The following is a 144,179-nucleotide window of genomic DNA, read 5'->3' as shown; positions in this document are numbered from 1 at the left end:
ACGAAAAGCAAAACACATTCAATAATATGAAACAAACACATTCTTCAGAAAAAGGCTGTCTCAAATCTGCCTGAATTGCCCTAGAGCAGGTTTCCCCAACTGGGGAGCCAGTGGTTTTATTTGGCCCCCCCAAGTTTGTTTGGACACACCGACTCATTCAAGGATTTAAAATTTTTTTTTTTTACTATTTTCTACATTGTATAATTATAGTGAAGACATCAAAACGATGAAATAACACATATGGAATCATGTAGTGACCAAAAAAAAGTGTTAAAAAAATCTAAATATATTTTATATTTTATATTCTTCAAAATAGCCAACCTTTGCCTTGATGACAGCTTTTTACACTCTTGGCATTCTGTCAACCAGCTTCACCTGGAATGCTTTTCCAACAGTCTTGAAGGAGTTCCCACATATGCTGAGCACTTGTTGGCTGCTTTTCCTTCACTCTGCAGTCCAACTCATCCCAAACCATCTCAATTGGGTTGAGGTCGGGTGATTGTGGAGGCCAGGTCATCTGATGCAGCACTCTCCTTCTTGGTCAAATAGTCCTTACACAGCCTGGAGGTGTGTTTTGGGTCATTGTCCTGTTGAAAAACAAATGATTGTCCCACTAAGCGCAAACTAGATGGGATGTCTATCACTGCAGAATGCTGTGGTAGCCATGCTGGTTAAGTGAGCCTTGAATTCTAAATATATTACTGACAGTGTCACCAGCAAAGTTCCCCCACACCACCACACCTCCTCCTCCATGCTTCATGTTGGGCCACACATGCAGAGATCATCCATTCACCTACTCTGCGTCTCACAAAGACACAGCAGTTGGAACCAAAAATCTAAAATGTGGACTCATCAGACCAAAGGACAGATTTCCACCGGGCTAATGACCGTTGCTCGTGTTTCTTGGCCCAAGCCAGTCTCTCCTTTTTATTGGTGTTCTTTAGTAGTGGTGTAATCTGAACAGTTGATGTTGGGATGTGTCTTTTTCTTGAACTCCGTGAAGTATTTATTTAGGCTACAATCTGAGGCTGGTAATGAACTCATCCTCTGCAGCAGAGGTAACTCTGTGTCTTCCTTTCCTGTGGCGGTTCTCATGAGAGCCAATTTCATCATTGCGCTTGATGGTTTTTGTGACTGCGCTTGAAGAAATTTCAATGCTCTTGAAATTTTCCAGATTGACTGACCTTCATGTCTTAAAGTAATGATGGACTGTCATTTCTCTTTGCTTATTTGAGCTGTTGTTGCCATAATATGGACTTGGTCTCTTACCAAATCTTCTGTACACCACCCTTACCTTGTCACAACACAACTGATTGTCTCAAATGCATTAAGAATGAAAGAGATTCCACAAATGAACTTTTAACAAGGCACACCTATTAATTGAAATGCATTCCAGGTGATGACCTCATGAAGCTGGTTGAGAGAATGCCAAGAGTGTGCAAAGCTGTCATCAAGGCAAAGGTTGGCTACTTTGAAGAATCTCAAATGAACTTTTTTGGATACTACATGATTCCATGTGTTATTTCGTAGTTTTGATGTCTTCACTATTATTCTCCAATGTGGAAAATAGTAAAACAAGTAAGAAAAACCCTTGAATGAGTAGATGTGTCCAAACCTTTGACTGGTACTGTATACATTTTATTTTACATTTTTATATGGACATAAAAGACTGTAAAAACACCAGGGAATCAGCTCCAAGTGATTTTAATTTTGCAGGTCTGTTCCCAAGAATTACCAAGCATGATAGAGAGAGACGTGCGATCATAAACTAATGTAAGCAAGGTTTGAAATTATTATATCTGTTTGGGCTTCTTGCAGCCAATTTGCGGTCAACAAACTATCTTTAATTATGTTCCGGTTCCCCGACCATCCACTCAAGAAAAGAACAGCCCACGGCTGAATCTATTTAATGATCCCTCCACTAGAGGTACCAACTACACCAACTTCAAGGACTTTTGGAAATCATTCCACATGAGCTGTAAAATAACTAAAAGCACATTTACCTGACTGGGTGGAGATAGAAGGGATTTCCAGGGTTAGACATCCCCTTGAGTCCAGGTCTGGTGACTTATACAGCTTGGGGCAGCAGGGTAGCATAATGGTTAGAGCGTTGGGCTAGTAACCGGAAGGTTGCAATTTCAAATCCCTCAGCTGACAAGGTATGAATCTGCTGTTCTACCCCTAAACAAGGCAGTTAACCCACTAGGCCGTCGTTCACTTGCCTAGTTGAATAAAGATAAATAATAAAGGTTAACAATTTATTTATTTTTTATTTATTAGGAACCCCGTTAGCTGACGCCAATTACTGGTGTCCGACACAAGAAACAGACATTACAGACAAAATACTTTATAATTTACATGCATTTAAAAAATATTAACATGTAGTGTGTGTGTGTGTGTGTGTGTGTGTGTGTGTGTGTGTGTGTGTGTGTGTGTGTGTGTGTGTGTGTGTGTGTGTGTGTGTGTGTGTGTGTGTGTGTGTGTGTGTGTGTGCACCTATCAGTTACACATACGTGTCAGTATATACACACAACAATGAGATAGGTATGACGGAAGTTTATGCAACAGGGCTTCATAGACAAAAAGAGTGCAATGCATCGATCTATGAGACTTCAAAGAGGACCAGCTTACTTTCGGATACAAAATGCAATGATGTGTACTGAACCTTTTTCCCGTAATAAAGTTGCGTATGTGTATCAGTCCCAGTAGACGAGTGCCAGCCGTAGGTCACTGTAATGCCATGGGAAAGACAGGACACAGCCGTATGTTGTTTACTAGACTGCTATTTCCAGCCAACAGGCCTTTTTATAGTGACTAGAGGTTGGGCTGTATCATTCTTCTGATGTTATCTCTCTCTCCTCTCTGTCATCCCTCGCTGGCAGAAACATGTGTGGTTAAACTCTGTTTCCTCTCCCTCTGGGGTTGAGAGTGGAGTTTTAGTAGTGTTTTACTGCCCCCTTCTGGTTTGGTGAAGAAACTTTCAGTATTTAGGAACATGACTGATTGCGAGTATTGGTTCTGTGTAGACCAGACGTAGGTTAACAACCTGATGCTTGTCCTGAACCATGTGCACACACCACCTGCGTTTTATTCTCTGTATGTGTTCTACCACACCTGACCTTGTCGTCTTCGCTCACTTCCTTCCTCCTTCTGCTCCCTTTTTCCCGTTTGTCTTTCTTTCTGTGTGTCTCTCTATTTCTGTCTATGTTTCTCTCTTCTTCTCTCTCTCTGTCTGTCTGTCTGTCTGTCTGTCTGTCTGTCTCTCTCCCTGTCTCCCTATCCGTCTCTCTCTCTCTCTCTCTCTCTCTCTCTCTCTCTCTCTCGGTCTTTCTCGGTCTCTGTCACCCTATGTCCATCTGTAGCGAAGAGCGATGTTTGACTCGGTCTCCTCGGTGATCCAGGGTTCGATGGAGGGAGAGTTGAGTCTGATGGACAACCTGTCAGGGTCAATATGTCACTACTACGCCCTACCCCCACTACCCAGCAAGCACTGCAGTGACAAGAAGGTCAATGAACTCGCCTGCGCAACCCTACCATTCTTCCGACTCAGCCGATCACTCACCCACACACCCATGCTGAAGTCTTCGCTCAGCCTCAATCTATGGCACACACCCTCCTCTCAACTCTAACTCAACCCTTTTCCCCCTCCTGTTTCTCTTACCCCACTCAACTCTCTCACCTCTAACTGTGTGTTCCCATTTCTCTCTAATCCCCTGTGTGTTCCTTGGCCAATAATATTATTAGAAATGTGGTCACCCTCCAATATCCCTCTCTCAGCTTGGCTGTATAGGGTAATGATAAGGTAGTATACCTACCGCACACAGACACACACACACTCACACACACACACACACACACACACACACACACACACACACACACACACACACACACACACACACACACACACACACACACTTGGCTTTGAGCTTTGAAAACGAACCACCCATTGGATTGAGCACCAACTAATGATAATAATTTGACTCCGCTGCCAAGCTGGCTGGACACACACACGTACGTGATAATTTCCCGAACATTGAGCAATGTATCACTGTTGAATTATGCATCTGAATGTCTCCTTTTCCCCATTCAGGACAAAATGATTCAGCCAATCACATTAGCATTGCTAAACAGTGTCTGCTAAAGCTTTTAAAATGGATTGAGGCTAACGTAATGCCGCAGCAGTAATAGCCTCACTGCCTCTCCCTCTCTGTCTGATTCTGAAAAGTTAGCAGAAATCTCTTCCAGGCGCCCACTCAGTCTCTGCCAGTTAGGACCCCTGCCCCTGTCTGCACGGCTGGCCCAGTCGTTTGCCTGTCAAAAAGCATTTCCTCAATTCATTCTCCCGGTTAGGGGTGAGTGAGGGAGTGAAGTCGGAAACAGTAAGCGTTTAGCAGAGCAAGCTCTGAGAGTTTGAACCCTTCCAAGATGGTGCTCAGTGTTGTGAAACTATGCTAGCTCTACTAAGGTTGCATTACACGAGGTTTGTTTATTATCCCAGCTCATCCTCTGTCAATTACTCTTCATAAAAAGTTGAACCTTTTCAATATCATATAAGAGACCATTTTGTGGTTTGTCTGTGGGACGTCATATTGCCGTGTATTTGTCATCTATATGGATGGATGTTGTTTCATTAACTGTTGGTCTGTAGATTTACTTGAACTGTTGTTTGTCATATCTGTTTGTCTGGAATTAGGTTGATATATCTGTGTGTGTGTGTGTGTTGGTTTGTGTGTGATTTATCCATGTATCTGTTGATATGTCTGTTGTTGATTCAATCTCAGGTGTTAGGTGTAGGGTTGTTTGCTATATCTACCGTATGTAATTGTGTGTTGTTACAGCACACGCTGTCTGATGACTTGTCACATCTGTGCTATGCATGTCATCACGTTGTGGGATGTGTCATGCCACTGTCTGTTTGTGTGATTAGCCGGATTGTGTGTGCGTGCGTGTGTGTCTTCTCTGCTCACCGGGCCTTGTTTGTTCTCTATCTAGATCCCTCTAGCGGAGATGGAAGCTCTCTCTCTGACCTCCGACAAATCCTGGTCCCTAGCTCTCACCGACGACTCCACCCCTGATGATATTAACCCTCTCTTACTAACCAGTCTGGAGTCCAACGTACTGACAGTTCCTCTCTCTCTCTCTTAATCCCATCGCCTCCTCTTCCTCTGCTGTCTCTTGTAGCTTAGCCTTTCCCAAGGGAGCTTCCGAACTCAGCTGGCCCCTCCAGTCTCACTCTCTCTGGGGTACTGGCTATAGGTTGGAGGTTACCTTCTGGATGTCAATTAGGCATATATAAACATGTCTAAAGTAACCAATGAATTTTGCATGCAATGGACACGATTGTAATTTGGTAATCAAGCAACTTGTCAACTTGAACACTAATTGAGTGGCAGCGATAGGGTAGAGAGGGACACGAGGTGAAGGTACTCCCTCTACACTACTTCAGTTCTAATTAGTCTCCTCACAATGTCCTTTACGGTGGCTCAGAGAGGACATCTCTGCTCTCAGCTCTCTGAGTTTCCCCCACGCACCGTAGCTAATTGAGAGTTGTCGGGAAACAATCGGGGATAATTTATGACCAATTTACCCTCGTTAGCTTGAGAGTCGTTCTCTCTCCGTTGCATGTCAGACACAGAGAGCGGTGGCGACGTACAACCTTGCCACTCATCACAAGGGCGTTGAACTAATCAATCAGGTTATATTGTAGCGTGGGATGAATGTAATAGCTGTGTCAGGGGGATTTTCCGAACCCAGCACATGCATCACCCAGACACATTAATGATTTCAAATGAATCTTAGAACTGGAGGTAAAACACAGAGAGATGTGAGCAGGACACACACATGAGTTTGGAAGAACCTGGAGATTTTTTAACCATCCGCTCTTCTCCCTCGCTCTCTCTCTTTCTCTCTCTTTTTCATTCCACCTTTCTAGCCTGGTGTTTGTCCGTTCCAGTCCAGTCCAGTAGACTAGTGCGCCTGCTCACCTGCCCGTACCTCTTTTTCTCTTTTTGTCTCTGTCTCGCTCTCTTATCTTTCTCTGTCTCTCTCTCTTATCTTTCTCTGTCTCTCTCTCTTATCTTTCTCTGTCTCTCTCTGTCTACCTCTATTTCTTTATTTTGTCTCTGTCCTCTCTCTTTTTTCCCTGTTCGCTTTGTCTCTCTCTCTCTCTCTCTCTCTCTCTCTCTCTCCCTATCTCTCTCTCTCTCTCTCTCTTGCTCTCTCTCTTTTGTGCCGTCCTCTGTGTTTTAAACAATGTGACAAGTGAATGTAGTGCCACTCCGATCTCTGTGGTTAGTAGCTGTGGGTTAGATATGTTGTCTGCTAGCCAAGGACATAGCAGGGCACTGGCCTAGCTTGCATTTTCTGTCTCTCAGAACCCAGGGATAGAATAAACCTCCTGCTCTAAATCTGTTGCCTAAACGATAAACGATTACAGCAAAAAAAAGCTCAAGCATCCAAATGCTTCATTCATTTGTCTTGCTACAGTAAAGACATAGACAATGTGGTTTCAGTTAGTTTCAGTAACTCTGATCCCAGAGCCAGGTCTTTGCCAGTCTCCTCTCTGCCACTAGTGCAATGATGCCGTCTGTCTGGTCTGTCGCTCAGTGTGCCAACAATTACTTCCTTCATGTGTGTATGTGTGGAGTGTGTGTGTGTGAGGGAGTGTGTGAAGTCTCTGCTAAAGACCTGTGGTCAGACCGCCAAGTAGTTCCAGAAAGAGGCTGACTTCTCTGTCCCTCAGGTGGAGTTACTTGATCCTGGGGAGCCGTTGGAGGACAACCTGTTGAGTGTACGGAAGTCAGCGGTGGGCCGCACCCACTCTCTACCCAATGACAGCTACATGTTCCTGCCTCTGGAGCCCTTCGGACCCCCAGGAGCCGGCCTGGCTCCTGGCTTATCTCCAGTACTGACACAGTCTACAGGGCCGCAGCACATAGAGGCACTTAGCAGCGCCCTGTCAGGTACAGTACAGAGACTCCCTCTACATGCCGACATTGTTTACACACGCACACAGACACACGCACACAGACACACACAAACGGACACAAACACACACACAGAAACACACACACATACACACACACATAGTAACCTTTCCCCTTGACCAAAGTGAATGCTGTCAGGAAAACCAATACATTTCTAGAACAGTAGGACCCGGAACCAACCTCACCCACACCTACTGTTTTGATAATCTCTTGTTGTTTTTGTGTGTGAGAATCAAGTTATATTTGTGTTGTGTGTGTTACCACAGGCTCCAGTACCTCGGTGCGGTCCCAACCAGAGGAGAGCTCCCAGCAGTCGGCTGTGCCTACAGACTTCTTCAGACCCATCAGTCCTCACAGCCTCTCAGACTCAGAGAATATACCCCGACTACCCCCGCCACAGCACACACACACACTTAGCCGCACACTCCGCAGACAGGTGAGACACAGACATAGAGGCAAACACACACAACCCATACACACACACACACACCGGAGGTAACAAATGTTTTCTATCAGAAATGACTGTTCATCATTGTGTTTTTCTCCTCATGTTTCTGCTGTGATATGATGTTTTTCGTAAACTTTCCTTCCTCTCAGCTCTGCTCTTAATGCTGTCTTCTCTCCTCCCTCCTGCCTCCCTTCTTCCTGTCTGTTTTATGTTTCTAACTTCTCCATCCCTCCTCCCCTCCTCCCTCCACCCTCACAATGCTCTCCGTCCCCTGTCCATCTCTCTGTCCATCTGCTTGCCTCCCGTTCCTGTGTCCGCTACCAACAGAGTCTAGTTCAGCAACCACCAGACCCGGAGCTGCTGATCAAACACAGATACTCCTGTTTCTGAGACAGTAAAATAACAACCCCTGACCCTCTACCGCTCATTTCAGAAACACTGAGCGTCCCTATTTCTTATCCACCTCGCCTCCAACACACACACACACACGTGCGCGCTCGCTCACACACACATTTCTCTTTCCCTGACCTCTCCTCCTCCCCTTCTTGCTCCATTGTTTGTCTGTCTTCTGCTGACCATCTGCCACAATGCATCTCACTTGACCCACCGTCATACAGTAGGTAGCGTTGAACATCGTTTTGGAATGGCTAGACTGTTAATTCTCATAGAAATAGGGTACTATATTGTTTCTGAAACCCTATAAGGGTCATATGAACTACCCACTGAAATCATTATCACACATCTGTTGATTGATGGAATGTATTTGAGTTTAAGATGCAGTCAGTTTGTCTATTAAATGTAGGCGTTGGCCAACACATCACACTATTGTAACTACATATTACACTGTTATAACTCAGGGTTTAAATCAGGACTGTCAGTTCTGTCCATAATATTTGGCCACATATTTGTTTGACTGTTTTAGAGCACTTGTCCTTGTTGGGCAGTATTGTGATTGTATGAAGATGATTATGTTGATGAAATAGTTACTATTGAGAAGGAGTTATGATATGACATTTTTTTTTAACGTTACCCCGTATGACAGGAAATGTTCTACAACCACAAATAGGCATTGATAAAAAAAATGTAAGAGGAGTTGGCTCCATTGTTAGTGCTACTGTAGCTGTGGTATTGGCTTGGTTATACTATCTTAGTCCGCTAGATGTCACTGTTGTCACATCATCCATGCGTTCTGTCAAGACACACAAATCTTCAAGTCATGAATATTCTGTGAACAATCATGTCCCAGTTGTCCCAAAACTCTTAAATAGCTACCTTTTCTTTTCTGTCCATATTTTGTCACATAACAACCAAGATACTTCAGATCTGTGGTCTCAAATTGCATAAGATATGGAAAGGATGCTATATGAGACTTTTGTAACTTTTATAGTGTGTCATTGTGTTCTACTAACCTTTCCTCTCCTGTAGCTACACACAGACCCAGTACCCTCTGCCCTTTGCCCTCTGACCTCGGAGGAAAAAAAGCTGAAGGGCTGCCCTATAGTACCACTCTCTAAAATTTCCAATACATTTTTGTCATTGGGGAGTTAGCTGACTGGGCTACAAGGACAGAGGGTATTGAGGATATTGGGCATTTGGAAGAGGCTCAAAATGCAGTGCACCAGACCAGGCATATCTCCCAATACTCCTTCTGTTAAACAGGGAATTAACATTGGGCACTCAATTAGAACTTGGGAAACCACGGTTGTACCCAGTGTCCTAGCTGAGACAAACTGTGCCCTACTACTGCTGCTACTGTAAATCACATGCTGTCACTGAATCTCTTCATAAAACAGATACTCTTGACACATATCTGAACCTGGAATGGTTTCCTTGTGCAATAAACATACAGCAATACACTTACTAGTTGACGTACAAATTGTACTGCACTCTATTGCAATTTCAACATTTCCTCTGTATCACAATGAGGCAGAGACGGTATTGAGAGCATGCTGGTCTAATGGTGAACTCTGACCTTCACTCCTATTGGTCATCCTCACCCAGTCACCTCACACTAACCAGTCTCCCACCTCTCACCCCCTCATGTCCCCCTAACCACCCAACCCCTGTGTCTCAATCTCTCCCTCCCTGCCTCACCCCTCTCCCTGTTCTTCTCTCCCGCTCCTCTTCCACCTTTCTCCATTTCTTTCAAACTCTGCCTCACTGCATCATCCCTCCTAATCCCTCTCCTCCCTCCTCCCCCTCTCTCCCTCCTTCCTCCACCAGGTGGCAGTATCTAATGATTCCCAGGAGGCTCTGTGGTCTGACGGAGGGGAGGGGGTCCTAAATGTAGCTTCCCTAGCCCTCCCCCTTTTCTCCTCCTCTTCCTCATCCTCCCATCTTCACCAGCAGCCTTCTCTCTGGCTGGTCCCTGCCACCCCAGGGGCGTCCCCTCAACTGTCGCGCCCCAGTAGTGTTCACACCCAACACCCCTTCTCAAACCACGACCAGCACCACCTCTCCTCCTCACCCAACTCCCCCTCTTCCCTCTCCTCACCCCCTCCTCCCCTCCCCTCCGCTCGCCCCTGGAGACAGGAAGAGGCCTCGGCAGACCACGAGGTGTCGCTCATCAACCGGGCGGGGCTGGCGGGGAGTGAGGATGTCACCGGTGTCGGACTGGAGTCAGAGGTCGGAGGTCTCAATGGCAGTTACCAAGGTCATGAGGTTGGCCGTGGTGAGGGGAGCCGGCCATGCCTGAGACAGCTGAAGAGGTTCCACAGCGCTGACGCCCAGGGCCGGAGCATTCTAGCGTCCCGGCCCCGCCCCCTGTCCTGGTTGGACGATCCTCGGCGCCACTCAGTGGAGGTGTGTTCGTCTGTAGAGTCCAGTCCCCAGCGCAGCACCACGTCCTCGGGGTTCGTCTCCCGAGCAGACAGCCTCCAGATCCACTCCCAGACCACAACAAAGACCCTGCCCTCTCCCCGACGCAAGAAGAAAATGAGCCCCCCATGTATCTCCGTAGACCCCCCTGATGGACTGGAGTCCCAGCCCGGCCTCCAACCTACCCTGGGAGGTTTGGGGGGCCTAGGGATGCCCCCTCCCTTACCCAGCCGGGATACCTCCTGTCTGAGGAGGCGGGCTCCCTCCAGTGACTCCAAGGACTCCTTTGACCTCGGGGCAGGAGAGGGGCTGGGCCAGGAGGGAGGGGGGCCCAACCCCAAGCTGTTGACTCTGCCCAGCTTCTCCTTTGAGAAGACAAGCTCTGAGCACTGAACACTCACACACACTGATGTACACACACACACTAACACACACACACACACACACAGCAAACCATTAAGCACATAGGCACACAGACACACACATGCAAACACACGATACACTTGGTGTATCCGTGATGGTGATAGTCGTAGTAATAATACCGTAGAGAGTAATTATGGTAAAACTACAACAAAACGGTCAAATCATCCTTGGTTTTATTGAGGATCCGTGCAGTACTGTCGTAGTGTGACCATCCCTTGTCTTTGTATTGTTGTACTGCCAAAACCACAAGAACGTGAAAAGAACACAGCATAAGCAGAGTTGAAACAAGAATACAAACATGACTGTTTCTCTTCTACCACACCTGCATGCCGCCATTGGCTGCAGGTCGACCCCATGACCTCTGGAGTGAAGTCAGCACCAATAACTTTGGATAGCGCCTGCCTGTGGCCACTATTGGGAATGCTCAGTGTTAGACAGTGGGACTTCACCCTCACACGGGCAACAGTGGAGGTACAAAGCAATATGAACGATTTAGAGACACTATTTTCTTAAATTATTGGGCCATAGTGTTTGTACAGGATGTAGATGTTTTAATTATTTCATTATATATTTTTTGGGGGTGATCTTTTTTGTGATGGGTTTTAATTTTTCTCTGTTTGTTTCAATGTTCAAATTTTTTTTTAGCTAGTCAGTTTTGTTTAATTTTAGGGATATTTTCTAGCTTTCTTGATTTGCTGAGGAAAGTGATTTTTTTTTTCAAAGTGCTGAGAATCATGTATTTGTAGGATTAATATATATATATATATATATATATATATATATATATATATATATATATATATATATATAAAAACAACTCATTAAACTGAGCTTTGATTTTTAAGCACAAGAAGGGGACTTTGGTGGTTTGAAGGTAGGCAACAGAATGGTATAAGTCAATGTGTTGTTATTTACTTCATAACAAACATTACAGACTAAAACTTTAGAGCAGTGTTTGAAGATTTTTATTGACAGGATAAAATCTAACGAGATGCATTATCATATTTTCAAGGCTGTCCTGATTTCACAAAACACACATACAATAATATTCAATCCAACATACTCTGATTTCTTCAACACAATCCTGGGAATTCGTTATTTACGTCTTGAAAGAACTTGATGTAGTATGTCTGAATCTACAGTGCCTTCAGAAAGTATTCATATCCCTTGACCTATTCCACATTTTGTTGTGTTATAGTCTGAATTAAAAATGGATTTAAAAAATGCTCACGTATCTACACACAAAGTGACAACATGTTTTTAGAAATATTTCGCAAATTTATTGAAAATTAAATACAGAAATATCTCATTTACATACAGTACCAGTCAAAAGTTTGGACACATCTACTCGTTCAAAGGTTTTTCTTTATTTTTACTATTTTTTACATTGTACAATAATATTGAAGATATCAAAACTATGAAATAACACATATGGTATCATGTAGTAACCAAAAAAGTGTTAAACATATATTTTATATTCTTCAAAGTAGCCACCCTTTGCCTTGAGGATAGTTTGCACTCTCAACCAGCTTCACCTGGAATGCTTTCCAACAGTCTTGAAGGAGTTCCCACATAAGCTGAGCACTCGTTGGCTGCTTTCCCAAACCATCTCAATTGGGTTGAGGTCTGGTGATTGTGGAGGCCAGGTCATCTGATGCAGCACTCCATCACTCTCCTTCTTGGTCAAATAGCCCTTACACAGCCTGAAGGTGTGTTGGGTCATTGTCCTGTTGAAAACAAATGATAGTCCACTAAGTGCAAACTAGATGGGATGGCGAATCAATGCAGAATGGTGTGGTATCCATGCTGGTTAAGTGAGCCTTGAATTCTAAATATATTACTGACAGTGTCACCAGCAAAGTTCCCCCACACCACCACACCTCCTCCTCCATGCTTCATGTTGGGCCACACATGCAGAGATCATCCATTCACCTACTCTGCGTCTCACAAAGACACGGTGGTTGGAACCAAAAATCTTACATTTGGACTCATCAGTCCAAGGGACAGATTTCCACCGGGTTAATGTCCATTGCTCATGTTTCTTGGCTCAAGAAAGTCTCTTCTGATTGGTGTCCTTTAGTAGTATTTCTTTTCATCAATAAGACCATGAAAGCCTGATTGCTGCAATCTCCTCTGAACAGTTGAGGTGTGTCTGTTACTTGAACTCTGTGAAGCATTAATTTGGGCTGCAATTTCTGAGGCTGGTAACTCTAATGAACGTATCCTCTGCAGCAGAGGTCACTCTGGGTCTTCCTTTCCTGTGGCGGTCCTCATGAGAGCCAGTTTCATCATAGCGCTTGATGGTTTTTAGTTCTTTACATTTTCTGGATTGACTGACCTTCATGTCTTAAATGTAATGATTGAGTGTCATTTCTCTTTGCTTATTTGAGCTATTCTTGCCATAATATGGACTTGGTCTTTTACCAAATAGGGCTATCTTCTGTACACCATCCCTACCTTGTCACAAAACAACTGATTGGCTCAAACGCATTAAGAAGGAAAAAAATACCCCAAAGAACTTTTAACAAGGCACACCTGTTAATTGAAAAGCATTCCAGGTGACCACCTCATGAACCTGGTTGAGAGAAATGGGTTTGATCCTCTTTTTTTTTCTTTTTTTTCCTGCCTAAAATGACATACCCAACTGTTGCTCAGGACCTGAAGCAAGGATTTGCATATTCTTGATACCATTTGAAAGGAAACACTTTGAAGTTTGTGGAAATGTGAAATTAATATAGGAGAATGTCAAATCAAATCCAATTGTATTTGTCACATACACATGGTTAGCAGATGTTAATGTGAGTGTAGCGAAATGCTTGTGCTTCTAGTTCCGACAATGCAGTAATAACCAACGAGTAATCTAACCTAACAATTCCACAACTACTACTTTATACACACATGTGTAATGTACGTAATGAGTGATGGTACAGAACGGCATAGGCAAGATGCAGTAGATGGTATCGAGTACAATATATACATATAAGATGAGTAGTGTAGGGTATGTAAACAAAGTGGCATAGTTTAAAGTGGCTAGCGATACATGTATTACATAAAGATGCAGTTGATGATATAGAGTACAGTATATACATATACATATGAGATGAGTAATGTAGGGTATGTAAACATTATATTATATTAAGTGGCATTGTTTAAAGTGGCTAGTGATACATTTTTTACATCAATTTACATAAATTTCCATTATTAAAGTGGCTGGAATTGAGTCAGTATGTTGGCAGCAGCCGCTCAATGTTAGTGGTGGCTGTTTAACAGTCTGGCCTTGAGATAGAAGCTGTTTTTCAGTCTCTCGACCCCTGCTTTGATGCACCTGTACTGACCTCGCCTTCTGGATGATAGCGGGGTGAACAGGCAGTGGCTCGGGTGGTTGTTGTCCTTCATGATCTTGATGTCCTGGAGGGCAGGTAGTATGCCCCCGGTGATGCGTTGTGCAGACCTTACTACCCTCTGGAGAGCCTTACGGTTGTGGGCGGAGCAGTTGCCGTACCAGGCGGTGATACAGCCCGACAGGATGCTCTCGATTGTGCATCTGTAGAAGTTTGTGAGTGCTTTTGGTGAATTTCTTCAGCCTCCTGAGGTTGAAGAGGTGCTGCTGCGCCTTCTTCACAACGCTGTCTGTGTGGATGGACCAATTCAGTTTGTCCGTGATGTGTACGCCGAGGAACTTAAATGTAACACATTAGATCTGGTAAAAGATAATACAAAGAAAAAAAATATGGTTTTTCTTTCATCATCTTTGTAATGCAAGAGAAAGGCCACATTGTATTTTCCAGTTTAGGCGGAATTTAGATTTTGGCCACTAGATGGCAGCAGTGTATGTGCAGTTTTAGACTGATCCAATGAACCATTACATTTCTGTTCAAAATGATGCATCAAGACTGCCCAAATGTGCCTCATAGGTTTACTGATACATTTTCAAGTTCGTAACTGTGCACTCTCCTCAAACAATAGCATGGGATTATTTCACTGTGATAGCTACTGTAAATTGAACAGTGCAGTTAGATTAACAATAATTTAAGCTTTCTGCCCATATCAGATATGTGTATGTCCTGGGAAATGTTGTTGTTACTTACAACCTCATTCTAATCACATTTGCGCACGTTAGCTCAACCGTCCCGAGCAGGGTCACCGATCCCGTAGTTAAAGTAATGATGGACTGTTGTTTCTCTTTGCTTATTTGAGTTGTTCTTGCCACAATATGGACTTGCTCTTTTACCAAATAGGGCTATCTTCTGTATACCACCACTACATTGTCACAACACCACTGATTGGCTCAAACACATTTAGAAGGAAAGAAATTCCATTATTTCACTTTTAACAAGGCACACCTGTTATTTGAAATGCATTCCAGGTGATTACCTCATGAAGCTGGTTGGGAGAATGCCAAGAGTGTGCAAAGATGTCATCAAGGCAAAGGATGGCAACTTTTAAGAATCTCAAATATGAAATATATGTTGATTTGTTTAACACTTTTTTGGTTACTACATGATTCCATATCTGTTATAACATAGTTTTGATTTCTTCACTATTATTCTACAATGTAGAAAATAGTAAAAATAAAGAACAATCCTTGAATGAGTAGGTGTGTCCAATCGTTTGACTAGTACTGTATGTAAACATGATTTTAATAGCAGGACACTGTAAAGTCCATTCTTTCACTGAAGATTGTGAATTAGGCTGTTTGAGAAGGTTTGAATCCTAAGCAACCTGCATACACATCGTTTGAAGTACAATATACCAACATAGTTACTGTATTAGGTCAAATCTGGAAAGCCTTTGTAGAGCATGGGTGGAGTAAGCGTTGTGGTGCTCATGTGAATTTGCTTTATTTTTCGGCTTCAGGCCAATGACTACTTCTCACTTAAAACATATTTTTTTGTTTTTAATTTCCATGTTTTTTACACCAGAAGGTGATCATACAAAATTGTTTTATCTCACATAATTTATTGTCCAGGGCCAGGTTTCCCAAAAGCATCTTAAGGCTAAATTCTTTATTAGAACCTTTGTAGGTGCATCGTTAAATCTCATAGTGGTTTCCCCAAAACCACTGTTACTAATGTTGCACTTTCTCAGACCACTCGTAGAACAGCTAACTTCTATTTTGCTAATTGTAGGCTACTGTCTAATTTTTGCCTCAATTTCATGATGTGTAGGCCTAACAGCATGTGCACAATATTGTGTCAACTATTAGATTTAGTGCATAGCTTAAGCATTTACAATAAGCCGCCTCAATATTGCATCAATAGGTGATAATTTAATTCTAGGAGCTGATCCATCATCAGTATCTAATGTTAAGGTAAGATTTGACTGCAGAGCGCTGATATGCGAGCAGCGCTGCCTTTCCTTCGATCCTATCAGTATCGCCACATGCTCTAACGATGCACTTCTTGAATGTTCTCCCTATGTGGTGTTTTGGGAAATGTATGTGAGTTCTTTGGCCGTTATAGAAACGATGCATCGTTAAAACACTCATAAGCTTAAGTTCCATCACTATTGGAAAACCAGGCCCTGGCTATTACTAAATAGACATGGCTATTTGCATTCATGCAAAACATATGGATTCTCCATTTAAAGAGGGGATGGGGGTGAATATTAACAGCTGCTTTACATTAAGCACATAACCAGTTCCTGTAAGTGACTCTAAAAGTACTGAATAAGTTGGCTGAATGAGCATTTGGAAACAATAAAATAATGAAATATAATAACAAAATATAATAAAATAAAACATCCAGGGTAGTCCCCCCAGAACCCCTCTGTTTGTTACTTGTTGATGTCTACTTCCCACTAAGTAGACCTACACCAATGTATTTTTTTTGTATTTTTTCGGTCGTCCTAAAAACAGACCACTTCGATACAAGTGACTTTTCGTAGCAGGTTAGGGGAGCATTTTCGCTAACCCTAACCCTTTTCCTAACCTTACCCTCATTATCCTAACCTGCTATGTTAATTATCCTAACCAACTGCATTAATTATCCTCACCTGCTGTTTTGAAGTGGCGTGTTTTTAATCTCGTCCACGGATGTTGAAATTTGGTCTCCTGACCAAAACGGAACCAATCATAGACGTCTAAATTTGTTTCAGATTTGGTCCGATCTGGACTGGCCTATATTGTAAAAAGTCTGGGGGTCCCTGAGGACAGGTTTGAGAACCACTGTAGCAGAACACCGCAGAATGCAGTACATTACCGCACAGTAAAACAAAAGTAAAGAAAGTATTTCCAACATTCTTTCAGAATCAAAAATGAACATGACTTCAACGTCTGGGAAAGACAACTTTTAAACGTAATTTTGCTTAATGGGTTCAGATTTCTGGGAACACACTGAAAAATAACTTCACACTGTTGAACAGTCGGCACAAATGTAGATTAGAATGGCATAAAGAAAATGGCATTAACAGGGGAGGGTGTACTGAATTAATCCTGATGAGTTGTACGGCAATCTAAGTAACATAATAAAAAAATCCATAGCAAAATCTGTCAATTTAAACTAGAGATTGTTTTTTTGCACCTCAATCCAGGTGCAAGGTGGCCGAGCTACAGCGTTGTTTGTCAGACCATAAAACATCCTGAAAATCGGTCTTCTAAGAAAATGTCTGTAGCGTTCAAACTGGTTGCCCTACAAACTCCCACTCGTCTGAACTCGGTAACGCTGATGTGCCAACTTCTGTCTGTAGCGTCCGAATCGTTTGAGCCATTCAGACGAATGGAAGTATGGGGGTAGTTTGTGCCAATAAAAATACGGGGTTAAATATGTGTGCATTTTATTACAAATATTTCCTGAGCTTTCTTATATCTCCTAGATATAGGACAGACACTTCAAAAACGTATTCCTTATGACTTATTTTTTGCCATTATTTTTGCCATTTATGAATGTGTTATTCAATGTGTTTCTATGGACTATAGTAGTAAAGGTATATATTTTATCATTTAAAAAAAAAAAATTCATACAGTACCAGTCAGAAGTTTGGACACACCTACTCATTAAAGGGTTTTTCTTTATTTTTACTATTTTCTACATTGTAGAATAATAGTGAAGACATCAAAACTATGAAATAACACATATAACACATTTGCCTTGATTTGCACACTCTTTGGCAATCTCTCATCCAGCTATACCAAGGAACTGTCTCCGAGATCTGTGATGAGAAGTGAGTGTACAAAACATTGAGGACACCTGCTCTTTCCATGACATATACTGACCAGGTAAAAGCTATGATCCCTTATTGATGTCACTTGTTAAATACACTTCAATCAGTGTAGATGAAGGGGAGGAGACAGGTTAATTAAGGATTTTTAAGCCTTGATACAATTTAGAGGGTGCCATTTAGAGGGTGAATGGGCAAGGCAACATATTTAAGTTCCTTTGAAAGGGCTATGGTAGTAGGTGCCAGGCGCACTGGTTTGTGTCAAGAACTGCAACGCTGCTGAGTTTTTCACGCTCAAGAGTTTCCAGTGTGTATCAAGATGGTCCACCACCCAAAGAACATCCAGCTTACTTGACACAACTGTGGGAAGCATTGGAGTCAACATAGACAAGCATCCCTATGGAACGCTTTCAACACCATGTGGAGTCCATGTCCCAACGAATTGAGGATGTTCTGTTGGCAAGAGGGGGGTTGGAACTCAATATTTGGAAGGTGTCCTTAATGTTTTGTCCAGTGTATATCAGGGGAAGGGTATGAAACAATTTGTAGAGTGTTGAAAGTTTCTAAGAGCACAGTGGTCTCCATTACTGGGAAATGGAAAAAATATGGAACTACCCAGACTCTGCCTAGAGCTGGCCATCCAACCAAACTCAGCAACCGGGCAAAAAGGAGCTTGGTCAGGGAGGTGATCAAGAACCCAATGACCACTCTGACAAAACTACGGAGTTCCTTGGCTGAAATTTGAGAATCAGACAGAAGGACAACAGTCTTTACAGCACTTCACCAATCTGGGCTTTATAAGATAGTGGCCAGATGAATGCCTCTCCTGAGAAAAAGGCACAAGACACCATGCCTGGAGTTTGCAAAAAGGCACACGAAAGACTCTGAGAGCATAAGGCAAACAATTATGTGATCTGATGAGACAAAAATTCAACAATTTTGCCTGAACGCAAAGTGCTATGTCTGGAGAAAACTAGGCACAGTTCATCAACCATCTCAAATGAAATGTTATTCGTCACATGCGCCGAATACAACAGTGAAACGCTTACTTACAAGCTCTTAACCAACAATGAAGTTTTAAGAAGTAAGTAGAAAAACAATAAATAAATGAACAAATTATTAAAGAGCAGCAGTAAAATAACAATAGTGAGGCTATATACAGCGGGTGCCGGTACAGAGTCAATGTGCGGGGGCACCGGTTAGTCTAGGTAATTGAGGTAATATGTACAGTCGTGGCCAAACGTTTTGAGAATGACACAAATATGAATTTCCACGAAGTTTGCTGCATCAGTGTCTTTAGATATTTTTGTCAGATGTTACTATGGAATACTGAAGTATTATTACAAGCATTTCATAAGTGTCAAAGGCTTTTATTGACAATTACATGAAGTTGATGCAAAGAGTCAATATTTGCAGTGTTGAACCTTCTTTTTCAAGACCTCTGCAATCCACCCTGGCATGCTGTCAATGAACTTCTGGACCACACTGATAGCAGCCCATTCTTGCATAATCAATGCTTGGAGTTTGTCAGAATTTGTGGGTTTTTGTTTGTCCACCCGCCTCTTGAGGATTGACCACAAGTTCTCAATGGGATTAACGTGGTAACACATGTCTTCAATTCAGAATAATCTCTAACATGCTGACCACAAAATAAATGTACACATACATGTTATTCAATCATTGCACCCACACTGCTCGTGCACGTCAACGAGCGTCTGCGTAGCCAGGCGCTAAAATAGAACTTGGTTCTATTTGTGACGCTTTATGCGCTGCAAGTCCCTCCTCTCCCATCTCCTCATTGGTTTTTAGGAGCATATACCCATGTGGGAGATTTAAAGATAAACTGAGGTCCACACTCCAGTCCAGTTGTTGGTGGTAATGCACCTTAAAGTTGGTTGCCAACCACCATATAAACTCTGTTTACCCTTTTATCTGTGATTTAATTGTGGGAGGACCTTGTGCATTTCCGGTAAAATAATAACCCAATGTTTATATCCCAGGACAAATTAGCGAGCAACAGCAAGCTAACTAGCCAAATTGCCATAAATGTTTAATTATTTTTTGACCTGTCCCCAAATAGTTGGTTCAGAGTTCGTTTTGATATTTCAAACAAGCGTGTCCCGATCACGTCTGGTGTGGGTGGACAAAATCAACATGCGCGTGAGGTCTAGTCAGTGCGCAAGAGAAAAACTGTGTGTGTGAATACACACAGAAGCTTGCTAACAAGTTTTTAAACTATGAACAAATTCAGTGTCCTTTTAACCAAATTCAATCCGAAACTCACATCCAACCTGAATGAACATTTATTTGCCCTTTGCTTGTAAAAACAATAGACAGGAACCCCACACCCAGATTCGAATCTAATCAACTAAAATGTAAGTGATAGGAGCACACCCCTGTGTTGCTCATCTTTGAACTGTCCATCGTCAGACTAACAAAATAACACACTTTCCCTGTAACAATAAATCCACTTAAAGTACAATACAACATATCAAAATGCGTAGCTCTTTATGAACTACTGAAACAATCCACGACAATTTAATTCACAGGAACATTCATTTCCTCATTCATGTTTTCATCCGTCTTCAGACCTCCGACAGGGTCCATGCGCCCAGGGTTCTGTGGGAACATCCCTTCCTGGAGAAAGCCACACATAACGTGTGTTTGACCCCTGTGTTGTATTTGACCCCATAGATGCTCATCCACTCAAACAATGTCATGAATCGTGGTTTAGTCATCACGCTGGGCCTCGGCTCCTGCAAGTCACCAGTCACGAGTATCACTTTCTCTATTTCTTCCACTAGAATTTCCCCCTCTGTGTATTCTCTGAATTGTAGAAGACAGTCGGAGGAACCAGAGAAATATGTGTATAGAGGTGATTAGACTTCAATAACTGCATTGAGTCCATGTACTAGCTACAACCCAAAGGCTTGCCAGGAGACAGTGGAGGCACTCAACAAGAATAAAAACCAAACCGTCCCCATCCCCATCTGTAGCCTCCCTGAGAGAAAGAACCACTCATATCACTTTCTAGCTCCGTGCCAATGTAGTGGTATAGTCATGTGGTAACCTTGGCGTTATGTGATCCGCCCAGGCTTGCCCATCTCTTAGTGATCCAGCCCCAGGCCTGTGGTGTCTGCCTTCAGCCCTGCTGCTGCTGCTGCTTTAAAGCCCTGGGAGAAGTCCAGGAGAGACAACTCACGTGTGATAACCCCCTCTGGCTAAGTATTGTACTTTATTCTCCTAAATCACAGGGAGAACGGCAAATGTTCTGGTATTTGATTGAATGGCGGAGGTAGGTGTCCCAGTTAGTGATCTCGCTTCCTCTCACTCTCTCTCTTTACCGCTTTTCTTTCTTTACTCTCCTCCCTTCGCTCAGATCAGATCCTGGAAAACCGCAGAAGGTCCTAGATGGAAAGATAAATCATTTATTTATTGATAAACAACCATGACAGTGGACTTGACATTTGCATTTGCACTGCATGAGGAAAACAAAACACAAAAACACTGCCCTTGTCTTCCCAAAAATATAGAGCCTCCCTTGGAGGGGAGCTGGAGAGGATTAGGTGACCGAAAGTAACATTAGGAACCAACGTGAGTTAAAACAGCAACATCACAGTTGAGATGTGTCTTGACAGGGTGACAGTTATTTAAAAGTCTTGTTTACCAATTTGGGTCGGTATCCGAGAAGCACAGCGGCCTTCTGGGAGGTCAGCTATGATTGGCCAGTTGCCTGCTAGATAGAGTGTGTGACCGGGGCTAGCTTAGCTCTCCGTGGGGTCGAGATTGACGCGGTGCTGGGAAGAGATAATAAATAAAAAAATCCTGATGTTCCCATCACTGACCAGGATAGGGATCCATGACCTGAGCGCTCACCTAACAATATACAACCAGAATAACAACAACAACAACATGGGGCTGGAGGAGAAGGAAACCAACCCTCATCTGATGGATACACAGGATATTTTTGTAATATGTTATTTGATTAGGTTTTATAACCTGTTTACAAACCATTTTATAAACAGATGTGATTAAAAATATATATATCTGCCCCTAAACCTTGATTGAACAGTTTGTTCATTTGTTTATGATATTCACAATAAACTGAAGGACAGTTCAGGAGGAGATGCTGGGCACAGTTCCCGTAAGACATCTTCATTGATTTCATAAGCCACTTCATCATAAAAGGATGGCCTTAAAAAATATTACTCTTTCAAGTTGTTTTTGGGGTTAGCAAAGGAGCTTCAATGATGCATTAACTTAATGGGTTTTCAGATTAGAAAAAAGCCATTTCTTTCTTTGTTATGCCTGATATAATTGACCTTTGGTTTTATAATTGACTTATTTACGTTGAGAGGAGAGAGCGATAGTTAGCTATTGCATTTGTGTGTCTGCAGAGAGAGGTTTGCAAACTTAATCACAATCACCCAAGTATGTGCTTTTAGATATCCAATATTATTGAGCAAACAGTAACAAATCTGAAATTATTACAGTGTTTTGACGTCCTGAATGAACAATCATTATAAATTGACTGAAAACAAAAGTTTCATTAAGGGAGTCAAAGGTCATGTTCCCTGCCAGGCCCAAATAAAAATAAAAAGATTAGGCATGATACAAGACACTTGGACAAGTTCCAGTATGATGTCTAAAATGATTATTAGCTACAATGTTGACAGCTAGAAGCTAGCTTGAGGTTAGCAAAACACATGCGTGCTTTCCTAGTGGAGCTCCTTACAGAGAGACCAAACCTGAGTTAAAGGGCTCTATTCTAATCTGTGCTGCGGAAGGTCAGCGCTACAGCGTGATTGAAATTTAAGGGCAATGTTCCCGCATTAGAGATTACATTCACGGTAAACGCTGCCTATGTCGGCTCAACCGCAAATTACTTTTACATTTCTATCACACAATCTGTAACGCGTCAGCGATACAAATTGAATAGAGGGAGCCCAAAGTTTTTCAAACCCCAGGATCGCCAAATAACGCAGAGAAAACCAATCGAAGAAGTTCCCAGTACAATATCTAAAACGGATCATACCAGGGTTCTTAATAAGTGACATTTGGACAAACCAGTGCCATAGACAGTAGCATAGCTAACTGATACTTCAGCCTGGCGACAGTGGTATTATCCAAACGCAGCAGAGGCTTCATGCAGCAGAGGCATCATGCAGCAGAGGCATCACGCAGCAGAGGCATCACGCAGCAGAGGCATCACGCAGCAGAGGCATCAAGGCCATGTGCCCCCTCGGATTTGTCCTGTTTAAAATAATATATATTTTTCAATGTTAAATGAATGACTTAACTTCATTTTTAAGCCCACGTTTTATCATAATTACTTATTCAAATATCTGTCATTTATAAATGTAATCTGTCACTTTATGATAACATCATTTGTGGATTAATTATAATGCCATGATATGCACCTGTATTGATGATGTGTGTTATGATCCCATGTTATGCATTGTAATTTGGATGTAATATCCTAGGCATACAATTGAACAGGTATGCTTAGATAACCTAGGCAGAAACATAGACTTTTTGTTTTTACATAGACTTACAGTAGGCATAATGAATATGGCTCTAGATTTCAGGAAAAACCTCTTTCAATTGTTTGAAATATTTAGTTAAATCATGAGCACCTAAAGTATTTCAAAATAAAACTAATCCATTTTGGATTATTTACCGAAGTCTGATCCTTACATACTGTAAAAACTATAGGCTAATTAGCGCAAGGTTAGTTAAGCGCACACAGGCTTCCACAGAAAGGAATCCTAGAGGAAGAGAAAGAAAGCCAGCCAAAGACAAAACCTTCCGGATGCTTCCAGGCCACAGGAGCCTGGAAGCCCATATAACAAATGTGTTTTAGAAAAAATAACCTAATAAGGTCTCAATGGAATTAGAGCAGTGGTTCAGTACCCCTTCAAACATTCAACCTCCAGCCTTGTACCCCCTCTAGCACCAGGGTCAGCGCACTCTCAAATGTTGTTTTTTGCCATCATTGTATACCTGCCACATACACACTATACGATACATTTATTAAACATAAGAATGAGTATGAATTTCTGTCACAACCCGGCTAGTGGGAAGTGACAAAGACCTCTTATAGGACCAGGGCACAAATAATAATATAATAATAATCAATAATTTCGCTCTTTATTTAACCATCTTACATATAAAACATTATTTGTTCATCAAAAAAATTGAAAAATTAGAAGGGTGTGCTTGAAAAGATGCTCATAACTCAATGTTGGGTTGTATTGGAGAGAGTCTCAGTCTTAAATCATTTTCCACACACAGTCTGTGCCTGTATTTCGTTTTCATGCTAGTGAGGGCTGAGAATCAACTCTCACATAGGTACGTGGTTCCAAAGGGCATCAGTGTTTTAACAGCGCGATTTACCAAGGCAAGAAACTCTTAGCGCAGCCCTATCCAAAAATCTGGCAGTGGCTTCTGATTAAATTCAATTTTCACAGAACCGCTTGTTGCAATTTCGATGTGGTTCTCTTGTTCAGATATCGGTAAGTGGACTGGAGGCAGGGCATGAAAGGGATAACAAATCCAGTTGTTTGTGTCATCCGTTTCGGGAAAGTACCTGCGTAATTGTGCACCCAGCTCACTCAGATGCTTTGCTATATCACATTTGGCATTGTCCGTAAGCTTGAGTTCAGTTTCACACAAAAAAATCATACAATGATGGAAAGACCTGTGTGTTGTCCTTGTTAATGCAGACAGAAAAGAGCTCCAACTTCTTAATCATAGCCACAAGTTTGTCCCGCACATTGAATATAGTGGTGGAGAGTCCCTGTAATCCTAGATTCAGATCATCCAGGTGAGAAAAAACATCACCCAGATAGGCCAGTCTTGTGAGAAACTGTCATCATGCAAGCGGTCAGACAAGTGAAAATTATGGTCATTTAAGAAAACTTTAAGCTCGTCTCTCAATTTAAAAAAATGTGTCAATAATTTGTCCCTTGATAACCAGTGAACTTCTGTATGTTGTAAAAGTGTTACATGGTCGCTGCCCATAACATTGCATACTGCAAAAAATACATGAGAGTTCAGGGGCCTTGCTTTAACAAAGTTAACAATTTTCTCTGTAGTGCCCAAAACGTATTTCAAGCTCTCTGGCATTCCCTTGGCAGCAAGAGCCTATTGGTGGGTGCTGCAGTGTACCCAAGTGGCGTCGGGAGCAACTGCCTGCACGCGCGTTACCCCTCCACTATGTTTCCCTGTCATGGCTTTTGTGCCATCAGTACAGATACCAACACATCTCAACCACCAAAGTCCATTTGATGTCACAAAGCTGTCCAGTACTTAAAAAAGATCCTTTCTTGTTGTCCTAGTTTCCAGTGGTTTGCGGAAGAGGATGTCTTCCTTAATTGACCCCCCATAAACGAAACGGACATATACCACGAGATGTGCCAGGCCCGCCACGTCTGTTGACTCATCCAGCTGTAAAGCATAGAAAACACTGGCTTGTATGCGAAGCAGTAATTGTTTCAAAACGTCTCCTGCCACGTCACTGAAGCATTGTGAAACAGTGTTTTTTGTTGAAGTCATTGTCTGTATAGTTTTTTGGACATTTTCCCCTGGTATTGTCCAGGGCATATCAGCGGCAACAGGAAGAATTAAGTCCTCCACAATAGTATGGGGCTTGCCTGTCCTAGCTACTCGGTAGCTGGCCATATAAGACGCTTCTTGATTTTATACGTTTTATAAGTTGTATATATGACTTACTACTCGAAAATCGTCTTAATTCTCGCTCAAAAAACTCCCGTGGCAAATTTTTCAAATTAGCATGTTTTGTTTCTAAATGTCTGCGCAAGAGTGAAGGTTTCATCGAGTTGTGAGATAGTACTTTTGTACATTTAACACACTGTGGCTGAGGAAGACGCTACTCACAATATAAGTGAACCCAAAATCAATGTAGTTCTCATCATATTTGCGCCTCTTTGATGGTCCAATGTCCCTGTCTGTTGTTCATTGATTTTCCGGGCAAGGGGGCAGTAACTCTTCGGCTGCATCAGATTCACAACTGTCAGTGTCCATGCTAGCTGTGCTAACAACAAATGTAGAATTATGCTAGCAATGCTGTTGCTAGCAATGGATGTGCTCGTGGAAGCAGAACTTGTGTCATCGACAGGTGCAGGTGTACAGTTGCGAGCTCACGCAGCGTGACTTAGAGATACCCAGCATCACTGCTTCATTGCTCCTGACCACCACAGGGGGGAGTTAGAGCACTCATTTTGCATTTGGTTCCCAAGGTTTTTATATGACCAATCATATTGAGTGTTTCCAATGACGAATTTGACGTTATGGTACCCGTCGCTGGTGACTTTCTTTAGCAAAGATGTCTGGCAAAAACATTTTGGTGGAAGCAAATGTAAGTGATTATAACGTCATAATGAGTCGAGCAAAAAATGTACAATTGCGAGGAATATGTTAGTTAATGTAGAGACAAACAGTTGTGCACATTTGCTTTGTCATAAAGTTCATTCATATCCAATACCAGGTGTATCAAACTCCATTCTTTGAATGACGCTGTGTCTGCATGTATGTATTATAATTATACACTTTTACAGTGTTTACCACTCCTGCTCCTGGGACATCAATGATTACACATTGTAACCACGAAATAGACAAGAAACGTGGTTTAAATAAAGACTGATTTGTAAATCATATAAACTCAACAAAAAAATAAACGTCCTCTCACTGTCAACTGCGTTTATTTTCAGCAACCTTAACGTGTAAATGTTTTTATGAACATAAGATGCAACACTGAGACATAAACTGAACAAGTTCCACAGAAATGTGATAAACATAAATTAAATGGAATAATGTGGCCCTGAACAAAGGGGGGTCAAAATCAAAAGTAACAGTCAGCATCTGGTGTGGCCACCAGCTGCATTAAGTACTCCTCATGGACTGCACCAGATTTGCCAATTCTTGCTGTAAGATTTTACCCCACTCTTCCACCAAGACACCTGCAAGTTCCCGGACATTTCTGGGGGGAATGGCCCTAGCCCTCACCCTCCGATCCAACAGGTCCCAGACGTGCTCAATGGGATTGGCCATGGCAGAACACTGACATTCTTGTCTTGCAGGAAATCACGCACAGAATGAGCAGTATGGCTGGTGGCATTGTCATGCTGTAGGGTTATGTCAGGATGAGCCTGCAGGGAGGGTACCACATGAGGGAGGAGGATGTCTCCCCTGTAACGCACAGCATTGAGATTGCCTGCAATGACAACAAGCTCAGTCCGATGATGCTGTGACACACCGCCCCAGACCATGATGGACCCTCCACCTCCAAATCGATCCTGCACCAGAGTACAGGCCTCGGTGTAACGCTCATTCCTTCGACGATAAACGCGAATCCAACCATCACCCCTGGTGAGACAAAATCGCTACTCATCACTTTTTGCCGGTCATGTCTGGTGAGGACCTGACTTACAACAGGCCTACAAGCCTTCAGTCCAGCCTCTCTCAGCCTATTGTGGACAGTCTGAGCACTGATGGAGGGATTGTGCATTCCTGGTGTAACTCGGGCAGTTGTTTTTGCCATCCTGTGTTCGGATGTACCGATCCTGTGCAGGTGTTGTTACGCGTGGTCTGCCACTGCGAGGACGATCAGCTGTCCGTCCTGTCTCCCTGTAGCGCTGTCTTAGGCGTCTCACAGTACGGACATTGCAATTTATTGCCCTGGCCACATCTGCAGTCCTCATGCCTCCTTGTAGCATGCCTAAGGCACGTTCACGCAGATGAGCAGGGACCCTGGGCATCTTTCTTTTGGTGATTTTCAGAGTCAGTAGAAAGTTCTCTTTTAGCGTCCTAAGTTTTCATAACTGTGACCTTAATTGCTTAACGTCTGTAAGCTGTTAGTGTCTTAACGACCGTTCCACAGGTGCATGTTCATCAACTGTTTATGTTTCATTCAACAAACCCTTTACAATTAAGATCTGTGAAGTTATTTTGATTTATCTTTGAAAGACAGCGTCCTGAAAAAGTGACATTTCTTTTTTTGCTGAGTTTATGCAGAAAAAAACCAGTACACTACACCTCCTATGCATATCTACCTCCCTTCATCTGCATTAATTTGAGGATGTTCTCCCAGCCATGTGGACGATTGAAAACAGGGCAGCAAAGTTTGTCACCAGAGCGGTTTAGAGCATATTACTATTTGCCTGTGAATAACCAGACCTTCATACAAATTTGCTATGCTGAATTCTTGATGCACAACGGAAGGTGCTGCCATTTCGTACTAGCATGCCCACAAGCGAGCCACTCAGGCGGAGAATGACGTGTGGGAGAGGGCAAGGAACGAGCATGTAGCATCCTACATAAAACAATCATTTAAACAAAAAAGGTCTGCACGTTCGAACTAAAACAATAACTTATAAGGAAAAGCACACATTTGTAAATCCCAAACTCTAAAAGCAATTGGAAAGGTAGATACAAATTCTTTGTGACATTGTAATTACAATACAGAATATAAACAAGATGCTGTGTTTTTATTTACTGTTATGATGGACAACTGGAGGCATTTTGAAAACAGGTTTTCAGACACATGTTTATCACAAGTGTACTGCAGTACTGTAACAGGTGTAGCCCATCATGCAAATGATTCCTATTAGCAGGACAATATACTTTTTATAGCCCGGCTACTGTAGTGAAAATCCCTCAACTTGCAATGTATTCGATGCTTAATAAGTACTCTGAAGTGTTACATTTCTAACTCAAAACAGCAGTACAGTATTTCTTCATTAACATCTTTATGATTTCGTTAATATAATTACGAGAAAAAAGACATTCAAATGCGGATTTGTATTTAAACTGCATTTTAGTCGCACTTCCACCCAGCTCCACGACCACAGGTAAAACCTTGCTGAGATGATCAATGTATTTGTTGCATTGTTGTATCGTCAATTTCTCTAGCCAAAACATCTTGAGGGTCTTGACCAGTTCCTCTTTGCTTGTAGGCTTGGCAGAGTTACGGATTAATGTTTTCAGTTGATGCCAAATAAGTTCGATTGGGTTTAAATCAGTAGACCTACATGTAAAAATATTATTAGATATACTGCTGGCCTACCGTAGGTGTTGTAGGACTTTAATATATTTTGATTTAGCCTTTATTTTACTACATATGCCCTCCTTTGCAATGCAAACCCGGGTGGGTCATTGTCTGCATTTGGATAAGAAATCATTAATGGTGACTTACAGCCAACATTAGGTAAAATAATAGAAATGTAAATAGGCCTAAACGTAACAAAATATTGCTATAATCCTACCTTGAAATAAACGATGTGTACCCAGAAACACCTCTCTGACAGAGGGTCCAGCATATCTCTTGATGATTTCTTCCTCAAAGAAATCTTGTGTTATGATACCTGAAAAAGGAGGCAAGAGTGAATTACTGTGGACCACATAACAGTCCGTGAGGTGTAGGCTGCAATTTTTTATGTACATTTTGCTTTGTAAATAGCCAAACTTATCATCAAAAGTCAAATATGGGCCTGGTCCCTGGTGAGAAATTGCCACCCACACATGGAGTTTCAGCGGATGCTTGGGACTCGTCTTGCTTGATCTTCTTCCTTTTTTCTGTAGCAATTTTGAGCAAATTGCTCAAGGGCCAGAGTTGATTTGTCTGTGAAGATGATGTTATTGAATGTCTCGCCAGCTTTGATCCATGCCTGGGCCTGCAGGATGGGAAGTCTTTGTTTGTCAGACGATTGAATACTTGAGGTCACTGAGAAAGTCTGGACATGGTCTGCTCTCCCTAATGTAAGGAATTAAGCACTTTCCCATGTTTACTACAGTATATACCGTAGGCTATGTCTACTTGTCAGACTGCACAGTAGCCTAATAAAAAAATGAAGGTGGCTTATATCTTCAAAATGCTTTAAATGCTTTATTATCCAAATGTAAAAGCATATACTTAACAATACTGTATTTCTTCATCAGCATCTTAATGCTTTCGTTAATAAAATAAGGATAAAAAGGATAAAAAAATACTCTTTCAAAATGCAGATGTTGATTTAGTTATGGATCCATAACGAATTGCTATGGGAATAAATATCACTGATTAACAGAAATATTGGAACCAAGTTGTCTAATGAAAGCAAACAATTTAGAATCTGCTTTAGCCTACTTTTCCTTCACGTTGCACAGCGCCATATTTTCCATTCCATCCTAACGGAAACCCTGAGGGTTTCGTTTTGAGTTTTTCTCGGAATAGAAACACCATAATATTAATCAAATTAATTAAGCCAAATTTCTTAAAATCATTCCCATATATATACTGTTATTACAAAAAAGGTTTTAAATTCTCTGGTAATGCCAATATGGAAGACTATCAAATGCTTCTCAAAGATGCCCTCTGGTGGACCAACTAGCACTAACTTGCATTAACAGAAAAAAATGTCTAACAATTAAATAATGTGCCACAGAATGCTGCAGCAGCCCGCAAGGTGTGCTGCAGTATGACACAACTTTTAAAGGAGGAACCACTTTTGTACTGTTGGTAGGAGCAGTACTACCAGTAGAGCTGGTATGTGTCTCTATGGGCAGTGAAATGAGGCTACTCAGGCGAGGAAAAAAAACTCACCCAAATGTATAGCCCCGTTGGAAAATATAAATGGACTATTTGAAAATGTGAATATTTATTTATTTATAAAAAAAAATAAAAAAAATGTGAACCACATTTTTATTTGGCGTAACCCCGATGGCATTGCGTGTACACCAGTTTGGGAATCGCTGAATTAGAGTACACAGAAATCAGGAACAGACTGGACCTGGCTGAGAAGAAGTAATCACAGGCAATGAAGTGAAACTCTCAAATTCAAACACCTCTAGTAATGGCTGGGGTGGATTACGTAATGCTTTACATTAGTCTTCAAAGCCGTTCTCCCCCTGTGAGGAGGGTGGTTGATGTCTTGGTGAGAAAACTAGCAAAGGCAAACCAGGTCACGCCAGATCCACTTCAGTATTCAACATTTGTCCAGGTCCCCAGGATGTCGGGAGATACTTCAATACTGGCCACTATTACCACCAAGTAGGCTTATGGCTTGCTAGGGTGTTGTGGATTGTGGAAGGGTTAAACAGCTAGATACAGATCCTAGGATCACAGTGTCAATCCCAGTGCTCGGCACTCATATTTTTCTTCTTTAAGTTTTAACCCTATCTCAAACCTTAACCCTTACCATATCCAGTCGGTATTCATTCCTAAATGTAACTGTCAAGTTTTGACGTTAATGGACAAATGTTGAATACTAAAATTGAGACTGTGAAATGTTGTTGCGAGGGCAGCCTGCAAGGGCAGCCACTCTACCTGTGTGCAATTAACTTTTTTTTTAAACTAGGCAAGTCAGTTAAGAACAAATTATTATTTACAATGACAGCCTACCCCAGCCCAGACTACACTGGGCCAATTGTGTGCCACCCTATGGGACTCCCAATCACAGCCAGTTGTGATTCAGCCTGGAATTGAGCCAGGTCTGTAGTGACACCTCTAGCACTGAGATGCAGTGCCTTAGACCGCTGCACCACTTGGGTGCCCAGGGTTACTCATCTAATGCTGGCCATTCACTACACGACTTTCAAAATCCTTACTGCTGAGCTTCTCACATTAACAACCGTATTTCCTGTATTTTTCGGTCTTGCCAACATAGTGGGTCACACACTACAAGATTCTTCACTTGGTTGCGTGGATTCTCGATACCATGCTGTCTCGCAAATACAATGTGTTGATGTGATTAGATTATTAATAACGTAGCTAGATAGGGCTGTGGACCAAAGCAGCCTAATAAACTTTTTCAGTCAGACATTCACGCTTGCCATAGAGAGTTGAAATATCTAGATTTTGAATTGAATAACATTGCTTGTAAACATCAGAGCGGTAATGATTTGACACTTTGGCTTTGGTTAAAGGCAAGTAGCCCTGCAAACGCATACTAGTAGTAGTCATCGCTCTGCTTGAGAGTCTACACATTCTGGGTGACTTCACTTTTTATGGCTGCAGGGGCAGTATTGAGTAGCTTGGATGAAAGGTGCCCATATCAAACGGCCTGCTCCTCAGTCATAGCTGCTAATATTTGCATTGGATAGAAAACACTCTGAAGTTTCTAAAACTGTTTGAATTATGTCTGTGAGTATAACATAACTTATATAGCAGGCAAAAACCTGAGAAATTCCACTTCCTGTTTTTTTTCTGGAGGAGGCAGATTTTCAACCAAGGTCTCATTGAAATTACGACGAGATATGGATGAGTTTTCACTTCCTACGCATTCCACTAGATGTCAGCAGTCAATGGAAATTTGTCTGATGACTCTAATGTGAAGGGGGGGTCGATTGACACAGGAAATAGTCACCATAGCCATGAGTGGACCATGCTTTCACCAGGCACGTTCACAGTGGAAGGACTTGCGTTCCACCGCTCATCTGAAGTAATTCTAATTCTCCGGTTGGAACGTTATTCAAGATATATGTAAACAACATTCTAAAGATTGATTCAGTACATAGTTTGACATGTTTCTACTGACTGTTATGTAACTTTTGGACATTTCGTCACGTTATAGTGGACGCGCTTTGTGACTTTGGAATTGTTTACCAAACACGCTAATCAAAGTAGCTAATTGGATATAAATAAGGGACATTTTCGAACAAATCAAGCATTTATTGTGGACCTGGGATTTCTAGGACTGCATTCTGATGAAGTTCATCAAAGGTAAGGAATCATTTATCATGTATTTTCTGGTTTCTGGTGACTCCAACATGGAGGCTAATTTGGCTACTGTTCTGAGTGCCGTCTCAGATTATTGCATGGGTTGCTTTTTCCGTAAACTTTTTTTAAAATCTGACACAGCGGTTGCATTACGGAGAGGTATATCTATAATTCCATGTGTATAACTCTACATTTATGATGAGTATTTCTGTTGAAATGATGTGGCTATGCAAAATCACTTGATGTTTTTGGAACTAGTGAATCTAAATAGACAATGTAAACTCAGTTTTTTTTATATAAATATGAACTTTATCAAACAAAACATGCATGTATCGTGTAACATGAAGTCCTATGAGTGTCATCTGATGAAGATAATTCAAGGTTAGTGATTAATTTGATCTTTATTTATGCTTTTTGAAATGCTATATTTTGCTGGAAAATGGCTGTGCTTATTGTGGTTTGGTGGAGACCTAACATAATCGTTTGTAGTGCTTTTGCTGAAAAGCCTATTTGAAATCAGACACTTTGGTGGGATTAACAATGAGAATAGCTTTAAAATGATATAAGACACATGCATGTTTTAGGAATTGTAATTATGAGATTTCTGTGGTTTGAATTTGGCGCCCTCTATTTTCACTAGTAGTTGTCATATCGATCCCGATATTGGGATTGCAGCCATAACAGGTTTACTACGTCATCATCTCAATGGCTTCTTCTCTGGCGAGCTCTCATTGGCTATTGCTGATCACCGTTCTCAAAACCTGTCATTGCACATCACACTACAGATTTTGTGTCGTTAAAATCAAACATGTTTGAAAATATTGGGATGTCTGGGACGGCTCAAAGACGGGATCGCTAGCCCTTAGACTGCGTATCTGACCCTCTCACATTAAATAAGTGCGACAGCTGCGCGCCCCAAGCAGGCAATGACATGGGGATTTTGTCTCCAATCACAAAAACTTGTCTGGAACAGCTAAATCATGGCCAAAATCTTGTGGTGTACACCCGGATGAACTTGCAGTGAGTGTAAAAGGGTGTTGACACGTCATCCAATAAGTGTAAATGCACATATTTGGACACTCTAGTTCATTGTAAATGATACAGGTGTGACCAACTGCCTTTGAACCCTGGTCATCTGTGCACCATCACTCTGTGCTAGCCCTTTGAGCTAAATCCTAGGCATTAAATCATGCTGGGTTACTCATCTCACAAACCAGACTCCAGACTGATATGTCTGAGGGGCTTAAGAGAAAGATCAAACTGAATAGGAGCATCACTCAAAACTTTTTGTGGATGTCTGGGCATTACAATTCTTAGGGGAGTGTATATCTAGAAAATATCTAGTTTAAAACTTTGAATGTATTCACTATGTCAGGAATTAGACCAGAGCTGAGACATTTTATCGGAACGAGAGAGAAAGAGATGGGGTCAAATTAGAGATGTCAATCATTATTGAGTTAATAGTGTGTCTATCGATTGAGGGGGTGGGCGGTGGAGGGTGTTAGACCCTCAGCCGTCTGGGCTAATCAGAAATAATTAAACAAGTTAATGATCAAATCCAGATGCAGCATAATAAAGTCACTGGGAAAAACATTTCATGATTATTCATATTTCAGATAATAGACAGCTGAGTCATAGATTAATTAAAAATAGGATAATGGAATAATCAGGATTTAACATCTTTAACATGTCTGAGTCAGTGTCTGTTTCGGTAGGAATCTCTTGTAGATATTTAGAAACAAAGCCCAATCTTAAACTCCCGGGAGCATCTGTCTCATCTGACGATGGGTTATTTGACAAGCTGTCACTCAAAATATTAAAACGCTTGGAGAGAGTTCCTGTAAATTGACATTAGCTATGTTTCCATTAACTTGTCCAGTGATTTTTTGTTGTTGACGTTTACAAAGTTCACATATAAAATAGATGCAACTATTGCCTGCTAGGGTGCGTTTCCATTGAACTATCTTGTGTCGATAAAAACAGCTGGACGTAATGACGTCACACTTAGGAAAAACGTTTTTTTGCAAAAACCTAGTGTCTAATAAAAATGTTGTGTTTCCACTACCCATTCAGGCATATTGCACATTAATAAATTGCCTCCTAGCTATTTGTTTGATGTCTCAGGTAGCCCGTGAATACTGGCATGGATAGAATGCAATAATTGACTAATATTTGCCATATTCTAATAATTATCTTGTGCCAACGTATTGTCATGGTGAAATGTTCACTCCGGTAGATCTGAAATAACTGGACGGTGACACTTGCCAGTTAAACCAACTAGAAAAGCAAGTCAACGCAATTCAGACATTCTCATCCGTACTATTTTTTATAGTCGAAACAATTGATTTGGCAAGCAGTAGACATTTTGAATAAATAGTGGAGCTTATAGTTACGCAGCTTATAGATACGTGATGACATCACGTGACCTGTGTACCTTCAAAAGTATTCGTCAATCATAATTTATTCGAAAAACAAAGTTACACAAAAGAGAAATCCACACCTGTCGAACAGATAAAAATGTTGTCGATCATTAGAGCGTTTCTCCTATATCTGCCGCTTCCATTTTGTTGTTGCTACATTGCTTTTTGTCAAATAAACCTAGGTCAGTGGAAACCTGCCCACTGTGTAGGACTGTCACCTGAAAGAGTACAAAGGGAACACTCACTTGTTCCCCTTCTCCATCTATATTTTGGCAGCCAGCCAAATGGATGATAGTGCATTCTGGTTCCCCACAGTATATACTGACAAGCCCATCCTCTGATCTCACTCAACCTCAAAGACATGTCCTCATCAATGACAAAAAATAGATCAAACTTTCCCTATAGGTTTTTATATAATTTCATCTGCCAGCAAAATAGACGTGACAGGACACGAACTGTCCTTGGAGAGAAACAGGGATGATTTCTGTCCTTTATTAGAAGTTTTGATCCAGGAAGTTAAACACGGATGGACATGTTCCCATTATGGGTCAGAGGTCGGAAAACAATGACAGACTACCAGGCAGCAGTAAAGGCACTCTTCAAATTAGACACTCCTCTGGAGACCGGCTGTCTGACACGGGCACACACAGACACACGGCACACACACACGGCACACACACACACGGCACACACACACCTCTTTTTTTTGTCTCTTTTTGTCGCTGTCTACTGTATCTCACTCTGTCACTCTTGAGTTGTTAAAGTTAATTTTTATTTATATGCAACACACATCTGTAATGCTTAATGTTTCATTGAGTATTTCCAAAGTCATCTAAATGATTCATTTAGCAGCATGTAAAAAAATATATATTGTGCAATCTGTACCCTCCTAACCATGAAACGTGAATGATTTAATCAGAAACTCATGTGCTGTGAAATGTAGACCTTTGCATAGCTTCCAATCAGCTCATCTGAAACCACATGGGCTCAGCAACTTAAGTGACAATTTGAGCACATACTTTTCTTAAAATACTGTTTGTTTATGCAGTGTGCGATTTAGTCTTGGCTCTATGATCTAAATTGGTATAAAAGAGCTTGGGTGCTGTGTGTTTTTTGTCTACAGTGCATCCACATGTTCGCACTTGAATGAGTGTGTGTACATGCACATGTTTGTGTAAACCTCTGGATCCTTGTGGTTTCTTCCCTACGCGTAATCTACATCAGATTCATCCCATCGTACACACCCTATGATGCCCACCATCACAATCCCACAGGAAGTGACACTCACGTACAATCACTAATAGGCTCCATCTCCTGTCTAAGTCAGACACACGTTCCACCCTGCAGTAATTACATTCCAATCTAATTTGATTAAATAATTACATGACACAGTGAACCTTCCCTCTGGCTGCGCCTCAACTCACAGGCTTGACATTCTCCTGTAGAATTCTTTGGTTCCTTCTATAAAAGCAAGTCATCCAGCTCCTGAGGCAGTAAAGCTTCCCCAAACCATCACACTACCACCGCCATGCTTGACCGTTGGTATGAGGTCCTTACTGTGTTATGCAGTGGGACCCATCTCATCAAAGAAGTTGACTCAAGTTTTCCAAAAAGCACCTGTAAACACCTGGATGATCATCAAGACTCTTGGAAGAATGTTCTATGGACAGTTGAGTCAAAAGTATAACTTGTTTGGACGACATGGTACCATTATTTCTTGAATAAGTTTGTTCATTATTATTTATTGTGTCTAACTTATTCATTGCCTCTATGGTACCGTTTTAGTGTGATCTATCCGTACTGTTAGTCCCTCTATGTCCTTTGTTGAAATTAACTCTTTTGACTTAAATTTTCTTTGTTTTAATTGCATGGCCTCTAAAAGGCACATTTAAAAGTGTCCAATACAATAAGGGGATCTGCTGTACTTTGGAAAATGCTATGTTTGAAAAGGTCAGTTATAAATTATGTTCTGGTTCAAAACAAGTTGTCAACCAATAGGCTTTGATAAAATTTCCAAAATCCTCGTCCACGTGGAAAGAGTAATGTATATGCCAATTATTTGATGGTCCGACCGCATTCTGTCCCCTATCAACACTTTTCAAACTTTTGGTGCCGGCGAGAATGACATAAGAAAGTACTCAAGATAACTAGCTTGATTTAGCCTCTGCCATGTATATCTCACTAGGTCAGGCCTCCATATATCTACTAGTTCCAGTATATGTTTGTAATTGACCATTTAAAAAGTACCATGATGATTGAGTGTCCATATAACCGCACCATGATAATTGCACTGCTACTGAGTAAACCTCTAATTGTTCTCCACTATTCCAACCCGCTAAAACCTCCCCCCATCCCAAGTTAGGTTGTCGTCCCAGTGACTGGCAGACCACACCTGTCCACCTGTATCCTAGGGCCTTTGAGAGATTGGGACCCATCCTTTAAAAAGAACAGACAGTACCACCTAAAGAACAGAAGGAGATTAACAGCCAAAAGCATTTCCAATGCCCTCACCTCGATTGTATTGTATACTGTTATTAAAATATATATATATACACTATATAAAACATATTGGATATCTTAATTTATTTCCACAATTAACGAATAATATGCATAATAATGTAGGCACTTCATATAAAAAAAGTATTACCTATAACCATGACTGGCATTGCTAAAATTATATTTTTGGTAAGCAATTATTATTTTAGTAAACAATTATTGTGATTAATCCTATACTGTTCCTAACATCACTACCCATTAGCAACAGATGTAGGATACATACACACACTCTCCCCACCCTTCCCCCACAAACAACCACACGCTCACATGTTCCACAGTTGATGCATCCCCGAGCCCAACTCAAGAGAAGACTTGATGCGCAAATGCATTTACAGTTGTAGCTGTTAGCGAAGGCATGCAAAATGGAGCAAGAATGGGGAGATTTGCTTAACTAATGTCAAGTCCTAGCAGACGGAGCTCAGATACACCCCTTTCCCCTAAAACACACACTGGTCCCCCGTTGTGACCATTTTCCCAAGCATCTCTGAGCTGTCAGACCTTTTGATTATTTTGTGCCGCCAGGGCCACAATAATTTGCCCCCTCTCTGATTGTCCGAGTGTGACCCCCTCCCAATGGGTTACTGCAGCTAGTGTTGCCAGCACTGCCACTACTGTACCTGGGTGGGGGTCTCCACCGGAATTCCCACCGGCTAGGTACAAGGTCCTCAAGGTTCTCATTAGCAGCTTTGAGAAATTCCTTGTATATAATTAATGTGTTATTTGTTCACTCGGGTTCCCTTTATCTAATATTAGGTCATGGTTTTAGATCTGATAACATTCAGCATCAAATACATGCAAAAGTAGAAACAACTTTTTCACAGCACTGTATTTCATGTACACTGTAATGGTATGAGTGTTAATTATTTCATGACTAATACATCCTATCAGTTGAATTGAGAAAATGCATTATTTGATTGACTGTACATTCAGAATTTAGTAGGTCTATTGGTAAATATAATTTACACTACATATAGTATACAGTATGTTTGGATTACAATAACAGTAACATTGGTCGCCTGGATTAGCTATTTGCATTTAGCCTCTTAATTGGCTTGCTGACTACATCCTCCAGAGATGTACAGGGCCTGTTGCGTTTATTCACATAATAATGAAGTCAGATTGATGAATATAGTTTATTTTATGCAACATACAGTAATTATCATTCAACCACACTAGTGATGTCATACATTCTACAGAAGGTCTTCCTGCATTGGAATGGGAATATACTATAAATCTGTAGACAGTGTGTCACTTGGCCGTGCGTGATATATAAAGCAGGCAGACGGGCATCGAGGCATTCAGTTACTATTCAATTGAAGGTAAGAATGGGCAAAATGAGTGACCTAATCGACTTTGAGTATGGTATGATCGTTGTTGCCAGGGGCGACGGTTCCAGTATCTCAGAAACGGACAGCCTCCTGGGCTTTTCACGCACGACAGTGTTTAGAGTTTACGGAGAATGGTGAAATAAACAAAAAACATCCAGGCAGTGTGGGCCTGTGAGTGAAAACAGCTTGTTGATGAGAGAAGTCGAAGGAGAATGGCAAGAATTGGGCAAGCTAACTGGCAGCCCACAAACAGGCAATTCATTGCGCAGTATAACAATGGTGTTGGCAGAGTCAGGATTTGGCGTAAGCAGCATGAGTCCATGGCCCCATCCTGCCTGGTGTCAACGGTATAGGCTGGTGGCAGTGGTGTACTGGTATGGGGAATGTTTTCCTGGCACACGTTAGGTCTCTTGATACCACTTGGCAATGTTTGAACACCACAGTGTATGTGAACATTGTTGCTGACCAGGTGCATCCCTTCAAGGAGACGGTTCACCCTTCGTCACATGATTACTTCCAGCAGGATAATGTGTCATGTCACAAAGCACGTATTCTCTCAGAATGGTTCTAGGAACATGACAGCAAGTTCAGTTTACTTGAGTGGCCTGCGCAGTCCACAGACCTCAACCCAATAGAACATTTTTTGGGATGAGATGGAACGGGCTGTTCGCAGCATGAATATACTGACGTTATAATATGCAGCAACTGCGTGAGGTCATCCCGTCAGCACGTGCATCATGTTGTGGTTGTAATCATTAAGGACTGGGATGTTTTTCAGGATAAAAAAACAAACGAAATAGAGCTAAGCAAAATCCTAGAGGAAAACCTTATTCAGTCTGCTTTCCTCCAGACACTGGGAGATGAATTCATCTTTCAGCAGGACGAAAACCTAAAACACAAGGCCAAATCTAGACTGGAGTTGCTTACCAAGAAGACCAAATGTTCCTGAGTGTCCGAGTTACAGTTTTGACTTAAATCTACGGCAATAACTGAAAATGGTTGTCTAGCAATGATCAACAACCAATTTGACAGAGCTTGAAGAATTTTGAAAATAATAATGGGCAAATGTTGCACAGTCCAGGTGTGGAAAGCTCTTAGAGACTTACCCAGAAATACTCAGCTGTAATTGCTGCCAAAGGTGCTTCTGCAAAGTATTGACTGTGAATATTTACGCAAATTAGATCATTCTGTATTCCATTTTCCATAAATGGGCATACATTTTGAAAAACATGTTTTCCCTTTGTAGTGTTGAGATGTGTGAGAAGAACAAAAATATTTGATCCATTTAGAATTCAGGCTGTAACACAACAAAATATGGAATAAGTAAGGGATATGAATACTGTCTGAAGACACTAAAGTGGGTAGCGGAATCAATAGTGTACACACACAGTGAGCTCTGAGCGTGTGTGTGTTTGCGTGTGTTTATGGGTGTTTGTTTTGTGTATGTATGTTTGTGTGCAAGGGTTGGATATGTGGGTAGTCAGTGCAAATCCTTTCGAAGGTGCATATAGTTGTTGTGATGAAGAGCTTCCTCTTTCCCTCTCACCTTTGCTGTGTTCACATGTTTGGGAATACGTTTTGCTGTGTTCACATGTTTGGGAATACGTTTTGCTGTGTTCACATGTTTGGGAATACGTTTTGCTGTGTTCACATGTTTGGGAATACGTTTTGCTGTGTTCACATGTTTGGGAATACGTTTTGCTGTGTTCACATGTTTGGGAATACGTTTTGCTGTGTTCACATGTTTGGGAATACGTTTTGCTGAGCCAACCTATTCACGAGTGCTCTCTGTTCAGTAATTGAAGTGTGCAATCTCACGTGTGCTACCAATAGTGCCTGTCCTAAATTCTCATGTGCTACCAATAGTGCATGTCCTAAATTCTCATGTGCTACCAATAGTGCATGTCCTAAATTCTCACGCGTGCTCTCTATTAAGCTTGTACGCCAATGATATTCTCTAACCCAAATTGAGAGGCGACATTCCTGCGTGCCTCTCTTTCCACTCTTGATTGTGCACAGGTGAAGGAAATGAACGGGACCCCGCATCCCGACAGCGCAGACACACAGCTCTCTGATGGCCGTCTACTCCTAGGACGCACAGAGCTCGAATCCACGCCTGCCTCTGAACATTCGTCGCTCCCAACACAAACAGCGCACTAAAGTTAAGTACTTTTCCTCTCGCCCTTGAGGTTATCATCTGCGGCTCAAAGTCACTTCTGTGCACTTTAAATAAGTTATGACTATGCAGGATATGAGCGAACATTGTGCTGAAGATATAGAAGTAAAAGGGAATTAATCCTGGGAAACTGTGATACCTACCTGCCTCGGATACTTACACTTCCTTTTTCTTCACGAGGACGGACCTGAACCCCCCTTCATGGAGACTGGAACCTGTGGAGAGAAATAGATTCAATGGCACGCTAAGAAGAAAAGGACTGACTAAAGTGGAGGAACTGGCACCACGGGAGGACTATACTACAGAGGCTACATGTGGATGAGTATTGACTGTTAATTAAGACACATGTTGATTGATGGATTTTAAGAAAGAGGCCTTTTTTAAGAGTTGCTGGTATTTTTGAGGAGAGACTTTTAAACAGACGTTGCAAAAACAACAATTTGTAAGAGACATTTCCTACCTTTTCAAATTAAGTATTGTTCATTGTGAAACTTGCCTGGTTGTTGTTCATCCATTCTGAAATTGCACTGTGGAACACAATAACCTGAGTTTTCCAAAATTTGACATAATCTTTCCGGTGCAAATAGTATTTAATGTGCAGGTCTGTGCAGGGAGAAAGCTATGTTTAGCTTTCGAGCAGTGTTATGGCCTGGTGGTAGAAACCGTCTCAGAGCCTGTTGGCCCGAGACCTGATACTCCGATATCGCTTGCCAGACGTTAACAGAGTGAACAGTCCGTGGCTCGGGTGGCTGGAGTTCTAGACGACCTTTCGGGCCTTCTTCAGACATCGCCTGGTGTAGATGTCCTGGAGGGTAGGGAGCTTGCCCCCAGTGATGTATTGGGCTGTCCGTACCACCCTCTGTAGGGCCTTCCAGTTGAGGGCGGTGCAGTTGCTGTACCAGGCAGTGATGCAGCTGGTTAAGATGCTGTGATTGTACAGCTGTAGAACTTCCTTAGGATCCGAGTGCCCATACCAAATTTCTTCAGCTTCTTGTTTTTGCTGAGGCTGTTTTTGCTGAGGCTGTTTCCCTGGCAACACTGTACAAGGGCTCTATCTCCTCCCTGTAGGCTGTCGTTGTTGTCGATGATCAGGCCCACCACCATTGTGTCATCTGCAAGCCTAATGATGGTGTTGGAGTCATTCATGGCATCACAGGTGTACAGGGAGCCCCATGTTGAGGGCCAGCATGGCGGAGGTGTTTTTGCCTACCCTCACCACCTGAGGTCTACCTGTCAGGAAGTTCAGGATCCAGTTGCAGAGGGAGGTGCTCATACCCAGTGCCTTGAGCTTAATGTCAAGTTTGGAGTTGAGCTGTAGTCGAAGAACAGAATTCTCACATAGGTGTTCCTCTTGTCCAGGTGGGAATGGATCTGTTGAGGCGGTATGCAAATTGGAGTGGGTCCAAGGTGACAGGTAAGGTGGAGCTGATGTGGTCCTTGACCACCTCTCAAAGCAGGGCAATAGAGTGCTACAGGGCAATAGACATTTAGGCAGGTTACGTTAGTTTGCTTGGGTACAGGGACAATAGTGGACATCTTGAAGCATATGGGGACCACAGACTAAGACAGGGAGAGGTCAAGTATGTTTGTTAACCTGTCAAAGGAACCCCGTTCCGCCAGTGAAAGAGCAGGGCGCCAAATTCAAAACAACTAAAATCTCATCATTAAAATTCCTGAAGCATACAAGTATTTTACACCATTTTAAAGATACAATTCTCGTTAATCCAGCCACAGTGTCTGATTTCAAAAAGGATTTACAGCGAAAGCATCACAAATGATCATGTTAGGTCACCACCAAGCCACAGAATAAACACAGCCATTTTTCACAAAAAGCAGAATTAGAGATAAAATGAATCACTAGCCTTTGATGATCTTCATCAGATGACACTCATAGGACTTCATGTTACACAGTACATGTATGTTTTGTTTGATAAAGTTCATATGTATATCACCAAATCTGAGTTTACATTGGCGCGTTACGTTCAGTAGTTGTAAAACATGCGGTGATTGTGCAGAGAGCCACATCAATTTACAGAAATACTCATAATAAACATTGATAAAGATACGACTATTATACATGGAATTTTAGATAAACTTCTCCTTAATGCAACCGCTGTGTCAGATTTTTTTTTAAACTTTACGGAGAAAGCAAACCATGCAATAATCTGAGTACAGCCTTTAGACAACAAAGCAGCCAAAAAGATACCCACCACATTGGGTAGTCAACATTACTCAGAAATAGCATTTTAAATATTCACTTACCTTTGATGATCTTCATCAGATTGCACTCCCAGGAATCCCAGTTCCACCATAAATGTTTCATTTGTTCGATAATGTCCATCAGTTATGTCCAAATATCTTCTTTTGTTAGGGCGTTTGGTAAACAAATCCAAAAGTGCGTTCAGGTCGCGCCGAACGTCGGATGAAGAGTTCAAAAGGTTCCGTTACAGCCCGTAGAAACATGCCAACCTAAGTATGGAATCAATCTTTAGGATGTTTTTAAAATAAAACTTCATTAATGTTCCAACCGGACAATTCCTTTGTCTGTACAAATGAAGTGGAACGTAGCTACCTTTCACGTGAGTGCGCCAGACCGAGGCTGTGACCACTCAAAGAGCCCTTCTGAGCCCCTCCCTTATAGTAGAATCCTCAAAACAGGTTCTAAATACTGTTGACATCTAGTGGAAGCCTTGGGAAGTGAAACATAACTAATATCACCTTGTATCTTCAATGGGGGCTGAGTTGAAAAACGACAAACCTCAGATTTCCCACTTCTTGGTGGATTTTTTCTCAGGTTTCTGCCTGCCATATGAGTTCTGTTATACTCACAGACATCATTCAAACAGTTTTAGAAACTTGAGTGTTTTCTATCCGATACAACTAATAATATGCATATATTAGCATCTGGGACAGAGTAGGAGGCAGTTCACTCTGGGCAAGCTATTCATCCAAAAGTGAAAATGTTGCCCCCTATCCCAAAAAGGTTAACACGCTGACCAGTTGGTCTATGCATGCATTGAGGACGCGGCCGGCGATGCCATCTGCGAGTATCCGCACACTTGAAGGTCCTACTCACGTTGACCAAAGAGATTGAGAGCTCAAAGTCCTCTACAGCAGCGGTGACCCTCAAAGGAGGATTGGTGTTGATTGCCCTGAAACACCTTTATCTGACTATTTTACGATAGTCTGTGGAAGCCAGGTTAAAAAGAAAAGAAAAAACAAACACAAAGATGCGCTTCTGTGGTCCTTAGAGGCGGATTACAGTGCTGATGCAGCATACTCCTGTTAAAATCAGAATGAGCCTGGTTATTGGAAAATGTGACACATGAATACACACTTGCACACACACACACCTCCACTTTAAAATAACTTAATCACAATGACGTGTTTATAAAAATAGTTTTGACTTCACTGGCGTTGCCATCGATCGCAATGTTCACAATGACATACAGTGCCTTGCGAAGGTATTCGGCCCCCTTGAACTTTGCGACATTTCAGGCTTCAAACATAAAGATATAAAACATATATAAAAAAAAAATTGATTCCCAAAAAATTGATGGGAAGATGGATGGAGCCAAATACAGGACCATTCTGGAAGAAAACCTGATGGAGTCTGCAAAAGACCTGAGACTGGGACGGAGATTTGTCTTCCAACAAGACAATGATCCAAAACATTAAGCAAAATCTACAATGGAAGGGTTCAAAAATAAACATATCCAGGTGTTAGAATGGCCAAGTCAAAGTCCAGACCTGAATCCAATCGAGAATCTGTGGAAAGAACTGAAAACTGCTGTTCACAAATGCTCTCCATCCAACCTCACTGAGCTCGAGCTGTTTTGCAAGGAGGAATGGGAAAAAATTTCAGTCTCTCGATGTGCAAAACTGATAGAGACATACCCCAAGCGACTCACAGTTGTAATCGCAGCAAAAGGTGGCGCTACAAAGTATTAACTTAAGGGGGCTGAATAATTTAGCACGCCCAATTTTTCAGTTTTTGATTTGTTAAAAAAGTTTGAAATATCCAATAAATGCCGTTCCACTTCATGATTGTGTCCCACTTGTTGTTGATTCTTCACAAAAAAATACAGTTTTATATCTTTATGTTTGAAGCCTGAAATGTGGCAAAAGTTCGCAAAGTTCAAGGGGGCCGAATACTTTCGCAAGGCACTGTACCTGGCTAAGTGAAGGATCAACTAAATAATGATCTAGTTACACCAGAGCTTTAACAGAGTTTAACGTTAAGTTATGCCTCTTCCACACACGCCGCACAGCACATCACACACACACACACACCAGGCCAAACCAGAGTCAATCTACTCTCTTTGCTTCATTGAACCTGACAGGGTTTCAACTGTCTAACCAACTGGGAGATGTCCTGTCACTCTTACTCAATGTATACTCTCTCTCTCATGGCTGCTCTTTCGTTCCTGGCACTCTGTCTCTAGAATGTACAGGTTGTCTTTCCAGCCGAACTCTGACAGACATGCCATGCACGCTCGTGCACACACACAGATATTGGCAACGAGGGCACCTCTTATTCGGTGTTGACAACTCCCAAATGATTACATCAAATGGCTCTACGTGAGATAATGCTGACAAGTAGACATTTTTCCACACACTTAGAAAACTGTCAGAGAACGGCTGAGAGATGCAAGGGTGTCATTAATATGGCAGTAATGGAAGCTGTGGGTTTTATGATACTGCAGGAAGGCGACACAACTCCGTTACAGTGGTAAATGTGTTTAACCTCAAATCCTGCCACTGAGGAGGTTAAATTAACGGAACCTAGGAAACCAAAAGTGTACAGTACACATAGCTTTTAGAGTGATAGGGAGGTGAAAGTGGGACGAAGTGGAGAGAGAGAAGAGGGAAGAGGGTGCAAAGAGAGAAAGAGACAGAGAGAAGGAGAGAGAGAGAAAGAAAGACACACAAGGATAAAGAGAGAGAGAGAGACGAGGGAAAGAGGCAGAGAAATGTGTTGCCCAGAAGTGCAACCAGAGTTGTTGATGATGGATCAGAATGCCAACAGAAGCCCGTCAGAGGAACACTGGTCCCCCAAGGCAGCTTGTTATGATACAATGAGAGGATGCTCACTGCTAGGGAAGAGATCAGAGTTTAGTTTGGACACCACACACACCCCCACCCCCACACACTGTGTACACAGAGACATTGTTTTGTAACAATTCTGAAAAGTGTTCCAGCCCTAATACTTGGCAGGCCCATTGTCGTCAACTCAACCACACGGTAAGGAGAGAGAAAGGGAGTGAGCTAGACAGAGGAAGAGAATTCAAACCACAACTGGGTAATTATTTTATTACTTTATTTAACCAGGAGAACAAATTCTTATTTAGAAAGACGGCCTACCGGGGAACAGTGGGTTAACTGCCTTTTTCAGGTGCAGAACGACAGATTTTTACCTTGTCAGCTCTGGGATTCGATCCAGCAACCTTTCGGTTACTCACCCAGCGCTCTAACCTGCCGAACCCAAATATACAATAAATCATTACATTACAATACATCAGCACATTAGAGCATTACAGCACATTCCAAGAACACATATTGCCTCACATCCCTTCCAAGATACACAAACAGGAACACAACGTTAAATTGAATTAGGAGAGAGAGGAAGGGAGGGAATTATGAAATAGAGAGGGAGAGACATGGAGAGGAATGAAAAACAAGGGACAGTAGGGAGAGTTTTGTTGCTGCAGGGTTGTTTTGTCCTGCTGTGACAAACTGTTCAAATTTAGATTCTAAATAATCAGGCAGCAGAATTGGGATACAGGGGACACAACACGGGATATGTGGGGGATATGAGGGATCTGTGTGTCTCTCTGTGTGTGTGTGTGTGTGTGTGTGTGTGTGTGTGTGTGTGTGTGTGTGTGTGTGTGTGTGTGTGTGTGTGTGTGTGTGTGTGTGTGTGTGTGTGTGTGTGTGTGTGTGTGAGTGTGCACACGTCTATATTAATGGGATGGAGACTGAGATGTTCCCAAACAGGATTAGTGATAATAAGGAACATACGACAGGCATGATAGGAACGTTGTTCATCTCCTAGGACGACCAGTGCACACACACACACACACACACACACACACACACACACACACACACACACACACACACACACACACACACACACACACACACACACACACACACACACACACACACACACTGCTATGTCTAACTATACTTGTGAGGACCTTTTGGGGACCAACAATTGATTACCATTCAAAATCCTACTTTCCCTAACTCCAAATCCTAAACCTAACCCCTAACCTTAATTCTAACCCTATTTTTAAACCTAACCCCTAAGCCTAAAATGTCATTTTTTTTTAAGTGAGGACTGACAAAATCCTCCCATTTCTGTATTTGACTTGGTTTCTGTGAGCACTTCTGGTACTCACAGGTGTAGTAAAAATGTGTACACACACACACTCCTTTCCCCAAGACAAAGTTACATAGGTGCTCAAATCCCACTGTGTGAAAGTGTAAACGACTTTCTGACCTCATGCTCTTCTGAGTCCACGTGGGAACATAAGGTACTGAGTCAGAACATAAAAATAGAAACACACACAAATAGACTGTGTGAGGAAGCAGGTGATACGGAAACAGGGTGGGGCCGGTACTTCCAGTGGTCAACAGCAAATGTAATCCCTTGGCACTGTTGCTCTTGTGACAGAGTGTTGACAACATCAAATGGGAGAATAGAAACCTCTGCAGCAGAGAGTCTGGATGACACTTTGACAACGCAACACTATACAGACCATACACTATACTACTCATAATATTTATCAGCAGAATGTAGAATTCGGTTTGAATCATACTGACTATCTGAAACAGGTCAGCTTTTCTTAGCAGCATCTTATTGATGCTAGAGAGGTAAAGTACTCTCTGTCACTTTCACTCTCCTGTCATCACTATAACACATCTGGGCTAGGAATTCATAGTATACATGAGAATATACTGTTAAAGTGTTACCTGGAAGACAGAGAAATAGAGGGAAGGGATGGAGGGAGGGAGGAAGGAAGGAGGGAAGGGGGAGAGGGGACTCACACATAGAGTACATCAAAGTGTGTGCATGAGATGAAAAATGTTGTCCCAGTCAACTCTAAACACACATAGTAGAGAAAGGGCAACACTTCCCCAAGCTGAGCAAACTACATGATGGCAGTGACCTGTGCGCTACGGAGGGAAAAATAGCATCCTAGTAGGAGTGTGCTGTAGCCGGTGCTAGAGGGCAGTATGGGGTTAGGTTGTGAGTGGTGGCTTATCTGAGCTGTATCGGGAGAAACTGTAGTGGAGAGTAACTATGTGTGTCTGTAAATCACTTAAACAAACACACCATGCACACACACAAACCCACTAGTGATGCGCTGGTTGACTCATAACCCGCATACCCTGCGGTTATATCCGCGAGGCGGGTGGGTTTAGGGTCATGAAATATTGTGTGAATGAAGGGCAGGTGAGTGGCGGGGGTGTTGAATAAAGAGAAAACAATGAATTAAACAATTCCATAAATGTGTAATTGTTGTGCAATTCATATCTACAGGCTATGTTGAGGTTTTTCTTTCATTTTTTTGTATCTGGCATTAGTGCGTAAGCATATGCTTTATGTGCCAAGTATACTCCAATCGCCAAATGTTACCGTCGAGCCACTGAGGCCAAAAGGACAATGTTTTAATTTAATAAGGGAAATGTGAAATGGAGAGTTGAAAATAAAGGGAGGTCCTGAACAGCAATGTTTGGGAAAGACTTGGTTAAAGAGGATGAGAATAGTGTGATGATTATGTGTGATGATTGTGATTGGACAGTCACAAGTTGGACAGTCACAAGACGGAGACTTATAATATGGCACGTCAAGGGAACTAACTGTAGGCACAGATGGGTTAAATGGAATAGTAACTGAAATCTGGACACTGACTGTAGTGTCTTTAACCTCTCACATGTAGCCTAATATAATATTAACTCCTGCAGAATTAAGCATGTATTGCAGTAAAATGATACACCAAATGTACATTTTGACTCGGGAACAGGAGTGGAGAAATAGGCTATGATTTCTTTCTTTCAGCATCTTGAGCAGGCGGTGTAGTGCTGCCGGTGCGACGATCTGTCACTTCAAAGAATGAGGTTAGTTTAATAAAGTTTAGATTGAAGTTGAATGAATATGTCTCGCAAGATCACTTAATGATTCATTAGTATTTTACATAACAAACCGAACAGCTTAGATCATGTTAGTTTACTGTGAGACCTAAAAACACCACGTCATTTCTTATGACAATTTAGGATGATTGCGTTGAATTGTAAGTCAATGTTTTGTCATGTGGCCAAACCCACCATGCTAAATATGCTTTGATTGAAACAAAATACAGGTGGCTTCTTCACTCCATCTGCTCTAAATGGAACAGTATTAGGGCTGCTTACATCATTCAAGAAGATCAAAATGCACATTCCCATGAAAGTGATTGGGATCACATGGTTGGCATGCAGATGCAGCATGGACGTTTCACCTGTAAAACGTGAAGAATTGTCATTCACGATTGACAGTGATGGCGGTCTAATTTAATAATAATGTAGGCCTAATTTGGTATTTTAGTGTTTTAAAAATACATGTGTTTTCTTTGTGCCACTAGCCACTAGGCATAGACAATTGTTCAATTTGGATGAGGCCTTTGGATGAGGTCTATATCCCAAAATTATATAATACAATATTTAGAAATTATTACTTCATAAAAAACATTTTTTAAACGTGGTTGCGGTAACTACAGCAACACCAGATAATATGATTTAACGAAAAATGTTTGGTATCATTATACTGGTAGTTACAAAACATCGGCGGAGATTTTTCAACTCACCTGGTATTGGACATACTATCTTCATCCACGATTCACGGGAAACAGGAGTCGCATAACATATCCAATTGCAGGGGTTCCGTTTGAATTTAGAATATGTTTCTGCTCCATGGAGTAATCCAACAATGTGTTCACCGCCACCGCGTCTTTCTCAAATCTTTTCTCCTTGATTGAGATAAGTGGGTCCACCCCAAAGTGCCGCATGATGGCAGACACCTGTCTCCATCAATGAGAAAAGACTGGAAATAGACAAGATGGCGGCAACACAATGTTGGATTACTTCCTGGAGCAAAACATTTTCTTATTTTAATAATGGAGCTTTTTCTAAATTCAGACGGACCCCCTGGACATTTTATGAGACTCCTGTTTCCACGAATCGACGATAAAGTATCGCCAATAACAGGTTGAAAAATCTCTGGTGACGTTTTGTAGACATGTTGGTTAAATCACATTATCTGTGTATCTGTACCAGACCCAGGGTCCTTGTCAGTCTTGAATGAGCGTGGTGTGTGTGTGCGCGTCTCCAGGGTTATCTGGGACAATCCGTAGTCAGGAGAGAGAGAGTTAAATGGCTTGCAAATATTTTTCGGCTTAAACACACTTTCCCCTTCTCTCTCCCCCTTTCTCTCTCTCTCTCATTACATATCTCTCGTTCTCTCTCTCTTGCTCCCCTCAGGCTTTCCATGCCACACACACACACACACGCACAGAGACCCCACATTCTCACACACATAGCGGCTTAGATTACACCACCGTTTACATATAGTGTAGTTCTAACTGTCTGTCGTCATAACCACAACCCCTGGCCTGTGTCCTAGTGGAACCCACAAAGCCTGTCAGTTAGATGTGCAGTTAGAAGTGCCAAGCCAGGCTTACCCTGCCATGTAACAGTCTCTGTCTGCTGTGCCCCTCTGCTGCTCTGTCCTCTCCCCCTATAAAGTCATCACATCCTCCAGACCTCTCTCTCGCCTCACAGTGGGGCTTAACACGGCATAGTACAGGACAGAGAATAGCAGCATCGGCTGGAGAGCAATGTGCTACCAGTCTGCCGTGGGCCAAAAACTCCCGGGCGCTCAGATGCAGATACAGTCACTTGCACGCTTAGACATACTCTGTCTATATCTTCTCTTTCTTTCTCTCTTTCTCCTTCTCCGCCCCTCTCCCCTATCTCTGCCTCTGTCTCTATCTTTCTCTCTCTCTTTCTCTCTATTTTTCTCTCTTTTTATTTTTCTCTCTCTCGCTCTCTCGCTCACTCACTCTCTCTCACCATCTCAGTTCCTAGGCAGAGGTAATGAATGACAGTCTGATGGGGTCCAGATGTGCCTTTCAAAGCCACAGGAGAACAAAACAATTTGCTCTATTTGACTCCAATCTCCCTCCAGCACACATACACACACACGTCGGAATCTTTCACGCACCCTGCTGATTATATGACAGCAAAACAAATGGACTGCCAGGGGATCAGGGGTATTCTTGCAAGTAATCACACACTCACATGCGTATGTTCTCAGGTTCTTTTCATGTGATTAGCCTCTTGGAAAATGGAAACCAAGCTATCTAGCTAACTATCAAAGTAGTCCAGTGAGTGTTTAATTCATTAATTAAACTTCCTAATGAACTAAAATAATTGTGTTAGCTAATTGATGCCTGGTTAGCAATGTTGTGCTTTATGGGAGAGAATGAAACACATTTTGTTGCTGTAACAGTTACAGTCTGTCAACACCACTGACTAGCTGGTTAGCTAGTGGCTAGCACTTAGCTACTTCGCTAGCACTTAGCTAGCTAACTTTAGCTATCATATTTTGCATATTTAGCTAATGATTTGCCAAAACACTTATATTTTTAGGTCGATATGTTGCTATCTTTTAGCTAATACCAATACTATGTATGTCAATATCCTAGTGTCCCTGTTCAGTAGCATGTTAGCTAACAGAAGAGCCAAGATAACAACAATATGAGATGACTTGGTGATGGAAGAGGCTGCATTCAGAATGCATCAACACCCTGGAAAGATGTTTGTGGTGCACTCATTCATAACACTTGTTTCAGTGATAAATGAGTGTATTGTCTTCAAGCTTGATAAGGTTCATGCTTTATTATCATACATTTAGCCTATACATTCTTTCTTTGTAACAATTAGATATGTCATTGCTTTAAACTAGTAGCTAGCTCATCTTGATCTTCCTTCTCTCTTTCTAGAATCAATCAGTTACAAGGCAAAAAGACAGATTGAGAATTTCAATCAAACTGAGGACAGATAAATGTGTCTGCACCAGACCAGAACACGGCTTCTTGCATGCATGTCTTTGAGATGTAAGTTAACAATAATTCATTTTGGAAAAATAATATGAATTGCCATATTAGGTATAACTCAATTTGATTGAGCTTTTCTTCCACCCAAGCCTTATACAACAGAGTCATGAAGAGGAGACAACTAGTAGACAACTGTCTCTTTTAATGAGGAAGTCTCCAGTCTAAATTGAAATGAGTAATTAGTTGATTTGTTTGAATCAATTGTGTTGAGGCTTGGCTGGAGAAAAATCGGGTTTACTGTAGCTCTCTAAGAATAGTTGGCAACACATTTAAAGGTAGATTTAATAGGCCTAGTCCCCGTTTATGTTGCTACATTATTTCCTTGCTGAAAAATACATAGAATGGTAGTTTCAGTAAGAAGCATATCAACATCAAGGCAACATTGTAATGGCTGACCCCATTTTTCCAAAGCCAGACCTGCCCATTAGCCGCTGAGTCTACTTTTTTAAAATGCCAAAATATAAAATAATTTTCAGTAATTGTTTTCAGTATCCTAATGTTTTTGTTTTGTCTTTTCTGATTGTTTCAGTGCATGCAGTCAACAAGCTTGGGACAAAGGACTTCCACTGGGCCGCCATCTCCAAAGTTCACTCAAACACGCAATACTTCTGAACTGGGCTTGATTTTGTTTCTGTTGTTTTAGTTATTTCAATTTGGTTCATTCTATTCTAAACATCCATTGGTTGAAAGCTCATTGTAATGTAGTCCCCCCTTTAAACATCCTAAGGTCCACATCCCCATAGTGTTCGCATTTCTCTCTTGTAAATGTTGTAGCTACATTAAATGAACAATTGATTTGGGAAATGTTCAGTCTTTGCTCTTTTCTTCATTAGCATGCTGGTGATTTGAAGTTGTACTGGATATATTTTTTATCTGTTAAGATATTGAATACATGTTTAGTATTGTTGAGTTGACTTTTATCTGTGAGAAGCAAGTTCATTTAAAGTTATATGTGATTTGTTTTATGTAGATACAACATTGTGTTAATGCCCAAAGTAACCAAACACCTGATCTAATTAGCATATTCATAATGAGTTTGCAGCAAATTTGGACCAAACAGTAGAATGTTTGCCACAAGTTTCCCAGAATGTTTGCCAGAGGTTCACAAGTCGCTGCTAAATTGCCACAATGGTTTGCCACAAAACTAATTTGCATGTGAAAATGACATTACAGCACATTTGCAGCAAATTGACCAAAGATTTGCCAAAAGCCTGTTTTTTTTTCAGTAGGGGGAAAAACCCACATATTCTAGAGGTTGCGAGTTAAGGATCTCTTACATACAGAGATACATCAAAATAAATACACATTCACACAAAAGTAAAAATAGACTCTGCTTGTCAGTCCTCCTGTGCTACGTGACTAACATCTAAAACATATTAGCCTTCTGCATTCCACACCCATGCCTCATTCCTTCCTCTGATGCTTCTCTGCATAGCATACCATCTTATGATCTCTTTTTCCAGCCCTTTTCAACCTGTTTACAGTACATTCAGGGGTAATATGGTAAACTGTGTAATTTTTTTTTTTAAGTGTGTTTGATACAATATCCTTGAGTTGTAGCCCCACAGCAGTAGACTATGGGCAGTCCAGGCTAATGCAGATAATGAGTCTGATCTCTTAGGGTGGGTTGTCATGGGTGTGTGTATGGACCGGGGTCAGGAATGGGATGTTAGTTCTCTCTAATCAACACAAATTGTCTCCTGTGATTTCAGGAGGACCTTGGATGGACCTCTGTATGTGGGAGAGATATGAGAGTCTTGTCCCCTCTGTCTCTGGTTAGGGAGAGTTTATTGATTAAAACTGTGCAGGGCCAAGTACTGAATCGCTCTTTCTCGAAAACACACACACAAAACATCTCCGGTTATTTCTGATGTTTACAAGAAAAAGTTTAAAGAAGCATAGTCATGTATACATAGTATCATAAAATATACTGTACACACAAACACCTTGGAAGATTACAGAATTAGAATCACCTTTATTCACCAAGTACGTTTACACATACCCAGAATTTGACTTAGTGAGGTGCTGCCAGCAAAAGACAATATACAAACAAAATACAAGTCCACATATACATCATACAGAATAAAATACAAAATCCGAACAGTAAACATAAAACTAACTGATTACAGGGGGAATAGGAGGACATGTTCAGGTGGTGGTCGGCTTTGGTAATGATTGACATAAACTGTCTGCTAGAGGGGAGTCTTTGAAAGATGGGGTGTCTGGGGTGGGCAGGGTCGGTGAAAATCTTTCCTGCACTCTTCCTTGTCCTGGAAGGCAGGTGACAGCCGATAACCTTCTCTGCAGACCGGACAATGAGCTGCAGTTTGCACTTGCGGCGGGCAGACCCAAACCAGAGGGTGATAGAAGAGGTGAGGATGGACTCAATGATGGCCGTATAGAACCGAATCAGAATTGTCAGAGAGAGAGATTGAGTTTCATCAGCTAGCGCAGATAGTACGTCCTACGTCGAGCCTTCTTTGTCACCCCTGTGATGTTGTCCTCCCATTTGAGGTTGTGGGAGATGGTGGTTCCCAGGTATTTGAATGACTTGGCCTTGCTGATGCCTGAAGCATCAATATCGAGGGGGAGAGACGGTGGGGGACATTTTCTGAAGTCAACCACCAACTGCACAGTTTTGACTGTGTTGAGTTCCAGGTTGTTGCTACTGCACCAGGCCAGCAGGCAGTCAATCTCTCCATGTTACTTGGACTCGTCACCGTCTGAGTTGATACCGACTAGGGTGTTGTCATCAGCAAAGTTGAATAGTTTGACAGATGTGTCATTGGAGGTGCAGTCATTGGTGTAGAGGAAGGGGGAGAGCACGCAACCCTGCGGCGCCCCTGTGCTGAGAGATAGGGAGTCTGAAAGATGTTTTCCCAGCTTAACACACACACACACACTACTGTTGCACAAAAATAGCAGGTTAAAGGGTAGAGGAGAGTGAGCAGGACATATTTCCTGCATATTTCTGTATAATCCATGCCACTTCTCTGCCAGTATCTTTATCTTTCTCCCCCCTCCCTCTCTCTCAATCCATTTCTCTCTCTCTCCCCATTCTGTCCCTCTTTCAGTCGTCTCCCCTCCCACTTCTCGCGAGAGTGCTTCTCTATGAGTCTCTCTCTCCCTCCCTCTTCTCCCTCCCTCCCTCCTCTCTCCCCTCTTTCTCTCAGTCTCTCAGGCACACAGTGTCTCAGTGAAGGAGATTCACCGTAACCAGCTGTGGCTTGTTGTGATTCTCACCTCCGTCACTCTCTGCTCCCCGTAAGGAAACGTTCCTTTTTTTCCTCATCATTTCATTTATGTTTTTTTTCTCTTCCTCTAAATTCAATTTCTCCGGTGGCATTTTAAAGCTGTCAACCAGACCTGTGGAAGGTACTCTCAAGAGGCACCGAGAAACAGAGAGCGTAGGATAAGTTTTACTCCAGCTCAAAAGACACCTTTCTTTTTTTTCAGATCTCGTTCACCTTTTGATTGACAGACTTTTTACTATGGTAAACTAAAGACAGTGGTATTATAGCACAGGATTTTTTTAAACCCAAACTCAAGATACAGGATTTTTTTATTTATCTCAATTCAAATGCAAAGAATCACCACATTTCCTGAAGATTCTGTGTGGACTTTAATGGCTCTAGACATACCTGCAGTATGTGTGAAATTTGGGGAACCAGAGTGAGCTAGGTGATGGTTCATCGGGCAAACGGAAATAGATGCTACATTTTTCTGTTCAGGCTGCCAGTCTGTTTGCGGCTTACAATCAAGGTAAGGCACGCACGCACGCACACACCACACACACCTGGCACTCCAACAGGCTGCCGGGCTCTGTCAGAGCAGATAAAGAGTAGTTAATTAAATAGGCATCAGAGTGTAACTCCCAGACATTATGTCTGTCCTTTAACGTCACGTCTGCTAGTGATGTGTCTGGCTGGTGTCGCACAGGAAGACTTAGAGCGGATTACATTTGTATTGATTTATGTCAGAGTTTTGAGAGAGAGAGAGACACAGAGAGAGACAAAGAGAAAGAGAGAGAGAGAGAGAGAGAGAATCTGACTGAGGTAAAGTACAATTATAATTACATCCAGTCTGGAAAACAGTCTGCTGTTTTGTTTTTATAGTCAATTAATATTTGATCTACTAGCTAATTAGAATACATTTTGTGAAAAATGTTTGCGTCGTCCTCTGGGTATGTCATCAGAGATGGAGTATGTGGCCTGATTTGACTATCAGAAGATATCAGATGATATGTAAATTACCTCTGTTTGAACAGCTGGATTTAGGTCTGAAGGGAGACTGAAGGGAGACTGCAGATTAGAAAAAAAAGCAGGTACATGTTTATTTTTATTTTTTATAATTGTGTAGGGTTTTTCCACTTATTGTATGTTATTAATATTATTTACCACGTATAAACCAGTTATTATATTGATTTGTAGACATATAGACATCAAGGCCGACGGGTTTTATACTGTAAGTTAATATAATTGTTCACAAAACATAACAGTTATATTTATAAGCAATTTATAACCAGACCAATATAATCTATGATGATCTCCCCTAACTACGCATGTCTTATTTGATTCCTATATGCTATTATCCTGATCATAAACTCGTAGAAAAAAAACATAAAAGGGTTCTTCGTCTGGTTCCAGGTAGAACCCTTTTGGGTTCGAATAACAACCCTTTCCACAGAGGGTTCTACCTGGAACCAAAAAGGATTTTCCAATGGGGAAAGCCGAAGAACCCTTTTGGAACCCTTTTTTCTAAGAGTGCACTCAGTATTGAACCACAGTACTGTCAAAGGGCAGCTAAGGTCACAGACATTTGTATTCCAGTCAGTCAATGCAGTTAAGTATATCGACCCACCATATTTATTGGAACATGATTGTATTTCCCAATACCTGAATAGAATTTCCTTAAGTCCGTAAAAAGAAGTTTCATGCTCCCTAAGATACGCTTCTTTTGAAAAAGTTTTACTTTGTTTCTCTTTCCTGGGGATTTGCTGTCATTTGCTGTTCATCCCTGTTGTACCCAGAGGTATCTAATTATACTCAAATTTCCAGATCTTGATTAGCAAGACCAGCAGAAGGTCTAATTCAAGATGAGACTTGACTGTTAATCAAATTGGTTGCATCTAGCAACACTTTCACCACCACTACTCCGTATGTTCTCTCTCTCTCTCCCTCTCTCTCGCTCTCTCTCTCTCTCTCTCTCTCTCTCTCTATCTCTGTCATTCTCTCTCGCTCTAATCTTTATCTTTATCTCTTCCTCTCTTCTCAAGCTCTCCGTTTTGTTCCCTGTCTTCCACTCCTCTTTCCAGCGGTGGCCACTGCATCCATGGAACCAATGGTGATCTTGGTGGAGTGATCGTTGAAGAAAATATCTATTTATTTACAGTGCCTTCAGAAATGATTCATCCCCCTCCTTTTTCCACATTTTGTTGTGTTACAGCCTAAATTTGAAATGGATTAAATTGAGATTGTGTCACTGGCCTACACACAATACCCCATGATGTCATTGTAGAAATGTTGTTTTTCAAAGTTTTTACAAATTAATTAAAAATGAAAAGCTGATATGTCTTGAGGAAATAAGTATTCAACCCCTTTATGGCAAGCCTAAATACGTTCAGGGGTAAAAATGCACTTAGGTTGCATGGAAATAGTGTTTAACATGATTTTGAATGACTACCTCATCTCTGTACCCCACGCATACAATTATCTGTAAGGTCCCTCAGTCGCGTCAACCACAAAGACCAGGTAGGTTTTCCAGCGCCTCGCAAAGAAGGGCAACTTTTAGTAGATACTGTAGGTAAAAATACATATAAGCAGAGTATTACACTTTGGATGGTGTAACAATACATCCAGCCACTACAAAGATACAGGCGTCCTTCTTAATTCAGTTGCCAGACAGGAAGGAAACCGCTCAGGGATTTCACCATGAGGCCAATGGGGACTTTAAAACAGTTACAGAGTTTAATGGCTGCGATGGAAGAAAACTGAGGATGGATCAAAACCATTGTAGTTACTCCAACAACATTGTAGTTCCTCCAAAATACTAACCTACATGACAGAATGAACTGAAGGAAGCCTGTACAGAATAAAATATATTCCAAAACATGCATCCTGTTTGAATTAAGGCACTAAAGTAAAATTGCAAAACATGTGGCAAAGAGATGTACTTTGTCCTGAATACGAAGTGTTATGTTTAGGGAAAATCCAACACAACACATGGACGCATGGAGGTAGCTGCATCATGTTATTTGTATGCTTGTCATCGGCAAGAACTAGTGAGTATTGTAGGATAAAAGGAAATTAAATAAAGCTAAGAACAGGCAAAATCCTAGAGGAAAACCGTATTCAGTCTGCTGTCCAACACACTGGGAGACAAATTCACCTTACAACGGGACAACAACCTAAAACACAAGGCCAAATATATTTTTATTTCTTTATTTATTTCACCTTTATTTAATCAGGTAGGCAAGTTGAGAACAAGTTCTCATTTGCAACTGCAACCTGGCCAAGATAAAGCAAAGCAGTTCAACACATACAACAACACAGAGTTACACATGGAGTAAACAAAAATACCGTCAATAATACAGTAGAACAATCTATAAACAGCATTTGCAAATGAGGTAGGATAAGAGGTGTAAGGCAATAAATAGGCCATGGTGGCGAAGTAATTACAATATAGATATTAAATTGGAATGGTAGAATGTGCAGAAGATGAATGTGCAAGTAGAGATACTGGGGTGCAAAGGAGCAAGATAAATAAATAAATACAATATGGGGATGAGGTAGATTGGATAGGCTATTTACAAATGAGCTATGTACAGGTGCAGTGATCTGTGAGCTGCTCTGACAGCTGGTGCTTAAAGCTAGTGAGGCAGGTAAGACTCTCCAGCTTCAGAGATTTTTGCAGTTCATTCCAGTCATTGGGGTGGCAGGGTAGCCTAGTGGTTAGAGCATTGGACTAGTAACTGGAAGGTTGCAATTTCAAACCCCTGAACTGACAAGAATTTGTTCTTAACTGACTTGCCTAATTAAATAAAGGTAAAAAAATAAAATAAAATTGGCAGCAGAGAACTGGAAGGAGAGGTGGCCAAAGGAAGAATTGGCTTTGGGGGTGACCAATGAGATTTACCTAGTGGAGTGAGTGCTGCTATGGTGACCAGTGAGCTGAGATGAGGTGAGGCTTTACCTAGCAGAGACTTATAGATGACCAGGAGCCCGTGCGTTTGGTGACGAGTATGAAGCGAGGGCCAGCCAACGAGAGCATACAGGTCGCAGTGGTGGGTAGTATATGGGGCTTTGGTGACAAAATGGATGGCACTGTGATAGACTGCATCCAATTTGTAGAATGTTGGATGCTATTTTGTAAATGACATCACCGAAGTCGAGGATCGGTAGGATGGTCAGTTTTACGAGGGTATGTTTGGCAGCATGAGTGACGGATGCTTTGTTGGGAAATAGGAAGACGATTCTAGATTTAATTATGGATTGGAGATGTTTAATGTGAGTCTGGTTTACTGTCTAACCAGACACGTAGGTATTTGTAGCTGTCCACATACTCTAAGTCAGAACCATCTGCTGGACAGGTGGGCAGGTGCGGGCAGCGAACGGTTGAAGAGCATGCATTTAGTTTTACTTGCATTTAAGAGCAGTTGGAGGCCACTGAAGGAGAGTTTTATGGCATTAAAGCTCATCTGGAGGTTAGTTAACTTCTTCGATATAGGGGGCGCTCTTTAAATTTTAGGATGAAAAACGTTCCCGGTTTTAAACAAGATATTTTGTCACAAAAAGATGCTCGACTATGCATATAATTGACATCTTTGTAAAAAAAACACTGACGTTTCCAAAACTGCAAAGATATTGTCTGTGAGTGCCACAGAACTGATGTTACAGAAAAAACCCAGATAAAAATACCATCAGGAAGGGCCATATTTTTTGAAACCGCCTCATGGCAATGACTCCTTATATGGCTGTGGAGGAGATAGGAGTCAGCTTACCTTTTCCACGTTTTCCCCAAGGTGTCTGCAGCATTGTGACGTATTTGTAGGCATATCATTGGAAGATTGACCATAAGAGAATACATTTACCAGGTGGTCGCTTGGTGTCCTCCGTCCCAATTATTGCGTAATCTCCAGCTGCAGTATTTTTCCGTTTGGCTCTGATGAGAAACCAACTGCCAGGAATGATTTTTCATCTAAAATAATTGTGAAAAACACCTTGAGGATTGATTCTAAACAACGTTTGCATGTTTCTGACGATATTATGGAGCTAATTTGGAAAAAAATTTGCCGTTGTAAGTGACTGTATTTTCGTTTTTTTTTCTTAGCCAAACGTGATGAACAAAATGGAGCTATTTCTCTTACACAAATAATATTTTGGGAAAAAATTAACATTTGCTATCTAACTGAGAGTCTCGTCATTGAAAACATCCGAAGTTCTTCCAAGCTAAATGATTTTATTTGAATGCTTTTCTTGTTTTTGTGAAAATGTTGCCTGCTGAATGCTAGGCTTAATGCTATGCTAGGCTATCAATACTCTTACACAAATGCTTGTGTAGCTTTGGTTAAAGCATATTTTGAAAATCTGAGATGACAGTGTTGTTAACAAAAGGCTAAGCTTGTGTTTCAATATATTTATTTCATTTAATTTGCGATTTTCATGAATAGGAAACGTTGCGTTATGGTAATGAGCTTGAGGCTATGATTACGCTCCCGGATACGGGATTGCTCGACGCTAGAGGTTAAAGCCTTTAGCCATACCCTTATCCTACTTCTCCTCTGTTCCTCTGGTGATGTAGAGGTTAATCCAGGACCTGCAGTGCCTAGCTTCACTCCTACTCCCCAGGTGCTCTCATTTGTTGACTTCTGTAACCGTAAAAGCCATGGTTTCATGCATGTTAACATTAGAAGCTTACTCCCTGAGTTTGCTTTATTCACTGCTTTAGCACATTCTGCCAACCCGGATGTCTTAGCCGTGTCTGAATTCTGGCTTAGGAAAACCACCAAAAACCCTGACATTTCCATCCCTAACTATAACCTTTTTCCCCAAGATAGAACTTTCTCATCAAAGGCAAACAGAAAAATACTGCAGCTGGAGATTACGCAATAATTGCGACGGAGGACACCAAGCGACCACCTGGTAGATGTAGTCTCTTATGGTCAATCTTCCAATGATATGCCTACAAATGCGTCACAATGCTGCAGACACCTTGGGGAAAACGTGGAAAAGGTAAGCTGACTCCTAGCTCCTCCACAGCCATATAAGGAGTCATTGGAATGAGGCGGTTTCAAAAAATGCGGCACTTCCTGATTGGATTTTTATCTGGGTTTCGCCTGTAACATCAGTTCTGTGGCACTCACAGGCAATATCTTTGCAGTTTTGGAAACGTCAGAGTGTTTTCTTTCCAAAGCTGTCAATTATATGCATAGTCGAGCATCTTTTCGTGACAAAATATCTTGTTTAAAACGGGAACGTTTTTCATCCAAAAATTAAAAGAGCGCCCCCTATATCGAAGAAGTTAAGAACTGGCCGTCTAGCACGTTCGGAACAAAGAGTAAAAGGAGCAGGTTTCTGGGCACGATAGCATAGATTCAAGGCATAATGTACAGACAAAGGTATGGTAGGAAGAGAGTACATTGGAGGTAAACCTAGGCATTGAGTAATTATGAGAGAGATATAGTCTCTAGAGACGTTTAAACCAGGTGATGTCATCGCATATGTGGGAGGTGGAACAACATGGTTGGTTAAGGCATTTTGAGCAGGGCTAGAGGCTCTACAGTGAAATAAGACAGTAATCACTAACCAGGACAGTAACGGACAAGGCATATTGATATTAGGGAGAGGCATGCGCAGCCAAGTGAATCTTATGGGTCCAGTGAGTGGTTGGGTTGGCTGGGGACATGGCGATTCAGACAGCAGGCCGGGGCTAGCAAGCTAGCAGTTAGCAGGCCGGGCCTAGCAAGTTAGCAGAAGGGCCTTAGAGGGACGTCGCGATGGGGGAAAGTCTGTTCTTCTCTCTTCGTGAGGTGACGTCGCTAGACCAGTCGTGGAATTAGTAGGGTTCCAAGTAGCAGAGAGGTCCATGTCCAATTGAAAAAATGGGTATAGTGGTCCAAGAAACTGGTCGATGGATCAGCTAACAGTCCAATATGCTCTAGAAAGCTAGCAGGCCACGATTAGTGGGCCTTCAGAGGACGTCGCGCCTGAGGAGCCTGTTGGAATCCTCGGGCAGATTATGTCGGTATTCCATTCGTGAAGGATCGGCGGGGTTCCATGCCCCGTACCGGCAGTAGAAGGGCTATAGTGGCAGTAGAAGCAGTAGAAGGGGTACAACTCCAGTGTATAGCCCATGCTATGCACTGGAGTTGCTTACCAAGAAAACATTGAATGTTTCTGAATGGCCTGGTTAAAGTTGAACAACAACCAATTTGGCCGAGCTTGAAGAATAAAACACAAATAATGTGCAGATATTGTACAATCCAGGTGTGCAAAGCTCTTAGAGACTTACCCAAAGATATTCATAGCTGTAATTGCTGCCAAAGGTGATTCTAACATGTATTGTGAATAAATGTGAATACTTACGTAAATTAAATATTTATTTATTTCATGTTTTCACTTTTTTCTTATGGCGTATTGTGTGTCGATGGGTGAGATTATTATTTATTTAATAAATTTTGAATTTAGGCTGTAAAACAACAAAATGTTGAATAAGATAAGGGTTATGAATACATTCTGAAGGTACTGTATTTCCCATTACTTTCTTCCCATAACCTAAAATCACCATAATATACATGGAACATAACTGTTGTTGCTGCAGAAATGCAAATTATAGATATAATTGAATAATAATGATTGATAACACTTCCCTTGCTTATCTCTCTCTGCTCTCCCATGCCCTGCTCCCCCTCCATAGCGATGACCACTGTATCCATGAAACCCCTGCTGGTCCTGGTGGAGCGGATCCCCAACGCCACCGACCCACCTTTTGACTCTGCCCCTTCCTCTCCCGAAAACACAGCCGCCACCTTCACCATAGGCTGTATACTCTCCCTCATGTGTCTGGTCGGCGTTTCCGGAAACATCTACACCCTCGTGGTCATGTGTCACTCCATGCGTTCCGCAGCGTCCATGTATATTTACATCATCAACCTAGCCTTGGCGGATTTGCTCTATCTGTTGACCATCCCGTTCGTTGTCTGCACGTACTTCCTGAAAGGTTGGTATTTTGGCGATGCTGGGTGCAGAATTCTGATCAGTATGGATTTCCTGACGATGCATGCCAGCATTTTTACGCTGACCATCATGAGCACGGAGAGGTACTTTGCCGTGCTGAAACCGCTGGACACAGTCAAACGGTCCAAGAGCTACCGCAAAGCCATTGCGGTGCTTGTATGGGTGGCTTCCCTGGTTCTTACTTTACCCATGATCCTCAGGATTCAGATGATGATGGTAGGTAGCAAGGCCATGTGCCAGCCGACCATCTCTCCACTGTCCTATAAGGTGTACATCACTTTCCTGTTCTGTACCAGCATCGTGGCTCCGGGGATGATCATCGGCTTTCTATACATCGGGCTGGCTCGCACCTACTGGATCTCTCAGACAGAAACCTTCAAACAAACCAAGAAACTACCAAACCAGAAGGTCAGTCAATCAAACTAACTATCTCTCTGCCTATCCATCATTTAGATATGTCAAAGGAATATCCTTTGGTAAAACAAGTGAATGTGATTGATTGCTGTAATCTTGTAAATCCCTGTCCAACAGCTCCTCTATCTGAGCTAGTTTTAACTCCATCTTGTATTTTTCTATTCTCCAGGTCCTCTACCTGATCTTTACCATCGTCCTGCTGTTCTGGGCCTGTTTCCTGCCCTTCTGGATCTGGCAGCTCCTGGGTCAGTTCCACCCCTCCATCGACCTCTCCACCAAGGCAAAGCGCAACATCAACTATCTGACCACCTGCCTCACCTACTCCAACAGCTGCATCAACCCTTTCCTCTACACGCTGCTCACCAAGAACTACAAGGAGTACCTGCGGAAGCGCCAACGTACCTGCACCGCGGGCAGCTACTTCAACCGGAGGAACCGGTTCCAGCGCTCGCCCAGGAGGTCGCTGTCGTCTAGCAGCCAGCAGTGCACGGAGAGTTTCGTGCTCACACACACGCCGTCACAGCGCACCATGCACAACAACAGCCTGTGAGGTAGGAGAAGAGGTTCTGGTCTTGGTCTTATTGGGGCATTATCTCCACAGGTCTGCTCAATTATAGAAATGAAAAACAGTGAACCCATTTATAGTGATGTAATGTATGTCTGATGGGGTGAAAGAGGTGTGTTGTTGTGTGTAACTACGCCGAGGTCAGCCTGTGAGATAGGTCTAGTAAACAGACTATGACATAGGAGGTCCATGCATAGTTTGGGCAATTCCCCTGATGTTATCGCACATCTCTCCAAACATATTCGTTCCCATGGGAACTCCTTGTGCTTTACTGTAATGTAGACTACATCACGACCGGTTGGAGGGAAGGCTGGTGTTTTTTGATTGGTTTGGCATGTGAATGCATAGTTTGTTTTAGTCTGTTTTTAGTCTAATCTATGTCTTCGTATTGTTTGATTTAGCGTTTGGATTCAAGTTTTTATCCACATCACGGTTAGCCCTTGTGGCTGGGACTGCTCGAACCTGACCTGAGCTTGGATCCTATTGGCTAGCAGACTAGCAGTGCTAGCCTACCTGGGTGTTTATACATGGCTGGGCCCAAATGTGACAGGTGCAAGATGATTCCCATGCAAGAGGAAAGAAATGGGGGGAACTGATCAATGGACGGGGGTTTATCTGCCCTATATGCATCACCATCATGCAGCTTCAGGAAGAGATTTTCCTGTTGTTAGCTCAGCTGCGGTATAAGCAGGACCTGCTATCAAACTTCCCCGACAAAGCTGCATCCCAGGAGAATTGCATCTCGGTCTTGAGTGCCTCCTCCAGTCAGGGTGCGATGAGTCGAGCGCCGATCACTAGCCAGGCATAGGAGGTCCTGGAGGGTGGATGTCTGGCTGGTCTACATCTATCCTGGAAGATCAGATTGGGCTATCAAACAGTTTTGCCCCAGTTTTGCGGCAGACCTACCGGCTCTGGGAATCGGCTCTGTTCCTGGGAATTGACTAACGGCTGGCAGCCGGCCAGTAGCTACAACTCCTGTCCATACCACCAGCCTACCACACCTCCTGACGCCATCCAATGCTGCTGGTGCAGTTAGACTAGCTTGGTTTGAGTCCGTTCTGGTCAATAACTCTAATATTGGCACCATCGTCACACATATTCCAGATTTTGTTGTGTTACAGCCTGAATTCAAAATTAATTCATCAAAAATAACAAAAACTCACCCATATACACACAATATCCTTAAATGACAAAGTGAAAACATGTTTTTAGAAATGTTTACACACTTATTGAAAATGAAATATAGAAATATCCAATTTACATAAGTATTCAATCCCTTGATTCAATACATGTTGTAATCTCCTTTAGCAGCGATTACAGCTGGGAGTATTTCTGGTCTCTAAGAGCTTTGCAAATCCTAGATTGTATAATATTTGCCCAAAATTATTTTGAAAATTGTTTAAACTCTGTCAGATTGGTTTTCGATCATTGCTAGACAACCGTTTTCCAGTCTTGCAATATATTTTCAAGCAGATTTAAGTCAAAACTGTAACTCTGCCACTCAGGATCATTCAGTCTCCTTGATAAGCAACTCCAGGGTAGATGTTGAATTAATCTCCCAGTGACTGAACCAGGCTTTCCCCTAGGAGTTTGCCTGTGCTTAGCTCCAGGTTTCTTTTTTATCCTGAAAAACTTCTGATTCCTTAATGATTACAAGCATACATATCCACACTATGCTTGAAAATATGGAGAGTGGCACTCAGTAATGTGTTATATTGGATTTTCCCCAAACATAATTCTTTGTGTTCAGGAGTGCCTTGTAGCAAACAGGATGCATGTTTTGGAATATTTGTATTCTGTACAGGTTTCCTTCCTTTTACTCAATTAGGTTAGTATTGTGGATTAAGTACAATGTTGTTGATCCATCCTCAGTTTTCTCCTATCACACCCATTAAGCTCTGTAACTGTTTTAAAGTCACCATCATTGGCCTCGTGTTGAAATCCCTGAGTGGTTTCCTTCTTCTCTGGCAACTGAGTTAGGAAGGATGTCTGTATCTTTGTAGTAACTGGGTGTATTGATACACCAAATGGTAATTATTAACTTCACCATGCTCAAAGAGATATTCAATGTCTGCATTTTTGCTACCCATATACCATTAGGTTACATTCTTTTCGAGACATTGGACAATCTTCCTGGTCTTCCTTCTTATATCCAACACTTAATTAGGCTTGCCATAACAAAGAAGTTGAATACTTATTGACGCAAGCCAGTTCAGCTTTTAATTTTTTATTAATTTGTAAAAATTTAGAAAAACATAATTCCACTTTGATATTATGGGGGATTGTGTGTAGACCAGTGACAAAAAACATCTACATTTAATCCATTTCAATTCAGGTTGTAACACAACAAAATGTGGAAAAAGTCAAGGGGTTTGAATACTTTCTGAAGGCACTGTAGATGTGGCCTTGTGCCAAAATACACTTTTGTTTGTAGCGGGGATTTACTGCCAGCCTGCTGCACTGATGGATGTATTTGATACTATTTCTGAATATTTCAAACCTTTTCTGTCATCTGAAGGACTTATTTCAGGAGAATTTAACCTGGATTTGCTTACCCCGGCCTCTGATGATTTGAAGAATATTTGTCTTGACTTTAACCTGACTCAACTAATCTCCAAAACTACATGCATTCATGTAAGAAACCCAGCAAACTCCTCGCTGATTGACAACACTTTGAAAAATAGCCCCTACAAGTACTTATTGAGGGTTGTCTTTGCTAATGTCATCAGTGATCACTGTCCTATTGCATGTATTAAAGATACCCAACAGAAAAACATTAATCCTTGTATAATTGTTTGTTTTTATTATCCCCAGGAGTTTCATGATATGTATTGCTTGTAGCTTACCTCTATCTTTTTTTATTTTATTCAACTAGGCAAGTCAATTAAGAACAAATTCTTATTTACAATGACGACCTACCAAGAGGCGAAAGGTGCTGGGATAAAAAAAAAATTACAGGAAAAACACCACAACACGACATAAAGAGAGACCTAAGACAACAACACAGCATGGTAGCAATGCAACAACAACACGTAAGCAACACAACATGGCAGCAACACAACATGGTAGCAGCACAACATTTTTACAAACATTGTTAGGCACAGACAACAGCACGAAGGGCAAAAAGGTAGAGACAACATTACAGTGGCAAGAACAAGTATGTGAACCCTTTGGAATTCAATTTGATCTGATCTTCATCTAAGTCACAACAATAGACATAACACACAAACAATTATACGTTTTCATGTTCTTATTGAACACACAGTGTAAACATTCACAGTGCAGGGTGGGGAAAGTATGTGAACACTTGGATTTAATAACTGGTTGACCCTCCTATGGCAGCAATAACCTCAAGCAAATGTTTTCTGTAGTTGCAGATCAGACCTGCACAACTGTCAATAAGGATTTTGGACCATTCCACTTAACAAAACTGTTTCAGTTCAGCAATATTCTTGGGATGTCTGGTGTGAACCGTTCTCTTGAGGTCCTGCCACAGCATCTCAATTAGTATGAGGTCAGGACTCTGATTGGGTCACCCCAGAAGGCATATTTTCTTCTGTTGAAGCCATTCTGTTGTTGATTTACTTCTGTGTTTTGGGTCGTTGTCCTGTTGCATCACTCAACTTATGTTGTGCTTCAATTGGCAGACATTTTTCATTCTCCTGCAAAATGTCTTGATAAACTTGGGAATTTGTTTTTCCATTGATGATAGAAAGCTGTCCAGGTCCTGAGGCAGCAAAGCATCCCCAAACAATGATGCTCCATACATTACAGTTGGGATAAGTTTTTGATGTTGATGTGCTGTATCTTTTTTCTCTCCATTTTTTGTTCCTTGCAAACAACTCAACTGTAGCTTCATCTGTCCACAGAATATTTTGCCAGTAGCGCTGTGGAAAATCCAGGTGCATTTTTGCACATTTCATATGTTTTGGACAGCAGTGGCTTCTTCCGTGGTGTACTCCCATGAACACCATTCTTGTTTAGTGTTTTACATATCATAAACTCATCAACAGAGATGTTAGCATGTTCCAGAGATTTCTACAAGTCTTTAGCTGACACTCTAGGATTCTTCTTAACCTCATTGAGCATTCTGCGCTGTGCTCTTGCAGTCATCTTTCCCTTATGGGCACTCCTAGGGAGAGTAGCAACAGTGCTGAACTTTCTCCATTTATAGACAATTTGTCTTAACGTGGACTGATGAAAATCAAAACTTTGAGAGATACTTTTGTAACCCTTTCCAGCTTTATGAAAGTCAACAATTCTTAATCTTAGATCTTCTGAGATCTCTTTTGTTCGAGGCATGGTTCACATCAGGCAATGCTTCTTGTGAATAGTCAACTTACATTTTGTGAGTGTTTTTTATAGGGCTAGGCATCTCTAACCAACATTTCTGATCTTGTCTCATTGATTGGACTCCAGGTTATTTTAATGTAGTTTGAGTGTTTTTTTAGTATAAGACTGTATCATCTGCATATGAATGGATAAGAGCGCTTTCTACTGCCTGAGCTATGTTGCTGATGTAAATTGAGAAGAGTGTAGGGCCTAGGATCGAGTCTTGGGGTACTCCCTTGGATGACAGGAAGTGGATGAGACATCAGATGTTCTGGCTTTACACACTGCACTCTATGAGAGAGGATGTTAGCAAACCAGGCCAAACACCCATCAGAGACACCAATACTCCTTAGCCCACCCACCAGAATGAAATGGTCTACCATATCAAAAGCTTTTGCCAAGTCAATAACAGCACAACATTGCTTAGAATAAAGGGCAGTGGTGATGTCATTTAGGACCTTTAAGGTTGCAGTGACACATCCATAACCTGAGCGGAAACCAGATTGCATATCAGAGAGATTACTTTAGACATCAATAAAGCCAGTCAGTTGCTTATTGACAAGTTTTTCCAACACTTTTGATAAACAGAGAAATATATATATTGGCCTATAACAGTTAGGATCCGCTTGATCTCCCCTTTTAAATAAAGGATGCACCGTGGATGCCTTCCAAGCACTGGGAACCTCCCAGAGAGGAAATATGGGTTAAAAGTGTGAGAGATCGGCCTTGGCAATTATACAGTGGATCAGTGGATCCCCGATTCAGGAAGCTAGGTGTATGTCACAAGTCATGACTTCACAGGAGAGCCATTTGAACATAAAACATTTTTAATTATCAAAATGCCTTTTTTTGGCAGAAATGCCTTCTCAAACATGTGAACTTTCATGTGCCTTAATAACAAACTTGTATGCATCTGCAAATACGAATAAAACTGTTAAATTACGAGCCGTGTTGGTTAAGCCACAGAAAAAGCCAGCAACCTTCCCACTAGCCATGATTGGCTGAGATAATGAGTGGGCTGGACATGCTGAGAGAGGAGTTTGGATTGGTCTGCCATATAGAGGGCTTCTGTCTATTTGAGCTGGTCAGTCTGTGTTGGTAATCCTGTCGACCGCGGCTTTTTAAAATGCATTGTGTCGTGGAGCTGCAAAAGTGTTGCTCTCCACTTTCTGGAGGATCAAGTTTTGAAATCAATGGAATTAGAGTATGATAGCTAAAGAGAAGGAGAAAACACCTGTCTCCGGATTACATCTTCTAAGTAAGGGCAACCGTGGCATGGCATTCGTGACAGGGAGATGCGTCCATCATGCATATTGATGTATATAGGAAAGATAATCTAAAGTTAGCTAGCTACATTTTCAGATATTACACGTTTCAAATTTTTACAGAAAGTGGTTTCATTTCAAGCTCAAGTGTACTGTTAGCTAGCTAGCCGTTTGCTCTGGGAGATGACATGATTTGGGACTGTTTTCATTGTTGTTTAACTAGCTAATGTTAGCTGGCTGGCTTGTTAGCTAACGTTACATGACGTGTGTGATCTTAAACGTTGATTGCCTAGCTAGGTTCATTGTTTACCTAGCTAGATAGCTGCATGTCTTTAGCTAAACTGTACTGTTAGCTAGCTAGCTAACATTAGCTGGCTGGCTCCATAGCTGACGTTATTATTCGTATCCCAGAGCCATTTGCTTTTCTAGTTAGAGCCTAATGTTAGCTATCTAACATTGAACCTAATTCCCAGCAAACAACACAATGTTTTACTGATGGCCTCTCTTTCAGCGCAAACGGTGCTGAAATACTTGACCACATGCGGGCTATTGCTTCAAATCCTATTATAACAATTGGATGACTTTGGGTGTTTCAGAAAGCAACAATGTGATGCGTTCAATTGCATTAGCCTACTTTATTCCAATATTTTTGTCATTCAGTGATACTCATTCCCTTAGAAATTTGTCATGGGGCTCCCGAGTGGCGCAGCGGTCTAAGGCACTGAGTCTCAGTGCTAGAGGCATCACTACAGACCCTGGTTCAATTTCAGGCTGTATCACCACTGGCTGTGATTGGGAGTCCCATAGGGCGGTGAGCAATTGTCCCACCATCGTCTGGGTTTGGCCGGGGTGGGCCATCATTGTAAATAAGAATTTGTTCTTAACTTCACTAGGGTAGGGACCAGTATTTGGAAGTTTGGATGAAAAGCATGCCCAAAGTAAACTGCCTGCTACTCAGGCCCAGAAGCTAGAATATGCATATCATTTGGATAGAAAACACTCAATTTTCCAAAACTGTTAAAATAATGTCTGTGAGTATAGCAGAACTGATTTGGCAGGCGAAAACCTGAGAAAAATCCATCCAGGAAGTAGGATTTTTTTTATTTTTGTAGTTTTCTATTGAATGCCTTTACAGTATCCATTGACTAAGGACTCAAATTGCACTTCCCATGCCTTCTACTAGATGTCAACAGTCTTTAGAAATTGTTTCAGGCTTGTTTTCTGAAAAATTAGGGAGTAAGACCAGTCTGAATGACTGGACCCTACAGTGTCATAGAGCTTTTTCATGCGCCCGACCCGAGAGCGAACCTTTCTTGTTTACCTTTTACATTGACGACGTTATTGTCCGGTTGAAATATTATCGATAATTTAGGCTAAAAACAACCTTAGGTATGACTATAAACATATTTTGACATGTTTCTACAAACTTTTTTGGATTAACAAGACGTTAATCTTCAAACCTATGTACAACATTTGTATGTTTTAGGAATTTTTAGAATGAGTATTTCTGTTTTTGAACTTGGCGCTCTGCATGGATGTTGGCCAGGTGGGACGTCCCACGTACCCTAGTGAGGTTAACGGACTTGCCTAGTTAAATAAAGGTTAAATAAAATTAAAATCCAGATGTAGTTAGAAAACAGTGTATGTGGTGGGTTATGCAAAGTGATGGGTGAAGTGAGAGGCTGTAAAGGAGTACGTAACTGTCTGCAGGGAAGTCAGGCGAGCAGAAATGGTTAGCAAACGGAGCCCTTTATTGAGGCGAACAAAACACGGGACTCAGAAAACTAAACACACACGGGTTACAATAACCCGGCGTAAACCAGCCTGGAGTACACATACATTTACACGTAACAATTCCACACACAGACATGGTGGGAAACAGAGGGTTATATGCAAGACGAGTAATGAGGGAATGCAAACCAGGTGTGCCGGAAAACAAGAAAAAACAAATGGAAAATGAAAGGTGGATCGGCGATGGCTAGAAGACCGGTGAAGTCGACCGCCAAACACCGCCCGAGCAAGGAAAGGGACCGACCTCGTCGTGAAGAAAAAAATAAAATAAAATAAATATGGGGATGAGGTAGTTGCATGGGCTGTTTACAGATGGGCTATGTACAGGTGAAATGATCTGTGAGCTGCTCTGACAGCTGATGCTTAAAGTTAGTGAGGGAGATATGAGTCTCCAGCTCCAGTGATTTTTGCAATTCGTTCCAGTCATTGGCAGCAGAGAACTGGAAGGAAAAGCGGCCAAACGAGGAATTGACTTTGGGGGTGACCAGTGAAATATACCTTCTGGAGCGCGTGCTACGGGTGGGTGTTGCTATGGTGACCAGTGAGCTGAGATAAGACGGGGCTTTACCTAGCAAAGACTTATAGATACTCTGGAGCCAGTGGGTTTGGCAACAAATATGAAGTGAGGGCCAGCCAACGAGAGCATACAGGTCGCAGTGGTGGGTAGTATATGGGGCTTTGGTGACAAAACGGATGGCACTGTGATTGACTGCATCCAACTTGCTGAGTAGAGTGTTGTTGACTATTTTGTAAATGACATCGCAGAAGTCAAGGATTGGTAGGATAGTCAGTTTTACGAGGGTATGTTTGGCAGCATGAGTGAAGGATGCTTTGTTGTGAAATAGGAAGCAGATTTCATTTTGGATTGGAGATGCTTATTGTGAGTCTGGAAGGAGAGTTTACAGTCTAACCAGACACCTAGGTATTTGTAGTTGTCCACATATTCTAAGTCAGAACCGTCCAGAGTAGTGATGCTGGATGGGTGGGGAGGTGAGGGCAGCGAACGGTTGAAGAGCATGCATTTAGTTTTACTTGCATTTAAGAGCAGTTGGAGGCCACGGAAGGAGACTTGTATGGCATTGAAGCTCGCCTGGAGGTTTGTTAACACAGTGTCCAAAGAAGAGCAAGAACTACAGTACATAGAATGGTGTCATCTGTGTAGAGGTGGATCAGAGAATCACAAGCAGCAAGAGCGACATCATTGATGTGAAACAAAAAATATCTACTTTTTTTTGTGTGCATGCGGGACAGACGAAAAGCAATTCTTACATTATTGCTCTAAATTCAATCACCTCATTCCGTTCATTCAAATTAAATTGTAATACATTTAGTCTCCGGCGCAACAACTCCAAATCGCTTTTGCATTTGCTCCAAAGGGATAACTTGAAACAACATGATAATGGTTCATTAAATAATCGAAAGGAAAAGTTTGACTATTTAGTCTAGTGGATATAAGTATTTTTGGCATATCATGTGAAATAGGTGAAATGTTGCATGACAAACAGGTGCTGTTAGATTACAGTATAATTTTTCTGCCCGTTTGGAACAGTGTAAACAACACTAAATAAATTAGAAGTAATACCAGCGAGTCTGGTCTAATGAAACAAAATTGTAAAGCTTTTAATATAGCATAACAAATTTCTTTATCCAACATTTCGCTGCTTGGTGATCACAGAATCAATAGGATATTAAACAAACACTCAAATAGACAACAGAAGCAGGACCCCAAGCGTAGGGCTGAGTGACTCACTAATTCCTGGCTTTCGTTCAAAACAAGTTATATTATAATGCAGGGTTACAGACACATTCTTTCTGATTGTCTTCATCATATACAGTTTCTCTCCTCTTGGTACAATACATATTTGTAAGGGTCGATGCATTTTTTTTGTTAGAGCAAATCAGGTCTGTGATATTGATTTACAAATGTACAACTTTAGAGGACTTAAGCCTCGAATTTATTGCAAGTTTGCCACTTTAAAATAGGACTAAACTCTGACCGCAGCATCTATCGGTCGTCTAAACTTGTGCCACAAATTGGGGGATTTTTATCACACCTAGCCACGCTGTTAGACTATCCTTTTGTAAATTAATGGAGGTGTGAATGTTGAAATTAATGTATTATTTTGTTGGGTAAAGGGTCTCGGAGCTCTCACAACTAAAACATTTATTAAGAGGTGGCTTCTATCATCAATACAATCATTTATTCAGAAGATTAAACCCATAGGTCTTAGCCCTGCAGCAAATTACATTTGATTACCAGGTTCAGGTTATAATAATCCATGCCTTCTGGGAATTGTATCCAAAAGTTATAGACGGTGTTAAAAATGTGGCTGTCAGAAGTATTACAATGGAAATGAACTTTGAATCCGTCTGTCTGCATATTTCAAGACATGACATATGAGATACCCTATTGGTTGGATGATACTTTTCTCATCAGTCATCTAAAAAAAAAAAGCGTATACTTAAAAACTGAAAATCAATCCAATGTCAGCTTTATCATCCAAATGTTGAAAGTGCGTGGGTGATGGAGAGAAACAAAATTATGCAGTTTGAGGCCTTGTGCCCTGTGTAACTCAGTATGTAGAGCATGGTGCTTACAAGGCCAGGGTTGTGGGTTCAATTCCCACAGGGTAGCAGTATGAAAAGAGTATGAAAATGTATGCATTTTAGGTAGTAAGTAGCTCTGGATAAGAGTATCTGCTAAATGACTAAAATGTATATGTAATGTGGCAGAGAGTGAGGTGTGGGTCTGGGAAGGTGTGATGTAGTTGTCATTTATATGTGAATGTTGTCTAAAAAAAACAGAAAAAAATCTTGCAATTTTACAAAGAAAGGACAAATGACAAGCTTGCAACACACATCTGATTATTCATTATGAAGAAGATGTATTTGATTTATTTTGTTTCCATTCTTCATTGTAACCACAATGTCACAGATAATTGAACATATACACAGACACACACACACACAACATGAGCAGATTAACCTGGTCAAAGCATTTCTTTAATGCAATGATTTATTTTGATCCAAAGCCACGAATGACTGAGTCACTCAGCTTTATGCTGACAAATATAGCTTTATGCTGCAAAATAACCTACTAAATAGGCCAAGTCAAAACAAATATGTTACATTGCCTAAATGAACTAGTACATTTCATAAATAAAATAAATAAATTAAGTAACTCAGGTCTTCAAATTATGGGCAACTTTTTTCCCCTCCCTATCCTCGCTGGACTCTCTTTCTTTCAGTGTCTTCTTCACAACAGCAGAGAATGTTTCAGAAACTCACTTTATTTAAAGGGGGTATCACTCTTTCACACTGTGTTAAATAATGCCAGGTTGTTATTTATGATGATTTATTTATGTTTTTAGAGGGAGAGAAACCAAAAGCCCACCGTGCCTATTTTTCGAAAACGTCAGTCCACATGTTATGTATAATTCCGTCATTGTATTTACCCAAGTTCTATCTCAACACCCACCAGCTATTTTTGTTGTTGTTGCCTGATGCAGGACACTAGTGCCAGAGAAGAGAGACTCTCAGACTGAAACATGCACACCTCCATTCATTTACCAAAGGACAGTCTAATAGCTCACCTAGGTGTGAAAAATCCCAACATTTTACCACCGTTTAGACTACTGACAGATCAGTGTTCTAACTCCCCCTTGTGATGGTGTGGTGCGGGGACAGAATTACGCAGTTTACCACCATATGCCACAAACTGTTGCGGTATAAGCTCTAAACTTGATGAACCCCTGTAGTAGCAGAAACCTTAAAGAAGGAAGGATCTAAACCATCTGACGCAGATGTTTTTTGGGGTCAAGTTTAAGGAGCTCCTCTAGTACCTTAGACTCAGCAACAGCCTGCAGGGAGAAGCTGTGTAACGGGGCAGGGGGAAAAGAGGGAAGTGCATCAAGGGCTAATCGCATTAGAAGGCCTGGGAGATGAGGAAGTGTTGAACGGGCAAGGAGGCATGACTAAGTCAAATAGGAATCCAGACTTAATGAAGTGGTGATTAAAGACCTCAGCCATGTGGTTCTTGTCAGCAACAACCACATCATCAACATTAAGGGACATAGGCAGCTGTGAGGAGGGTTTATTCTCCAGGTCTTTCACCGTTTTCCAGAACTTCTTGGGTTTAGACCCACAGAGAGAGAACGGCTCCTTAAATTAACTAACTTTGGCCTTCCGGATACCCTGAGTGCACTTGTTTTCATTTGCCTGAACTTCAGCAGGTCAGTCAGAGTATTTGTCTGGCAAGCCTTTCGCCAAATGGTGTTATTGAGGTTGATTAACTGCCAGATCACGGTAAAACCAGGCACTGAACCGGTTTATAATTCTAATTTTCTTTATGGAGGTGTGCTTGTTAAAAATACCACTGAAAATATAAAAAATAGTTTCCTAGCATCTTCAACAGAATGTATCAAGCTGATTCTATACCAAATCACAGAGGCCAGGTCATGAATGAAAGCTTGCTCATTAAAGTTGTTAGCAATTGATGTTATCCTTCAATAACACAAACTCCAAAGCAAATCAGGGGGAGAAAAATAGGTTTATTTGAGAAGGACAAATCAAGATGTTATGCTGGGAGGTAGCTGTTCAGTCTCCCCTGTCCTCAGCTTTTCTCCACCGAACAAAGGAACAGGATGTCATTTATAACCCCCCCAATCTAGCCTGATGTTGACCAAACAGAAGACCTTGCAGTACAACTTGGCCAATGGCCAAATAACAAGTATCCTGCTCCCTACTACAGAACGTAGCACACGTAGCTCTGAGTTCAGGAGTGACATTCAACAGATTCTAAACAGCTGTTGAACTGAGACCCAACTCCTATTTACAATTCCCTATTGACCATTAGTACTCTAGTTTTTAGTCTTCTCATCCTCTGCGTTGTGTATTTACCTTCAAAATATTCTTATAAAGTTTTTAAGGAAGCGTCTATGACAAATCAAGACAGGTCGTTTAACTGAGCAGCCATTACGAACACAGTCCGTAAAACAGTGATCACTAAGGTCATTACAGAAAGCATCAGACTGATACCTGTCAGGATTATTTGTGAGGGTAGCATCAGAGAGTAGCTTTTTCTAGGTGTTTGCTGTCATACCTTGTGGGATTGCTAATAATCTGAGAGAGATTTAGGGAGTCTCATTGTTTTAAGAATTGGTCAGGTGGTTTAACACTAGATCCGCCTGGCCTTTCAGCATATAAGTACCCGCTAGCGAACCTTGCCGGGCTTCCCCTTCAGCATATGCATCAGATATCAACCTGCAAGGAGCGCAAACATGGTTAATAAATAAATGCTTGAAAAATAGTGCATTAACTATTGTAAATTATTAATTGCATAAAGAAATATTCATGGAACTATATCAATAAAAAAAGAGTCAAGGATATGTTTTGTCTAATTTTAGGCCTATAGTCTATTTTTGTTTCCCATACAATTTAAACATTACACGTCACGCGCTGATCTGTTTCACCTTTCCCTGTGATTGTCTCCACTCCCTCCAGGTGTCGCTTATTTTCTCCAGTGTATTTATCCCTGTGTTTCCTGTGTCTCTGTGCCAGTTCTTCTTGTATGTTTTTCAAGTCAACCAGCGTTTTTCACGTTTTCCTACTTTTTCTAGCCCTCCCGGTTTTGACCCTTGCCTGTTTCTGGACTCTGCACCCGCCTGCCTGACCTTTCTGCCTGCCTTGACCTTTCAAACTGTCTGTAATGAGTGCGTACTGGTGGCAGAGAAGTCAGAGAAGTCAGGCACAGGAGAGCAAAGACTGCTTTACCACGGTGCAGTTTAATATTAAAAATCACTGTGAACAAAAAACAATAAATATATACAATGGGTCAAAAACACTTCACATGCCAGACATAACAAGAGCAAGCCCTACAAACAGATCAGTTGCACTGCACACAGTTTTCATGGGCATTGTTTTGTGTGCACCTGCAGTCTTGACATTGTGTCTTATTTTTCCCAGAGTGGGAGCTGTGGTGCTTGGGAAAGAGGGATAGCAGGACCTGCGGCCTGCTTTGTGGCTGTAGCTTCTTTCTTGGCGTTCATGTGGTTCTCACGAAGCTCACATGCTAGACCCGTGGGATGCATGGAGCTGAGGATGCAAACACTCTTCTTTTACATCTTGTCACCGTGAGTGTTTACCGCTCTCCATCACTGATGTGGAATTTCTGGTATGTTTTGCACGTGTCACGTCTTGACCTTAGTTCCTTTTTTATGTCTCTGTTTTAGTTTGGTCAGGGCGTGAGTTGGGGTGGGCATTCTATGTTTTGTAGTCTAGGTTTTGTATTTCTATGTGTTTGGCCTGGTATGGTTCCCAATCAGAGGCAGCTGGCAATCGTTGTCTCTGATTGAGAACCATACTTAGGTAGCCTTTTCCCACCTGTGTTTGTGGGTAGTTGTTTTCGGTCTCTGTACCAGACAGAACTGGTTCGTGTTGGTCTATTTTTGTTATTTTGATCGTAGTGTTCTGAGTTAAAATAAATATACATCATGAACATGTACCACGCTGCACTTTGGTCCTCTTCACCTTCTTCAACCCACGACAGCTGATACAGCGCGGAGGAGGGCAGCTCCTGCCTTTGTTTGTTCACTGTTCCGAGCAGGCTAGTCTTCTTTGCAAACAACTTGTCTACCAGGGAAATTGATGTGAATAAGTTGCCCATGGTCACATCTTTGCCCATGTAAGGCTCCCAGATTCTCAAAAAACACAGTCTCAGACAGTCGCTCACCCACTGGCCTGGTTTAATCTTTTCCCAGATATGGAAAGCCATTGAGCAGGTACTTGGTTTCGATATCACATGCACCATTATCTGTTTCTATCTGGTTTCTAGCTCCCATTCAGCCATTGACGACAGATTAACATTTTTAAAATTTTAGTTTATTATGTTACTCATTTTTGCTTATAGTAGGCAGAGCAATGCTGCCGGGCGAGTGTTCATGTGCTGAATGCATGGACAGCACAGATATTCTTGGAAAAAGTGCAATTTGGAAAAAGAGCTGCACCTCTTGAAATCTGAGAGATATTTGGCAGAATATGCTCAATCAAATACTATATAGAAATCACAATGTACCTTCCTGACTGAAGGAAGATTTTGATATGCATCTGTCAATTACCAGATGCGCCCATCTCTTCATGGACAATTTGACAACTGATAGGCCTAATATTGTCACTCATCAGATTGTCTAGGCTAACTCTTGTTTTTCCTAGATATAGCTATTAAGTTATGATTACTACATCCAATGGGTGTTGCGACTGCTTTAGAGCAGATTTCTGCAATATTAGTAAAGATGTGATCAATACATGTGGATGATTTAGTTCTTGTTCTTTAAAAAAAAATCCCTGGTAGGTTAACTGATGACTTGAACCAGACTGCAGGCACTGGTTACAAATATTGCCTTTTAGGACTTGATTGTATATAGCAACTTCCTATGAGAATATGCTTTAGGTGAGGTAGATGAACCTGTAGCCATATTACTTCCACATCATCTGACATTAAATCCTCTCTCAGCCAGGAATATGACTGAACAGACATGGCAACACCTGCTCCGTTTGCATTTATGTCTTTCCTATATATTCTATAAACATGTAAGCAGAAGCTACTTCTTCATCATCAAATCAAGTATCTAAGTGTGTTTCAGAGATGGCAAGAAAATTCATGTTTTCTGATGTTAATAAGTTGTCAATTTAATTGTTTCAATTATGTGCTGTCAAAGCTAAAATACCACTTCTGCAGGAATAACAATTCAACTCGCCCCTGCCTACCCAATCCTCATTAATCCCTACAGATCTGATAGATGCTGCTCTGCCTTATCACTGAGCTGGTCTACAGCTAGGGAGTGTCCTTAGGCTATCCCTGAAATTGAGTGCCTATGCTCCCTGAATCGTATAAACTCGATGCCTTCACAGGATCACCCGGGACAGACTTTCAACCTTGGCACACCATGAGCGGGTCGTCCTGCTCTGGCTTTAGCCTAGAGACACTCCTCACTAAGAGTCCTACCAATGCACTCAGTAACTATTGTTGGGTATCAGGTTATGTTCCTTTATACCAGCTACTCGGGTTCCCGATGTAATAATTAACCAAAAAAATTAGCTAGAGATCCTCAAATAATCAAGCCTTCTTCAGAAACCTAGAGTAAAACGACATGCACTTGTATGACTCTTTGATGACACAGGGTTTCAGAACAATATAGCACGTTTATTCAAAATTCCAGAAACAGGCATAAAACATCACAAATAAGTCAATCACTCACAAATCAATATCACAAATTAATGATGAGCAAAAATGTACAGTAAAATAAATTGATAGACCACCTTCAGTGCCCTTAACTATACCCCTGGGGGAGTGCCAATAAAATGTTTTCTGTCTATTATCAAATGTATTTATTTTTTTCAAATCAGATTTATTTACATCAGCTGATATATCAAAGTGCTGTACAGAAACCCAGCCTAAAACCCCAAACAGCAAGCAATGCAGGTGTAGAAACTCCCTAGAAAGACCAAAACCTAGAGAGGAACCAGGCTATGCGGGGTGGCCAGTCCTCTTCTGGCTGTGCCGGGTGGAGATTATAACAGAACATGGCCAATATGTTCAAATGTTCATAAATTACTAGCATGGTCAAATAATAATAATCACAGTAGTTGTCCAGGGTGCAACAATTCAGCACATCAGGAGTAAATATCAGTTGGCTTTTCATAGCCAATCATTGAGAGTATCTCTACCGCTCCTGCTGTCTCTAGAGAGTTGAAAACAGCAGGTCTGGGACAGGTAGCACGTCCGGTGAACAGGTCAGGGTTCCAAAGCCGCAGGCAGAACAGTTGACACTGAAGCAGCAGCACGGCCAGGACTGGGGACAGCAAGGCCAGGACTGGGGACAGCAAGGAGTCATCATGCCAGGTAGCCCTAAGGCATGGTCCTAGGGCTCAGGTCCTCCGAGAGAGAGAGAGAGAGAGAAAGAAAGAGAGAGAGAAAGACAGAATTAGAGTGAGCATACTTAAATTCACACAGGACACTGGATAAGACAGGAGAAATACTCCAGATATAACAGACTGACCCTAGTCCACCGACACAAACTACTGCAGCATAAATACTGGAGGCTGAGACAGCAGGGGTCAGGAGACCACATCCGATGGCCCCATCCGATGATACCCCCAGACAGGGCTAAACAGGCCGGATATAACCCCACACACTTTTCCAAAGCACAGCCCCCACACCACTAGAGGGATATCTTCAACCACCAACTTACCATCCTGAGACAAGGCCGAGTATAGCCCACAAAGATCTCCGCCACGACACAACCCAAGGAGGGGACGCCAGCCCAGACAGGAAGACCACGTCAGTGACTCAACCCACTCAAGTGACGCACCCCTCAGCCCCTGTAATAGGGTTAGAGGCAGAGAATTCCAGTGGAGAGAGGGGAACCGGCCGGCAGAGACAGCAAGCGTGGTTCGTTGCTCCAGAGCCTTTCCGTTCACCTTCACACTACTGGGCCAGACTACACTCAATCATATGACCTACTGAAGAGATGCGTCTTCAGTAAAGACTTAAAGGTTGAGACCGAGTCTATGTCTCTCACATGGGTAGGCAGACCATTCCATAAAAATGAAGCTCTATAGGAGAAAACCCTGCCTCCAGCTGTTTGCTTAGAAATTCTAGGGACAATTAGGAGGCCTGCATCTTGTGACCGTAGCGTACGTGTAGGTATGTACGGCAGGACCAAACAGGAGAAAGAGGTAGGAGCAAGCCCATGTAATGCTTTGTAGGTTAGCAGTAAAACCTTTAAATCAGCCCTTGCCTTAACAGGAAGCCAGTGTAGGGAGGCTAGCATTGGAGTAATATGATCAAATGTTGGGGTTCTAGTCAGGACTCTAGCAGCCGTATTTAACACTAACTGAAGTTTATTTAGTGCTTTATCTGTGTAGCCGGGAAGTAGAGCATTGCAGTAGTCTAACCTAGAAGAAACAAAAGCATGGATACATTTTTCTGCATCATTTTTGGACAGAAAGTTTCTGATTTTTTTATGTTACGTAGATGGAAAAAGCTGTCCTTGAAACAGTCTTGATATGTTTGTCAAAAGAGAGATCAGGGTCCAGACTAACGCCGAGGTCCTTCACAGTTTTATTTGAGACGAATGTACAACCATCAGATTAATTGTCAGATTCAACAGAAGATCTCTTCGTTTCTTGGGACCTAGAACAAGCATCTCTGTTTTGTCCGAGTTTAAAAGTAGAAAGTTTGCAGCCATCCACTTCTATATGTCTGAAACACAGGCTTCTAGCGAGGGCAATTTTGGGGCTTCACCATGAAACCATTGAAATGTACAGCTGTGTGTCATCCGCATAGCAGTGAAAGTTAACATTATGTTTTCGAATGACATCCCCAAGAGGTAAAATATATAGTGAAAACAATAGTGGTTCTAAAACGTAACCTTGAGGAACACTGAAATGTACAGTTTATTTGTCAGAGGACAAACCATTCACAGAGACAAACTGATATCTTTCCGACAGATAAGATCTAAACCAGGTCAGAACTTGTCCGTGTAGACCAATTTGGGTTTCCAATCTCTCCAAAAGAATGTGGTGATTGATGGTATCAAACGCGGCACTAAGGTCTAGGAGCACGAGGACAGATGCAGAGCCTCGGTCTGACTCCATTAAAAGGTAATTTACCACCTTCACAAGTGCAGTCTCAGTGCTATTATGGGGTCTAAAACCAGACTGAAGCATTTCGTATACATTGTTTGTCTTCAGGAAGGCAGTGAGTTGCTGCGCAACAGCTTTTTCAACATTTTTTGAGAGGAATGGAAGATTCGATATAGTCCGATAGTTTTTTATATTTTCTGGGTCAAGGTTTGGCTTTTTCAAGAGAGGCTTTATTACTGCCACTTTTAGTGAGTTTGATACAGCCGTTTATTATGTTCAACATAGGAGGGCCAAGCACAGGAAGCAGCTCTTTCAGTAGTTTAGTTGGGATAGGGTCCAGTATGCAGCTTGAAGTTTTAGAGGCCATAATTATTTTCATCATTGTGTCAAGAGATATAGGACTAAAACACTTGAGTCTCCCTTGATCTTAGGTCCTGGCAGAGTTGTGCAGACTCAGGACAACTGAGCTTTGGAGGATTACGCAGATTTAAAGAGGAGGCCGTAATTTGCTTTCTAATGATCATGATCTTTTCCTCAAAAGTTCATGAATTCATTGCTGCTGAAATGAAAGCCATCCTCTCTTACAATTTTATGAGAAGCACAATATTTAAAAATAAAAAATGTTTCTTACCTTCTACAACTATATAAACAGTTTTTTTGGCTCCCCCTAAGGATGATCAGTCTCTAAGACGACGTCTAAAACTCAAACAACTATTTTACCAAACCTCTATCAATGAGGTAACCTTAAGGATTCCTCCTAGAATTGTAATAGTTCCCCCCCCCCTTCTTTGTGATATCCAATTAGCAGTTACAGTCTTCTCCCATAGATGTAACTCTCATATTGTCTCGGGAGAGGCAAAGGCCAAGAGCCATGCGTCCTGCAAAACACAACCCTGCCAAGCCACACTGCTCGCGTAAACCAGAAGCCAGCTGCACCAATGTGTCGGAGGAAACACCAGCCGGCCAAACTCTCCTCTAACCCGGATGACACCGAGCCAATTGTACGCCGCCTCATGGGTCTCCCGGTCGTAGCCGGCTGCAACACAGCCTGGGATCAAACCTGGGTCTGTAGTCACACCTCTAGCACTGTGATGCAGTGCCTTAGACCACTGCACCACTAGGGAGACCTAGAATTTTACTTTAACAGAGTATAAAATCTTAAAAAAACAAAACAAATGTACCTTTATTTAACTAGGCAAGTCAGTTAAGAACAACTTCTTATTTTCAATGACGGCCTAGGAACAGTGGGTTAACTGCCTGTTCAGGGGCAGAACCACAGATTTGTACCTTGTCAGCTCGGGGGTTTGAACTTGCAACCTTCCGGTTATTAGTCCAACGCTCTAACCACCCAAAATATATTTTAGGCTAAAAAGCTACACCAAAAATCTTCTTTCAGCAGTCGACAGGTTTTTCTAGCAAGCTCAAAGAGAGTGCCCATCTCCCAAAAATCATAGCTCTTTTATACCCTCCATTCTTCTTTCTGCCAACTCATCATGACTGACACCTGCTCCGATGACGCATACAGTGGTTAACACCTAATGCGGACAACGCTCCTTTCCTCCCAGGATGCCCACCTTGACAGGATGTCTCCTCCTAGCCGCTCTGACCAGGCAACTTCCAATTCAGGCCAGCACTCTTAATGTTAATAAAAACCTTATATTTTATTACCATTCCCCACTTGGCTCCATTACAATCCTACTCTAACCTAACTTACTACTCCCCTTAGCTCTTAGATATCCAACAAGTTAAACATCCCATCATTACAACATTTCAGCATTATAACCTTTCATTATCAACCTCCTACAGACCCTACGGCCTTGTTCTTATAGGCTTAAAACACATTGTCTACATTCATCATATTTCAATGCAAATAACATTGTCATCCCCTTTACTGCATTACTCCAATAACATTTTCCACTGTACATTTCCCCATGCTTTCAAACTTTAACATTTAACATATTTAACCTTTAAACATTATTTTGGTAAATTCCAGTCCCAATTTATTTATTTTACTTTTTTCTTATTTTCCTTCTTCAATGTCCACTCTCTCTTAATGTTCATTCTTCTTTGTGCTCCGTTTGTGTGTGAAAGTAAAACTCGGTCATGAGTGAGTGTGTGTGGGTGTATGCAAATGTGTCTCTAAAATGTCACAGAGAACTGGGCCTTAGCCTACTACTCTTGACAGTGCGTATGAGTATTGCAGACAGTACCCTCGTAGCATTAAAGGAACATAGATTAGGTTACTTACGTTTCCTGCACTTCTATTTCTCTGCGATATAATACGATTTCCATGTCCTCTGTTGCTTCCCTGTAAAAACAAGGGTGTTCAAGAGAATGTTGTAGTCCTTCTTCAGTTACTCAGATTGCCAAAAGCGAATGTCAATAAATCTGAAGTGAGTGACAATGGTGCCTATGTTAGAGTAGTTGGCTAGATCTGTGGGGTGAAGGGAGTTGATGTCTTGGACACTGGCGCCTGGGTGACAAAATCTCTCACCATCAAGCTGCCCACGACGATGGTGGTTGTGATGGAATCCGATGGGGAAGGAAGAGGGGGAACTGAACGGGCCTGCCTTGGGGGGAGGGGTGTGCTTTGAACCAGCCTGACTCGCCGCACATGTATCAGTAGCAGCGGATGGCGTCGGAAACCTCAGAGAAATGGAGGAGGCCCCAAGACCTTGTTTCTTTTGGTCAGCGATCGGTTGAGCTGTGGCGGGTGCCCCTGGATGGCTACTGGCTGTTGGTGTACTCCCAGGATGAGAGCTAACTCCCGGGGCCGGTATGTCTACCTCCAACGGGGCAAAGCTGTTCAATAGCTGGATCTGATCTTCTATGATAGATGGAGGCTGACCAGACTGCCTCCCACCCGACCTCCTTCGCCTTGCCAGTGTCCAGTCTCCCACTGGCCACGGAGTTGAGCTTACCATCGGTCCAGTGGATTGGATCAGGTCAGTATTGCCCGACTTATCAACCCCTTGGCTGTATGAGGCATTCAGAACTGAAATTCTGTGTGTCTGGGCTGCATCAAAGTACTTAAAAGCACATATTGTTTATCCTACAGCTGAGCTAGCAGCCAGATAATCTCTTCCCTATGCTGCTTGATGATGATACATTTAGAACAGACAAAGAATTTATGTTCAGTCATCAGTTCTACCTTATTTTCCTCCTCTTTGCGTGGATATAATCTCACATCTAGCGCATTTGAGCGCAGACGTAGACTCATACCACTGGTGTTTTGACTCTAGCACTGCTAGCGTTATCTTGTTCTGTTAGCGTGATGGCTAACCGCTACCAATTTTTTTATTTTCATCAGGAATCCAAGACACAAACTTGCGTTACCAGCCGAAAAAACTAACATCGTCGCGGAATCCTTAGCTATCAGAACTTCCAATGGTTAAAAATGATTAAAAATGATTTCATGAAAACAACAGACCAAGCCTTTGAACGAGCCTTGGCTTGTGAGAGCCGGGACGGCTCATAGGAGCTGGAGTTTATTTCTTGTTTCTGTAGTGTGAGGCAGCTTGATGTACAAATACACCACCTTGACAGGACACTAGTCTATCACAGGGCCTTAACCCAATATACTGTATCTCCTTAACTCTGAATGCCTAGCAGAGATGCATTGGGTCCATACTTTACAGTCATAGGGATCGAAGTACAGGTCTGCACGGGACTGATTTCTTCATCCTGCCAGCAGCTTTTCATACTGCACCAGCCCACTAGCCTTCTGTCAGACTCCCACCCGCTCCCGCAACACCTGGTCCGGAACACACCTACAGTCCCCTAATGTTACTTTAGGCGTGTATGACGAGCCTCGCTTGTCATATAACTGTGCCAGCTATTTTGCGCTCTATAGGTAATATCAAAATGTACAAATATAACCTAAGAAATAGGTTAAATTACCAGAGATTCTCACATGGCCCATTATATTAGGCTATCATATTACGGGGCTATATCAGCCAAAAGGCTAGATGTAGTTTGGAGAGAGCAGAGTTGGAAAGAGAGGAAATACTTGCACTTTATTTTGAGCTACGTTTTGCCTATAGCTACCTTTCAGAAGCAGGACGATTTTCAGACAGAGACAAATATAGGCGACCAATATTTATTTCTAGGCAATGTAGTAAACTAAAACCTAATCATATTTAGGAAGTTCATTTCCTTGGAAAGATAACTGTCCTGTGCTTCTCCGCACATGCATATGCTATAGCCTAGGCTACTCTATTTAGGCCTAATTGAGACACAACGTTCACCTGATCTTGCATGCCCAACTCCGCCTATGCAGTCTGCTCTATTTCATTAAGACCACACATACTGTAAGCGCACTTGATCACTCACGCCCAACTTGGAGAGGAGAGGTAGGCTACTGAACTTGCAGTGAATCTGAGAGTGTGTGTATAATGCGACAGAGGTTTTTTTAATACAATAGGTAGGCTAACGCTCCTACGCAGCATGAAAAATGCTGACCACACCACAATGATCTCTATCGGGACCAAGATACAGCCCTCTAGATCAAAGTCCCAACCTTCCACTCTCAGGGCGGACACTGTAACCACAAGGCCACACCTCAGCGCAAAGCTCTCCCAACTCTTAGCTCCCGCCATATTTACCTATTCATCCCTTTTCCTAGACTTTAAATGCACACATGTCCACCCTGGGGGAATATTCCACTCTCCGCCCATCTTAACAGGGTTCTGTTACTAGTTTAGGTTTTCTTGCTTCAACTTCTACTTTTGTGTTTCTTCATCTCTGTTTTCCCTTTCTGGGTGCTTTTTTCTGGTAAGACTCTATGGAGTGGAAGCTGGCTCAGCTTTGTGGTGAGGAAATGTTGTCGTTGAAGGTGTGAGCTTAATTTCAGATAGGAGAGCTTCATAAGCAGCTCGCAGCTGAACAAATGTGCACGTGGAGTGTGTGGGGAGATGTTCTGTGTGGTGTGTGTGTGTGGGTGTAAGTGTGTGTCTCTGCATATATGTGTGTGTGTGTGTGTGTGTGGCTGTATGTGTGGCAACCCTGTGACTTATATGTGCCTTGGCAAGGAAGCAGGGGGATTCAGAGGAGCTGATTGCAGGGAAGAGGAATGCAGGGGGAGAGGAACAGGGGAGGAAGGATAGGGGAAGAGGAACGGGGGAGGGAGTGAAGGGAAAGATAGGAGACACGGTGGACACAACGACACCACCACGGAGAGCTCTGTGCTACTATCGTGTCCCACACACACACACACACACACACACACACACACACACACACACACACACATGCTCTTCCTCTCCCTCTGCCTCCTGCCTCAATCGCTCTTTATTTCTCACTTCCTCTCTCTCTCTCCTCTCCACCATTGCAATACACTTAGTGGAAAATATAGGTGTTAATTAACAAGCTGTGGAAAATATAGGTGCTAGGTGAAAACTGTGGGTGCTAACAAAGACAATCACTACAAGGCAGAATGTAGGGGAAATCTAATATGCTCTTCTATTACATGTTTTATATAAAGCCATCAATAACATATTTATGTCTTGCATACCTATGGAGACATACTGAAATATATGCATTTTCAGTCTTTGTTATCATAACAAACGTGGTCATAACTAGGACAAGACTGTGTGTGTGTGCGTGTATATATGTGTGTGTGTCAGTCAGCGTTGAGCCATAGCTCCTTGCCCTAGAATAAACCCTGCTGCGTATAACACACACACACACACAATACAGTCCCACAAGCCTGGGCACCCTACTCTGGTGGAGAGACCTAGCTATCTATCTGACACACTCCACTTTCCCAAATGTATGTTAGTCATATAAACACCTAACTGCACCATGAGGAGTCCGTGCCTGTCCCATGAAAAGACCAACACACACATAGCTATTTTTAGAGCGAGAGTCCCTCTGAAGGACATAGCATTGTCCTGTGAACTGAACTCACTGTAGAGTAGCCAGTTGAGTTGCGTTTGCATAGAGGGACAAGTGAAAACTGTGATCTAAGAAGTAAAAAGGATATTGATGATGTTCATTTATCAACAATAATAATGTACAAGCTAATTAACACTGTTCTTTCAGACCAAAGAAATAAACTGTCTTCCCAAATTATACAGTGCCTTCGGAAAGTATTCAGACCCCTTGACTTTTTAGGTTACAGACTTTTTCTAAAATTGATTAAATAAAATGGAAAATCCTCAGCAATCTACTCACAATACCCCATAGTGACAAAGCGAAAACAGGTTCTTCAATATGTTTGCTAATTTAAAAAAAATTAATACAGAAATACCTTATTTACAGAAGTATTCAGACCCTTTGCTATGAGACTCAAAAATGAGCTCAGGTGCATCCTGTTTCCATTGATCATCCTTGAGATGTTTCCACAACTTGATTGGAGTCTATTTGTGGTAAATTAAATTGATTGGACATGATTTGGAAAGGCACACACCTGTCTGTATAAGGTCCCACAGTTGACAGTGCATGTCAGAACAAAAACCAAGCAATGAGGTTGAAGGAATTGTTCGTAGAGTGTGTCGAGGCACAGACCTGGGGAAGCGTACCAAAACATTTCTGCAAAGTGTGCAAAGTTGTCATCAAGGCAAAGGGTGGTTACTTTGAAGAAACTAAAATATAACATATATTTAGATTTGTTTAACACTTTTTTGGTTACTACATCATATGTGTTATTTCATAGTTTTGTTGTCTTCACTATTATTCTACAATGTAGAAAATAGTACAAATAAAGAAAAACCCTTGAATGAGTAGGTGTGTCCAAACTTTTGACTGGTACTGTATATGTTGCACATCAAAGAATAGCCTCTGAACCCAGTGACATCTGTTGATAGATTATCAGCTGCCTCATCGTGCTGGCAGAAGATTCCATACTTAATGCACACAGATACCATCACATGTAGACACAACCCTTCCTAGTGCAGGAAGTAGCCATAGGACAATCTCCTGAGCAGGAAATAGGAACACAGTTTGTTTAGAAACTAGCACACATACAATATGGCCTACTAGGCAACTGTATACTCTGCAACTCAAATTGCTGTAGTGTTATTTTATAATGAATTCAACCAACTATCACACTCAGATGGGACACTAATTGTGGATTCAGCATTTATCTCAAGTACACTTCTAAAAACATCTAAAAGCATGAAGGGTTGGTAATAAAAGTGGAGATTGCTCTGCGGTCTGCAATGGAATGAAATCAGATTAGTTATCGGTGGGAAGGAGTTATGTCTTCTTCTTTTCATTTACTTTTAATATCATCCATTCCTGTGTGTCGAGGAAAACAGGTACACACACTGTAGTGGTTAGGACTGTCTAGAGGCACACAAAACAGAAACAGATATCCATGGGACATTCCTGTGACTTCTAATAAAGTGCAGCTGCCTATTGCATAGAAACACAGTTTCCACAAAGAGCACTACTAACAAATAAACAAACAAACAAACAGATTACAAACAGATTACAAATAGCAGGCACAATATTTTGAATATCCCCAAGAGTCCAACTTTGCCCTGGTTTCAATTTCACCTAACCGTATACGGTAGACTGACCCGCTCTCAGAAAAGGCCAAAAACAGGGCAGTATATCTTTGTTCCATATCTAAACTCTTCAGTACAGCTATACCCAAGTTGTATCAAATACAATTGGCTAATACCATACCTTACCGTAGCTTTCACAGATAAGATGAGATGTAGACAGAGGTCTAAATGGTAGATAGTAGATTTGGTGTCATGATTGAGTGCCCTCTTACCGAGAGTTGTGTTACCATAAGTCCTTTAACTACCTCGTTATGTGATGTTATTACAGTCCTGTACAACGCATTGTTGATTCTGTGCACCCTGCTCCCTCAGGAACTTCACTGTTGTTGGGGCAAGGACGGCGCCGAAGAGGATGGCTGACATTTTACATGCTCCTAACCAATTGTGTTAGTTTGTTAGTTTTTTTTGCGTTGTTTGTAACTTATTTTGAAACGTATTTTGTACATAATGTTGATGCTACCATCTCTTATACCGAAAATAACTTCTGGACATCAGAACAATGAACAATTTTCCTTTAACGAGTCCGATGAGAAGGATATACTGCTCTTCCAGGAACAGGCCCAAATCCCCGTCATTTGGGTGAAGAAAAGACGGAGGAAAAGAGGACACAGATAGGACTGCCTTCTGGGAATCAGCAGGCGAGAGAGTAAACTCCCACTGCCATCCATTCTACCTGCTAACATGCAAATCATTCGAAAATAAAATTGATTACCTACGATTACGATTATCATTCAACCAACTCTATAAGGCCATAAGCAAATAAGTAAATGCTCACCCAGAAGTGGCGCCCCTAGTGGCCGGGGACTTTAATGCAGGCAAACTTAAATCAGTTTTAACAAATTTTTACCAGCCTGTCACATGTGCAACCAGAGGGGAAAAAAACTCTAGACCACCTTTACTCCACATACAGAGATGCATACAAAGCTCTCCCCTGCCCTCCATTTGGCAAATTCTATCCTCCTAATTCCTGCTTACAAGCCAAAACTAAAGCAGGAAGTACCAGTGACTCGCTCAATACGGAAGTGGTCAGATAACGCGGATGCTACACTACCTGACTGTTTCGCTAGCACAGACTGGAATATGTTGGAATGGAATACAGCTGTGACTTCCCTCGAGAGGAATCCAATTCTGTCCCTGTCACCTTAGGCTTGTTCTTATGTTACGGCCAGGCCTGTGTTTCTGTGTTTAGCATTCTGTGTCTGTCTGAATTACTTTTTTACTAAGCAATACACCTTTCAACAATTGAATTAGATTGATTGAGTTACTTCAACCTCATGCCTCAATCACACAACCCGTTCTGTCCTTGAAAGTCGTTAGATAATTCATCTATTGGTTGTAATGAGAAATGAATAGGGCTGGCTCAATCTAACATCAATCTAATTACAATGGCTGCATTCATTATAATGAGACAGAATTGAAGTGAAATGTGTGTTTTCTGCCGTAATGGCCACTTCAAGGCCACACTGGAGAGGAAATTACACTTTCATTTTCCAAACCTCACCTTTTCTTGAATATAGCCTCGTGATGTTAATCACTCAGTGAGGCTTGAATGTGTGGCAATCAGATAGTGTCAGACAGTGTGTGTGTGTGTGTGTGTGTGTGTGTGTGTGTGTGTGTCAGGGTACAAGGAGATCTCGGGTAAACATTTTTTCCGAAATCTAATGGAATGATCAATGGCGGTGAGTGTGCGTTTGTTAGTGAAGCAAATGTTGACTCATAACTCGCAGACCCTGTGGTTATATCGTCGCGGCAGGCGAGTTAAGGGTCAAGACATATTGTGTGGATGAAGGGCGAGTGGGTGGCAGGCGGGTTGAACAAAGGGAAACCAATGTATAAAAAAAATCCATGAATGTATCATTATTGTGCAACTTCTATCAATAGGCTACGTTGAGGTTTTTCTTTCATTATTTGTATCTGCCGTAGCCAAAGCCTAACCTGCATGCCGTAATTGTAGTACGTCAAATACACGCCAATTGCCAAAGGCTTTTACGAACATGGGCAGAAAAGTTAACATTGATCCACTGAGGCAAAAGGGACAATGTTGGTGTTGAATTCAGAGAAAATCTGCGAAATGGAGAGTAGAAAATAAACAGAAGGGAGGGCCAGAGCAATAGTCTAATGTTTGGGAAAGATTTAGTAAAGTGGTAAAAGAACATGCTAGCAGCACCGGCTATGTTATGTGTGATGTTTGGGAGACGCTATACAAATTTGACAGTCACAAGACGGGGACTTCAAAATAGCATGTCAAGGGAACTGTACTGTTCAGATGGGTTGAATGGAATAGTAGCCTAACTGAAATCTGGACACTGACTGTAGTAACAGCCTGTTACATTTTGAAATGGTTGCCGTAGATTTAAATCTGAATGTTTTTTTTTTTTTTGTTTGATAATTGCTTGACTGCACTGAGACCTCAGGGGGTCCAGGCAAGAAGGAACTCTCCAGGGAATTATTGCAATTTTCAGTTGCAATTTGCTTTTACCTCATAATGACTTCCATGATATTGATAAAATAAAGCCAGGCTTGTTCTAACTTTAGGGTTGCTAGTGTACGCCTAAGTTCCTATCTAGATATGGTTCAGCTAAATATCAGCATTAAGCTACAGCACGTTTATGTGAGGATGCAGAAAAAAATGTTTAGCTAGCTAACATTGCCTAGCTGTGTAGCGTGCATTGCCTAAAGAAAGTATTCACAACCCTTGACTTTTCCACATTTTGTTGTGTTACAGCCTGAATTTATGGATTCAATTATGTGAAAGTGGTATTGTGTTTTTACAAATAAATTAAAATGAAAAGCTGAAATGTCTTGAGTCAATAAGTATTCAACCCCTTTGTTATGGCAAGCCTAAATAAGTTTAGGAGTAAAAATGTGCTTAACAAGTCACATAATAGGTTGCATGGACTCTGTGTGCAATAATAGTGTTTAACATGATTTTTGAGTGAATAGCTCATCTCTGTACCCCACACATACAATTATCTGTAAGGTCCCTCAGTCGAGTAGGGAATTTCAAACTCAAAGATGAGGGAGGTTTTCCAATGCCTCGAAAAGAAGGACACCTATTGTTAGCTAAATATAACAGGATGACCAATGACTGTGTGTGTGTGTGTGTGTGTGTGTGTGTGTGTGTGTGTGTGTGTGTGTGTGTGTGTGTGTGTGTGTGTGTATATGTGTTAAACAGATTGTCTGGGAGGTGTGTATAATCCATCACTAGAAATACAGCAGAGACATAATGCTAGGATGTGATCAATAGGATGTCTGGACGTCTGTGTTCTCAGAGTCCAGTTTTTTGTTCATACAAGAAATCTAACTCTGTTATATATATTCCACTGATACTGTTTCACTCACTTACTCTCAGCAGAATTCGCCCATGAGAGTTGCAAAATTGTGGGGCAACTCTCCCAACTCTCTAGACCTTTCTCAGTTACACAGGGTGTATAAACAGGGATATGCACAATCTGCATCTTTGAGTTACGTTCAGCTTGTTTTACATCCGCAAGATGTTCCTTAATATGGATGCGCACAAGGCAGACTGTGGCCCCTGAGTTATGTTCAGCTTGACTGCACTGTTTCCACCTGTTGTCAAGTATTGATTAAAGCACAAAAACAGATTGGGAAGCCATTCATCTGTGAGAAGACACAGCTCTAAACACTCCTAGAGCAGTGTCCAAAGAGACAAAGATGTGAGACAGCTGGCAAGTGTAACTGCACCCAAAATCTGTTTTAGAACAACTCTGAGCTGTCCATAGACCCTAGCTGTTTCAGTAGGTTATATTATAGGCTGTGTTACAGAAATATAACATTTTCACGTTGTAATATTTAAGCTGAAGGCTCGATCTTGTGAAATGTAACTTATTTACAAAATTGTATTGGTAAGATTGCTGTTTGTACAGTATAGTTGTGCAAGAGCACTTGCATGAAACAATTAGGAAACACTGTACAGCAGGGATTTTCTCAAGTTTGGTCTGAATATGAAGTTATGCATCCACTCCCCCCAAGACCTCTGGTCTCAGACGCAAAGAAAGGTGAGAGACGTTGACCCTGATGGTAATGGGTGGTTCAATATATTCTGTTGATTGTAAGATTCTTCACCTCCTCTCTCCTCTTTTATATTCCAAATTCCTTTCTGCTGAAATATGCAACATTGTTATACAATGGTGCTCTCTGCCCTTTCTAATCTATCCTACTTCCCCACAGTGTCACAAATCTTGTGTCCATTTCAAACCTGACTATTGTGACATGTTTGTTTCACAGAGAGGGAATACAAATATAGTGTTGCACTTGTCGGCGACCTCCAGTCCACATAAATAAATGTATCTCAACATAAAAAGATATATCTCGACATTGCTTGAGTGTGTGTGTGTGTGTGTGTGCGCGCTTCTTTGTGTCTTGTCTCGGCTGCAACTCGAGAAATTTCCCTTTGGCAGCCTTTATAGAGGCTCTCAGAACTTTCTATTAGTGCTTCATAACAAGATGCCACTAAGCTGCACACATCCTTTCTGCTTGATGCACTACCTCATGGACAAAAAAAACTGTTTTATGGTCCAGCAATTCAAATGGTGAGAGTCAGGAGGATAATGGTGCCCACCCCTTACAGAAAAAAAACATGATTTCACGTGGATAATCGTATGAATTCACATGAAATTTCATATGTGAAATCATGTGAAAATGTGTTGGAACACCACATGTGATCACGTTTTCACATCTGTAGTTTGATGTTATCTCAAGTTGCTTTACATATTGTAACATTTTATCACAGTAACTTCACATAAGATCACGTAATCACATGAAAACGTGTTTGTGGAACAATTCACACGTGATCACGTGAAATTAAAGTGGTTTTCCTCTAAGGGACGCCATTCACATCAGATAATGGAGCTGACAGAGAGGGATGTCTCGCTTCTTGCCCTTAGGAATTTTGTAGTATTTTGTTGATTTATGTATTTATTACATTGATAGCCCAGAAAATGATTTATGTTATTTCATACAGCCGGGAAGAACTATTGGATATCAGAGTGGTGGTAACTCACCAGCACTACCAGCATTACGACCAGGAATACAACTTTCCCGAAGCAGATCCTTAGTTCGCACCCCCCAAGGCGATTGAACTGATTCCAGAAGCCAAAACAACGCCGGCGAAGGAGAGGTCTTCGGAGCTGTCTTCTAGTCCGACTTAGGAGGCCCTCACACCACCCACCGCTTCGGAGTATATTACTCGCAAATGTTCAGTCTCTGGATAATAAAGTAGACGAGATCAGGGTGAGGGCTTCTTTCCAGCGAGAAATCAGGGATTGTAACATACTCTGTTTCACGGAAACATGGCTCTCTTGGGATAAACTGTCTGAGTCGGTCCAGCCAATTGGGTTGTCAGTTCATCGCGCAGACAAGAAGAAATGTCTCTCTGGGAAGAAGAAGGGCAGGGGTGTATGTTTTATGATTAATGACTCATGGTGTAATTGTGATAACATAAAGGAACTCAAGTCCTTTAGTTCACACGACCTAGAATACCTCACAGATCAAATGCCGACCGTGTAATCTCCCAATATAATTTTCTTTGGTTAAAGTCACGGCCGTGTATATCCCCCCTCAAGCCGATACCACGACAGCCCTCATAGAACTTCACTGGACTTTATACAAACTGGAAACCACATATCCTGAGACTTCATTTATTGTAGCTGGTGATTTTAAACTAAGCTAATTGGAGGAAAAGGCTGCCAAAGTTCTATCAACATATCGGCTGTAGTACTCAAGCTGCAAAAACACTTGACCACTGTAACTCCAACTTCTGGGATGCATACAAGGCCCTCCCCCGCCCTCCTTTTGACAAATCTGACCATGACTCCATTTTGCTCCTCCCTTCCTATAGGCAGAAACTCAAACAGGAAGTACCCATGCTAAGGAATATCCAACTCTGGTCTGAACAATCAAATCCACGCCTCAAGATTGTTTTGTTCACGCGGACTGGGATATGTTCTGGGTAGCTTCAGAGAATAAGATTGATGTATATACTGACATGGTGACTGAGTTCATCAGGAAGTGTATAGGAGATGTTGTACCCACTGTGACTATTAAAACCTACCCTAACCAGAAACCGTGGATAGATGGCAGCATTCGCACAAAACTGAAAGGGCGAACCACCACATATGACCATGGCAAGGTGACTGGGAATATGGCAGAATACAAACAATGTAGTTATTCCCTCCACAGGACAATCAAACAGGCAAAACATCAGTATAGGGACAAAGTGGAGTCGCAATTCAACGGCTCAGACACAAGAAATAAGTGGCAGGGTCTACAGACAATCACGGACTACAAAGGGAAAACCAGCCACTTTGTGGACACCGACGTCATGCTTCTGGATAAGCTAAACACCTTCTTCGCCCGCTTTGAAGATAACACAGTGCCACCGTCGCAGCCCGCTACCATGGACTATGGGCTCACCTTCTCCGTGGCCGATGTGAGTGAGACATTTAAGCGTGATAACCCTCGCAAGGCTGCTGGCCCAGACATTATCCCTAGCCACGTCCTCAGAGCATGCGCAGACCAGTTCTCTGGTGTATTTACGAATATATTCAATCTCTCCCTATTCTAGTCTGTTGTCCCCACATGTTTCAAGATGGCCACCATTGTTCCTGTACCCAAGAAAGCAAAGGTAATTGAACTAAATGACTATCGCCCCGTAGCACTCATTTATGTCATCACGAAGAGCTTTGAGAGACTAGTCAAGGATCATATCCCCTCTACCTTACCCGTCACCCTAGACCCACATCAATTTGCTTACCGCCCCAATAGATCCACAGACAATGCAATTGCCACCACACTGCACACTGCCCTATCCCATCTGGATAAGAGTAATACCTATGTAAGAATGCTGTTCATTGAATATAGGTCAGCATTCAACACCATAGTACCCTCCATGCTTATCATCAAGCTCGAGTAACTGGGTCTGAACCCCGCCTCGTACAACTGGGTCCTGGATTCCTGATGAGCAACCCCCAGGTGTTGAAGGTAGGAAACAACTCCTCCACTTTCCTGATCCTCAACACTGGGGCCCAACAAGGGTGTGTGCTCAGCCCTCTCCTGTACTCCCTGTGCACCCATGACTGCATGGCAAACTCAATCATCAAGTATGCAGACGACACAACAGTAGTAGGTTTGATTACCAACAATGATGAGACAGCCTACAGGGAGGAGGTGAGGCCTCTGGGAGTGTGGTGCCAGGAAAATAACCTCTCACTCAACATCAACAAAACAAAGGAGATGATCGTAGACTTCAGGAAACAGCAGAGGGAGCACCCCCCCCTCCCCCCTCCCTATCCACATAGACAGGACCGCAGTGGAGAAAGTGGAAAGCCACAAGTTTCTCGGCATACACGTCACTGGCAAGCTGAAATGGTCCAGCCACACAGACAGTGTGTTGAAGAAGGCACAACAGTGCCTCTTCAACCTCAGGAGGCTAAGAAAACTTAACTTGGCACCTAAAACCATTACAAACATTTACAGATGCACAGTTGAGAACATCCTATCAGACTGTGTCACCACTTGGTACGGCAACTGCACCACCCGCAACCGCAAGGCTCTCCAGAGGGTGGTGTAGTCTAACAAACGCATCACCAGGGGCAAACTACCTGCCCTCCAGGACACCTACAGTACCCGATGTCACAGGACGGCCAAACAGATCATCAAGGAACACAACTACCTAAGCCACTCCCTGTTCACCCTCCAATCATCCAGAAGAAGAGGTCCATACAGGTGCATCAAAGCTGGGACCGAGAGACTGAAAAACTTCTATCTCAAGGCCATCAGACTGTTAAACAGCCATCACTAGCACAGTGAGGCTGCTGCCTACATACAGTTGAAGTTACATACACCTTAGCCAAACACATTTAAACTCAATTTTTCATCATTCCTGACATTTAATCCTAATAAAAATTCCCTGTCTTAGGTCAGTTAGGATCACCACTTTATTTTAAGAATGTGGAATGTCAGAACAATAGTAGAGAAATGATTTATTTCAGCTTTTGTTTCTTTCATCACATCCCAGTTGGTCAGAAGTTTACATACACTCAATTAGTATTTGGTAGCATTGCCTTTAAATTGTTTAACTTTGGTGAAATGTTTCGGGTAGCCTTTCATAAGCGTCCCACAATAAGTTGGGTGAATTTCTGGCCCATTCTTCCTGACAGCGCTGGTGTAACTGATTCAGGTTTGTAGGCCTCCTTGCTCGCACACGCATTTTCAGTTTTGCCCATACATTTTCTATAAGATTGAGGTCAGGGCTTTGTGATGGTCACTCCAATACCTTGACTTTGTTGTCCATAAGCCATTTTGCCACAACTTTGGAAGTATGCTTGAGGTCATTGTCCATTTGGAAGTCCCATTTGCGACCAAGCTTTAACTTCCTGACTGATGTCTTGCGATGTTGCTTCAATATGTTCACATAATTTCCCCCCCTCATGATGCCATCTATTTTGTGAAGTGCACCAGTCCCTCCTGCAGCAAAGCACCCCAAGAACATGATGCTCCCACCCCTGTGCTTCATGGTTGGGATGATGTTCTTTGGTTTACAAGCCTCCCCCTTTATCCTCCAAACATAACGATGGTCATTATGGCCAAAAAGTTATATTTTTGTTTCATCAGACCAGAGGACATTTTTCCAAAAAGTACGATCTTTGTCACCATGTGCAGTTGCAAACCATAGTCTGGCTTTTTTATGGCGGTTTTGGAGCAGGGGCTTCTTCCTTGTTGAGCGGCCTTTCAGGTTATGTCGATATAGAACCTATTTTACTGTGGATATAGATACTTTTGTACCTGTTTCCTCCAGCATCGCGTCTCCTTCCTGAGCTGTATGACGGCTATGTGGTCCCATGGTGTTTATACTTGTGTACTATTGTTTGTACAGATGAACGTGGTACCTTCACATGGAACCCAAACCGGCTGCGTGCATGCACCATCGTGTGCTACTGTGCATACATTTTTTTTGTCCCCCTATACCAAACACGATCATGACACGCAGGCTAAAATATCAACACAAACTCTGAACCAATGACATTAATTTGGGGACAGGTCGAAAAGCATTAAACATGTATGCCAATTTAGCTAGTTAGCTTGCACTTGCTAGCTAATTTGTCCTATTTAGCTAGCTTGCTGTTGGTAGCTAATTTGTCCTCTGAAATAAACATTGAGTTGTTATTTTACCTGAAATGCACAAGGTCCTCTACTCCGACAATTAATCCACACATAAAACGGTCAACCGAATCGTTTCTAGTCATCCTTACAGGTTTTTCATCTTTGAACTTATATGGTGATTGGCATCTACACTTTCATAGTATTACCATGACAACCGGCAAAACAGTTCATCTTTCAATCACCAATGAGAAGATGGCACATGGGTACCTTCTTCTATAAACCAATGAGGAGATGGGAGAGGCAGGACTTGCAGTGTGATCTGCGTCAGAAATAGGAATGACTTCTATTTTAGCCCATGGCTAAATGCAGACACTCGTTGGCACGTGCGAGCAGTGTGCATGCAATAATTTAATAACATAGATTCCTAAATTTATTTTGCGACGCGAGCGGTGTAGTCAGGGTATAACCTTCAGGCGTTTGGAAATTGCTCCCAAGGATGAACCAGACTTATGGAGGTCTACATTTTTTTCTGAGGTCTTGGCTGATTTCTTTTGAACTCGGCCACTCAGAAACATTCACTGTCTTCTTGGTAAGCAACTGCAGTGTAGATTTGGCCTTGTCTTGTAGGTTGTGGTCCTGAAAGATGAATTCATCTCCCAGAGTCTGGGAGCAGACTTAACCAGGTTTTCCTCTAGGATTTTGCCTGTGCTTAGCTCCATTCTGTTTTTTTTATCCTGAACAACTCCCCAGTCCTTAACTATTACAAGCATACCCATAACATGATACAGCAACCACTACGCTTGAAAATATGGTGTGATACTCAGTAATATGTTGTATTGCATTTGTCCCAAACATAATAATTTTGTATTCAGGACAGAAAGTGATTTTATGCAGTATTACTTTAGTGACTTTTGTTGCAAACCGGATGCAAGTATTGGAATATTTTTTATTCTGTACAAGCTTCCGTCTTTTCACTCCATCAATTAGGTTAGTATTTTGAATTCACTACAATGTTGTTGATCCATCCTCAGTTCTGCTATCACAGCCATTGAACTCTGTTTTAAACTGTTTTAAAGTCACCATTGGCCTCATGGTTATATCCCTAAGCGCTTTCCTTCCTCTCCGGCAACTGAGTTAGGAAAGTAGCCTGTATTGATACACCATCCAAAGTATAATTAATAACTTCACCCATGCTCAAAGGGATATTCAATATCTGCTTATTGTAACGCCTGGGGTGTAGTGGGTGAGAAGTCAGGCGCAGGAAGCAGAGAGTTCAGGGTAGTGCTAACTTTTAATGCACAACAACGGTGAACATACGCCAACCAAAACAAATGCCCCAAACACGGGGGACTTAAACAGTCCAGCAAAAAACCCAAGCACATGGGAAAACTGTGACACACAGACATGTACACACGTACATCGGACAATCCCAGGCGGGCCTGCTGGTAAATGAAGCCTGACCAATCAGGCTAAAATGAACACAGGTGAAACCAATAAACAGAAAGGGGGAAAAGGGATCAGTGGCAGCTAGCAGGCCGATGACGATGAGCGCCACCCGAACAGGAAGGGGAGCCACCTTCGGTAGGAGTCGTGACACTTATTTTACCCATCTACCAATTGGTGCTCTTCTTTGTGAATCATTGAAAACCCTCCCTGGTCTTTGTGTTTGAAATTCACTGTTCAAATGAAGAATTAAACACTATTAATTTAAGATCCTACATCATAAAGTCACTGTCAACAAGATTTCAGTTATGTTAGAATGTTGGGTTAATTCATAATTTTGTGACTTTCATTTTTTACTATGTTGTAGAATGCAGTTTTGTGGGTTCAATTTTGTAGTTCCATTCTAGAACCCCATTGTCTCTCTACAGAGCTGCTGAGCTAAAGTTTCAGTGAACCCGTTTCTCTTCAATCCAGGTTCCTTGCTGGATCTGCCACACTGCAGTATATCAACACACACACACATTGCAGTGACTCATTGCCCCCCACAGCTTACACTGTAAGAAAAAACACCATTGGGCCATTCTGTATTTACAAAGCATTTACAAACCAACCTCCCTAAGACTCAATACATCACAAGCACGCACACACACGTTCACATATAAACACGCACATGCCCATACGCACGCACACACACACAAACCACCTGTTGAAGTAGTCACGAAGCAGTCTCAGTAGTGATGGTGGCTTGTTTGGCTAAGGTAACTTGAACTCTTTCCCAATTTTTATACCAGCCATAGGGCTTTCACATGCAGTACCTTCAAACATAAATATCTGGCTAGTCTGAGAGCTCCTGAGGCTTAGCGTGATAATGGTTTTGTGTGTGTGGTTAAACAACATCTACTTAGTGTCTGTGAATTAGGTGTAATGCTTGTGTGTGTTCTGTGGCAGTGTGCGAGCCATAATCAATTCTATATTTAAACATTCTTGCCATTAAAATCAAGCAAGATACAAACTTTTAAAGAGTCTGTCAGTCTATATCTCAGCTAGGTAAATCAATGGTATAAATGAATCAGCCAGGAAAAATGGACAATATATGTAACGATGTGCGCTGGGAGTCGGGAAGCAAGTTCAGGGAGTCAGTGTTTTTATACATAAACACAACATAATACAAAACAAGAAACACGAACAACGCACAGACATGAAACAGAAACAATAAAGCCTGGGGAAGGAACCAAAGGGAGTGACATGTATAGGGCAGGTAATCAAAGTGTCATAATGCATTGATGTGCTTAACGATGGTGACAGGTGTGCGCCATAATGAGCAGCCTGGTGACCTAGAAGCCGGAGAGGGAGCACACGTGACATATATATATATATATATATACATATATATATATATATATATATATATATACAGTGCCTTGCGAAAGTATTCGGCCCCCTTGAACTTTGCGACCTTTTGCCACATTTCAGGCTTCAAACATAAAGATATAAAACTGTATTTTTTTGTGAAGAATCAACAAGTGGGACACAATCATGAAGTGGAACGACATTTATTGGATAATTCAAACTTTTTTAACAAATCAAAAACTGAAAAATTGGGCGTGCAAAATTATTCAGCCCCTTTACTTTCAGTGCAGCAAACTCTCTCCAGAAGTTCAGTGAGGATCTCTGAATGATCCAATGTTGACCTAAATGACTAATGAGGATAAATACAATCCACCTGTGTGTAATCAAGTCTCCGTATAAATGCACCTGCACTGTGATAGTCTCAGAGGTCCGTTAAAAGCGCAGAGAGCATCATGAAGAACAAGGAACACACCAGGCAGGTCCGAGATACTGTTGTGAAGAAGTTTAAAGCCGGATTTGGATACAAAAAGATTTGCCAAGCTTTAAACATCCCAAGGAGCACTGTGCAAGCGATAATATTGAAATGGAAGGAGTATCAGACCACTGCAAATCTACCAAGACCTGACCGTCCCTCTAAACTTTCAGCTCATACAAGGAGAAGACTGATCAGAGATGCAGCCAAGAGGTCCATGATCACTCTGGATGAACTGCAGAGATCTACAGCTGTGGTGGGAGACTCTGTCCATAGGACAACAATCAGTCGTATATTGCACAAATCTGGCCTTTATGGAAGAGTGGCAAGAAGAAAGCCATTTCTTAAAGATATCCATAAAAAGTGTTGTTTAAAGTTTGCCACAAGCCACCTGGGAGACACACCAAACATGTGGAAGAAGGTGCTCTGGTCAGATGAAACCAAAATTGAACTTTTTGGCAACAATCCAAAACGTTATGTTTGGCGTAAAAGCAACACAGCTCATAACCCTGAACGCACCATCCCCACTGTCAAACATGGTGGTGGCAGCATCATGGTTTGGGCCTGCTTTTCTTCGGCAGGGACAGGGAAGATGGTTAAACTTGATGGGAAGATGGATGGAGCCAAATACAGGACCATTCTGGAAGAAAAACTGATGGAGTCTGCAAAAGACCTGAGACTGGGATGGAGATTTGTCTTCCAACAAGACAATGATCCAAAACATAAAGCAAAATCTACAATGGAATGGTTCAAAAATAAACATATCCAGGTGTTAGAATGGCCAAGTCAAAGTCCAGACCTGAATCCAATCGAGAATCTGTGGAAAGAACTGAAAACTGCTGTTCACAAATGCTCTCCATCCAACCTCACTGAGCTCGAGCTGTTTTGCAAGGAGGAATGGGAAAAAATGTCAGTCTCTCGATGTGCAAAACTTATAGAGACATACCCCAAGCGACTTACAGCTGTAATCGCAGCAAAAGGTGGCGCTACAAAGTATTAACTTAAGGGGGCTGAATAATTTTGCACACCCAATTTTTCAGTTTTTGATTTGTTAAAAAAGTTTGAAATATCCAATAAATGTCGTTCCACTTCATGATTGTGTCCCACTTGTTGTTGATTCTTCACAAAAAAATACAGTTTTATATCTTTATGTTTGAAGCCTGAAATGTGGCAAAAGGTCGCAAAGTTCAAGGCGGCCGAATACTTTCGCAAGGCACTGTATGTTCTTCTAAGTTCTGAGGAGATAACTTCAACATGATGCCAGACCAGATGCAATGACATGCACACACAATGACCTAATAGTAGCTTACGTAGTCTAGAACTTCTGGACACCTAAAATCATCTAAACTTTCTAACCTTTACAAACTGTTGCTTTCAAAACTGTGAGCAAAACAGATTTTTTTTTAACTTCACACTGAACATTACACCCCATCTGCCATGTTTTTCTTCAGACTTGTATTCACGTTGCACCCTTACCTGTTGGTGTCCCGCTGTCCCCTTGATTACTTCGGACTACTTCAACTAACACACTTCAAATACCCTTGGAAAACTAAGATAACCGACTACTGAGAACTGGTGAAACATTAATCTCTGGATTTTTTAAAAACATTTATTTCAAGTCAGCAGCAGGCAGTTAAATTTTTTCCCACTCTGTTGATCAAAAGATCTTCAGAAGAGAAGAGCGGAGTGATATGAAAAGTGGTCCTTGTCGGCGCTTTGATTTGTTTACAACCGTGAGGTGAGACGGATTTGGCTTCAAACAACTTGAATCTGTGTCTGTTGTGATTGCTAATGCCTCATATACAGCAATGATGGCCATGAACACACTGACCATTTATGGTTCCATTGAAAGATGATGCCGACGGAGAAAGACGTCATTTTATGAGTTCCAACCCGACTTTGCCATTTAGTGACTTTTATTGTTTGTTTTTTGTACGGAAAGTTCATACTATTATCACATATGACCGACCGAGCACTTTTGGACATCAGATCAACAGTTACTAACCTCGATTTCGACTTCAAATCCAACTTCAAGTCCGACTGAGCTGTTCCCTTGTTCACACCGGATGCTATTCCTTTGTTTCATGGGCTACCACAATGCTGCAGGTGTAGATGGGCTGGCGTCCTGGTGAGACTGATTTTTTTGGGACAGGCACTCCCCTGCATTTTATTGGCAAATGTCCAGTGACTTGAGAAAAGGATGGATCATTTTTGTTTGAGAGTCTCCTCCACTCTTTAAAATGCTGGGATAAAAACAACCCAATTTGGATAATTATTGGACAAAACACATGTTGGGTTATTTTGGCCGAGCCAGTTGGGCCACTCAGTTTGGTTGTTGGGTTGGTTATTGATGCTGGATCAGATCAGAAGACTGGAGGTGTGGCTTATAGTATGGGAGTGAGAGTAAATGTCTTTCTGGTTCATCTGTTCTGTTGTATTGCCATCACATGTTACGGTTGAGCAAAGACACTTCTGTATCTTTTGTGAGGCTTACTCAAGAGTTCCTCAAGTGCCTATGTATGCCCCAGTGTAGGGAGAGTTACCACTATGTTATAATATTTAAATAATACTGTTATTAATTTGATATTAGAATATGTTGTGTCCAAAAATATTGAAAGAAAAGTGAGATTAACATGAACAGGAATGACATGTACTCTCACAGGTGGCCAAAAGAACTATCTGAAATCCATTTACATACAGGCATGGTGTTGGAGTTATGTGTGGCCACGCAGTCATGGGTGAACAGAGTACAGGAGAGGACTAAGCACATAGCCCTGAGGGGAAACAGGGATACCTAGTCAGTTGTACAACTGAAATGTGTCTTCTGCATTTAACCCAACCCCTCTGAATCTGAGAGGTGCGGGGGGCTGCCTTAATCGACATCCACGTCTTTGGCGCCCGGGTAACAGTGGGCTAACTGCCTTGCTCAGGGGCAGAACAACAGATTTGTACCTTGTTAGGTCGGGGAATCGATCCAGCAACCTTTTGGTTACTGGCCCAACTCTCTAACCACTAGGCTACCTGCCACCACAATGTTGAGGGTCAGCATGGCAGAGGTGTTATTGCCTACACCTCATCACCTGAGGCCAGCCCATCAAGAAGTCCAGGATCCAGTTGCAGAGGGAAGTGTTTATTCCCAGGGTCCTGAGCTAGGAGGGGTCTATTGTATTGAATGATGAGCTGTAGTCTATGAACAACATTCTCACATAGTTATTTCCCCTCCTGTCCAGGATGGGAGAGAGGAGTGTGAAGTACAGTTGAGATTGTATCATCTGTGGATCTGTTTACGTGAATTGGAGTCCAGGGTGTCTGGGATAATGGTGTCATGATCAAAGCACTTCATAATTATAGATGTGAGTGCTACAGTGCGGAAGTCATTTAGGAAGGTTACCTTGGATTTCTTGGGAACAGGGACAATGGTAGTCAGCTTCAAACATGTTGGGATTTCCGACTGTGACAAGAAGAGATTGAAAATGTCATAGAAGACATTTGCCATCTGGTCAGTGCATGCTCTGAGAACGCACCCTGGTATTCCGTCTGGCCCGGCGGCCTTGTGAGTGTTAACCTGTTTAAATGTTTTTCTAACATCGGCCACAGAGAGCGAGATCACACAGTCATCCGAAATGACAGGGGGTTTTATGCAGGATCATTGATGGACTGGTGAGATAACATCTCAAAAAGTCTTAGGTGTATGTTGCCTGCCAATGCTTTCATAAAAGTATGCTTGTAGTATTCAGACTTCACCTTAAATGACACTATGTTCATGTCGCATTGGTGAGGCTATATGTGACCGACCTGCTCAAATCGGTCATAGGTAGCATCATTTGAAATTGTGTTTTTTTACATTGGATAAAAGTAGAGACTCAGATCTACAAAATGGTATTTCATACACTACAACTGAGGAAAAACGGGAAAGTAATTTTGCTTTGAAAGTTGATAAACTTGTAAACTCACATTTGAGAAAATGGCCTTTGAATGTTTTCGTACTACTATTGGAGAGCCCTTCTTTGTCTACACCCATTCAGCATTGTTCACACCCTCTTATGCTTTAGCCCCAACTCTTTAAGGGTTGATCCGAATGTAATAACAGCAGTCAACCACCCAAGCTAACTTGCTAGCTACTAACAGACATCTACGTGAGAGAGAACAGCTCACTAAACATTACTCGCCATTATCCAGAGCGTTGGTGACTGCAGCTGTGCTGTCAGATTATGCATTAGTAAATTCAGAGTGTTTCACGTTAAGAGTGCACACAGGATACTCTGGACGATTAGTTTACTGATGTTTACTGACACAAGCTATATTCAACGGGTGTTGAGCGTTCGTAAATTAATCAGTTAGATGAGTGTGCTCTGAAATCGGAGTAGATGGCCAGACTGAATTTACGAACGCACCTGAAATGGTTACACGCATAGTGGAGTCTTTTGTCAAAACATGTAGCAATTAATCTAGCAATTAATCTAGCAAGACATCTAGCAATGAATCATAATCCCAACTCATGACATTATTACCCTGCATTAATCTGCAGGTAGCTAACCAACCAGGTTCAATGTTAGCTAGCTAACATTAGGCTATAGCCATTTAAGCAAATGGCTCTGAGATACGAATAATAATGTCATACATGTAACTTTAGCTAGCGAGCCAGCCAGCTAACATTAGCTAGCTAGATAAACAATGAACCATAATCACAATTTATAACGTTCCTACCCTGCATGAATCTGCAGGTAGCTAACCAACCAGATTCAACATTAGCTAGCTAAAATTAGGCTATAGCTAGCCACGCAAATTGCTCTTTCTGTCAAAAGTATAAACTTGCAATATCTGAAAATGTAGCTAGCTAGACTATCTTACTCATATACATCATTCATTGTTGGACAAATCTTCTGTCGGATGCCATGGTTGCCCTTAGTGTGAAGATGAAATTTAAAGACAGGTGTTTTCTCAGTCTCCTTAGCTGTAATTCTCAAATTCCACTGATTTCAAAACACAGTCCTCCAAAAAGTGGAGAGCAACACTTATGCAGTTTTAATACATGATACATAAAAACATGTGCATTACACAGGACTAGACATACTGACCAGCTCAAATAGACAGAAGCGTGCTATATGGCGGACCAATTCAAACTCATCTCTTGGCATGTCCGGCCCACTCATTATCTCAGCCAATCATGGCTAGTGGAAAGGTTGCTGACTTTTTCTTTGGCTAAACCAGGGGTGGGCAATTCCATTCCTCGAGGGCCGGATTGGTGTCACAGTTTTGTCCGAGCTCCAGCTAACACACCTGACTCCAATAATCACCTAATCATGATCTTCAGTTTAGAATGCAATTTGATTAATCAGCTGTGTTTGCTAGGGATGGGGAAAAAGTGTGACACCAATCAGGCCCTGGGCTAAACCAACTATTTCATTTTTATATTTTACCTTTATTTAACTAGACAAGTCAGTTAAGAACAAATTCTTATTTTCAATGACGGCCTAGGAACAGTGGGTTAACTGCCTGTTCAGGGGCAGAACGACAGATTTGTACCTTGTCAGCTCTAGGCTCGTAATTTTAGTATTCACAGTTGGCATAAAAGTTTGTTATTAAGGCACATGAACATTCACATGTTCGAGATGCATTCCTGCCAAAAATGCATTTTGATAAAAAAAAGTTAACTCTGAAGTTCCTGTGAAGTATTGACCCATGACAGATGCCTGGTTTCCTGAAACAGGTCAGATATTGGCTCCAGTGCTTTGCGGGCGAGGGTACTTTCATCATTAAAAGAGAGAGTTTATTTGACTATGATGTCGTGGGGATGGATCCAAGAGCTATATTTTAAAATGTCAACATTCTTTGATCTTTCAAATGACTTTCATATGTTATAGATAACCTTTTATTCCAAGTCCAATATTACTCACTACAGGCATAGAGTACCCTACAGTGCCTATAGGCCTAGTCTAATTCCCTGTATCAATTACAGTTCTGCTGCTCAAGTTGTATTCATTTCCTGTATTTCAGTGATATTATAATACGTTTTGAAAAGGAAAGGAATTACATAATATACGAACCATACAGTAGAACCCAATTAGTTGGGTACTCATGGTAATGTGACATTCATCACCTAAGCAGGCTCTTCATTAGATAGGCTTAAATTGTGAAGATAAAAGTTATTTAGCACACACATAGGCACGTAAACACACACACACACACACACACACACACACACATTAGCAAAGGTAATACGTTCATTAACACTTTGACACATACAAACACACAGGTGTGATCATTCTACAGTGGTTCCTGCATTGTACTCTCAAACCGGTGTGATTAGAATGCTAGTTACGATTGACGCAACAGTCAGCATTTGAGATAGCCACACTGTTTTTTATTCACAGAAACATTTTGCACGAACACAGTCTTTACAATGTTATGTCCTCAATGTGAGCAGTTTTTTTTATTTATTTAATGTTCAGACATTCACAGAAGTAGTGACAGCATAACACAATTATCATCCAAACCAGAAAATGTAGGCTACATGAGGAACTAACTGAGGAAAGAGTGACTTAACACAAGGGATCATATTTAGTTAACTCTTGAATGACAGAAACCATCGTATGAATGAGCTAATAGCAATTATGATTTATAATTCATCACATCATGGGTGACCTCACTAGTGATCGAAATAATTGAGTAGAACACTTTCTAAAATATAAAGTAATCCGACATTGGGTAGCTTGTGAGCACCAACATGTTTGTTTTTTCCCCGGCAACCAAAAATAAGAGGTTACAAGATGAGTTGGGCCTGTTTGCAGTATGCATGTTGAAGGGGGTGTGTCATCTACCATCATTCACTTCCAGAAGTTTACTGGAAAGACGAGTGAGCCATCCCTTCACCTCATTTTGTTATAACATCTTTGGTCTGACAGACGCTTACGTGACAACCGGAATGCATTGTATGATGTCATCAAACATGACGCCACACATAGCTGGTAATTAGCTCAGCATTAGCTCATCATAACCAATACGACTTTCAAAAAGTATTTTTACATACATCATACAGTATATGTCCATTACAATGCAAAAATCGGAATACATGACTTGTCACCAGTGCTTGTAAACGTGAATAAAACAGTAAGTACATTATGCTCCATACATGAAGTCGGAAGTTTACATATACCTTAGCCAAATACATTTAAACTCAGTTTTTCAAAACTCCTGACATTTAATCCTTGTAAAAATCCCCTGTCTTAGGTCAGTTAGGATCACCACTTTATTTTAAGAATGTGAAATATCAGAATAATAGTAGATAATAGTAGAAATACTTCCACAGGTAGACCTCCAATTGACTCCAATGATGTCAGTTAGCCTTAGTGTATGTAAACTTCTGACCCACTGGAATTGTCATACAGTGAATTTTAAGAGAAATAATCTGTCTGTAAACAATTGTTGGAAAAATGACTTGTGTTCTGCACAAAGTAGATGTCCTAACCGACTTGCCAAAACTGTAGTTTGTTAACAAGAAATGTGTGGAGTCGTTGAAAAATAAGTTTTAATGACTCCAACCTAAGTGTATGTAAACTGTACAGTACATACATACATACATACATACATACATACATACATTCTACTGTGTGCTACAGTAGAAATGACAACACAATATGCAGAAACTATAATGATAATGATAAGGCACTTACTTTGATAGAAATGCACTCATGTCCAAAGTTATTATTAGTAGTGAAGGCGAAGTGAGGGCAGCTGGAAAATGTGCCAGGGAGGAAAAAGTTTGTGCTTGGGCTCTGGTTGAAGAGAGAAGTTTGTTCTGCTCTGGTTGAAGAGAGAAGTTTGTCCTGCTCAGTAATGCCTCCTATGTAAATTGTCCGCAACACTGAAATGGGCTAATTCTATGTGAATTAATGAGGAGGCGGAATACACCGCAATAACACATCACACAAATGCACACATGGTTGTCACCTGTATATTGCAGCGCAGTTCTTGAAAAATTACACTGAATACTTAGTAAGGCATATTTGAAGGCCAAGCATAACCTTCATGATGTGAGAGTGGTGGTATTTCAGACAATTACTTGTAGCTTTCATTTGCGAGGACAGATAAGCAATACATTTGGGATAATAGCTAATAGTACAGAAGTTCAGAAAACAGAGTTGATGCATGGTTTGGAAATGCCTGAGCTGAATAGGGTCAATCTCATCCTACCCCCCTTCACTCAGCAGTGTTGTATCTATGAACATGTTCTCACCAAGCTCTTGGCCAGCAGGCAGCGGTGGAAAGAGTACTGAAAAAACTACTCAAGTAAAAGTAGCTCATTTAAAAAGTACTTAATTACTTTTACTCTGAGTTGCTTTTAAAATTAAAATATTGCATTAAATAGCATTAAATTGAAAAAGGAAGAGGAAATTAATGTACAGTAGGAACTAAGTTCCTTTATTTTATAAGTTGCAACAAGGCACATCTGTATATGATTTGTTCAAAATATACTAATAACATGTTTTTTTTTTATTAAACATTCAAAGGAATTAAAATGTATTGATAAATAAAAAAGATACACAAAAAAGTGCATAACAATAAAGTCTGTTACTTGTCCACGGGACTGGCTGACATTCACCCATTTATACTCCCTCTGTCACATCTGCTCCCACTCTTCCCCCCTGGAGCGAGAGGGCGCCAGGCTGCCCTGCGTTACGCCCTCCTGCCACCATCATTACGCACACCTGCCTTCCCTTGTCACGCAGGTCAGCGATTCACTGGACTCACCTGGACTGTATCACCGGTTTTATTACTTCACCGATATCTGTCTGTTCCCCAGCTCCATTCCCCGCTTCAGCATAGATTGTCGTCTGTCTTTGTGTTACCATTTCTGGCGCTGTTCCTGTCCTGTTGCATGTCCGTTTCTAATTAAATGTCAACTCCCTGTACCTGCTTCTCTCCTCCAGCGTCAGTCCTTACACCCTCCCTCCCACCCCCCTCCCTTCCGCCCTCCCTCCCTCACACAAAAAATACCTTTCACTCACTCGTCACTGGTGGAAAGAGTACTGGAATATCCTACTCAAGTAGAAGTACTGTTATGTTAATTACATTTTATCAAGTAGAAGTAAAAATGACTGACTTTGAAAAATACCAAAAAAGGTACTTGGAAAAGCTACTCAGTTACAGTAATGAGAGTAACTGTAATGAATGACTTTTAAACCTCTGCCAGCGGGTGATGTCATATTACTGTTCTGTGATCCAGTGACTGGTCATTAGATCATTACGTTAGGACAGATACAAGAGCCTATTCTCCACAACTACAAAACACATTTAAGTTTAGATTCAAACCGATCCGCTTAGCCAACATCCTCATAGAGAGTGTTTTGACTGTGTCTGAGGTTGAACTGTGTTAGAGGTGCCAAATCCACAAGTGGCTCCTGGCATTATACCTGAAGCCGATATTTCCATTGGCTGCACGGAGTAAATCCCATGCAGCCTTGTTTACAAGTTCAAACAGTGGAACGTGAGATGTAATCTACACCTGCATTAGGATGATAGAAATCCTCATTATTAAGTTGACCAATTTTTCAATTTGAGAGTAATTATTTCGAAATAGCCTACACTTTCTCGTTCTGATCTTCTAACGGGAGTGGGGAGGATGTGGCTTTGTGACAATGATCACAAGAGCAGTTGCTCACCGATTTGATGGCTTCAATGCCGTTCCACCCCCGGTACCCCCAAAACATCTACTATGCGGATGTCTGCTGATTGAATCTAGGCCTTAAGCTGGAAACGATTAAATGGACATCTGTTGAGTTGCCGCTAGCCGCACTTACTCCTAACTTACTACTTCCAATTGTGTTCTGCTTTCTTCTCTTGCCTTGGACGACAGTCAAACAGTGTTTAATGATATGACACTGTCTCTTCGCAGCATCTCCTAATAAAGTCTTGCCGTACCATCTCTGGTATTTGCCTCGGATGGTCTGGAAACCAAACCTGGCTGTTGCTGGCTCCACATCTTACGAGCATTTCGCAAACTTTTCCACCGCTAAAGTTTTACTGTTGCCCTCCATCTGTTGGTGTTGTTTTAGGCAAGGTAATTAGTTTATTTGGGAACTTAAGTTGAGTGGAGCGAAGGCTCGTTCTGGGGATACACAAATGAAATTACTCAATAAATAAACTAATCTCAATAAATAACAACTCTCTCTGGCTGGGGTTGATTTTGATCGAGTGCTTTTGATGAGGCACAATTGTTCAGGTTAGACCCCTTAATGAAAACCCAGAGGAATTATTGGATCTTATAATTAAACTCCAAAACCATCTCCCTCTCCGTCCATTTCCTGTCAAAAAGTCTGGCCCAAACTTTTGATGTCCTACCTGAAGTTTGACACTAAGGAGTCACAGCCAAGCCATTCCTGTGAAAGTCACATTAGTCGTCGGCACAAATAAATAAGTCAAGCATCAGACTTACTTTTTCAGACTGACCTCGCAGTCTGAAACAGGCCCAGACTCACAGACCCACCTCAGTAGTTACGCCAGTTAGACTCACGGTCCCACCTTGGTAGTTAATCCAGTTAGACTAAGCCACTTTCTTGTTTTTCCCATAACTTCAGAAATAAATGAATAACATGTTTGACCTGAAGGTCATTAATGAAGTAAAATAATGAAAACAATAACAATGTCATAAAAAAACATGTTTTAAAAATGTAAACCCCTAGTAAGTCTGTATTCATTTCAGCCAAAAGGGCAAAAAACTGGTTAGAGTAGAGCCATTGAAACCCCAGTGAGAGGGATATCTGATGTAGAGAAGAGTGTGTGTGTGTGTGTTCAAGGGCTTGTCTGGCAGCTTTGGCCCATTAGGAAAAGCCACTTCTCAACCAACGTCACTAAAAGAGAGAGACACACACACACTCACACACAATCTTACAGAGGGATGAGAGGCATAGAGCTGAAAGCAACAATCAGTAGTGTGAGACCCAAGCATTTTTGCAAATGCGTTTTTGCCTTCACTGACAAAAATACCTCTATTTCTGGCTCAGAATGTTTGTTTCTCTGTTAATTTGTTCTTCATGTCACTGAATTATAGAGAAGACAGGACACACAACAAATGCTACTAAAAAATACATCTGGGTCTAAGGAGATGAACTGTGTAGTGTTGGACGTGAGTTTAGGACCTGTTGCATTTTTGCAACCAGGGATCTCACAGGGTTAAAGCCGTTCACTCAGTGTCATTACAGTGTGGACAGAGTGACACAATAGATCAGAGAGAGCGATGACACTGCACCAGCGATGTGCGGTGAGGTCGGCGGCTGGGTAAATACTGGCCATTATCAAAGCCAGATTTACTCACAAATAAACCTTGATGAAGCCCAAATTCACCATACAATAGATAGCTCCAATAACCAAAGTGACATAGGCTATAAACCGAAATTGACCAAAAATTTTTTCACCAAATGTAAATACCAATGTAGCCACGATAGACAAGCAATAGCCTCGGATAACTGCATATTTCAAATAATTCTACAAATTGACACACTGATCAACTCAGCTCAGCCATAGACCTATTTTGCATTTACAGTTATAACTGAAAGGTGGCACTAAAATACCAAAATATGGACACATTTCATCTGAATAATTCACAATGAAAACTCCATAGCCATTCACAATGGATTTCTAATTCTTCCAATGCATGTAAACACCATGGAACATAAGGCTTGGGCCCACATGGAGTGGCGGGAGAAGCCCCATTCCAACTGCGTCCACGAAGCAAAATGAAATGCCCGAGATGCGAAAAGTCTGGGTAAAAAGTATTAATTGGTCATGACTTTTCAGACAAGTGGACAGTCCATCACTCACTGTTCACCTGCCCGACAGCTAGCAGTGAGGGAGATGGTGGTTGACTTGCCTGTCATGAATAAAATCCCATCTTCTACGCTGTATCCTGCCTCTGTCTGGTCTTAACTGTCATTATAGTTGACGTTCCAGAGGTGGAATAGTTGTATGTACATGGGAGGGTGGGATGGAGAAAGTTAAGAGATGTACAAGGGAAGATTTTTTTTAAATAAAGTTCACGTTTCACTCTTCGAATCCCCCAAACAGCTTATTACATGATTATTTTAACTAAGAAAATTGTTTTAGGTGCAGTACAGTGGTGTCCATTTATCAGGTTGTTTTTGCTAGCAAGCTAGCATTGTTTAGTTCAAGGGATGCTAGCGCCAAATGATGCTTACACGCCCAAATGTGCACAGCTTATCCCAGGCAATTACCCACAGAAAATGTTTAGGCAATACGCATGTGCAAAATATGAAATCGGCTCAAGTTACTTCAAGTTACTGTAGGAAAAACAGGAGTTTTGCTATGCTGACCATGCCTGGAGACAGGAAAGGCTGTGCATTTTAAAGATTTTAATGGATTCGTATGGATTCGTATGGATGGAAAGAAAGGCATGAATGCCCTGGCGCCTTTTTTTGTGTGCAGTTTTAGCAAAATGTTTGATTTTGAGCATAAAATCCAAATTAATCTTTCAGAAAAAACAGATAATGGGAAAAAAATATGAAAATGTGTCACATAATTATTTTTTTATTTGGCTTTTCATAATATATTTTTTATTCGAATATCACAGAGTATTCACTGCCTACCCTGCCTACAAGTGCTGCACAATTCCACTGGTACACAATGCAGCTATTGATTCCTTTAAAAAATATATTATTTAACCTTTATTTAACCAGGTAGGCCAGTTGAGAACAAGTTCTCATTTACAACTGCGACCTGGCCAAGATAAAGCAAAGCAGTTCGACACAAACAACACAGAGTTACACATGGAATAAACAAACATACAGTCAATAATACAGTAGAAAAAGTATATATACAGGATGTGCAAATGAGGTAAGATAAGTAAGGCAATAAGTAGGCCATGGTGGCAAAGTAATTACAATTGCAATTAAACACTGGAGTGATAGATGTGCAAAAGATGAATGTGCAAGTAGAGATACTGGGCTGCAAAGGAGCAGGATAAATAAATAAATACAGTATGGGGATGAGGTAGTTGGATGGGCTATTTACAGATGGGCTATGTACAGGTACACTGATCTGTGAGCTGCTCTGACAGCTGGTGCTTAAAGTTAGTGCCCTCACTAATATGAGATATGAGTCTCCAGCTTCAGTGATTTTTGCAGTTGTTCCAGTCATTGGCAGCAGAGAACTGGAAGGAAAGGCGGCCAGAGGAGAAATTGGCTTTGGGGGTGACCAGGGAAATATACCTACTGGAACGCGTGCTACGGGTGGGTGCTGCTATGGTGACCAGTGAGGTGAGATGAGGTGGGGCTTTACACAGCAAAGACTTGTAGATGACCTGGAGCCAGTGGGTTTGGCGACGAGTATGAAGCGAGGGCCAGCCAACGAGAGCGTACAGGTCGCAGTGGTGGGTGGTATATGGGGCTTTGGTGACAAAACAGATGGCACTGTGATAGTCCGCATCCAGTTTGTTGAGAAGAGTGTTGGGGCTATTTTGGAAATGACATTGCCGAAATCGAGGATCGGTAGGATAGTCAGTTTTACGAGGGTATGTTTGGCAGCATGAGTGAAGGATGCTTTGTTGTGAAATAGGAAGTCGATTCAAGATTACATTTTGGATTGGAGATGCTTAATGTGAGTCTGGAAGGAGAGTTTACAGTCTAACCAGACACCTAGGAATTTGTAGTTGTCCACATATTCTAAGTCAGAACCGTCCAGAGTAGTGATGCTGGACGGGCGGGCAGATGCGGGCAGCGATCGGTTGAATAGCATGCATTTAGTTTTACTTGCATTTAAGAGCAGTTGGAGGCCACGGAAGAAGAGTTGTATGGCATTGAAGCTCGTCTGGAGGTTAGTTAACACAGTGTCCAAAGAAGGGCCAGAAGTATACAAAATGGTGTCGTCTGTGTAGAGGTGGATCAGAGAATCACCCGCAGCAAGAGTGACATTATTGATGTATACAGAAAAGAGAGTCGGCCCGAGAATTGAACCCTGTGGCACCCCCATAGAGACTGCCAGAGGTTCGGACAACAGGCCCTCTGATTTGACACACTGAACTCTATCATAGAAGTAGTTGGTGAACCAGGCGAGGCAGTCATTTGAGAAACTAAGGCTGTTGAGTCTGCCGATAAGAATGTGGTGATTGACAGAGTCGAAAGCCTTGGCCAGGTCAATGAATACGGCTGCACAGTATTGTCTCTTATCGATGGCGGTTATGATATCATTTAGGACCTTGAGCATGGCTGAGGTGAATCCATGACCAGCTCTGAAACCAGATTGAAGCCCCACTGAAATGAATTGAGTCAAATAGACTTTAATTCAGTCAAGCAGAAATGTGTTAAGTCAAATTGATTTAGAATTTAATGAATGGGGAAGGACGCGTTTGACAGATCACAGTGGAAGCATGGACTGCTGCTCAGAAGAATTTATGTTGTATGAATGGCACTCACAAAAGCCAGAGCTAACAGCCTGTAAGTTGTTATTGATGGAGGTTGTTGTAAATTGAATGAACAACTTAGCAGTAATTGTATTAGACAGCCGAGAGACATAACGCAAACCAATAGATCCAATAGCTCTTGATCACTGTTGCCTGCATGTTGCTTCATGTTTATCACACAAACCCAGACCCATATTTCCATTTCCCATTGCCAGTTGTTATGTTGCATGGTGCGATTCTGTTGTGACTTGCACGCTATGGAGAGTTAGAGACTACGCTAAAACCCACAGCTCGCGTGTGCTGGGCGAGAAAGTAGTAATATTAGGGGGAAAAGGCAAGAGCGATCATTAAAATACACATAGTCTGAGGACAAATCCTGGAGGATATAATCTTTTTGGGCTGAAAAACACTTCCACATGTCAGCAGAGCTACAATAGGGCTAGCAATCATCATTGACTGGTGTCCAGATAGATGTAGGCAGAGATCTATTAGCAACACTTTGGGCTGTAAATGATGATCAATGGCAGATGTAATCACTATACAGTATTATGTTTTTATAATCTGCTCGTTATATAGTCTGCTGATGTCTCCGTTAAAGCGTGTTGCAATGTAGACTGTTTTTTAGTCTGGGTGTGATTAATCAGGGTCATAAAATCACACTGTTCAGGGGTTTAGTCCTTGTAATGAACTGAACTGAAAAATGTTTCCACCTTAGAGAAAAAGAGGCCACAGGGAGAGAAGAGTGATAAATCTGCAGTCTGCAGGTGTGTGGAGTGCTAGTATGAGTATGCACATACACGCACACATATATACATGCATACTTACAGGCTCAGCAGGGTAATGGAGAGCAGGCTTATAAAATGAGAACAGATAACCTGACCTAACTAGACAGGAATCAGAGAGAGAGAGAGAGAGAGAGAGAGAGAGAGAGAGAGAGAGGCTCTCTCCATTTAACAATGGATGTAGAGAAGAGAGGAGAGAGAGAACAACCATTAAACTGAATTAAAGAAGAGGAGGGAGAATGGCTGTTAAAAATATGTTTAAAAAAAAGACGATCGGAGTGAAAACAGCTTCAGTGAATCTCATGCCAGCACATGCTACAGCCCACTGACCACATGTGACTAAGTAGTAGTAGGACACAGCTAAGACAGACAGACACTAAGCTCTCCAGACTATCCTGCCAAAGAAGCCATGAGTCACAGAAGGCCTTATTTCCTCTGTGAGTGTCTGTGAGTGCGTGTGTGTATTCGTAAAGCCTTATTTCTTGCGCTCGGGGAGCCCTTTACGACCTGTGTGTTCTGCAGTTATGGACTCTATTGGACCTGCTAAAGCAGACACACAAACTCAGACATGCACACACACCCACATACACAGAGCAGTTTGTGATGGATTGCTATGTCATGCTGCTATGTGTTTAGCACCAACCAGGGAAACGTGGCGCTAGTGAATTTATCGTGGGGTAGTTAGCACAGGCCTCAGCTGGTCATAGACTGCTGTCCGTGCTATATTCTTTGTGTGTGTGTGTGTGTGTATGTGTGTGTGTGTGTGTGTGTGTGTGTGTGTGTGTGTGTGTGTGTGTCTCCACATCTGCCCGTGCTGGGATGCAAATCCTTCGTACCATCTGTGTTCAGAGGTACAGGGTGTCTCTAAAATGCTACACTGTCAAACCATGAAACATGAAACCATGTGATACATTTATAACCCACACGTCAGTGTTTAAAACCTAAACATGATGCATTTAGATGTGCTAATAAGTGTTTGCATCTCAAACACAGGCATTCAGAATGCAAGATTGAACATGAAAGTCAGCTTTTTCCAGACAGTTTCTTACTAGGAGAACACATACAGTGCAATCAGAAACTATTCACATCCCTTGACTTTTTCCACATTTTGTTGTGTTACAAAGTGAGATTAAAATTGGTTAAATGTTCTTGTTTTTGGAAACGATCTACACAGAATACTCTGTAACGTCAAAGAGGAAGAAAAATTATAACATTTGTAAAGCAGCTAATGACAAATAAAACTCTAATATATATTGATTAGATAAGTACTTAAAGCCCTGAGTCAATACATGTTAGAATCACCATTGGCAGCGATTACATTTGTGATTATTTCTGGTGCTTTCCACACCTGGATTGTGCAAAATTTGCACATTATTCTCTTCACAGTTCTTTAAGCTCTGTCAAACTGTTTTTTGATCATTGCTAGACAACCATTTTTAAGTCTTGCCATACTGTAGCTCTTCTAGCAGATGTAAGTCAAAACTGTAACTCGGCCACTCAGGAACATTCACTGTCTTCTTGGTAAGCAACTCCGATGTAGATTGGGCCTTATGTTTTAGCTTATTGTCCTGAATTTATTTCCCAGTGTCTGGTGGAAAACAGACTGAACCAGGTTTTCCTCTAGGATTTTGCCTGTGCAAATCATTAAGGACTCCCCAGTCCTTAACAATCATACCCATAACATATGCAGCCATGGCTATGCTTGAAAATTTGGAGAGCTGTACCTAATTATGTGTTTCATTGGATTTGCACAAAACATAACACTGCAAACATAACATCACAACTGCAGACCACATGTAACCATGCTACCTCAGGACCTGCACAACTGGTTTCTTCACCTGCAGGATCGAAAGAGACCAGACAGCTGATGAAACTGAGGAGTATTTCAGTCTGTAATAAAGCCCTTTTGTGGGGAAAAACGTAATCTGATTGCCTCAGCCTTGCTCCCCATGGCTGAGCCCTTGACCAGTCATGTGAAATCCATAACTAGGGCCTAATACATTCATTTCAATTTACTATTTTCCTTATATGAACTGTAACTCAGTAAAATCATGGAAATTGTTGCATGTTGCGTTTATATTTTTGTTCAGCATACATTTCTCTGTACCAACAACAACAAAGTTTTGCCCTTATGGTGCCCGTGCCACTTCATTTGGCTGTGGAGGCCGATACAAGAGCCACACACACTCACACAGGAACGCTAGCACACACACCTTAGTTCTTCCTCTCTATCCGTCCTTCTATGATCCTGCTCACGTCGTTACCCAGACTGTGACCTAGCTCTGAACAAGATGAAACACAGAATAATCCCTAAAGAGAAGGCGAGATACAAAAATACATAAACACTGCTTCCTTCCCTTTCATGATCTGCCACTTTCTCTCAGCAGGCCTAGGTCACACACACACACACACACACACACACACACACACACACACACACACACACACACACACACACACACACACACACACACACACACACACACACACACACACAGGGTGAGGGTTCCTCTTCCAGCAAACAGAGCTATTTGTTTTAGGGGTTAGATCAGCTTTAATATTGAAAATATATTGCAGCGTCCATCAATGTAATTGTCTGCATCACTTCCAATCATTCCAATTCCCCATATATACCAGTCAAAAGTTTGGACACACCTACTCATTCAAGGGTATTTCTTTATTTTTACTATTTTCTACATTATAGAATAATAGTTTAGACATCAAAACTCTGAAATAACACATGTGGAGTCTTGTAGTAACCAAGAAAGTGTTAAACAAATCAAAATATATTTTATATTTGAGATTCTTCAAAGTAGACACCCTTTGCCTTGATAACAGCTTTGTACACGCTTGGCATTCTCTCAACCAGCTTCATGAGGTAGTCACCTGGAATGCATTTCAATTAACATGTGTGCCTTGTTAAAAGCACAATTGTGGAATTTCTTTCCTTCTTAATTGAAGCAGAAAAGTGAAAGTGATCAGGTGAATTTATGAAGTGAGTGGACAGGGAAATACAGCTTCACTCTACCCAATTAGAGCAGCCGGATCAACATACAGCCCACCCTTTTCTTTACAGACAAGCAAACTAGCCAGTTGAGTTACTTAGACAGTGTAGCACTGTAGCACCTTACTTGACTGGCTGACATGAGAAAGATGTTTATTTTTCACATCACGGATGATTACAAAAATACTCAGATCATAATTGTATCCAGAAAATTGCCCATATCTGTTATGATACTCATTTTGTCCGACTACTCTGCACACCTCTAGTTGAATTTTGTATTTTTATTTAACCTTTATTCATCTTATTTACAATGACGGCAGACCCCGTCCACACCTGGATGACGCTGGGCCAATTGTGTGCCGCCCTATGGGACTCCCAATCATGGCCGGATTGTGATACAAACCACTGAAGAGCAGTTATGCAGACAGTGTGAGATACAGAACAATAAGAAGAGTAACAAACATTGTAATTTCTCCAGTAAATGTAAACCTCAATAGTATAATCCATCTGATTTGTACAGCTCTGCTAACGTGCTCTGTCTAATACTCAGGTGTATGACTACTTATACTGGAGACCGTCAGAAGAACTCCAGATGAATTATGCCTAAAAGGAGGCATCTAAGTAGTCAAGTGCATTCCTTCCCACTTCTCATCTCCATCTTTACTGATCTGAAAAATGACAGTGTGGTGGACACCTACTAGGTGGGTGAGACTATTGAGATATAGTGGGTTATGATATTATTGACACCCTTAATGAAGATGAGAAAAAATGTTTAAAAAAAAATATATATATATATATATATATATATATATATATATATATATATATATATATATATATATATATATATAATAAAAATACAAAGCTATATTGTATGCTTAAAAAATAGGGACATTATATTATTTTATACTAATGCATTGCATTCTGCGTTCTCATTTCGACGCCAAACCCACCTTTGGTGTGCGTGGCCAACGAACTGTATTTCCATGTCATCCAAGAAATGTAAACGCCTGGAGTTTGCTAAACGGCATTGGTACTTGGATTGGAACTGGTGCTTAGGCCAGATGACAAGAAAAATAAACCTCTTTGGCCATGCACACCAGTGGTGGGTTTGGAGTCAAATTGAGAATGCATGAGCAGAAAACAACCCCATATCTACTGTATAGTATGGTGGTGGGTCTTTTGATGTTATGGGCTATATTGCTTCCACTGGTCCTGGGGTCCTTAAGGTCAATGGCATCATGAACATTACCCAGTACCAGGATATTTTTACCAAAAACCTTGTTGCCTTTGCCAGAAGGCTGAAACTTGTCCCCAAGTGGTTCTTCCTGCAAGACAATAACCACACATCAAAATCGACAAATAAAGATGTTATTTGGCCACTCAAATCAACATCGTGCAATGGCCATTTCAGTCTCTGGACTTGAAACCCTTTGAAATCCTGTGGTTTGTCCATAAGCGCAGATGAAGGATCTTTAGGATTCTGCATGGAGGAATGATTTAAGATCCCTCCCAATGTGTTCCCAAACTCATAAACCATTTTAGAAAAAGGTAAAGTGTTGTTATCCTTGCAAGGTGAGGTATTGAAATGTATTGAAAACAGGGGTATCAAAATATTTTAGCCCTACGTTTTATTGAAAACAAATGTTTGCTTGTTATGCAAAACATCTTTCTCTGAGCAATTGTATAAGTATTAAATAATATAATTTCCCAGTTTTTTGAGCCTCGAAAAAGCTCAGTATTTTTTTGCTCATCTTTATCAACGGTGTCAATAATTTCAGACCACACTGTACATCCACAGTCTCAGCCTCACTGATGGAAATTGTCTGGAAGCAGTGAGTCATCAGGATATCCAACAGTTGAAATTTGTATTCATCTGCAACCTGCATTTATAATGATCGCCAGGGTTCGGAACAGCTGGAGGAGACTACCTGATCCATTTAAATATATGATCCGTGCAAATATTATAACTAAATGATTGGATTAGTTCAGAAAAGTGTATGTTATTTATCTTTGTGTAGCATAATATTAATCACTCAATGTACTATACATGTACATGCAAAAAAACAGATATTAAAAACAATTTTAAAAAATTAGACCTGCAGCAGAGCCTGCTTGGATTTTTTTTCATTTGTTGTCATATCTTTAAAAAACTGTTGGTGTGACTTCTCATTTCGTTTTGAGTCAGAACCACAAACATTTTAAGTAATAACAACTTTTTATTGACTTAGAGTTCAACTTGCTATTAGTATTTGAGAAAAAATGCATTTACAGTACACACACACACACACACACACACATGCGCACACACACACACACACACACACACACATGCGTGCGCACACACACACACGCACGCACACACACACGCACGCGTCCCTCTGCAAAACCCTGAGAGCGTGGATAAATAGTTTCCCCTAGAGAGGGTTTTTAATTTCCCCCTAGAGGGTATTTAGTCCTAAGCAGGGATAAGCAGAGAAGAACTCTGAAATCACACCTCCCCAGAGCTGCTGAGAGAGAGGGACTGAACACCATGGATGACCATGTCTCAACACTCTATATTTCCTCATTTTTCTCCAACCATACAGTCCTTGGGTCTAACCATAGAATTAGACTGAAATGAATCACAAATGAGACATCAGACATTCTAATTTCAAGTCAGTGTTCCACCATTACGTCATGTCGGAATGTCTGTGCATGACCAAGCACTTCTCAGTGCTGAGGCCTAACTCCTAACTCAGAAGCATCAGACATTGGATACACTGGCTGGGTGCTTCTGCCTGGTGGCTGGAACACATCTGTCAGACTCTCTCTCTCTCTCTCTGTGCTTTATTTTGTATTTGTTTACTTCTGTGCATGAGCCTAATGGTTAAAGGTCTTTCTCCAACTCAGGAAATGAATACAGCTTGGCAATTATAACCACATCCATAACCTTTAAAGGACAACAGGAGTATGTATAATGCTAATGCAAAGACCAGCATTTCCTGGATACATTTCCTGAATATACTTATAGGACACAGCATTTCTCATTTCCATTGGTGCTTATGCCCAGCTGTTGCGATCTAGAGAAAGACTAGCCCTTACAACAGATATGAAGCTACTGAGATTGGGACTCCCTGGTACAGTGTGAGTTGGGTTTGGCGTGGGGGGTCCGTGGGTGTCTTTTAACAATTTCTTTGGATTCCTCATGTCTCACTCATTGTTAGAAAAAAGTTTGGTCCAAATCGGATGTTAGGTACTATATTTGTTGAATACTATGAATGCCATACATTGGAATGGCCAATTTGGGTGCAATCAATTAGCTTAATTTCTCAGATATAAAATGATATTTTACACAAAATAATGTGCTAATCTTATATGTTTATAACTACCAAAATTATTTCAGAACAATCTGAGGTGGTGGGTGTCATGGCTTGCAGAAATGACATTTAGCGACCCCTTGGTGTTTCTGCCCAGCTGTTGAGGTCCAGTGAAAGCCTAGCCCTTCTTACAGCTGATATGAAGCTACTGTGTGTGGGATGATCGGGACTCCCTGGTACAGTGTGAGTTGTGAGGGATTCTTTCATGGGTCATGGAAAGAAATGATAACCACAAACACTGTTTATGTTTTTTCAGGTCAAAGGGAAACTCTGAAAGCTCTTGGTGGATCGCAACACAAAAACTGCTCTAGACTCTAATGGAATGGGTAGCTCAGATTAGAATAAACAGGGGATGCTGTCATAGGAGAGAGACGACATTGTATCAGAATAGAGACAGTGATTATTAGAATGACAATGAAGACGGTGCAGGTAATCTGTGAGCAGCAGGGATGGGTAGTGCCGCCGTATGGCAGGGGGAGTTGGGGGTGTGAATGCCACCTCTCTGATCCTCATTCGCTCTGATTATACCATGGTAGCGAGAGGGACAGATGGGAAAAGAAAGTGGAACTCCGCCAATAATATAGCAATTGACAGCTCAATCTATTCTAGCTTCCATTTCCAATCTTTCTCTGAAGAGTCAAAAGTGATGTCCTCTCTTTGTCTCACGGGTGTGTAGAATGAGTTCCATTCCAGCACAATCACACCTGATTCAACGAATCAACTGATCTTCAAGCCATTGATTAGTAAAGTAAGGTGTGTCAGAGGCTGCGTTTACACAGGTAGCCTAATTCTGATCATTTTCCACAAATGTGTCTTTTGACCATCAGCCAAAAATTTGGCAAAGGATCAGATTTGGAATGCCTGTGTAAACGCAGCCTGCTTGGCTGATGTGTATTAGTGAGATACAGCCACAGTGAGAGCATACATTTTATAGAGAGCTCCTCTCAGCACTTCTCATGCCAACAGCGACGGCACAAACCGTGTGGAAAATAAGACTCTTTACAAGGCCCTCTGTAAAACCCATGCTAAGCTCTCGCTCTCTCTGTGTGCTTGTGTGTTTCTTCTGTAACGATAGGGGAAAGTCTCTCATTTAGGGGACTGGGTGGTGTTAGTTGTTCCAGTTAGGAACTCCTGTAAACTCATGTGCATGTGGAAACAGTTTTGTCCGGACACTTGTTAAACAGGAGTACTGCACATGTACACAAACATGCACAGACACACACACACACACACACACACACACACACACACTGTAAACGTGTATATTTCTCTTGCCATAATGACCTCGTCTTCTCCTCTGTGCAGCAGTGCTCATGATATTCCATTGACTCAGAAGTAAAAAGAAATCCTGTAAATAGTGACTGTTTGAAGAACAATCTGTAAGTTCTTCATGGTAATGGGAACCTTTTAAAGTATTTAAAAGTCAAGTGCACTACGGTAGTAAAACTCTGCAAGGGCATAGTAACTATAATTAATCACCATCCATCTACCCTTAGATCATCTGGGCATTGTTAGTGTATCAGCTTTGCCCTCCTGCCCATGTTAACATTATTTTGTCTGAGATTAAACCCTCTGTGTGTGTGTTTGTGTGTGCACCTCCATCTGGGCAGGCTAACAGAAGGTCTGATCCTCCACACATAGGCTGTGTCCATCACCTCCAAACACACCCCATGCCAGATAACCACTATCCAGTTCTGTGTGTTAACAAAGCTGTTAGGAACAACTAGAGAATACATATGGCAGGGGGGGGGGGTTGAGTTTGTGTACAGGGAGATGAACAAGGTTTGCTGTGCCACCTCTACGCTTTGGCATTTCTCTAGAAGCTCTGGAGTGACCTGTCTTGCCACTCAGATTTACAGCCACTGTATTAATGGTCCTTTGTCCTCTGTTTCACTCCCAGGTTCAGAGGGGACAGGAGGAAAAGGAGAAAGAAAAAGGAGTGGACATAGCAGATCCTACTGCTTAAACTCGTCATCATGGAACTAGAAAGAGGAAGACGATGCGGTGAAGGAGGGGGATAAGGAGGGAAGGAAGAAAGTGCAGTGCACTCAGCAGACCTCACTCGTTCTTTTATCGGAAGAGGCAAGATGAATCTGGATGCTTCTTGGACTAATGTAAAGAGATAACAATCTTAATTTACCCTCCAAACCAGCCTCCCCTGAGCGACGGCAGTGACTTCAACACACACAGGAACCATAGTGCTGGCAGCTCTTGGCCAAGATTCAATTCAGAACAAAAAAAGTGTAGGCCATATAGAAATAATGACACTAATTGAAAATCATTAAACAAAATAATATGTTTTAATCAGCCTAATTAAGGTGTAGATTACATCACACATTCCAGTGTTTGAACTTGTAAAACAGCTGCACAGGATTTCTACTCCCTGTGATAATTATATCGCTGGGAGTCGCTTGTGGATTTGACAGGTCCAAACCAGTTACACCGCTTAAACAAAAGCAATGATAAGTTATGTGTTTGTAGTTCACCACGGGTTACTGCTGATCTGATTTGAATATTGTCCCTTGTTTCTTTACGCTTGTTTATAAAACACACTAAGTTCTCAGCATCCTGTTTAGGTTGTGTGTGTCACGCACCGACTTCCTGTGGATGACGGTTTCAGACAGACATTTTGGGAAGTGTCAGACATTCTCACTTTCCATTGATCCCTTGCGGCGCTCCATCAGAAACCCTGTTAAATCTGTCACATAGTTTGTGTTTAAGTCCATTTCTGTGTAGTGTTGGGATTTTCTGCTCTTTTGAGTTGACATGATTTTTTGTTCATTCCAAATTCAGTTATTCATAGAACAAAACGAGGACAATATTCTATATCGAAGTTGATTCAGTTTCAATGACATTCTGTTTTTCTTCTGTGCAAGGTTGTACATGTTGAGGGAGACAATGAAATACATATTTTCTGCTTTTGTTCTGTTCAATCAGAAAAGTTTTAGCAATGTTGTGTGCGTGTGTGTGTGACTGTGGTCGGGCTCATGTATGCAAGTTTTCATCAATCAACAATGTTGTCAATTACTAAATACAGAGGGAGGAAACAAGTTATTAATGAACAAACAAAGAAAAGAGACTCTTTACTATAAGGCTTCAACCGTTTGGTTAACACGATACTCTCTTCTTCAAAGACCCACGCCAATCACACCAGGAGACTGAAACGGACCATTCTAATATAATGTCAGTGAATGAACAATTCAACAAGATGCGTCCGAGCCTAAGGACTGTGAAAGGGCTTCAACTGTGGCAGATCGAGGTTTGACATGTGCTTTATGAATATACCGTATCTGATTACAAAAGCTATCAGGCCAAGTGTTCCAGAAGTCATTAGTTTCAAATCAAGACAAGGGTAGAATTCTGCTTTAAAAAGACATTCACCGAACAAGATACATTTGTTGTCAAATGAAATATATGGACGCTGTACATTTCTCAGTCGTCGCGGTTGTTGTTGATGTTGTAATTGTAATGTCTTTGCAAAAATGCTATTGTTTACGCAACTATCCAAACTCCTTTGCATGTCAGGCAGACACAATCATATTTACCCATGGCACTTGTACGTACACACACACACACACACACACACACACACACACACACACACACACACACACACACGAGCCCTGCACAGGCCTAATCGCTTCTGCCAAATGTAAGGCAGAAATAACTTCCTCCATTATTACGTAAATCCATTAGCTACTCCACTCTGTGTCACCCACTCCCTGCGCACAGCTCACTCTGCGTGCATGTACTTCCATAGCAACGTCTCCACAGCCACAAAGTCATAAACCAGCCTATTTTTCACCATTTATTTTCTTAAATCTTATTTTAAACCTAACCCAAACACTTAACTCTAACGGTAACCACACTACTAACCTTAAATTAAGACCAAAAAACACATTTTTGTTTTCATGAATTCTTATGATATAGACAATTTTTCTTTTTTGGCTGTATTATCTAAGAGAAACCTTTTGCTTGGCCTGCTCTGCTCAATTACCAGACATTAGAGAGCAGTTAGCTGTCTGCTAGCTACTTTTTGTCAATCTAAACAACGAACAAAACTCAAGAAACATGATTATTTTCTGTGAAAGCACTTCTGACATCATGTTATGATCTTAGTAAGATATGACCACACCGCGCAGCAGAGCAGGTGATCAATGTAGTGATACCCGTGCCCCACCTGTACCTTAGTTATTGGCGACAAAACAGGCCCTACCCATCCCTAACATGATGTGGAATGTCAGGACCCATCGGGCTCAGGTGGGGTAGCAGAGCTCTAACACACACCTCCAGGGAGATGCACTTGGCTTTTCACAGGGCAGACATCTGTGCCTGGAGACTGATAACGACTCTAGCAGACCCTGCTCCAGTCTACTGCTTAACATGTTAAAAGGAGAAGTTGCCTTTTTTTTTTTTACAACCAAATCTCTATTTCTGATGGAAATGGCAGGTTATAGAATGTTCCAGACACCTTTTTTATGATTTCACTTGTTTTTGATGTTGTACACATGAAATTGTGTCATTCCGAACTTTTGCGGATACATTTCGGAATGACACACTTTTATGTATGCCACATTTAAAGACCTGCATCACTATGCTGAGAGTTTTGCTGTTTCTAAAAGGATATAAAATAAAATAAAATGCCTTTGTTAATGTTTTTTGATTCCCGGTTTTGGGTAAGTTTCTCAAAAACTGAAAGTGAAATCACAAAAAAGTTTGTGCGACTCGAGCCATTTCCAGTATGCAGGTGTGCAGGCCGGGTGTGTCCATGTACTATTTGATTTGATTTGATAAAAAAAAAACAAGTGAAATCACAAAAAAAAAGGTGACTGCACCCTTCTTAAACATGCCATTCACATCAAAAATCTTGATTTGGTTGTAAAAAAAGAAAGCTTTTCTTTTAATGTTTTTGTCATATTGGGAACCAAGATGTTTTCTATATTTCCTTCTGGCTAACACAAACAAAGTAGCTATATTGCGCTCTTTGGCTCCGATTTGCTCCCTTGATCACACCCAAACACACACACAAACGTACACACACACACACACACACACACACACACACACACACACACACACACACACACACACACACACACACACACCCAAACACACACACAAACGTACACACACACACACACACACAAACGTACACACACACACACACACACCTCTTTTGTGGTGGCAAATGCTCGAAGATGGGATATTCACTTTTGAGTCGCTCCCCATTTTGAAGAGTGGAAATGTAAACAGCTTAGTTTTGGGTCCGGGACAGAACCAGAACCAGGGCCACAAACACACACACACACCCTGATCAAATTCGGATTGTTTTCTTGTTCCTATTGTTGGATTTAGTCCGTTTGCTTTGCTGGTGTAAACGTGTTGCCTCAGTTCCTGCCATACTTTACTTAAGACAACCGCCAGCGCTGCGCTGTGTCCATCTACAATATGAGCACTTATTAAAAATAACTCTGTTTAACTCCTCCGAGTTTTCCTCCTTTTGTATTTCGGGTTCAAATGGGCCAAGCAGAGATTTAAAGGGTCGTTAGTCAGAGTAATTAACCTGGAGTTATATAATCATAATTATATAACAAATATACATTTTCAAAGTTGAAAGATTTTGATCACTAAACCGAAAAGATGGTAAATGAGAGATCAGCTCACTGACCATTTTACTCCCTCTAACAGAACTGGTTAGGCTGTTTTTATGTTATCCAAAGCATTGGTGACTGCAACTGTGCTGCTGGCAACAATTTACACTTTTTTGCCAACGTTTACTGACACCGGCCATGTTCAACAGGTGTTGAGCATTCGTAAATGGCACACTCAGACGAGGGTGGTCTAAAATTGGAGTAGATAGCCAGAGCGAATATACCAGCAACATCTATCAACAGTTGTCGCAGTGACATTCTATTGAAATGGTTACTTGCATAGTGGAGTATTTTGATAAGACATGTAGCTAGGTAAAAGAAAGAACCATAATCCCAACTCATAATGTTACTACCCTGCAATAATCTGCAGGTAGCTAACCAACCAGGTTCAATGTTAGCCAGCTATCATTAGGCTATGACTAGCAAAGCAAATGGCTCTGAGATAAGAATAAGATAATACATGTAATGTTAGCTAGCGAGCCAGCTAGCTAGCTAGCTAACAGTACACTTTAACTTGAAATGAAAATGACTTTCTGTCAAAATTAGAAACGTGTAATTTCTGAAAATGGAGCTAGCTAGACTATCTTTCCCAGATAAATCATTCATGGATGGATGCGTCTCCTGTTGGATGCTATGGCTGCCCTTAGTTTGAAGATGTAATCTGGAGACCGGTGTCCTTAGCTATCATACTCTAATTCCACTGATTTCAAAACTCGGTCCTCCAGAAAGTGGAGAACAACGCTTATGCAGTTGTACTACGCGATATATTTAAAAAAAAGACACGTTAGACTGGATTACCTAGACATACTGACCAGCTCAAATAGACAGAAGCGTGCTACATGGCAGACCAATTTGAACTCATCTCTCGGCATGTCCAGCCCACTCTTTATCTCAGCCAATCATGGCTAGAGGAAAGGTTGCTGACCTTTTCTTTGGCTAAACCAACTAGGCTCATAATTTAACCATTTTATTCGTATTTACAGATGGCATACAAGTTTGTTATTAACTTCTTGGTGACAGGGGGCAGTATTGAGTAGCTTGGAGGAATAAGGTTCCCAAAGTAAACTGCCTGCTACTCTGTCCCAGATGCTAATAGCAGTATTGGATAGAAAACCCTCTGAAGTTTCTAAAACTGCTTGAATGATGTCTGTGAGTATAGCAGAACTCATATGGCAGGTGAAAAACTGAGAAAAATCCACCAGGAAGTGGGAAATCTGATGTTTGTAGTTTTTTAACTCTTTGCCATTCCAATATACAGTGTAAATGGGGTCATATTGCACATCCTAAGGCTTCCACTAGATGTCAACAGTCTTTAGAACTTTGTTTGAGGCTTCTACTATGAAGGGGTGCTGAATGAGAGGGGATTGAGCCAGGTGTCTGGCAGAGTCTCACAGGCTCGTGACATGTGGTCACGAGAGAGTTAACTCTCGTTCCATTGCTTTTTTACAGACATAGGAATTCTCCGGTTGGAACATTATTGAAGATTTATGATTAAAACATCATAAAGATTGATTCTATACTTAGTTTGACAAGTTTCTTCGACCTGTAATATAACGTTTTGAACTTTTCGTCCGATGTTCGGCTGGACCTGCAAGCGTGTTTGGATTTGTTTACCAAACGCCCTAACAAAAGAAGCTATTTGGACATAAATTATGAACTTTATCGAACAAATCAAACATTTAGTGTGGAACTGGGATTCCTGGGCATTCTGATGAAGATCATCAAAGGTAAGGGAATATTTATAATGCTATTTCTGACTAATGTTGACTACACAATATGGCGGATATTTTTTTGGCTGCTTTGTTGTCTGAGCGCTGTACTCAGATTATTGCATGGTTTGCTTTTTCCCGTATAGTTTTTTTGAAATCTGACACAGCGGTTGCATTAAGGAGAAGTATATCTCTAATTCTATGTATAACACTTGTATTTTCATCAACATTTATGATGAGTATTTCTGTAAATTGATGTGGCTCTCTGCAAAATCACTGCATGTTTTAGAACTACTGAACGTAATGCGCCAATGTAAAATGAGATTGTTTTTTATATAAATATGCACCTGACCGAACAAATCATACATGTATTGTGTAACATGAAGTCCTATGAGTGTCATCTGATGAAGATCATCAAAGGTTAGTGATTCATTTTATCTCTATTTGTGCTTTTTGTGACTCTCTTTGGCTGGAAAAATGGCTGTGTTTTTCTGTGACTTGGTGGTGATCTAACAATCGTTTGTGGTGCTTTCGCTGTAAAGCCTTTTTGAAATCAGACACTGTGGCTGGATTAACAAGATTTTTATCTTTAAAATGGTGTAAAATACTTGTATGCTTGAGGAATTGTAATTATGAGATTTTTGTTGTTTTGAATTTGGCGCCCTGCACCTTCACTGGCTGTTGGCGAGAGAGTTTAAAGGCACATTAAAATGTTCACATGTTCCACAAGGCATTTATGTCAAAAAACACATTCTGTTTAAAAAAACAAGTTTATGTTCAAATGGCGCTCCTGTGAAGTAGTGACCCGCGGCATACACTTAGTATCCTGAAACGAGTCACAATGTATGCACTTACGTAAGTCACCCTGGATAAGAGCTGTACGTTTCAAGCTTTTGTCAGTAGCACTAGTGACAGCTCTTAAACCCAAGCAGTAGCGCCAGTCTTCCCATCAGAGATAATGGTTCCGCTTCAGTAGCAGTACTCACACTCTCTCTGGCTGTCTATCTCTGTCTCCACAGGACATTAGTAACTTCAGCACTTTAAGACCAGATAAGAGACCAATAGAAGCCCAGGGCTTTGTTAGGGGTCTGAAAAATTATTTAAGAGTCTATCTTTCTTTCAAATCAAATCAAAATCAAAATCAAATCAAATGTATTTATATAGCCCTTCGTACATCAGCTGATATCTCAAAGTGCTGTACAGAAACCCAGCCTAAAACCCCAAACAGCAAGCAATGCAGGTGTAGAAGTACGGTGGCTAGGAAAAACTCCCTAGAAAGGCCAAAACCTAGAAAGAAACCTAGAGAGGAACCAGGCTATGTGGGGTGGCCAGTCCTCTTCTGGCTGTGCCGGGTGGAGATTATAACAGAACATGGCCAAGATGTTCAAATGTTCATAAATGACCAGCATGGTCGAATAATAATAAGGCAGAACAGTTGAAACTGGAGCAGCAGCACGGTCAGGTGGACTGGGGACAGCAAGGAGTCATCATGTCAGGTAGTCCTGGGGCATGGTCCTAGGGCTCAGGTCCTCCGAGAGAGAGAAAGAAAGAGAGAATTAGAGAGAGTATATGTGGGGTGGCCAGTCCTCTTCTGGCTGTGCCGGGTGGAGATTATAACAGAACATGGCCAAGATGTTCAAATGTTCATAAATGACCAGCATGGTCGAATAATAATAAGGCAGAACAGTTGAAACTGGAGCAGCAGCACGGTCAGGTGGACTGGGGACAGCAAGGAGTCATCATGTCAGGTAGTCCTGGGGCATGGTCCTAGGGCTCAGGTCCTCCGAGAGAGAGAAAGAAAGAGAGAATTAGAGAGAGTATATGTGGGGTGGCCAGTCCTCTTCTGGCTGTGCCGGGTGGAGATTATAACAGAACATGGCCAAGATGTTCAAATGTTCATAAATGACCAGCATGGTCGAATAATAATAAGGCAGAACAGTTGAAACTGGAGCAGCAGCACGGTCAGGTGGACTGGGGACAGCAAGGAGTCATCATGTCAGGTAGTCCTGGGGCATGGTCCTAGGGCTCAGGTCCTCCGAGAGAGAGAAAGAAAGAGAGAATTAGAGAGAGTATATGTGGGGTGGCCAGTCCTCTTCTGGCTGTGCCGGGTGGAGATTATAACAGAATATGGCCAAGATGTTCAAATGTTCATAAATGACCAACATGGTCGAATAATAATAAGGCAGAACAGTTGAAACTGGAGCAGCAGCACGGCCAGGTGGACTGGGGACAGCAAGGAGTCATCATGTCAGGTAGTCCTGGGGCATGGTCCTAGGGCTCAGGTCCTCCGTGAGAGAAAGAAAGAGAGAAGGAGAGAATTAGAGAACACACACTTAGATACACACAGGACACCGAATAGGACAGGAGAAGTACTCCAGATATAACAAACTGACCCTAGCCCCCCGACACATAAACTACTGCAGCATAAATACTGGAGGCTGAGACGGGAGGGGTCAGGAGACACTGTGGCCCCATCCGAGAACAACTTTCTTTCTTTATTTTTCTTTCACCTTTATTTACAGTGCCTTGCGAAAGTATTCGGCCCCCTTGAACTTTGCGACCTTTTGCCACATTTCAGGCTTCAAACATAAAGATATAAAACTGTATTTTTTTGTGAAGAATCAACAACAAGTGGGACACAATCATGAAGTGGAACGACATTTATTGGATATTTCAAACTTTTTTAACAAATCAAAAACTGAAAATTTGGGCGTGCAAAATTATTCAGCCCCTTTATTTTCAGTGCAGCAAACTCTCTCCAGAAGTTCAGTGAGGATCTCTGAAATCCAATGTTGACCTAAATGACTAATGATGATAAATACAATCCACCTGTGTGTAATCAAGTCTCTGTATAAATGCACCTGCACTGTGATAGTCTCAGAGGTCTGTTAAAAGCGCAGAGAGCATCATGAAGAACAAGGAACACACCAGGCAGGTCCGAGATACTGTTGTGAAGAAGTTTAAAGCCGGATTTGGATACAAAAAGATTTCCAAAGCTTTAAACATCCCAAGGAGCACTGTGCAAGCGATAATATTGAAATGGAAGGAGTATCAGACCACTGCAAATCTACCAAGCCCTGGCCGTCCCTCTAAACTTTCAGCTCATACAAGGAGAAGACTGATCAGAGATGCAGCCAAGAGGCCCATGATCACTCTGGATGAACTGCAGAGATCTACAGCTGAGGTGGGAGACTCTGTCCATAGGACTACAATATTGCACAAATCTGGCCTTTATGGAAGAGTGGCAAGAAGAAAGCCATTTCTTAAAGATATCCATAAAAAGTGTTGTTTAAAGTTTGCCACAAGCCACCTGGGAGACACACCAAACATGTGGAAGAAGGTGCTCTGGTCAGATGAAACCAAAATTGAACTTTTTGGCAACAATGCAAAACGTTATGTTTGGCGTAAAAGCAACACAGCTGAACACACCATCCCCACTGTCAAACATGGTGGTGGCAGCATCATGGTTTGGGCCTGCTTTTCTTCAGCAGGGACAGGGAAGATGGTTAAAATTGATGGGAAGATGGATGGAGCCAAATACAGGACCATTCTGGAAGAAAACCTGATGGAGTCTGCAAAAGACCTGAGACTGGGACGGAGATTTGTCTTCCAACAAGACAATGATCCAAAACATAAAGCAAAATCTACAATGGAATGGTTCAAAAATAAACATATCCAGGTGTTAGAATGGCCAAGTCAAAGTCCAGACCTGAATCCAATCGAGAATCTGTGGAAAGAACTGAAAACTGCTGTTCACAAATGCTCTCCATCCAACCTCACTGAGCTTGAGCTGTTTTGCAAGGAGGAATGGGAAAAAATGTCAGTCTCTCGATGTGCAAAACTGATAGAGACATACCCCAAGCGACTTACAGCTGTAATCGCAGCAAAAGGTGGCACTACAAAGTATTAACTTAAGGGGGCTGAATAATTTTGCACGCCCAATTTTTCAGTTTTTGATTTGTTAAAAAAGTTTGAAATATCCAATAAATGTCGTTCCACTTCATGATTGTGTCCCACTTGTTGTTGATTCTTCACAAAAAAATACAGTTTTATATCTTTATGTTTGAAGCCTGAAATGTGGCAAAAGGTTGCAAAGTTCAAGGGGGCCGAATACTTTCGCAAGGCACTGTAACCAGGTAGGCCAGTTGAGAACAAGTTCTCATTTACAACTGCGACCTGGCCAAGATAAAGCAAGGCAGTGCGACACGAACAACAACAGAGTTACACATGGAATAAACAAACATACAGTCAATAACACAATAAAAAAGTATATATACAGTGTGAGCAAATGGCGTGAGGAGGTAAGGCAATAAATAGGCCATAGTAGTAAAGAAATTACAATTTAGCAAATTAACATAAGTGATAGATGTGCAGATGATGATGTACAAGTAGAAATACTGGTGTGCAAAAGAACAAAAAAGAAAATACAACAATATGGGGATAAGGTAGGTAGATTGGATGGGCTATTTTCAGATGGGCTGTGTACAGCTGCAGCAATCGGTTAGCTGCTCAGATAGCTGATGTTTAAAGTTAGTGAGGGAGATATAAGTCTCCAACTTCAGCGATTTTTGCAATTCGTTCCAGGCATTGGCAGCAGAGAACTGTAAGGAAAGGCGGCCAAATGAGGTGTTGGCCTTGGGGATGACCAGTGAGATATACCTGCTGGAGCGCTTGCTACGGGTGGGTGTTGTTATCATGACCAGTGAGCTGAGATAAGGCGGAGCTTTACATAGCAAAGACTTATAAATGACCTGGAGCCAGTGGGTCTGGCGACGAATATGTAGCGAGGGCCAGCTGACGAGAGCATACAGGTCGCAGCGGTGGGTGGTATATGGGGCTTTGGTAACAAAACGGATGGCACTGTGATAGACTGCATATAATTTGCTGAGTAGAGTGTTGGAGGCTATTTTGTAAATGACATCGCCGAAGTCCAGGATCGGTAGGATAGTCAGTTTTACGAGGGTATGTTTGGCGGCGTGAGTGAAGGATGCTTTGTTGCAAAATAGGAAGCTGATTCTAGATTTACTTTTGGATTAGACATGTTTAATATGAGTCTGGAAGGAGAGTTTACAGTCTAGCCAGACACCTAGGTATGTGTAGTTGTCCACATATTCTAAGTCAGAACCGTCCAGAGTAGAGATGCTAGTCGGGCTGGCAGTGATCTTTTGAAAAGCATGCATTTAGTTTTACTAGCATTTAATAGCAGTTGAACGTCAAGGAAGGAGACTTGTATGGTATTGAAGCTCTTTTGGAGGTTTGTTAACAGTGTCCAAAGAACGGTCAGATGTACAGAATGGTGCCGTCTGTGTAGAGGTGGATCAGGGAATCATCCGCAGCAAGAGCATTGTTGACATATACAGAGAAAGGAGTCGGCCCGAGAATTGAACCCTGTGGCACCCCCATAGCAACTGCCAGAGGTCCGGACAACAGGCCCTCCGATTTGACACACTGAACTCTGTCTGAGAAGTAGTTGGTGAACCAGGCTAGGCAGTCATTTGAGAAACCAAGGCTGTTGAGTCTGCCGATAAGAATGTGGTGATTGACAGAGTCGAAAGCATTCGCCAGGTCGATGAAGATGGCTGCAGAGTACTGTTTTTTATCGATGGCGGTTATGACATCGTTTAGTACCTTGAGCGTGGCTGAGGTACATCCATGACCAGCTCAGAAACCGGAATGCACAGCGGAGAAGGTACGGTGGGATTCGAAATGGTCAGTGATCTGTTTATTAACTTTTCTTCCGAAGACTTTAGAAAGGCAGGGCAGGATGGATATAGCTCTGTAACAGTTTGGGTCTAGTGTCACCCCCTTTGAAGAGGGGGATGACCGCGGCAGCTTTCCAATCTTTAGGGATCTCGGACGATACGAAAAAGAGTTTGAACAGACTGATAATAGGGGTTGCAACAATGGCGGTGGATCATTTTAGAGAGGGTCTAGATTGTCCAGCCCAGCTGATTTGTACGAGTCCAGGTTTTGCAGCTCTTTCAGAACATCTGCTATCTGGATTTGGGTGAAGGAGAAGCTGGGAGGCTTGGGCAAGTAGCTGCGGGTGGTGCGGATCTGTTGGCCGGGGTTGGGGTAGCCAGGAGGAATCAAGGGGACTGACTCTTATTAAGGGGACTGAAGAGCAACATCCACACAGCGGCCAAATTGAATTTTACTGTGTTATGTTATATCTTAGATCCTTGCTCCAATATTTAACTTGACAGAGGATGACTTTGTTTTCCAGAATTATTATTTAGAGGCTGATGATTGTTTAATTATTTATTTATCTCACTGACAGACAAAACAGACTAACTGCCTAGTAAAACATGAGCACATACAGTATGTCATATGGCAATAAAAGGAAGCATATGAACATATCAACTTTCACAGTTCATTTTATGAAATGCAGTGCAAATATGCAGCATTTCTATTAAATTCTCAGATGTCTTAATTACAGGCTACCACAACCGTCTCTGTTTCCTATTTCTATCATGTTAATTATTAGCCACTATCAGTATCGGCCGACAGTAGGTTTAAAAAACACACATATTCAACTACCAATTTACTGTTAGTTCCCTTCAGTTGGTATATCCTACATTATCATTCCATTTAATTACTTTTTTTAGTTTGCTTCCTCTGTAAATCCTGTCACAGCCGTTGTTGTTACTGAGGATCATTAGTAGCTGTTGATAATATAAAAAAAATAAGACATGTAAGCTAATTAAAACATTATGGAGCGGAGCTCAGACCAAGTCTTAACAGTTTGAATGCATGGCGCAATATTTGGCCTTGTCATTTTACATTTCCATTGTTATTGCAGGCAAAAGATGAGGGTATGGCCTACTATTGTACACTATTCTCCCTACTATAATTCTATGCACACTAATCTTCCAACATTACCATTTGTCGAAGAACTGAATGTGGCAATTTTCAGAATTAATCAAACCGCAGTTCTCTTCCTTTCATACGTAAAGGCTCTCCAATCCTGCATTTTATGATTCAGAAATACTTTCCTAAACCTAAATAAACAATAAGATCTGAGTATTTTTAAATCTACCAATTGATGCTGAAACGGAGACGAATATGCATAATTTAGTTTGCTTTCTTTCATTGATCCCTAACATTCTGAACCCGTTCTGTCGATATATTCTACTGAGTTTTGACTAAATTCTAACTAAAAGGTACACCCTTTTAAAAGGGATGACTTAAGATAAATGTACTGAAAACCCTATTGAATTAAAATTCCACGGTTTTCAGTGGTTGAATGACATTTATTCAGAGCGCGCAAGGTAGCCACACCTGCAGAGTGCATTAGACAACTGAATAAGGTAAGTCTGAATACCAAATACTGAGAAGTGCGTCGGAAAAGGCGTAAATGTCCTAAGTCTGAATCGACCCCTAAATTATTATTGTTTTGTCTGTTGGAGAGGATATGTGTCCATTTGGCTGAATAGTAGTCTGAATACACATAACAACATGCAGCTCACACAGCCTGATAATTTGGCCTAGAGCCGGGACAGAGATGACTTAACCAGAAGAGAAGATAGACACACACACAGCCACACACACACACATACACACAAACTCACACGAAAGACTGCCCAAACATAATATAGTCTGGATAACTGTCCTTATTCATAATGTCTGTACTTCTCCAGGCACTGAGCGTAGACCGTTCAGTCATTCTAGAAGGTTCTATGAATGAACCCTCTAATTCTCATTCCAGGGGTTCCGAGGGGTATTCTGTTACCTTGGCTACAGATGTGTGCAACAACGAAAACAGAGGGAATTGTCGTTCCTCTTCATGGCCTTTTTAACACAAGTAGTCCAATGACAACAAATAAAACAACGTCGGACAGACTCACAAGATGGATGAGAGGTGTATCAGAATAAATTTGCAGCTAGGTACAAAGACAAACAGTGAATGTTTGCCTGTCGGCTTTAAATCAGCAGACTCATGCTCCAACAGTCTTAAATTGGTCAGGAAAAAAGCAGAAGAAATTGTTCTTCTCTTTTGGCAGAGGTTTAGGGACATTTAACACCATAAGTAGGGCCTCTTGGCAGTGGCCTCGTTCTAAAGTACTTACTGTGGCATTTAGAAGAGCTGGTATGGTGCTATCTGCGACTGTCGAGTGACTCGCAGGTCCAATGTAGTAAGAAGAGGAGTCCAATGCTAATAGCCCATATAGACTTCTCTAACCTCATTCATAAACTGGAATCAAAATCATAAAGTGAAATTAAAGTTTAAAGTTTCCTTTTTTTGCCAAAACTTTTAGAAGAGACATATGACCACCCTGGCATACACTTAACATCTGCCACTAAAACAGAAATGATGCCATTGTGTATTCCCAAGAGCACAGACCCTGTAAACTCCTCTCCATCCTGACTAAGCTCTTTTATATGATTGGAGTTCATAAACTGGACATCATCTTGCCGTAATAAAGTCATAAAAGACCAGCAGACCGTGTATCTTTATTCCTGCGCTGTGCTCCAGTCCTGTAGGTGTGCTTCTAGGTCCACACACGCACGCACGCACACACACACACACACACACACACACACACACACACACACACACACTCAAGTGTAGGTGCTTCCTGGCTCTGGGTCAGAGACAATAATGGATGCTGAGTGATTCTCCAGGTGTGTGTCGACTCACAGTCAGTCCACACTCACACAGCCCCGTTCCAAAAAGAATGATCATTCCTAAACAACTATTCCTTTATCCTAATGTGTCAGGGACGTCTGCTGAATGTGTCCCCCAATTATGAACTCACCATCTCCTGCCTGGTCTGTTCTGTTGGGATTCGGGATGGGTGTGAAGGAGGGCTTGAGGTTTGGCTACTTTACCCGAACTGTACTTTCTGACTCTTCCTTCTCTATTTACCTTTCCATACCCAATGCCAGCGTTCAATTTAAAAAGGTCCTGGTTTTTCAATCCCGCCAGTCGCGGCAGAGCAGCCATCAGAGGTAATTTGCTGGCAGAAGAGTGCCAATTCCCCTGCCACTCTAAAATATTATCAGCGCGCAGCGTTGGGGTTTAAAAAAATATAGCAAAAATTGGGAGAATTTATAGGAGGAAAAACAGGCAAGGTCATTGTTTGTAGCTTACTGGTTTCGTGGTATATTTACCTCGTTATCATACAGCGTTGAGGGAGATTTATCAGCCAAAATTCTAAGAAAGTGATGGTGGCCGTATTGTTGAATTACCTGATTATGCTGTTATCGCCGTTCGAACCTGAATAAATTATAGAGGCCTTAGATAACTCCTGCTGGAGCAATTTGTGTCCTTTACATAGACAGAAAACACACTGTGAAATGAAGAATGTGGAATATAGAATGTGGAGAAGTAACAGCTCTTAACTGGAATAGGATTTCAAGGTAAGGCACAATTACTCTACCCTTTCTAACTTTCTTTACCTCCATTTTCCTCTCTGTCTCTCTCTCACTTGCTCTCTCTGTCTTTTAATGTTTCATGTTTTTAATTTAAACAGTAACAGGCAGCGTTTTAGCAACATGAAAACCTGTTCATATACACTCCCAGGAAGAATTTGACAAACTTTTTTGCGAGTACTTAGATATGGTCATTTTCATGTTTTCATAAATTCATAGAATGTTTGGGAATGAGGCATTTGAGAAAATTCTATAGAAATATAGAGTGGGAAAATGGCATTTTGACAATTAATGGACACTGCAGAAAATAAAACCTCTTTTCACACAGGCTTGCAGCAGTTCTCCTGCGCGACCTTCGATCATTTGAAAACATTTGCCAAAAGCCACAAAATACATCTAAATGGATTTCTGCAAATATGTACATTAAGTCATTAAAACTCATTTTTCAACCACTCCACACATTTCTTGTTAACAAACTAGAGTTTTGGGAAGTCGGTTACGACATCTACTTTGTGCATGACAGAAGTCATTTTTCCAGCAATTGTTTACAGACTTTTTTTTTCACCTTTATTTAACCAGGTAGGCTAGTTGAGAACAAGTTGTATTAGTGAGGATTACCTACACATACTGAGCAGCTCATGTTATAAACAGAAGCGTGCTACGTGGCAGACGATTCCAAACTCATCTCTCGGCATATCCAGCCCATCCATTATCTCAGCCAATCATGGCTAGCGGGAAAATTCCTGTTTTTTTTCCATGGCTAAACCAACTAGGCTCGTAATTTAATAATTTAATTTGTATTTACAGATGGCATACATGCTTTATAATAAGGCACATGAAATTTAACATTTTGATTGACATTTTTTTTAACATTCAAATGCATCTTCTGTGAAGTAGTGACAAGCGACATCGACCCTTGCGTCACAAATTAACCCTTGCGGGACACCCTTCCTATTATCTTTGGAAACCAGACTTAACACCATCAGAAAATACACACCGTGTCCTGTCTGTCAGGTGTCTTTAAAACAGTCACATGATGCCTGATCCATGCCTATTTTTGACAAACTTAGTAACGAGTGGTCAACAGGGACGAGTGGTCAACAGTGACAAAAGTAGGTCAGTAAAGAGGGCGGACTGTGCTTCCTTCTATCCAAACTCTTTACAACATAATTTAAAAACCAATGTTACACATTCTTATTCTGTGTTAGAACACGAGCTAGGTAGCAGGTGTGTTTGAAAAGTTCTGGTTGATTTCTTTGCTTAATTCCCTTGTTTTACAAAGCTTGGCAACCGGCACACTCTGAATTGCTTTTGCTGAATGGCTTACTCTAATGGACTAGCTCAAACCGTGAACCAACTCTATCCTCTTGTCTTATAATCTGAAATGTCCAAACTGCAGAATGAGAGTAGCCATTCGACAGAGAGCAGCAATGGTAAAAGCCAATTGGCTCAGTTACATTAAATTTGCTTAAACTCTCATCTGTGTTAGATTCCTATTGAATGTGACATGGGGCAGGATGTATCCCGCCCTGTGAGTGATTAGGTGCTTGTGAGGAAAAGCAGGTTAGGTCTAAGCACCGATTACAGCTTTGCATTATCCATGAGCACACTCTAAATGTTGAATCTATTATCACATTGTTGTCTGGATAACACACACACACACAATCGTGACTTTTGATTCTAACCTGCTAATCAAATGCTTATAGGTCCGGGTCATGTGCTGAATACCATTACACTTATGTCATCATGCCAACAAATGGTTTTGGATGGAAACATTGGCCAACAACATCACAAGCTAGATTGGTGAACTTTCATATGTAGTTTACTGGCAAAATGTCACTGACAGTGTACTTAATGGCCACCAACATTAGGATCCTGATCCATTACTTTGAGAAATGGGCATAATTTTTTCCCCAACTGACTCTTGGTGCCTTACACCTTGTAGCAGATTTCTTTCAAAGATAAGCTGTACGAATCTCCCGAGAAGTCTTTGGTCTTTCTTAAATGTCAACTGGTTGGGAGATTTATAGAGCGAGGAACAATCTTTCTACTCAAGCACATGCCAGGGCAGAACACATCTTACTCAATGAGACCCAAATATACTCACTTCACAGATACATTGTTTTAACATCTACCATTGATTAGGGCAGAATAACGTATGTGGTCATTAGGTACTATAACTGAATAATTCATGGAAAATTAAGCTACGAAAGGTCAGGTATGTTTCTGACTGCCAATTATAGAAAATGTCATGCAAATTATGTTGTTGATGAAATACAGTATTACAGTATTTTTCACTGTCACTGTCACACCCTGATCTGATTCACTTGCCCTTGTGGTTGTCTCCACCCCCTCTAGGTGTCGCTTATTATCCCCGGTGTATATATCCCTGTGTTTCCTGTCTCTCTGTGCTAGTTTGTCTTGTTTTCCAAGTCAACCAGCGTTTTTCCTTGCTCCTATTTTTCCAAGTCTCTGTTTGTTTCTAGTCCTCCTGGTTTCGACCCTTGCCTGTCCTGACTCCGAACCCGCCTGCCTGACCACTCTGCCTGTTCTGACTACCAGCCTGTCTATCCCCTTGTACCGTTTTTGGTCTCGGATCTGGTCTCTGACCCTTGCCTGGCCTGACCTCAAGACAACCTATCGTCTGGCACTGTTTGGACTCTGACCTTGTTTATGAACTCTCACCTGTCCCGACCTGCCTTTGTCTACTCCCTTTGTTATAATAAACATCGGAGCTCTAATATCTGCCTCCTGTGTCGGCATTTGGGTCTTGCCTTGTGCCCTTATAGTCACAGTTTCACAAAAAGGAGCAAAAGTAAGTATGTTTAGAAGATCTCACATGTTTGCACAAAACACCTCATAAAACGTTGAGTTTATCTGATATCCCCACTGCCACATTTGAAACATTCACTCTGGAAGTGTAGATAGGAAGTCCATACTCACTGCATAATACATAATTTACAACAGGTCCATACAGGTGCTGGTCCACACAGATAAAGAATTATGAATGGGACACCATTCAAAAACATATATTTTGGAGTGGTCCCATTTAGGATCCTTTACCATCTTCATCGTAGCAGACAGTGTTTGGTTGCAGTGGTTTGGGGCTATTGGCTCTCTAAACCAGAAATGAAGCACAAATAAAGATAATCTTTTCATTTCTCCAAGTTCCCTTTGGGGGGGGGGGGGTGTTCTCAGACAGCAGGAGGAGGGCACTGTTGTTGCTCACGTAGCCTACTTATTTGATGATAGGTTATTTACTCACTTCACTTCTGTTCAAACTTATCATGTAAATAGTTATTAGTCAATGTGCTAGAATTACTATTATTATTGCATATCATGTCCATGTAAGCTTGTTACTGTAACTACAATGGCACTCTTGCACTGTAATTTAAAAGTTTAGGTGGCTACTGTCAGAGACAGGATGCGGGTCCAGTCCAGCCAATCAGCATGTGTTGTGGATGTAATAACAAAAGCCCTTGCATCAGGAACACATCCTAGCAATTCAAGAATGATGAGTTGAAATGGTTTCAGTATTCTTCAGAG

General features: G+C 41.6%; 2 protein-coding genes and 1 long non-coding RNA gene across 30 annotated transcripts in view; all 3 read left to right on the top strand.

Annotated features, from left to right (window-relative positions):
* cacna1g (calcium voltage-gated channel subunit alpha1 G) overlaps positions 1-11,530 on the top strand; it is a 199,397-nt gene extending 187,867 nt beyond the window's left edge. For 6 of the 16 annotated variants that reach the window (XM_090212291.1, XM_090212290.1, XM_090212289.1 and 3 more), the window contains 5 exons: positions 3,363-3,506; positions 4,996-5,118; positions 6,746-6,965; positions 7,256-7,425; positions 9,661-11,530. In XM_090212291.1, the coding sequence (XP_090068417.1) occupies positions 3,363-3,506; positions 4,996-5,118; positions 6,746-6,965; positions 7,256-7,425; positions 9,661-10,647 (1,644 nt within the window). In that variant the 3' untranslated portion in view covers positions 10,648-11,530. Of the gene's footprint in view, positions 1-3,362; positions 3,507-4,995; positions 5,119-6,745; positions 6,966-7,255; positions 7,426-7,764; positions 9,244-9,660 lie in introns of those variants that run through there. The other 10 variants (XM_036956460.2, XM_090212295.1, XM_090212294.1 and 7 more) reach the window with 5 other exon arrangements.
* Positions 11,531-32,209: 20,679 nt separating this feature from the next.
* uts2r1 (urotensin 2 receptor 1) lies at positions 32,210-129,377 on the top strand. 13 transcript variants are annotated; one of them, XM_090212277.1, is made up of 6 exons: positions 54,405-55,958; positions 56,464-56,520; positions 63,111-63,838; positions 64,014-64,089; positions 64,175-64,395; positions 64,811-92,750. In XM_090212277.1, exons 1-6 carry the CDS (start codon positions 55,907-55,909, stop codon positions 64,844-64,846), a joined length of 1,170 nt encoding a protein of 389 aa, XP_090068403.1. In that variant the 5' UTR covers positions 54,405-55,906; the 3' UTR covers positions 64,847-92,750. The 13 variants fall into 13 exon arrangements, with proteins under 13 accessions (XP_090068406.1, XP_090068410.1, XP_090068403.1 ...); XM_021575647.3 differs by lacking the exon at positions 64,811-92,750 and adding an exon at positions 125,799-129,377 and having other exon boundaries at positions 54,408-55,958; XM_090212281.1 differs by lacking the exon at positions 56,464-56,520 and having other exon boundaries at positions 55,257-55,958.
* Positions 47,577-53,000, top strand: LOC149974397 (uncharacterized). Its single transcript, XR_016489338.1, has 3 exons — positions 47,577-49,161; positions 52,083-52,196; positions 52,726-53,000. It is a non-coding gene; the product is annotated as an uncharacterized LOC149974397 (long non-coding RNA).
* Positions 129,378-144,179: the final 14,802 nt, after the last annotated feature.

This window comes from Oncorhynchus mykiss, chromosome 20, assembly GCF_057628025.1.
Source record: "Oncorhynchus mykiss isolate SJ-2025 chromosome 20, ASM5762802v1, whole genome shotgun sequence".
Taxonomy (NCBI): Eukaryota; Metazoa; Chordata; class Actinopteri; order Salmoniformes; family Salmonidae; genus Oncorhynchus; species Oncorhynchus mykiss.
Note: the sequence above shows the minus strand (reverse complement) of the source record. Positions and strands in the feature narration are given on the sequence as shown.

Bases quoted from the DNA above. Each gene is read 5' to 3' on its own strand.
- uts2r1 (XM_021575645.3), top strand. From the start codon at position 55,907: ATGCTACATTTTTCTGTTCAGGCTGCCAGTCTGTTTGCGGCTTACAAT. The intron at 55,959-56,463 runs GTAAGGCACGCA...CTGTTTGAACAG, and splicing joins GTTTGCGGCTTACAATCAAG to CTGGATTTAGGTCTGAAGGG. The intron at 56,521-63,110 runs GTACATGTTTAT...CCCCCTCCATAG, and splicing joins CAGATTAGAAAAAAAAGCAG to CGATGACCACTGTATCCATG.